At 41.0% G+C, this 144,179-nt stretch overlaps 3 protein-coding genes across 7 annotated transcripts; 1 reads left to right on the top strand and 2 right to left on the bottom strand.

Annotated features, from left to right (window-relative positions):
- Positions 1–42,921: 42,921 nt before the first annotated feature.
- Positions 42,922–112,722, bottom strand: CLIC5 (chloride intracellular channel 5). Of its 2 annotated transcripts, none has more exons than XM_083856778.1 (6): positions 112,077–112,722; positions 67,496–67,605; positions 67,015–67,140; positions 65,585–65,691; positions 46,555–46,736; positions 42,922–44,273 (listed from the first exon to the last, which is right to left on the bottom strand). In XM_083856778.1, exons 1-6 carry the CDS (start codon positions 112,563–112,565, stop codon positions 44,106–44,108), a joined length of 1,182 nt encoding a protein of 393 aa, XP_083712904.1. In that variant the 5' UTR covers positions 112,566–112,722; the 3' UTR covers positions 42,922–44,105. The 2 variants fall into 2 exon arrangements, with proteins under 2 accessions (XP_083712904.1, XP_083712905.1); XM_083856779.1 differs by lacking the exon at positions 112,077–112,722 and adding an exon at positions 93,721–94,063.
- A 9,150-nt stretch (positions 112,723–121,872) lies between these two features.
- Positions 121,873–129,671, top strand: ENPP4 (ectonucleotide pyrophosphatase/phosphodiesterase 4). Of its 4 annotated transcripts, none has more exons than XM_083858240.1 (4): positions 121,873–121,932; positions 123,626–124,490; positions 125,413–125,583; positions 127,799–129,671. In XM_083858240.1, exons 2-4 carry the CDS (start codon positions 123,668–123,670, stop codon positions 128,161–128,163), a joined length of 1,359 nt encoding a protein of 452 aa, XP_083714366.1. In that variant the 5' UTR covers positions 121,873–121,932; positions 123,626–123,667; the 3' UTR covers positions 128,164–129,671. The 4 variants fall into 4 exon arrangements, with proteins under 4 accessions (XP_083714366.1, XP_083714365.1, XP_083714364.1 ...); XM_083858239.1 differs by having other exon boundaries at positions 121,896–121,980; XM_083858238.1 differs by having other exon boundaries at positions 121,899–122,001.
- A 2,692-nt stretch (positions 129,672–132,363) lies between these two features.
- On the bottom strand, positions 132,364–143,147 carry ENPP5 (ectonucleotide pyrophosphatase/phosphodiesterase family member 5). Its single transcript, XM_083857618.1, has 4 exons — positions 143,075–143,147; positions 140,414–141,283; positions 137,182–137,358; positions 132,364–135,848 (listed from the first exon to the last, which is right to left on the bottom strand). The coding sequence occupies exons 2-4, from the start codon at positions 141,276–141,278 to the stop codon at positions 135,478–135,480; spliced, it is 1,413 nt and encodes a 470-aa protein (XP_083713744.1). The 5' UTR covers positions 141,279–141,283; positions 143,075–143,147; the 3' UTR covers positions 132,364–135,477.
- Positions 143,148–144,179: the final 1,032 nt, after the last annotated feature.

The raw sequence follows: 144,179 nt of genomic DNA, 5'->3' as shown, positions 1-144,179 counted from the left end.
TGTTTTAACTAAATTATGAATATTATATGATTTGTTATTTTATGTGCACTGCCTTTGTCTTAAAACATTTTGTCAAATGTCCTAGGGGTTCTCAGCCCATTTTACTCACCCTTTAAGCTCATCAAGTCCAACCATTAACCCAGCAATGACAAGTGCACCCCTAAATTATGTCCCCAAGCACTGCATCTATAATAATAATTATATAGGCTCTCATTTCTGTTGAAAAATTAACAAAAATATTTGTCATTCAATCTCAAGGGGGTGTGTGTGTGGAAATTTTGGTTACTGTAGGAAAGGTGATTGACTAGATATTAATGAGGATATTTCTGGTTCTAAAAGCATGGCTTGCATCCACATGAGAGATAATTCTCTGTATTGTTTTCATGTACTCTGTTAATTTTAAACAATTTGCTAATTTTCCCATCTTGGAAATGGCTTTTTAAAGATATACATTACAAGAGAGGCCAAAGGATCTCGCTCGGAACAGCTACATTTATTAAAACAAATTAAACAGGGTCAAACCCCTTTCTGTGGTCCTACGAGCAGATGGCACAGCATAGATCATACCCATGTGTTCTCATTAATTCCCAAAAATTTCAATGTCTCATTTCCTACAGTGCTTCTCAGGAACATCATGAAGCAGCCAGCACAGACCAGGTGAGTGACCAGGTGAGCACCTTGCACAAGCTGAGTTTTAGTGCAGAGGTTTAGTAAAGGTCAGTTTTTCAGCTTTTTGATGATTTGTGCTTCTTTACATTACTGAATAACATATAATCTTAGACTGATAATCCAGAGACCCTCCTTTTTCATCCTTCAGCTATGGACAGTCCCCTGTCCATCTCTGCGCAGATGAAGAAAATTGCATTTTTGAGCCAATTAGTGGAAGCAGAGGTGAATGTTTCTGTCCCAGGCTCATTCCCATAAATGCAGGAGCTGGGCTCCCTGTGTGGGCACAGGTTGAGGCTTGGTGGGCAGATTTCCAGGCTCGGTGGCGAGTGCAGCAGGTAGATCTCCTGAGACTCATGACGGGAAACTCCATGGCTGTGAAGTGCTTTAAGATGCCTTTGAAGTTCTCAGCTGTGAATAATCATAACATTTCCACAAAATTGACATAAATTCTATGGTGATTATACTGAGTTCATGTTAGCTGTGGAGCCAGAGGTATAAAGCTGTGGCACCGAGTGGCAAGTGTGCTCATGAAATTGGATAGCCCACACTGTAATTTGTAAAACTGGAGTGTGTGTTTGGCCGTTGGATAAAATTGGAACAGCTTAACTTTATGTCATCAGTCTTAATAATATTAATAACACTTTTTTCCTAGATGGCAATTTTGGCCAATATTCCTCAAAGTATTTTACAAAGTGACAAGTAAAATTAACTCCAGTTTATAGGATAATAATTCGAGGCACAGAGAGGTGAAATTTCTGGCATTGAGACTCACAGTCAAAGATCTGAACACCCTGCACACCAGACTGCCTTCTTGGTGGTGCTAAATCCACATTTTGGACCAGCAGATTCCGAATTAATTTCTTTATATACCCCAATGCCCTTTCAATGTTTTATGTATGATATTTGTAGGTATACATCTTGGATGTGTGATATAAAGAATTCAGGTTAGTTGTGCTAAAGAGAAAACAATTAGTTGTTATTGAAATATTGTTTTGTGCCCAAAGCTATGTGAGAGAAAAAAGCAGTTGAAAAGAAAGCAGGATAGATTTTTAAATGGAACAGTATCACTTATGAGGGCAATTCACCTTTTCTAAACTGCTTGATCATCCCAAGAACTGTTGTTCTTCAGAGATAGCAAAATAAGGAAGCACAACACATTGGCACAAACAATTTAGATAAATTAATAAAAGCAATTAGCAGGTAGGAAACACTCAACCAGCTCTACTTGTCTTCTAAGCTCAAGTGTTGCCTTAACCCTCTCACACAGCAGTAAATAGGAACTGAGCCAGACACACTGGGTTTAAAGGTTCAAACACTTCCTTCTCCCCTGCCCAACAAAGAAGAGAGATGTCCAATATATTTCCGAAGCAAATTACAATGGAGCCAACCACAAGAATGTCCTGCCATTTCACAGTGGCTCGTACCAAGCCAGTCTTGTTTTCCCAGCGGAGCGCGGCAGAAGAGTCGCAGCGCATTCCTCGACCTCAGCCCCGTCAGCCTTTTCCAGCCTCAGGAATCTCTGGATAATTGATGCCCACTGGCCTCTGTGGCTATCTAGGTGATTAGCAGTGTGCTTGCTGAAGGGTGAGAGCTGTGCACTTTGGATCACCCTCTATCACGGACCTCTTGTCATGCTTGGTGCCAAGACTGAGGATGGACTTGCCATCTGCATGGTACTGCTCCACCATGAAACACACCACTGGGAATCCAGGAGGACAACACAAGTGGGTTTTTTTACTTTCCGACAGTTTGGCTTTTTCCAGAGTTTTTCAAGACCTTTTTCTTGGCTTTCTTAAGAGTGGTTTCCAGTTCCAATGTCCCATTTCTAAAGGAGATATATCAAAAAGAGGGAAATAAGCTTTTTACAGAGAGAGATAGTGATAGAAAATGGGGAAATAGTTTTGAACTAAAAGAGGAGAGATTTAGATTAGAAGTAAGGAAGAAATTCTTCCCTGTGAGGATGGTGACATCTTGGCACAGGTAGCCCAGAGAAGCTGTGGATTCCCCATCCCTGGCAGTGTCCAAGTCCAGGTTGGATGGGGCTTAGGGCAACCTGGTGTAATGGAAGGTGTCCATGCCCATGGCAGGGAGATTGAAACTTGATGATTTCAAACCATTCTGTGATTCCGTGATTTTTTACAATGTTCTTCATTACACAGCTGTTGGGGCCAAGAGCCACAAAGTCTTGGGTACTTAACTTTTCCTAATTATCCTACTAAGATCCAAATCCCTGAATTACTTCCCACCTAACTTTGGAGGTGCCTCCAAGGCACCATCAGCTGTATTCCCCACATTTGCCACAAATCTTTCCTCTTGGCACTGCTAAAAAGCAAACAGTCTAACATGTGTGTCATTTCTAAATGCTGCCAATCCCCTTTTAAGGGTACAGCTGTATCTATCCAGGAATCTACTTAACAGTGAGGAGGACAGGTGAATAAGGAAACTCTAGCCCTCCTTTAACACCACTTGGTGTGGGATATGCCCTCTGTGACAGCACTGGGAAGAAGCTGGCAGGAGCACAGCCCTCTGCAGAACTGTATGAGACCTTAACTCCATACCATTATCCAGACAACACTGTCCTATATGTGACTTTCATACCATTATGACACTCCTCTTATACATCTTCATAACTTTGTGATTTTAACCATTCAGGCTGAAATTTTACAAATGCAGTTCACCTGTTTCCAAAACAGAGCCCCCCCCCCCCAAAAAAAAAAAAAAATTCCATTGTCTCTCAGTATAAAACTCAACAGAATCCATAGAAGTGTTTCATTAAAAAATTCTCCTATCCCTCTTCTCCAGAGCAGGGATTTGGAATTCAGCAAGGGGCTTACCCTACTGTCAGAGACATGTCTTTTCCTGCGAAAACCTTCTCCGGTGAAATTACCCGGTGAAATTATCCTATGAAATGAGCCTTTGGGAACTCTGAGGTCGCACACACTCCACAGAGACTTTTTTTTCAGTTTTAACAGCTCTGGAGTTTCCTCCAGCCCTGAGCCAAATACAAGTTTCTAGATAATTTGCTGCTCTTGGCTGTGGAAGGGGTGCTGGTAATGCTGGGGGAGCAGGAGACGGGGGATGATTCTCGTGTGCTCCCATTGCTCCTCCTGCTGGAGTTGAGCAGCATGAGGGAGGTTGCTGGGGAGGGAGATGAGTAAAGCACCAGCCCTATGGGTTTAAGTAGGACAAGGGAAAGTGTTGCCCATTAAGGCTTTTCCCACAATTACTGAAGTTGGCAATTTATATGATTTTTAAAGGAAAAATGTACTTTCTGTGCAGGCTTTTTATGCATTAGCTGAATGAAAAGAAGTAATTTTAATCGCATGGGGAGATGTAAGTACAAGTGTTCCCAGCACCAAGAGCATGGATCTCAGCAAGAAAGCAGATGGGGCCTCTTACACCTCTCTTTTCTGTCCCTGTAGACCCTTGCTCAATTTCCCCACATCCTCATAAGAGTTATGGGACTGCCACATGGCATCTGCTGGGTCTCGAGACTTCTGATCCTGAGCACTGGATGAGACCAAGATGGTTTGGAAGAGATATGATATGATCATTTCATGAGAGTCACGGAATTGTATGGGTTGTAGAACACCTCTAAGAACCTTGAATTCAACAATTAACCCAGCACTGCCAAGCCCACCACTAAACCATGTCACCAAGTCTATACATCTTTTAAATACTTCCATAGATCTTCTATACATGGAAAGACAATTGGCACTGCAAAAGCTACCTAAACTGTGGTTTTTCCTAATTTCTTGCTTGCCTTTGCAACCTAAAGCTCTTGAAGAATAGAAAGATGTATGCATGTGTTTTGTATGTAATATCCATTTTTCCCAGCTAATTTGTGTCTGCAACAACACAGACACCAGACCATCTACTGTGAAAATGCAAAATATCCTAGGTAAAAATGCTGTCAGAAATTGGCATTTGGCTATGGGCTGCAAAGCCGAGAGACACCACAAAGAAGAGTTTCATGAATCCAGTTGCTCAATAACCTAATGGAGTTTTTCAAAGCCTCAGTGGTGGATTCCTGTCTCCAGGCTCTCTTGTGGTCAAGGAAGTGTGAGGAGCCACAAATGACAGCATGTTCTTGGCAGCAGTGTGCTGCTTGCAAGTCTTGCAGGACTCTGCTTCTTCAGGTCTTCAGGTTTTTGTTCACCACAGAAGTAAAAAGGGCATGCACATGATTTTCTAAATTTTCTTTCCATCTCCTGTACTTCATGCACGTCCTCTGGTTCATACGGGTGTGAATCTGAGAATGAAAGAGGAAACTGACGGATTTATCGATTTCACATCACTTTTCAGTAATGTTATTAGATGGAAAATGAAAAAAAAAAAAAAAAAAAAGAAAGAAAGAAAACCCATCAAGCAATGAAAAAGCATTTTTAGAAATGCAGACAGTAGACAGAACTGAAAAAAACCTGTCTGAAATGTCATAAAATTTTATATGGACGTAATCGAAATTTCTCAACAAATCTGGAAGGGAACATATTTATTATATGCAGTTGTAACATAGAGTTGGCAGATGGCTGCATTTACTTTGAATTTCACTGTAAGGGTTTTCTAGGTAAGTATCTCTCACCACTAGAAGACACAATGTCTGAAGTCCTTTCTAATTTTAAAGGTAAAAGATTTTATGTTGGACACCATAGATTTGCCTGTTGAGATCCCTAGTGAAAGGAGGTGTTCAAAAATCAATCCTGGTAGTTGGGAGAGGAATAAAGCACCATTCCCTCAGTCAAGAGCAACTCCTCACCAGGCTGTGCAGGGCTGCTCTTTGAGTTACTGAGTAAGACAAGCTCTTCTACAGCTGGAGACTACCAAATCTTCCTCTAGAGCTTCAATGAAGCAGACCAGGTTAAACCAAAATAATACTCAAAATGAAAATCCCTTTCCTTTAAACTATGTCTTCCTAGACAGGGATACATAACTGGAGTTAAAACTGTTTTGGGGAGACAGAGAAGTTCAAAACTTTGTTTTGGACAGTTCAGAATTTTTATAAGCTTGGACACACAAGATGCAGACAAGGAGCAAGGAAGGATAAACAAGAAGCAGTAAGCTTGAAATTCAACAAGACCAATTTAAATTTGGCTAGAGAAGAAACTTTTTAAAGCTAAGAAGTTATCTCACTAAGAAATTAGAGTTTGTCATTACAGGCTGTTTTTTAGAACACGCAAAAATATCAAGAACACCATGGATGATGTTCATGTCTTCAACATCTTCATGAAGTCTTTTCTAGGCTTCCTGACTTAATATTCCTCTAATTCTGATATGTGACATGCACACATGTGAAACTATATTAAAAAGACACCAGTAAGGTCACAAAGCAGGCTTCAAAATGTTCATAGAAATTAGACTTTATGCTTTTCCTGTCTTTTGCCCCTGCACACGTGTGATGAGGCAGCCAGCAGTATTATCATTGCCTGGCTACCATTTTCATTGGGAGTAGTGGCATTGGGGCTAGACTGTACAGGCATGGGCACTGAATACCAGATCTCTTTCTACTCCAGACCTAAGTAATAATCAAAGGGTAAACTGACCTTTGCAGTGCATTACCAACAAGTGTTCTGGATGTGCTGCCTTATTCTGCTGGATGTTACAGTGGGATGGATTAAAGACCAGTTTTGGAGTTGGTAAAAGTGAAATTGTGCTGCACCTCCTTGCTGATAATGGTGAGACCAGAGGTGTTTAATGATATAAAGAGACTGAAGAGATGCTGTAGACCTTTTGTTTAGGTAATCTTTGATTTGGGTCTCCTTCAGCAGAACTTAGGCAGAGATCACCAGTTCTACCATGAGTGTGATTGCTTTGGGACAGGTCAAGAAGACCGCTACATCCATAACTTGTATGTGTAAGAACACAGATTTGCTTGACTGCTTGTAATAAAGTGTTTCCAAAAGCAGAACTTTTTTTTTTTTTTTTTTTCTACCAGCAAGAGAGGAATGAATGAGATTACAGAAACTTGAAGGACTTATCAGTTTTCTAGGCAAAATATTTGAAAGGTTTAATCATGCATCAGTATTGCTTCAGTCAAAACAATAAAGGTGCAATAGCAATTCTGGTACCTCTCTATAAATCTTCTAAATTTGAATGTGTGTGAAAATTGCATTTATGGTTTCAGAACCAGCTAGAATCCGTAATGCCTCAGAGGAACCACTTTGTCAAAATGATGACTACTCAGATGGTTGGTAATAATTTGAGTCAACACTTCCCCAGATACAGAGATGAAGAAGACATCATTATAATTGTCAAAAATTTATGATCTCAAAATTAGTGGTTTAACTCCCTTTCTGCAGCTATTAGCTCCTTTTTTAAAACTCCACTTCTGCACTCTGCTTCATTTGATGCAAATTTAATAAGCAAATCCTCCATTTCTTTTTCTGCCCCTTAATGTTACATGTGCATTACTAGAGACAAGAGCCTTGAGGAAAAAAAAAAATGCATATGATTAGATAACTAAAGACTATCATAATTTACAGTGCTAGAAGGCAATGTTTGGAACTTGACACCCTTAATTATGGCATTTATCAGCTTTTAAGTGCTTGATTCTACAGCTATAAAATGCTCTTTCAGGTTGGTTGGATTATTTATTTATTTATTTATTTATTTATTTATTTATTTGGAAATGCAATATCCCAGGTGTCAAAAAACCCCATTTTCTCTTCCCCTGCAAGGCTCATTGGGTGCCACAATGCCAACATTCACGTGGGAAGGACTGGGCTCCATTGACGCAGACTGTGGACCAACCTCTATTAAAGATAAAAGAGAAAGCAGCAGTGAGAGTAAACTGTCCTCTTCTACCAGAGTTATGTGGAGGTGAGAAAACTTCACCACCAATTTTCACAGACATTTACTGACTTCAAAGGAATAATGAGCAATAGAAATGCTGGGAGTCATCCAGACTGCAGAGAGCATAAAATCAGGGCTCATTCCTTCAATGCCAGACAGACTCAAATACAGCTACTCAGCTCACAGAATAAAAATATCAGGAGTCAAATTAAGCATGGGGGCATTTAATTATTCCCTGGATGGACAGACTGAAGAACAGCAACAGACAAATAGATAAAAGCTCCTAAATATAAAGAATAGTAGAAGAAGAGGTATGCTTTTGTTTGACCTGAAAAATATCTGATCTCAGATTTCATATTCTCATTGCATCCAAAAACTGCATTAAAAATATTTAGGGACACATTATACTAAATTTACAAAATCTGGAGTCAGCACTTGTTCACACACATCAAAGCCTTGTATAAACATGGGCACATTTGACTCCATTGTACAGATACTAATGACTTTTTTTTCTGTAGAGGTTTACTTTTTGGTCACTCATGTGATGGGGAAGATAATTTTCAAGAAGCCCAATAAGTAAATTCAGTAAGGCCCAAGGAAGTGGGTATTGTCATCTGTTAACTACCATGTTGAGCTTTGAAGTCAGGAGAAGCCACAGTGCTCACCACATGGCCACGGTTAATTTTGAGTGGTAATGTCTTCCTCCAGATGACATTATGTCAACCACTGTAATAATGTGCTCTTGAGCTTTGAAGGGTTTTTTTCTGATCAGTGCCTAGGATTTTATCGGAAGAGTCATGGACCTTAGGGGAACAATTGCCAAAAACTCATTGTGAAATTTTGCAGGGTCAGATTACTGTGGTGGAGGGTGAGAGTCCAAGACAACTTTAGACAAATCCGCCTAACTCAGTTTATTTGATACAGGTTGTATAATTGCACAAAACCTATTTCCCTGTCAATAAGAAAATAATGTTGCTTAATAACAAGAAAATTATATGACATTATTCCAGCTCAACAGAATGAATCTTGTAGCAAAATCTTTTTTTGCCTTAAAATAGTGTATTTCTATTAATATGAAAGAATAGTGTAAAAAAATGTAAGAAAGATGTTTTATGAATGACTAAACATCGTCAACTCTTTATTACTCAGGTATCATGTACTGACAAGACTTTTGCTCTAATACTTTCTATTCTTTGCCTCTTTATCCTTTGAGTAACTCCCTTTCAGTGCAAAGAAATTCTTTTCAGGTCTGTAACAGTTGTGAAATTAAATTAGCTGACTTAGATCCTCATTATCTCAATTAAAATATGATCCAGAGCTAGTGAAGCCCCCTGTGCAGCATCCATTACTGTATTGCTCTTACAGTGCTACTTACCCATGATCAAACAGCAAAATCATGAGATGACCAGAAACTAAATTTAAGTCTCCAATACCCAACTCCAATGCCCTGACCACAACATCATCATTCTCTTAAATCTGTCACATTTGGTTTTGGTTATCCCAAATCTCATCAATGAGGTTTTGCGTAACCAGAAAAGCATCAGCACTGGGATAAAAGTAGCAGCCAATGGGAGTGTTCCAATCCTAATGGTTTCTGTGGGTTTGAATTGGTATTAATGAGGGCAGGACTTGCCCTTCTGCTACTTGGCCCACAAAAGGATTTCAGTGTGCAGTGCTTGAGAGGTAGGGATAACGGGAAAAAGATGGTCAGGATATAGTTTTGTGCATGTCAGTTACTTGGTCTTTTTATGCAGTTCTTTTTCTGGGAGTTCAATCTCATCATCAGTCATTCCTCAAACACACTGATCTCACATCACCTTCACTACCATAAGAAGTGTTGCATATTGTTAAGAGTAACCCATGTGTCTCATGTTAAGAGTCATGTTTCTGCATGAGACCCACATACAGAGGTTCTCCTTGAGCTCAGGTGCCTGTGGTTTGTGGATGAGGAGAGAGTTTGGATCCCAGCCTAACTGCCTTCAAGACACGTGCTCTGGCAATCTGAGCAATTAACAATTTTTAATTCAACAGATCTTGGCAATTTGCACCTAAAAACTACCTGAGAGAGATTTTGGTGGGTTCATACTTATTTTTAGTAACCACAGAAGCTTCCTGAAGATCAAAATTCATGTGCAAGTTTTCCAAGGCAGAAAAGTGAGATGATGCAGATAGCTGCATCACATCACTGAGGTGACTTAATTCATGACAAAATTAAAGGAATGTAGTAAAGTGATTCAATAAGCAAAGAATTTAGAAATAACATGTAATTGGGACCACTCAGTAAGTTCAAATTAACTTGATTCTCTTTTGAACCAACACATTTGTTCTATAAAAATATTTTCTGAGATATATGAGGTACATAGGCTTTTGCAAGGTCAATTGGGTGTGTTGTCATTTTCCTGCAACCATGAACTTTGCACAGTCTCGATAGCACAGAAGTAAAATGAATTAAGAAATTATTAGCTAAAAGATGTCAGAAATAGGAATGTCAACAGGAAATTAGTCTTTAATATGGTACACCCCCCGGGCTCCTACAGGGATTGGTATTGTGTCATGTCATCCAGTGCTTTGATCATTGTTCTGAGAACAACTATAAATATTGCTGTTCATAAAGTTTTAAGACTGCACAAAATTTTCCAGGTGGCTAAATAACAAATTAAGACTAAGCCTCAGTACCAAGTGAATTGGATCAGTCAGTAACTTCATCCCAATCAAACAAGAGATGTTTTGACAGGTACAAATGGAAACAAATGGTTCAAACAGTGCAAAAGATCTCTAGAACAGCAATGGATGCTTTCCCAGAAAATACAGATAGTTACAATAAAGCTATCATTTATTCAGGCAAGGTGTGGGTCAGATCTCATTATTTCCAAATTTTTAGTTTTAGATCACAAGAATCAAGTTAATCTGACCACAGGTATACACTTCTGTATATGTGGTCACTCTGGACTCTAAAATCACAGTCATAGGACCATGGAGTGATTTGGGTTGGAAAAGGCCTTAAAAGATCATCCAGACCAACACCCTTTCCCTGGGAGCTGGGATATCTTCTTCTAGAACAGATTGCTCAAAACCCCATCCAGCCTGGCCTTGAACACCTCCAATGACAGAATATCCACAGCTTCTCTGGGCAAGTCATTTCAGGATCTCACCACCTTCATCACAGAAAAGTTCTTCCCTATGGTCAATCTAAATCTCCCTTCTTTCAGTTTAAAACCATTGACCCTTGTAGACACACACTACAGGCACTGGTAATAAGTCTTTCTCCACTACTTTCATTAGCCCCTGAAAGGCCACAATAAATTGGAGCCTTCTCTTCTTCCAGCTAAACTACCCCAGCTCTCTCAGAGGGATACGCGTTTTAAACCTATGATGCCTCTCTTCCAAATATAGATAACAAAACTAGACCAGATTAAACAATCCCCAAAGGGTCGTATTTCTTTCCTTTGCTTATAGTAGATGCCTGGGTATATACAGTACATCCTCAATGTAGCTTTCTAAATTTATCCAAGATACATCCCACCTCAAGTGAGAACAAAGGAAACAATTCCCTCTAAGTCATGAGACATTAACATATCTTTCACTAAATTATACCTTCAGAACAGCATAAATCAGGAATAGCTCAATTCACTGTTAAAAAATGTCAGCTTATATTGGAAGATAGTTGGAGAAATGATGAAAGAGTCCAGTTTTCAGAAACAGTTTCCCAGTTTCACAGAGTGTTTTTTGAATCACAGACTGTGTACCTCTCATATTTCATTTGTATCATGATATTGTAGATTGAGTGAAACGGTGCTTTTGTGGTAGTAATGCCATTCGTTTTCTCTTAGAATCCATTTGTCAAAGCAAATTTCAACAATAACATCAATGTTTTCTGATTGGTGGAGGGTTCAGTGTGTCTTTATCACAAACCCAACCACATCTGTCCTTCAAACAAGTCTACTGACATTTCCAATGACGAGGAAGGGAGAATGGCAGATCTGCTCACCCCTACGTGTCTGGCTTGCCTCCCTGATGTGACATCATTGCTCATGCCCTGCTCCAGCATAATCGAGCAGGTCAGTGGTTATTCCAAGCTTCACCCATTCCAGATTCCACCCTTAACCCTCCAAAACAAGTCTTTTATAGTTAAATTATTCACTTATTAGGTAAAATAAACATGAAAATAATGTCAAATTAAAATAAAGCAAAGTAGCATGAAGTTAAATTCAGACTGACACTGAGCAAACAGTCTGGCTGGAATCATTATACCCTTTTGGAAACAGGCACGGATATCGGAGCATGGATCCAATTAGCTTCAATTGGGAGGACCCTTCCTGTTCCTGGCTCCCTGAGCTTAAATCTCACCATTTAGATGTTATTTTAGAGCCAGGGACAACTGTCCTGCAGTTGCCATCTACAGGAATTCAAGAAACCTGCAAACTGTGTTCTGGGCTCATGACAACAAAGTACTGAAACAAAGCATGTCATTTATCATTTGCAAAGATCTTTAAGACCTTCGAGAGGCCTTGGCTTCTATGAAGACTTGGAGAAAGAGCAAACCCAACCCAGGTTCACCAAGTGCAAGTGCTGGTTTTCATGTCTGGAGCCAACAGATGGGCCAACATACACAGACAAAAAACAAGGGGAAAGGGATGTGCAAGGCTGCTCTGCAACTGCCTCAGAGAAGTGCTGTACCATTCTTTCAGGTTGGCTTTTATTAATTGTGATCCACAAGTGATTTATTTAGATGCATTACCAGACCACCTACAGTCACGTTTTGGCTTTTGTGGTACTGCTCCTTAGCTCAGCCCAGCAGAGGCAAAATGACACACAAAGTGATATGAAAGAGCAAGTCAGCAGCACTGGAGCAAGCCTGTGGCTGAGGGCAACTTTCTGCCTTTCAGACATAGCTCCCTTGTTGAAGTTGTGGTATCATATAGGGAAAACACAAAACCACAAAATTAACTTGGTGGTGCCAAGTGAAAGTCAGAGAGGAACTTTTTACAAGGATAGGGAGTGGTAGGACAAGAGAGAATGGCTTTAAACTGAAAGAGGGAAGGGTTAGATTGGATATTAAGAAGAAATTCTTTACATGGGGCTGGTGAGGCCCTGGCCCATGTTGCCCAGAGAAGCTGTGGCTGCCTCATCCTTAGAAGTGTTCAAGGCTGGGTTAGATGTAGCTTGGAGCAACCTGGGATAGTGGAAAGTGTCCCTCTCTATGGCAGGAGGGTTGGAATGACATGATCTTTAAGGTCCTTTTTGACCCAAACCATTCTGTGATTCTGTGATTCTGATTTCATGCCAGTTCAGGACATGTTGGACACAGGATACTTTACTGAGTTTGGCTGCTGTTAGTACCACTAAATACAAAGCCCAGAAGAGGAAGGAAACACATTTCCCATATGAGCTAATCTTGCTTGAGCTGAGTGAAAAGACCTTTTTCAGGCCCACATGGGAGAACAATTCCCAGCAGCCTTTGTAGCTTTTACACCACTATGGAAACCAATGGCCAGGGTGTGAACAGTGCAAGGTTCATCCCCACTTGTTTGCAAACATTCCAACGCCCTGAGAACTGGCGGTTCCCCCAGCTATGTCACAAGAGGTGACATTTTAATATCCTGGTCCAACAGAACCCAGGAACACCTCAGCAGCTACCTGTCATCACATATATGTGCAGCTCCTGATTTTGCATGCAGTGAGAACCAAAGACTGTTAGGATTTGATTTCAAATACCGAGGTCTTTATTTGTATTTTAGGAGTAAATGTGGACATTGAATGCCTTTTATTTTATTCAATTTCTTTGTAAAATCTGAAAGCAAATGGAACCATAGTATTTCTGTTGGTACACCCGTATTTTTCTTCTGATTTCTGTGTATTTGTGGAGAGGAGTTTTCATCTTTCTCTCTCTGCTACACCTGGAATTACCAATGCACAAAAATGCATTATATAGACACTTAAATTCCGTTTCAGCCCAATAAAAACCATACATGTATTTTAATTAATACACTGTTGAATTTGAAAATTGGGTAACAGTGATTTAAAAATAAAAATTAAAGTTGATATCACCATCTCTGCCAAGTCAGAGTGATCCAATCAAAACTTGGCATAATCAAGTGGTATGAATTCTTCCAAACATTCATTACAATCTTTAAAACAATCCTTCATCCAAAAAGTTGATACAGCATCAGTCATCACTCCCAGGAAGCATTGACAAAAGAGGTATAAGAAAAAACAAAAGCAAGAAGCTCTTATTAAAAATTATGCAAATGGGGTAAGAAAAATCTTAACTTTGTTTTTGCTATACTTGCCTTTCAAATACGATGGCTGATGTTGTTTACTTAGGCTTGTGTAGGTTCACTATTCTCTGGATGGGGACATCAGCTTGTCAGCAGGACACTTTACAACCTGGCAGTATGTCACAAGGCTCTGGCCACACAAATAAAAGTCATGTCTAGACAATTCTTGAGAAATAAAACCAGTAAGATGGCATTGCTGTCGAATTTATCCCTTTCTGTCCCTGGAGAAACTAATGATCTGTCTCAGCATTTGGCTGCCGCAGGTCAACGCATGAATGAAAAAAGGTGGGAGGTAAGTTTGGCTGGGGAAAGAAAAAAGGCATGAAGACATTACTGGTTGTAGATGTCACCATAATACAGCATTTCATCTCTTAGTACTAACAGTGTCTTAGAAACAAACATTTAAGACCTATTTTCAGTGTAATCACACTATGAACAGGTTGAGCAGACACTATGACAGTGAATGTGTTCCTGTTGACCTCACAGAAACCAGAGACTAATAAGAACTGCTTCTGGAAACACCATCTTGAAGACACCCATGAACTAAAAAATTCCTCATCTTGTTTGCAGTAATGCATTTTCTACTTTTCTTATCCAGAGAAGCTGTGGCTGCCCCATCCATGGAAGTGTACAAGGCCAGGTTGGACAGAGTTTGGAGCAACCTGGTCTAGTGGAAAATGGCCTGCCCATGGCAGGGGATTGGAACATGGTGATCTTTAAAGTCCTTTCCAACTTAAATTATTTTGTGATTCCATAATTGTGTGATTTCCATAGCCTTCCTTGGCACAAGGTGAAGTGCACAAATGAGAATCCCTCCTGGTGTCAGCTTTGCAGCAAGAGATTGTGCCCATTCTGGCCCCTTGAATTTTATAAATAGTGCAGTCTCAGCACACTGGCTACTGGTTTTTTATACTAAATTGTTGGGGGGGTGGTATCAATAAACAGCTGCATGGTCAAATTAGTACTGTTTACTGTCAAATTAACAAGGAAAGTGATACTTTCTGCTCTTTGTTTATAACCCTGCACAGTTGGCCCTGGCATCAGAAAGACTAAATGAAAATGGACAGCTCCTGATGGTAGATGGTCTCTGAGATCAAGCAGAAGGGAAATTTTGTTTGTCTTATAAGCTAAACAGTATCTTTTCAGGTTCATGTGCTCAGAATAACAGCTATTCAGCTGCACCAGCTGTTTTGTATTTCACTACTAACTGTGTGTCTCATTCCTTGCAGGTCATTGTTTGATTGCTGATGTTCACTCAGGGAAAGGGAACAGGAGTCCAGAGCACATGTGTGTGCTTGAGGTAGAAGAAAGGAGAGATGTTTAAAATTCCTGGATGAGAGTTGTGTACAGCTGTAGGGTTTTGTTGTACTGAGCTTTAGAAGATAGGCCTCAGCCTTTCAGCACACTCTCTGATCTCTGCTTTTGGAAAGATGGTGTAAAAGCGATGTCAAACGCTTGTTTGTAACAGTTATGTGATACTACACCCACACTGAGGGTGTTCTACCCCAAAAAATGCCTCATAAAATCTACAGACTTTGTGTCTAAAGAAATCTGAGCTCTTAGTCAAAATACAAATTTTGAACAGAACTGAATCATTGCTTTTATTAAAATATCTACTTTAATAGGGAAAACTTAGTTTATTCCGCCTGACTCTCTCTTTAGGTGTGGTCTACACTATTTGAATCACAAAGGTGTTACCTCTGCACACTGCTTCTTGCCATCCACTCATTCTTCTGACTTTCCTTCTTTCACCTTGCCAGTTACTAAAATATCTATTATAATAGTTTATTTTCTAAACTCAGACAGGAATATAGAAAGGCTGTCATCACACAGCAAAATAAAAATAATTTGCCATGAAAAATGGGCACAACCTTTGTTTATGATAGACTTCCCCCTAATTTTACATTATTTTCCTTATTATCACTTCAAGACAGGTTTTTACAAAACGTTTGGTGTTGGTGTACCCTTCTCTTTAGTCCAATAATTATACCATGTATTTACAAGAGAATAGTTATGAGAGCTGTGTGGGCAGCTTTCTAGAGCTGTATTTCTTGTCAGAGGAGACAAAACTTGGAGACAGTCAGTATATAGACTGTTTGCATCCTTCTGTTAAATGCTCAGGAACTATGTGAATGAGGGTGGCATAAATGCTTGGATGCATTAAACCCCAAATGCAGCTCTTCTCTGTCTCCAGTTAAAAGGCTTTTGCGGTGATATCATGTTGATAAGAACTTTGAAATGCTATAAATAGGTAGATAAGATCTCTAAAGAATGTGTTTGAGGTAATTCTAACTCATCCATCTCAGGAAAAAAAAAAATTCACTCCAGGCAAATTTTGCAGATCACATAGCATTTGGCAAACAGCTAAAATAGTAAGAGGGGTCATTGCTCCAGAGTGACAGATCACTACCACAGTTAGGCCTGAAGGGTGGGATGAAGTCCGAAGTGCTTTCAGGACACAGTTAGACCTGTGCTGGGCATCTGACCTTTGTTTTGGTCCTTGGAGGTTCCATCCCAACAGTCAGTGAGATTCATCTGGCTGTAGGCACCCACATCCAGTCAGGAGTTCTTTGCCCAAGGTTCCACTGACCAGAGCAATGAGGTTTTGACTATAGTGGGAGTCAAGACAAATAGTTCACTGGTGGATACTAGCATATGTAGACACCTGAAATTATGAGTTAAGGTGGCATCTAAGTAACTTCCCTATGTACTCTGTGCAAAAGATGCAGAGGAGTGTTCCTCATTCCACCCTGAAGACGCAACTGTAAAGTAACAGGTCATACTCCACTAAATTCTAAGGAAACCTAAAGGGCAATTTAAACTATCCACACACCTTTAGGGGACTCAGATTCAGTGAGATGAGAGACAAGGGATGGGGGAAAGGGATGGGGGAGAGAGAGGGAGGGGAAAAAAAAGGGAAGGAAGGAAGGAAGGAAGGAAGGAAGGAAGGAAGGAAGGAAGGAAGGAAGGAAGGAAGGAAGGAAGGAAGGAAGGAAGGAAGGAAGGAAGGAAGGAAGGAAGGAAGGAAGGAAGGAAGGAAGGAAGGAAGGAAGGAAGGAAGGAAGGAAGGAAGGAAGGAAAAGAAAATCGATTTCTCTTTTTTATTAAAAAATAGCATCATATATTAAGAAACTGTATGGTGATCTTTGCTGTCATTTTAGAGAAAAAATCATAATGTGCTATAAAGCAAAATATCAAATCAGGATTCTATAAATTGAATTTTTTCTTGTACTTTCATCTGGATGTTAAATAATATACTTCTGAACCAAAACCCTCTGTGATATTATTCCTTCAGTATAACACTTCACAAATGACTGAACTTCAGGCATAACTGAAGCTATTTCTGAACATTTCTGGACATTTTTAGGCTGACGAAATGTGGAAACACAACAGCAAAAGGTGCCCAAATAATATACAACATAGCTCTGTTAAACCTTGAACATGGTGTCTACTTTATTTAACAGCATTTCTGTTATGTGATGCCAACTAATGCAGGGCAACTGTAAAGTCAAAGAGGATAAAGGAAATCACTTTTTCAAATCTGTGCCAGAGTTTTTCAAAAGACAACAAGGAATGTATCAAAAATGATCAAAGGCAAAAGAGCCTGCCAGGCTTTATTTACTCTCTACTCTCTATCTGTTGGGGATTGACATTTTTTATATTTTTGTTCCTTTTCTAAAAACAATAGTTTAGACAAATGTGTCTAGACTGATGGTAGAGCAAATGTGACATTAATTATGGATTCTTACACAGTGGCTCAGCTTATGTGGGCAGTTGCCAGTTCCCAGGGAAACAAGAACTGCCAGGCTGCCAAACTGGAAATAGCTGCTCATCTTACCATGGCCTCATCTCAGAGTGTGACTGGTATCAGATGTTTCAGAAGAGGCTGCTGGCACATGGACCTGGGCAGCTGCTGGGCAGCAGAACCACAAATGTGCTGCCATATCTCCAGGTGTTAATGGATAGGAGCCTACAAGGAGATTTGTTTCCACACCTGTGCAGGAGGCACTTCAGATCCCATCATGTGCCAGGTGAAAGCCAATTTGGCTGGGAGAAGATTTCTGTGCAAATGTGGTAAGGCTTTATTTGCACATCAGCCAGGTCCATTTAGTGAAATCCCTGAGTCTGATCTCACAGGGTTGGTTTGCTCAGGCTTGACCACACAACAGCAGGGACCCAGGCATTAGGCAATAATGCAGATCTTTTGAAAAAGCGGAAAACATCTTCCTTGCTGGGGACATCTTCCATTTTGGGAAGACTTTTGTGCTATTCTGATTCCATTTCATTGGTGTCTCTGAATAAATATGCTGACAGATAATAAACCAATGCCTTTCACACCTCGGTTGGTTCCAGGTGATGGCTCTGATATTAAAGCAAAAATTCTCATTAATAATTCCAAAGTGAAATCCTTGTATTTTTACTTTGCTGAAAATCATACTGTTTCTTCTTTTCTCACTCTTGGGACATCAGATAACCCTTCTCTTTTTTTGTGACATGGGCAAAATATAGAATCATGGAAGGATTTGGGCTGGAAGGGAACTTAGAGACCATTCAGTTCTGAGCCTCTGCCATGGGCAGGGACACCTTCCACTAGACCAGGTTGCTCCAAGCCCCATTCAACCTGGCCTTGAATATTCCAGGGATGGGGCATTTTCAGCCTCCTTAGGAACCTCTTCCAGAGCCTTACCACACTCAGAATTTCTTCCTAATATCTAATCTAAACATGCTCTTCTTCAGCTTAAAGCCATTTCCTCTTGTCCTATCACTCCATGGCCTTGTGAAAAGTCCCTCTCCAGCTCCTTTGTAGGATCCTTTAGGCACTTGAAGAGGCTCTAATGTCTCTGTGGAGGTTTCCCTTCTCCAGGCTGAACAGCCCCAAGCTCTTTCAGCTTGTCTTCACAGAAGAGGTGCTCCAGCCCTGTGATCAGCTTAAAGGCTTCTTCTGGACTCATTCCAAGAGGTCTCTGTTCCCCTTGTGTTAAGGGCTCCAGAACTGGATGCAGCACTCCAGGTAGAGTCTCAAAAGAGCATACTGGGAGATCAACAGCTTCTGTGCTAAAATGCCCAATGGCCATATTAAATGTGCTCATTCTTAAGAAATGGTTAGTGACAAGAATAATTCTTAAAAACATCTGATCCAGTAGTCTCCTTCCAGCAGAACACTTTCCTCATGGCATTCAATATTTCTTTCTATGGAGCTGATTCCTTACAGATCTTCTAGCTAATCATATTTGATCACTGATGAGTCACCACATATATTCTGATTTCTTGTGGAGTTTTTGGAGCACACACAAGATATAAACACATTGTAATAACGGGACAATGTCATTTAGTGTGGAACATATTGCTGATCCTACTCAGTTTATATATAAAAGTCTGAGTTGTATTAGTGTCCTAGACCTGGTTGTCAGCTTTTACACAAGTTTATGGGTAATTTGTTATCAAGAAAGGTATTTTTTAATATTTGAGCCCATGAATGAATAAAAAATTCATTTGAGCCCATGAATTAAAAATGCTTAAATAAAAAACAAATATAAGATAAAAGAAAAAAAAGAAAGAAAACTATAGGCAAACTGTTCTGTCTTTTAACAAAGACTCAGCATAATAATTTTTAGAATTTGCCAGTGACACAACTCATTATTGGTTTGCTATATTAAAAACTTCCTGGCTTTATATTTAATCAAAAATAGCTCTGACTGGCAGAAGTGCTGAAGGCTGTAACCTTTTGGTTATCCACAGAACTAGAATAACAAGGGCATCGGGGCAACCTCTCCTCACCCTGCCTCTTCACACTGTCTCTGTTCTCCCAGAGGGTCCAACTCTTCCCACTCAGTCTAGGTCAGTTTTGCTGAGTCTGACACCAAAACTGTGCAACTGAGTTTCCTGTAGGGATGCCAGGGATGAAACCAGAGTCAATGTGCAGCCACAAAGAATCCCTTAAAAACTTAAGACTCAGAAAAATGACTCAGGCTGGCTGAGGAAGCCAATTCATACAGATAAGTACTCACTGCAGCACTCAGGCTAGGGTGAAAGAGGTGGGTGAAAACTCCTGCCCTGTTATTAAAAAAGCAATTTCCCTGAATTCTCCCTGAACTGAATTCTCCATTGCCTTAAGTGATCTGCTGGTGAAAGTGCAGCAGTCAGCTCCTCTGGTGCCAGAACCACAGGCGCTGGGCACTGCCGAGCACCGCGCGCTCTCTGCAGACAACGCGCTTCCCTAAACTTTTTAATTCCACGCTTTTCTGGGATGTGTGACTTCAAGGCCACTGAAAGTAGGTTGGGTGGGGATGGACCATACTCTTCCCTCCTGTGTGTGTTCAACATGGAGAAACAAAGGCTATGGGAAGATCCCATCGGAGCTTTTCTATCCTTAAAGGGAGCCTAAAAAAAGAGGGAGACTGGAGAGGACCTGGCACAGGTTGCCCAGGGAAGTTGTGGCTGCACCATCCCTGGAAGAGTTCAAGGCCAAGTTGGAGAGGGCTTGAAGCAATCTGAGATAGTGGAAGGTGTCCCTGCTACCTCATCTTTAATATCTGTTGGTGTTCATGCTGAACATCAATTCATGATTCCTTTTTCCCAAACAAACACATAAAATCAGGATGCACAACATTCCATTGAAGGATCCATAGTGGGAAGGCACTAAGCCCATTAAAAACATTTATTTCATAAAAATAACAGGCTAGTGCCTGGTGTGGAAGGAACTATCAAGAAGGATAGGAAGAAGGTAGGACCTCCTGGGTAGAGCAAGATCTACTAAATGACAGTAAAAGACTCTGAATGACATTTTGAGCTTCCTAAGTAACCAAATTCCCCCAAGTGACCAAATCCCCATAAATCCACATTTGGATTGACATTGTCCACTTTTTCAATTTTTTTTCTTAATTTCCAGGAGAATTTTGCATTCAGTCTTAGGCAAACAAAAATACCTCTTTTTCAGCTGAATGCATAAGAAACAACATCACATGGATTATGGAAATGAAATAACTGCCATGCTGTTCCCACTATGCACAGTTGTGTTCATTTACTTAAATTTGTTCAGCTTCTGTCAGTAGTCAAATACTTATCTTGAGTGTAAAAGAGAACAGTGACTTTCCATCTACCTCCATTTACAAGATATTTCCTTAAATGTGTAAATTTAAGTCCCATGGATATTTCAGTGAAGAAGCTGGAGATATATTCTAAATATTCTGTATTTAAGTACTTGTTTTATTAATGTTTCTCTGAGCCTCAGATCCCTTATTCTTAAGCATTAATATATACTGAAATATTATTAACACAAGGTAGTACAGAAAATTAACCAGTTCTGTTTATTTAGTAAATTCTAAAACAGAAATTATATTCAACATTATTAAATGTGCATGTAAGTCTAATTTGAATTTTCAAGAATGCCCTAAAGGACTAAAACACTGCAAAATAGTGGACTGGGTGTTGTTGAAAGAGAATTAAGAAAATATTTTTTTTCTTTTTCCTATGATTTCAAACCATCTTTTTACAGGCTTTTGTAAGTTTCTAGTAATTTCCCTGGTTTTGTTCATTTCTAGTTTTTTGAGTTGAATAAGGCCTATCTGTGTGTTGGGTCGACTTATTTTAGCTTTCCCTTTCCAGTTTTTTTTTCATCGAATTGGTCACTTGTCATGCAAAGTGCTTATCTTTCCCTAACCTTACTGTGATAAGAAATGGCTATGATACAGCAGGCAATAGACATTTTTCCTATCTTTATTTTTTATATAATTGGCCTTTTGGAACAGAATATCCCTTAAAATACATAGGATGCAACCTCAGAATGGGGGAGGGTTATTTTACGAAAACTTAATTTCTTTATGGGGGTGAGTCTGAGGCTGTTGCTATGAATTATATGCTCCCAGCATCCAAAGATTTTGAGCACTCACTGCCAAATGCCAGGGTTTACTATTAATATCTTTTGACTACTCCTTGCCCCATAAATGACTGTTCCTGACACAGAATGGCTCCTACTTGGCATGAGCAACACATGTGCAGGGCTGAGCACTCATGGAATACACATGTTCCCTGTGAAAACACAGGCAAAGACACAACAGAGAACAGAAGGGGGATGAGAATTTTACATAAGTTGTGAGAGGGAAGAGAAGAGCCAAAGCACAACAAAAGAAACCTCTCAGGGAGAGTCCCAGGTGAGGAAGGTGTGTGAGCCTGTGTGTGAGATCCCACCAGCACCAATGGGATATTGATGGCCAGGCTCCAGGCTCACTGAAAGTCTTGGAAATCCACCCTGTGCTGGATCCCTGCTCTCTCCTTGACCCCCCAGCCTTGTAGCTCTTGTACCAGGCCTTCTTTGCTGACTTTTTGCTCAGCTAATTCAGCTCATTAAAGTAACAAAAGATATATCAACCAAATAAGTGTGGAAATTTGCCATTTCCTGCTATTTTACTGCAGTAGCTCAGCTCACACAGACATTGGATATGCAGTGGAGCCACCCAAGGGAAGGTGCAGGACTGCAGGACCCTGGTTGGTAGCTGTGCCAGGGATTCTCACCCCATTACCTACAAAAATCTGCCAATAGTTATTTGTGATGGATATATGGTTAAATATTTTACTTTATTTTGAATAGAAACACACCGATGGCACCTATACCAGTACATAAGCATGGGAGTAATGCTTCCCTGGATGTCCATCTTCACACTGCTACATTCTCCTCAAAAGTAGGAAGCTGCATCTGAATAGCTACTGAGAACAGTCTGAGCTCTCTGTCAGCTCCCGGCTCACAACTGGGCCCTGCTAGGATCAGGCCAGGAGTGTGCCGGGGAAAATTCAGGCAATTCAACAGCAGAGACACCAAAGGGGCTGCACATGAAATGCTCCTTAGCACTTTTTATTCTGTCAAAATAGGTGAAGACACTGTGTCTCTCATTAAAAACAAAAACAAAACCAAACAAAACCCCAAACAAACAAAAAACAAAAACAAACAATCAAAACTACCACAAAACCCCAATAACATCAGCAACATAAATATATGGATCAACCAAACCCACTACTGCTTCCCAAGACACTGTGGTCCCCATCCACATGTTGCTTTCAGAGCCCCTCCTAACAGGATGCCCTGAGTCAACAAGATACTTACTCACTAATTTATTCTGTATTTATCCCAGGGTTGAGTGACCAATCTTTTATTGATTTCCTGACCTTCATGAGAGTTCTGCTCCATCTCCCCATCCCCTCTTTGTATCAGACAACCCTGCCATATAAATATTTCCCAAGCACTCCCAGCATGTTCACCATAAGTTGTCCTTTCTTGAGTACAATCTCAGGACTTAATTTAATGCACATTCAGGGTGTGTGGGAAGGAGAGAAAAGGGAAAATGTACAGAGTGAATTTATTTCTTTTTTTGCATTACAGCTAGTCCATATTCATTCCAGTTGTGCTGATGAAAGAAAAATTTGTCTTGGTGCTGCCCAGGAGGCCCTTGTAGACTACAGAGTATTCCTCTTCTTGGTTGTAGACCAACACGACCTCACAGAACACAGAGCTCTCTCTTCACAGCTTTCATCTGGCTCAGCCCTGATTTGCAGAGATATCAATAAGAGCTTTTCTCCAGACTCTAGTGGGGGAGATGTCTACAGCTCTTGCCCAGTTTGCTTCCTACTCTTCACATTTTGCTGGCAGCTGCCTCTCCCTCTGCCATTGGAGGGACAAATGTGTTCTCAGTTATCTCCTAATCACTGGCTTATGGCACTGCAATGAGAAGAGCTTTTGGGGGGCTGGAGCAGAATTTGTGCCTTTCAGAGAGGTGTTCCATCCAGTGGAAGCACAGATATTCCTGGGTGTTGGCTGTAATAGCTGCTGACTGCCCAATCCAGTAAAGTGTGCAAGCCCAGTGCTTCAGGTCACCCCTACACCCGTGACTTCATCTGTCATAAATCTAAATGTGCAGTCTGGATGGTTCTCTGGAAAAGAACAGTGTTCCTCCCATCCTAGGGGGATGTGTTTACACAAGAAAGGCAAACAGCTTTGTGGGGGTGCTCATCTCACATCACTGATGGCAGATACACCTTGGCCTGAGGTAGCCAATGCTGGATGAGGACAAGCCCACCCCAGGGTTTTGGTGTGAGCCCTCATCTTGCCAGGGTCACACCAAGGTGTACTGGGCTCTGCAGAGACCACACACAGCCCTTACTGGTAGGGTAGTTCCTAAAGATAAATAAAAATCTCAGTTCCCTTCCCTCTCCACATCTCCCTTAAATAAGTGATTCTCATGATTCATAGAATCATTCAGGTTGGAATGATTAACCCATTACTGCCAAAACCATTAACCTACTACTACTGCCAAACCACCTCTATCAGCACCACACCTACATGTCTTTTAAACCCCTACATGGGTGGTGACTCCACCACTTCTCTAGCCAGGCTGTTTCAGGGCTTGATAACAAAATAACACAAATAAATTAGCAGCCTAGTGATTCACCAGTGCAAAGTTTCTAAGACAGTTTAACATCTTTCTGATTGAAGTTTTTTTGCAGAGTGGAATGCCACTGTCCTGGTGGGCTGCTGGCTGAATTAATTGGAAGTCTGTCCCAGCCTGTAGACACCAAATGGCAAGAAATTCAGCTCCTGAATCTTTAGAAAACCCAGGCCCTTGCATTTCAAGCAATTTCTTGTTTACCTCCTCCACAGCTGTCACCTCTTGCAGTCCTACAGGGAGTAAGAAGCAATTCAGTGCTAGAAAGCAGTAAATAAAGAAATACAGATAATTGCGAAGAAAGGACAAGCAGAGAACAGCAAAGAAAGGACCAGCAGGTCCTATTTTCAGAGCTCATCTTCACTAGTACCACAGACATGGCATGAATTTGCAGCAGAGACCCAACAGTTGCTATTCACAAAGTTGGGTAACCACCTGTTCCTCTCAACCACTGCATGTGTGTAACCTACTCAGCCAAGAGGTTTTTACTACAAATGCAGCAGCTCCTGGTTTTTACCACTCCAGGCTGCCCTTCTATGTGAGAAGCCACATAGTTCCTCAGGATGCTCCTGGTGGCAAACATCAGGAAGGGGTTGACCACTGGGTCCCACCACCAAGGCAGGGCTCAGCTGGAGAAGCAGCTGCAGAAACCCAGCGTCTCCCAGGTGGGGCCGGACACTCGGGGTCAGATATCTGGCCTGAACCAGGACCTGGGTTTCTCCCTGCCTAGAGAGCATGTGGGCATGCACCACATTTTTAAAACAAGGAGAGGATGCTTTGAAACAGGCATCTCCACCACTGCCTTCGGTGCCCACAACTATGTTTGCACAAATATATGAGGGGTATCAAGAATTTTATAATGATACTCCCTTACCCATGGTTCCAGTTAAAACCACTGCAATAAACAAACATACAGAGCACATCACTGGCACCAGAGGCTATAATTTTCTCTGAGCAGAAATATTACCAAAAAGAAAAAGAAAAAAAAAAAAAACAAAAGAAAAAAGGCAGGATTTCATCCAATTTAGGAAGAAATCTATGCAGACCTTTCATTAAACTTCTCGACCATTATTAAAGGAAAGTCAGTAGCCAAAATTCTTTGATGATGACATTGAATCATTTGATGACAGAGTATTTTGGGAAAGGCTACAGATGTAGATCACTGGTAAAAACCTTAAGTGTCAGGAAGAATAATCTTTCAAATGTCACAATACTTTCTCTTTTGTGGGGGAACAGTTTTAACCCTCTTTTACAAGAGAACTCCACATTTTTTCTGAGATCCTTTGGTTTTGCAGCTGTGAGGAAAACAATATGCGACATTTTTCCTTCTGAAAATGCAGAAAGAAAAAACAAGTACCAAACAAGAAATCTTGGTACTGCAGGATATGAAACATGCAACTCTCAAGCATACTGAGAACAGAGGTGTTTACTTTCTTATTTTCCTGCTTAAGACATTTCATAAAACCACAAGGAAAACATGGGCCACATAGTGAACAATTCATCACCACATGACTCCTCATTATTCAAAATTCTGTTGTCTACATATCTTTATGTTTCAAATATCATAAATTATTTATTTTTCACTAATTTTTAGCACCCAGCTGTGGGCACTTTAAAGAAACTACTTTTGAAGGTGCTGGTGAGTGCTGTTCAGAAGAAATTATCTGAAGATGTGCTTCTCTTACTGTGTCACTCCTGTCCAGTGACAATGACCTTTTAAGTGATCTTGCCTATTTTTTCCTTCATTTATATGAACCTCTCTCTCTAAATTCTGTGGAAATGCTCCTATTCAGTTAACCAAATGAGCACCTCTTCAAGCACATGTTAAACTCTATCCCAGCTCAACAGACCATGTAACCCCTTGACTTCAATCATGGATTTAAGGATAAGTATGTGCTCATGCATTTTTTCAGGTGGGAGTCAAAGAAACAAAGGATGTGATCCAAGCTGCATCTGGCCTGCTTCGATCACCTGCAAAACAAAGCTATGGGCTACCTGTGCCCACCCCTCTGAGACCAAAACAGCGAACATTTACCACAGAGTCATGGAAAAAGTGTTTGTGTTGGAAAAGACTTCTCAGGTCACCGGGTCCAACCATTAACCCAACACTGGCAAGGCCACCACTAAACCCTGTCCCCAGGTGCCATATCTATACAACTTTTAAATACCTCCAGGAATGATTTTTCCCCCACTGCCCTGGGCAGCCTGTTCCAATGTTTCACAAGCCTTTCTGTGAAGAAAATTTTCCTAATATCCAATCTAAACTGCCCCTCAAACAACTTTCCATTTCCTCTTGTCTTCTTGCTTGTTATTTGGGTAAAGAGACCAACACCTACCTCTCCATAATCACCCAGTCCACATGCCAGAGAACAGCAAATGAGTAAAGCAAGCAAGTGACAATGACTATCAACCAAACATGGCCCACTTTGGTGCCCTGGAAGGAACAATTCCTTTTGAGATGCTATTTCACTTAAAAATTAAACTTAATTTCCAAATGCTGAATTTCAACAAGATATTTAACCTTGGTATCCTGGTTAGTAAATGAAGATTAATTGTTTTGGTAGGGTTTTGCTTGTGCATCCAAACCAGAAATTTTATTTGGAAAATTTTGACAAGATTACATTTTTTAGTGAGAATTTCCTTTCGGCTGAAAAATATTTTTCATCTGGGATACACATTGCTCAGAACATCCTTTAACTGAGAGCCACACACGGAAGATCTATAAGCTGCGCATTCAAATTTTTGGAAAGAGAAGATAGCATTTAGCTGTTCACTTGGGTGCTCAAGTCACCTGTGCAGCAAGATGCTCCTGACTAGGTCTCTGCAGGGAAGCTGTAGGGAAGACATCAGGATTTCCCTGGCTTTGTTACAGAGTAGATAAAGCAGGAGAGGAGCAGACCTGTGATGTCCATCCCTTTGGCTGTGTGTTGGTTTGGGCTGGGATAGAGTTAATTTTCTTCACAGTAGCTGTGATGGGGCTGTGTTTTGTGTTTGTGCTGGAGACAGTGCTGAAAACATCGGGTTGTTTTTGTTATTGCTGGGCAGGACTTACACAACACCAAGGTCTTTTCTGCTCATCCTCCTATCCCACCAGTGAGGAGACTGGGAGTGCACAAGGAATTGTGAGGGGACACACCTGGGCCACCTGAGCCCAACTGACCCAAGGGATATCCCAGATCATAAGGCATCCTGTTTCAGAAAAAAGAAGGAAGGGAGGATGTTTGGAATGAGGGGATTTTTTCTTCTCAAGCCACTGTCACATGTGATGGAGGCCTGGTATGGCTGAACACCTGCCTGCCCATGGGAAGTGGTTAATGAATTCCTTGGTTTGTTTTGCTTGTGTACATGGGTTTTGCTATATCAATTAAACTGTCTTTTTCTTAACCCACAAGTTTTCTCACTTTTCCCCTTCCGATTCTCTCCCCCACCCCACTGGGGAATTGAGCAAATGCCTGCATGGTGCTCAGTGGCTAGTAAACCACCACAGGCTGCTGCAGTGGTGGTGGCACTGAAGGGATAAGGGCTTCTTGGTCAGTATTATTTAGCAATTGCATTATTTAGCCCCAATGCATGGTGGACCTCAACCCTCTGCATGAGATGGGAGGTCAAGAACTAAAATGAAACATGGAGATGTGGCAAACAGCAGGAAGGAAGAAATGTTAACGAGATTTTCCCTGTTTATTCAGTGTCTGGTGTCCTACAATGTTCCCAGAAATAATGGAGCACTTGGAGACTCAAAGAGGAGGTTTTCAGAGCATGGCCTGGCTATTTTTTTCCTGTAGAACCAGCAGATGCCAAAAAGGCCCTAAGGAAACATCACTGGCTCTGACTATGTCTCCCTAACCCACTGTCCTTGGATTTGCCTTGCCACAGCCACCACTTGTTCCTCTCCTCTTCCTTTCTGTGGAGGAGAAAACCCTGTTGTGAGCCAGGAATGGGAAAGGACTGATGGTCCTGTTCTTCATATGGTGTCTGGGAGGTGAACAATTAATCTGACCATTTGATGAGTGAACATCTCTGGACAATTCTCTCTCTGCAAATGGAGGCTCCAGTATGAAATCTTCATTTCATTTGGATTGCAAATTGATGGGAGTAGCACAATGGCTTAAAGAACTTATTACATTATTTGCATATGATGTCATATATTTTGATTATTTTATTGCTATTACTATCACAGGATGTCAGACTGTGTGGAAAACCTCTTTCAAAGCTTGCTGGCATTACCTATTGATGATTTGTCACCATCCCTTATGCTTCCCTGTAGTTCTTTCAGAGGAAGGGATTAACCAAATGCTCTGCCATCAGCTCCTGACAGAGCCAGGCAGGTTCTCACTGCTCATCCAAACTACTCTGGATAAACACCATCATTGAATTAAGGAGTGCTCAGGCAATCCCTTACCCATTGAGAGAGTTGTGGAAGTTGTAGCAAATATCTGGGACAAGGACGTTCCCAGCAGCTCAGTATTTGCTTAGCAAACCAATCTCCATGGTGTTGGCCACAGCCCCCAGGGGCTCTGTAGGTAAAACAAGACCAATGCACTGGGCAGAGAAAAGAGGGTTTGTGAAGAGAATCTCTGCTCCCTGCACTGCCCAGGGTGGTTGGTGTCACCGAGGTCCCACCTGGCCACTGTGATTTGTGGCCCTGGGAAATGCAGTCAGTTTAATCTAGGTTGTGTCTCTCCCAAAAAAGCAAATCATAAAAGTACATTAAAATGTGATTTGTTGAATGGTGACCAACATAATAAGCCACCCCAGCCAGCTGCTTTTCCCAAGCCTTCCCTTTCCTGACAGGCAGCTGGAACTGATAAAGCCATAATTGCCCCTTCCACTTCAGAGAGCATCATGGGGAGGGAGGGATGGAGAGAAAGCAGCCTCTGTTCTACCTGGTGGGCACAGCACTCTCATGCAAAGCAGATCTTTGGGTGGGACTGGTACAAGGGTGTAGAGAAAACTTGTATTTTAATCAACAAGTATCACAGCTATTTATAATACCTGTAAATACTGTGGTCCCTCTACTCTTCCCAGCCCTGGTCCTGCAGGTCTGTCAGGTGCTGGTGGAGAGGGTGGAGCAGAGCTCCATGCTGCTCCTCCATGGCACAGATGAGCAGTCAGTGGTTTGGCTGCCAGAGGAGCCTCGGAATCAGGCTGGTCTCCTAGGAAACAATGGCATTGTTGCCACTGGAATAAGCATCTTGGTGGGCCATTTGTGTTTATCTGGTATTTCCATTCTCTGCTGATTAACCCAGCCAAGTGAGGTCTTCATGTGGTAATTACAGCACAGCTCATTTGTGTGTGTTTTACAATGGTGTTGATATAATCCCACTAGAGCACCCCAAGCATGTGCAAGGAGTTCCCACCAGAAATCCAAATAACGCCCCAGCACTGCTGACAGCTTAATAACATGACAAAGTTCAGTCTTGCTGGATGTCAGGGACAGGAATGCAGCTCAGGCTGCTCTGACCTGGAGCTTTCAAAATACTGTACAGTTGAGGCTGAGTGTTTGACAAATAACCTTTTCTTTGCCTGCTCAAATCCATCAGACGCTACCAGGTGCCATGGAGAGGCCACATGCCACTGTTAAAATGTTAAATTGAGTGGCACAGCCATCGAAAGCTCTGAGGAGGGACATTTATCTTTATTATTATTGTTATTAATAATGCAGATATTGCTGTGCGTTGCATTCCAAGGTATTTTTGCAGCACTAAATCATCCAAACGCCCTTCGACGGCCCTGATAAATCACACAATAAACCAAAATTCAATACAGCTGTCAGCCCAGACCCTAAGCAAAATCTCAGTGAGCTTAATTATAAAGTTTAGGCAGAGACTGAGCCTGCTCATGAGGGGACGAGGGGCAGCCTGGCACTGGGATGAGGGGCAGGCTGGCATTGCCACTCCAGGAGCTCAGGAAAGGCTGCATCAGCCCTCTCCTCCCACTCCACAGCATCCCAGCACTGCCACAAGCAGCAGGGTGGGGATAGCTGCTCATGACAACATCTCTCATTGTTTTCCTCTTTCTGCTCCTTCCACCACTCTGCTTTACTTTTTCTGAGTTATTTTAAGCTGTTTCTCTCTCTGTGTATTATTTTTACTTTTCCTTTTGTTCCTCTCCTTTCCTCCCATCCCTTCCCTCTCCACCATCACTTGCCTTCTGTCTCACCACCCCTTTCTTGCTCTCTCCCTCTTCTTCCCCTCCTGACCCCCCCATCAAAGCAAGGAAACCATAACCCAAAGGAAGAACAAGAGTTGAACCTGTGCCAACACAATGGGCCAAGAGGCTACATATGGAACCAGCAAATCACAGAGCCATGAAGGATGTTAGTGATTTAAAGTTATGTATATTGAAGTCTGGATCTTAAAATGAATCCATAATAGTAGAGGTAACTAATGGAGAGACTTAACTGACAGCAAGCAGAGATTTTTTTTTTTTTTTCTTTAACATTGTTATGTTCCCACAAACTCTTCTTTTCCTGTCCCCACCCTTCCCCTGCTCCTCTTTCTGATTAGTTCAACATCCATGCTGACAATGAAAAGCTAAAGCTGCTGCTTTATGAATAAAGATTTTACCCTATACACCATAAATATGAGTGCTGGTTCCAGAGCAAGGCATCCAACTGGCTCCAACATCTGTGGGGCTCTCCCTGGGGAATCATGCCAGTGGCAAGGGATGGGGAATATTCCCAGCAGGGCAGGCAGGCAGCACAACTCTTGCTGTGGTGTGATAAATAACCTTCTGAGGACCTGGGATACAGCAGAGATGTGGTGCCAAAGCCAGCTGGTCCTGTGGTAGATCAAATCCCAGCTGCACTGATTTTCTGCCATCATTAAGGATCATAAGGGAAAACCCAGAACTAAAATGCTGCTCAGAGGGAAGGATGTCACTGTGTATGTGTGCATGTGCACGTATAGATGGGTGTGCATATGTGTACAAAACATTATATGAAGCAAAGCTACAGTAAAACATCCCTATAATTGCAAAGTCACTGCAAACTTAAGAAAGATTAAGTACTGCTCACCTGCCTCAAATTTGCTACTTTTTTTATGCAAACTTCATGGTGGCACTGGAACCTGAGGCAACAGCTGAGGGACAGGAGCCTCTGAGCACTCACAGCTGCACTTGGAACCATAACCCAAATACCTGCCTTTACTACTTAGTGGATATATGTATATAAATGTATACATTTTTATATATAAACATATTCATATGCATGTGTGTCTTGGCTTAGGCCATCTAGTACCCTCCCAAACTAACCTTTGAAATCAGCTGGAAGCTCATTTGTCCAGGGGGTGCTTCTAACAAGCCATTTTGCAGGCAGCTATCCAGTTGTGGAGGGTAAGCCAGTATGGACAGGAGCCAGTTGGTACCAGTTTGTCCCAGAGGTTGGGAATGATCCCTGTACATTGAGTTTATTGGTACAGCAGTTCCCTGAAATCACAGCACAGTGCAAAAATCACATCTTTAATAGGTGAAACAGAGCATCTTCTGAAGTGAGAACTCATCTCTGAAGTTTTCAGTCCTGTTTCCCACGCTGTGGAACATCATCCTGTGCCCCTTGGGGACACGAGATGTGATCTGATGAATGTTTGTGAAGCAGTCACAAACAACGCTGCTGCAGAGAGCACATGACACCGTGACTGTTTTAAAGAGTTTCCTAACAGGCTGAGCAATAAGGAATAAAGAAGGCCCAGCACCACTCTGTGCCAAGAAAACAAATTGCATCATCCATTCAGGGCACTGACGGGGCAGGAGCTGTGCAGGATGTGGTGCATGAGCTGATGAAAGCTGGTACCACAACCCGTCCACACCAGGACTTGGATGAGGATTACACGGGTGACCTGAACTCCAGCAGGTTCTTCAAAGTCCTTCCCTTGGCACCAATAATGTTCTTTAATGTTTTTTTAACAAAGGGTTGAGGGAAAGGGGACTTCTTGTAATAAATTCTTTCTCACACTTCCCAGTATGTACTTCCATCCAGCTTTTCCCAAAATCTATGGCTTTCAGTGCAAGGGAACCAGAAGAAATCCCCTCTATTATTTCTGCTCTAAAATTCAGGAGCATAAGGGTTACAAAGCTTATGCACTAAAGAAAACACCCTTTCTTCTTGTTTTTGGCAGTTTAGACTTTTCAAACTGCTGCACCTTCTTCCCTATGGCATTAAATTCCCCTTTGCATTCTGCAATGCTGATCTAGGGGGAAATTCAAACAGATTAAAGTCCCTGGGGTGTACACACAACACCCAAGAGAGAAGGGTTGCGTTTCCCTCTGGCTGCTGAACAACAAGGAGGGTTGGAAATTGGCCACCAGCCACTGGCATGGCCATGCTGGGCCCTGGGATGGTGGAGGAGCCAGTTCCAGTCCTGCTGGGGAGTGACCAGACTGCGGGTTTTCCTTTTCCTCCAGGCTCCTCCAGAGAAAGGCTAGATCCTGTCAGCGGTGGCTGAATATTGGCCAGATTATGGGGCATGTGGGTATAGCCTATATTTATTTTTTTTTAAGTATATATTTGTTTGATGTTTTGCAAGCATCTGCTTAAGATTTCTGTGCTTATCTAACGGGAGGAAGGAGGCCATTCTTCCCAAAGCCAATTCAGTGCAAGAAAATGTCATAACACTGCTGGGCCCCTTTGTTTCATCCTTCGCCAGAGGGACTCCATAGTTCCTCTGCTGCTCCTTGGAAAGCCAAGAAGTGAAGGCTGGCAATTAAAGGCATCTGCTGGGCTCATGAAAGGAAAGGCATGCATGAAATATGAAGGATGGATGACACCTGAAATGTCTAAACTCTTGCCTGGTGCAGACTGGACTGATTGCAGCATGTCGAGCAGGACGTGTGGAGTGTTACGTCAGGTATTCAGATAAAAAAGAAAACCCAAACTAAAGCCTCCTTGACAAAGCTTCCCCCCACTCCATTGCTGAAGGAAGAGGTGCCAGCAGCTCTGTGGAGCCCATCAAGGGCTCTGTTTTTTAGGGAGAGACAGCAGTACAAATCCCCATCAGAGAGAGCGATTACCTGGGTAGAAGAGAATTTTCAGAGACTGGATGACTGAAAAAATGACCAGCAGCAGTGAGACATTGCTGTGGAAAGAGGAAAGCTTTGGCTTTGCTCAGAGCAAATGCATAAGGAATGATAAAATAAAGACAGGAAAAGTGATAAGTGATCCAGGTTGTTACTCACCCCATTTTTCATCATTCAGATCTGCAATCACAATCACTTATGCACAGAAACCACTTATTTTACACAGTGCCTAATGGATCTGATGCACTCAGTTTTACTACTGTCAAACACCACCTAGACCAGTGTCCAGAGACCCTGAGGCCAGTGTTAGGTTTGTTTGTACAATGAGAGGGGATACAGCTATAGGGAATAATTTTTAATTAAATAAATACTAAAAAATCACCAGCGTCAAACATTTTTTGTGTATGGTCAGTAGGTCAAACCCCAAGGTTTGGGGCTCCTGGCAGCCCTCTGTGAATTATTCAGTACTGATCACTGTCAGAGATGCTCATCAGGATGGAGCAGTGGTTCTGGAATGACAGTGACATGATGGAGCTGCGCAAGGTGTGTGTTTCTATTGAGAAAATGCACAACAGTGTCCCCCATCATCCACAGCAGTGCATAGCAACCCCCAGCAGCTGAGTGACTGAACAGCAAAGCTGATCTTCCATTCAGGACTGGCTACAAATTAAGAAAAAAATGTATTTATTAATTCTTTGATATGTCTGATAATGAGTTTTTCAGATTCCCTGGTTTTCTTTCATGCTTCCATGACTGGAGAGAAAGGAAAAGATCAAATCTGCAATGAAGGTGCGCCTGGGTGTTTGCACATTCAGGAATTAGTCCAAAAGCAATCAACCAAGGCCCTGGAGTTGTGCAGGGCTAGAAAAGTTCAATGGTATTTCAGCACTAGTTTGAGCAGAAACATTAGGCTGGCATTTACCATCTTGGATCTGGAGAATTTGGAACAGATGCCCATTTTGATACCACACACAACATCAAAAGAGATGTGGTACCAGAGCAATGCAGGACTAGTAAGATGTGACCCATTGGGCACAATCTTTGGGACCAGAAGAGAAGTTGATATGTAAATTCAGAGAAATCCTGCTTGTTCCTCTCCAGCTGCAGCTGTTGGATGATGAGCTCTTGTTGTTTCAGATGGAATGTGATTCCCTGTCATTTGCCATGAGAGGGATTCTGAGCTTCTGTATCTAAACCACCCCCAGAACTGGTTTGCTTTGGAGAAGCTAAATTCAAAGTTCTGTGCTGGTATTCAATTTACAGTACTTCATATTTGTGTATTGTAATCCCAGAAAGGACATCCTGGAGCCAAGGCACCCAGCCCTGCTGTGGCTGTGTCTAATCTCTCACAGCAAAAACAATATAAGAAATGAGGCAAATAGAAGCCTCCTTCCTCATGGACTTTCTCTCAGCCCTGGTATTTTGGGACTTCTTGACTTGGACACTGCTTCCAAAGTTTCATCTTCAACAACATTTATGGATCTGTTTTTCAGGAAGTTGAACCCCATACGCATTTTGATCTGCACAGCATCATCCAGTAAAGGGCTCCAAAGTTTAATTACACTGTGTAAAAAGGCTTTTCTTTCTGATTGCTTTAAACTTGCTGCTTGATTATTTCATTAGGAACACATAACCTCTGATATGAGAAATAGTGAATGGTCACACCCCATTTCACTCCCTCCATTATTTTATAGATGTGTATTACAACCCCACCAGTTCTCATATTCCAGTCTTAGAGTAAGGGATGACTATAGCTGTATTCATGGTCTGAGAATGCTTTTGGTTTTTTGCAGGCAAAGAAAAGTTGCCTATTTAAAAAAAATTAACAAAATTAAACAAAAATTCAGCAATAACGCAATGAGAAAATAAACCACTTTTATTCAAATTACAAGGTGTTAATCACTCTTGGAATATGATTATAAACAGCTCCATTTCAGGAAGGTGGGTTTCTTCATTTAACATATACTCATTTGAAGGATACAAAAGAAATATTTGCTTACATATTCAAAAGCTTAAAATGAAACAATGAGCAGATACTTTTTTGTGTTTAAAAATTAAATTTAACTCTTTCTTCAATAATAAAATATACTACCTATTATACAAAAAGGACATTATTTTATTCACAGTTGATAGAGTACAATCTCACAATCATAATATTAAAGGTGAACTGCAATGACATTTTAATTCTATTTTTCCTATTATTACAGATTATGAGGGTTAGAGCAGCACACAAAGGTTGTGTCATGTAAAGAGCTGCACATGCAGACAACAAATACACAGCTCCTACCCCAAAAGGTTGCAGTCTAATCTAAAATTGCACATTAAGAGAGGGTGTTTCTTGACTGAAAAACACAAGTATGCAAAGAGATCCTGGCTTGCTTTCTTATCTGATGGAAACCACTGGATACACAGTTACTTTTCACTATCAGACACTATAAAATAGTTGTTCACATAAATAAATTACTTTTCTTCAAAGCTGAGCAAGTCTGAGTTTAAAGGTAATTCCTGATTTCTCCATTTGAGTTTCTGATCTTGCTTTTAGCCTAGTACTTTAGGTGAGAGCCCTGAAGCCATTAGCCATTTCTGGGATTAATGACATTTTGGAGGAGAAAATCCAGTCATATGAACTCACGTCTTGACCAGTAGCTAAAAATTTGAGTGTCCTTTCAAATGAGCTCTTTTTTTTTGCCTTTGTTATGCCCTGAAGAGGTATCGTGTCTGACCATCATGTCATGGTTCACTGCCCAAACTTTGCCTTTGAATATCAGTGCAGGTTTTAAGCAACTGTGGATCCACTGGGGCCATGCAGGACTCTGCACAGGTTGCTCACACACTGATAAGAAACTTGTCCACATATCTCTTAAGACTTCCAGACTGGTTCCTGCTATCCTCTCTCAGTGGGCTCCCCTTCCTCCCTTTTAACCTCAGACCACCTCAAAGTAACCAGAATTGTGCTTCAAATGAGTCAAGATTTGAAAACAAGTCAGTTTGGGAAGGGAAAAATGCACTTCTGCTCACCCCCAAATCTTACTATGCAACTTGGTTTTGATCTTCAGGCTTTAGAACTGAAAACAGGTTACAAAAATACATCTATTGATCACAAGATCATAGTTTTCTAGGAAATACACAGCAGGACCCTTCATTAAAAAAAAAAAAAAAAAATTAAAAAAATGAAAGGACAAAAGGGAGCAAAGAGGGGTTACCATCATAGCTCTGAGGGTTTGCACAGATGAGGACCCGTTCTCCATGAACCAAACCAAGCAACTGTTGGAAATTTGTTCATAGCCTCCTAAAACACAATCAGGAGTTAAAGCTGTCAGGCTTACACCAGGAAAGAGGCTTGGGTTGGGGAATGGGCGTTTTCACCCCGAATTCTTACAGTTAATAATGCCCAGCAACTTCCATCACTAAACAACACAACATACTCCTGGTTTCTTTGAAACGCAAGGCTTAGAAACAGAACAGCGTTGGAAATGAGAAGTGAGGCAGCAGCGGGGCAGCTCGGTGCACTTAAGGGAACATTTTTAAGCCATTTAGGAGGAGTTTATTGCTCCAGCAGTGTAGGCTTTGAGCATTCAAGCACGACAGGGTGTGCATTGTTGTGCCAGAACTGCCCGCCCTGGGTGTGTGTGGTGTGGGGCAAGGGGCCAAGGGCTGTGTTTAAACGCACCCGCACGAGAAATGCGATTTAGGCAGAACAAAGCACACTCCTGTTGTGCCTCCCCGTGATTATAAAATAGATCTGTGTCATTATAAATAGAAAATGACTGGTGACAAAGATGCTGCTTTGACTCACTTCTGAGGCCAAGCTCCTTCGCTGCGGTTCCTGATGTCAGACCAATTTAGCGGCTGCGCTGCAGGCGAATGTGTCTGGTTTGGGGTTAGCCAGTCCACATCTCATGATGGCTTAATCGCATTTTAAAACAGCAGGGGATTCACTGGGGTCCTTTGCAAGCATCACTCCCTCACCCAAGGACGGCTCTGACCGCCTTCAAAATGTGCTGTGCCCACTGCAAGGCTCGGGTTGCTAAACAGCAAATTACCTTGCCCGCCAAGGGACTGCCAAACTTTCGGGGTCTGTGAAGTTGAGATCCTTCTTCACACAACTAATGGTGTGGTTCTTGTTTATTCCAGTGCAAACCAAATCAAAGACACAGAAATAATAGTGCTGTTTCAAAAGTGTAAGTTTTCCTCTTTATGCCACTTTCCATCCCAACAAACTTCACAGCATTATTGAATTAAATAATGCAGATAAATACTCTGAATATATATATATGTATATGTATATATAGTTTATATATAGTTTTTGTGCTGTACAATAGGTAATAGGTAATTAAAAAAACAACAACAACAACAACAACAACAAAAAAAAAAAAAAAAAAAAAAAAAAAAAAAAAAAAAAAAAAAAAAAAAAAAAAACACAAGTCCCAAAAACTTAAACCAGAAACTAGAAACTAGAACTGAACCCCCTTTTGCAGTATCTGGAATATTCTGTTCATTTACTCCTAAGCATGCTCCTAAAAACAAACTGCAATCTTTCTGCTTCAATAATTTATTCAGAATCCCACTTACATTTGTATTTTATTCCACTGTTTATTCCCAAAGCTGGGGATAACCTCTCATTTCCTGGAAGCTCTTAAAAACGTTCTTAATGAAAGAGTAGAGAAATCTGCTGTTTGCAAATTCTGCTTACTTATTGCTTACTTCCAAACTAAAGTAGTTAATTTAATGGAGAAAAAAAAAAAAGGAGTGAAAAAGAAAAAGACTAATTTGATGCCCATAGCCATTTCCCAAATTCTTCAGAGTTTATAGACCTAGAGAGACAGGGAAAGAGCAACTTCTCAGCAGTGCAGTAGAATAGGCTAAAATGACCCTGTGAAACCCAAGCAATTCTGGGAATTAAAGGATGTTCACTCCTGTTATGGTTCTACACTGCAAACTGCTTTTAGGGCTCCCAGTAGTACCCATTAGCAATAGCCAAGCTTTTCTGTTTTAATTTAATTTAATTTAATTTCCACCAACAAATTCCACCCTGTGGTGAGAATTGACAGTATCATGTTGAGAACCATTAAAGCATATTTGGATTGTTTTTACTCCATGTACACATTAAAAAAAAAAAAAAACTCCCCCACCCTTCTTAGTTTTCTTTAGACAAGCCACTTCATAATAAGAGTGAGGCAGACACAATGGAGGCATCGTTGTGCTGTGGGATACCACCATAGGGAGTGTGGCTGGAGATACAGCGGAACATGCCTTGGCATCACACTGCCAGCATAGCCTGGTCCCTGCTGCACTCTGAACCCCCCATGGGAGCAGAACAGAGCCTGGCAGCACTGCTCGTGTCCCTGCAGTCACCAGCTGGTGTCCTTCTTCTGCACTAAGAACCTTTATAGCACTGCTGACTCCTTTTCTCCCTGAGCTCTCTCTGTTCTCTCTGTGCTCAAAACACCTCCATGCTTATGCCACCTTTGGCTTTACTGGGAATTCCTATTGGGAATTCCCCCACTGGGAATTCTGCCACCAGATTTCAAAGGGAAGAGACTAATAATGCCCTTCATTAATATAGGCTTTTCTGTCATGGCTTTTAGGCCCCTCTCCAGGCAGGGCAGGCAGGCAAGCACATGTTTAACATTAAACACTTCAGTAGTCCCTATTCACATGCTGCAAGCTAGAAATGCTCATTAGCGCTGGATCACGGCTCCAGCTGAGCTCTAACACTTCAGCCAGGGAGCCAGGCAGGAGGAAAGGTGGCCCTCAAACCTTTCATCGTGGTTGCACCATCACTGGTGGAGCAGTTTCTGCTCCTCCACCGTGTGGTGGGTCCCCTTGGCAGCAGAGGCACGACCCGCTGAGCTGTGACAATGCCACCATTCAGAGCTGCTTAGCTGATGAGCACAGCTCAAATACACCACATGCAAATACATCCTTGGGAGTGTTTTCAGGATTAGCATCTCTCCAGTGAATGGTGAAAGGGGAAGGATTTGGGGCAACAGGGGAATAAGATGATTGCTGCGGTCTCTGAGAGGCTGCTGAGTCTTGTGTGGGGAGTGCCTGAGGAGTTACATGGGATTCTTTGGGGTTTTATGTCACATGTATAAAAAATGGACATATCAAGCTTTGGAAAACAGCACTGGATGAGGTTTCTGAGCTCTCCTGGGGCCAAGTGTTGTACAGAATGTGGGACGAGGAAATAAAGCAGCTTAACGCTCTCTGTTTCCCTTGTACATGAGCTGGAAGGGGAGAAAAGGGAACAGGATTCCTCTTTTCACTGCTGAGCACTGAGTGGGCTGTCATAGTTCAGTGTCCAAACCAGCACAGCCCTCCTGAAAGGAGAAAATGGGAAATATGTGACTCAGAGGGAATATGTCTACCACCTGAGAGAAAACCCTAGGCAAAGCCTCCTTCACCATGCTGCCTTGCTCATGTCTGTGCTGAAATTCACAGTCCAGACTAAACAGTCCATCACTATTGGTTAAAGTTTCCCAGATGAAAAGACACAATTTTAAAAATTATTTCAATGCTGTTTTCTCCAAAAAAAAAAAAAAAAAAAAAAAAAAAATCATTACCTCCTTCAACTTCTCAACAAGTATAAACCTCACAGCTTTCCTGCCTCCTCTGGAATTACTAAGTCATTGCAGACATCAAAATTAATGAAGAGATGAAAGATTCAGCAGAGAGGCAAAATCTTACCGGAAAAATATTTCTTAATATCAAAACCAATTCAACAAAATGAATACATTTAGAAAGTAATAAACAAAGGCAAATTTCTTGATACTTTAAAGAATACACAAGAAGGAGGACAGAAGACTTAGGGGTTATTTTTTTCTTTAAAATATCAATTCATTTTTTAAAAAAAATTATGCTTCCATGTGCTTCTGGTTTTACAGGAGGTGTGATTTCCACTGGCTAAATTTTTCCAATATTTTCAACTCAGCTACAGTTTCCCCTGTGCCCATCCACGAGAATCCTGCTACTTATCACAGAGGAGATGATTATGGCTAACTTGGAGCTGAATTTGAGCACAGACAAGAGAGGACGAAAGGTGTTTAGGGATAAAAATAAAATAAATACATATTTAAAATAAATGCTACATGCAATTCAGCTGAACTTTCTTGTAGGAAACAAAGTTGTCTATTTTATTTGTGCTATAGAGTGTCATCCACCCTGGCAGTGGTTTTTCAGCTGATGCAACCAGAGGAGTAACCTGTAGTTCTATATTCTACACTGGACCTGATAAAGCAATATCATTAGGTGATTTCTACAGGAAAAAATATTTCTCAGAAGGCCTGGTTTAAATGGACTTTAAAAAAATACTCTTTAGTCCTACCTGTGCTGCAAAAGGACCTCTTGGCAATTCAAACAGTTTTGCCAGAGAATAAGGGTAACTAATCTATGGGATCCTCCAGAGCTCCCATACCACTGCTAATAGAAGAAAAATCAATATTCGTTCCAGTATGAATGGAGTGTTGGATTGACTGAGCAGGGAGCTTTGAAATAAATATCTAAGAAATGTTTGGATGAAATGGACATCTTCACAGACATTTGGTCTGCATTTCTGAAATGTAGATGATTAAATCCACATTGTTGGCTTCTTCCCTCTCTGCACTATGTCTTTCTTTACATCTTGCAAAAAAATTTATGAACAAAGTTATTGTAAATCTGCAATGTCTGTCTTGTCACTTAGATTCTTTTCAGAAATGCTGCCTTGCCAATGTAGATATACAATCCTGTATGATTAATATTTATTACTTATAATTCTAAATACAATGGAAGGTCACCAAAAATACTTTGCCTAAAAGAGTCTGGAGCCCTTTAAAATCTCGTTGGTGATGGATCCTGAGCCTTGAGAACTGAGCTCAAAATCTTAGCAAAACACTTTTCTACGTAGGATTTCCAGTATTTCCTGCTTCTGGCAATGGATAAAGCCAAGAGGCACAAAGGTGAGTGAAAGTTACAGATCTGAAGACATGAGCTTGGATTTCAAACCCAAACAAAGGTCAGGGAATGCCTGAACCTGTCCATGATCTGGGATCAGCCTATAACAGAGTTATGAATAAAATGCAAAGTTAGGATGCAGAGTGAGACTTGAATTCAGGCAGAAATGGCACCATAGCTGAAAACTGCTCCATTTTGCTCTAATTTCTCATATTTATCATTATATTTTTATCTAGATATTTTGGAATATTGTATGAAAAATGAAGATATTTAAGGATTATTATTTTTTCGCAATTAATTGAAAGGCAATTAGCCTGAGGACTTTCAGATTTTATTATGAAATCTTAGAAAGTTTTTAAGAACATGCAAATCATCTTAGAAAAAGCTCATTGCATTTATAGATTATTTTTCATTTTGATATAAGCCTAACCATTTTTAAACATAATATTTTTAAAACAGATGCAATTTGAGATTACTGAAATCAACTGATTGTGAGAGACAAACATATAAGAGAATTTCAGAACTGTGAGATTCAGCAAAATGGTGAAGATTCTGAGATGGAAATCAGAGCAGACCATGGTTCACCTGCCTGAAATCTGCTGCATGTTTGGACAGTCTTCTTTTAGGACATAAATACAATAAGCAGAGAGCAAGAATCTGCATCTTCTTCTGCGTCTTTTATTAAAATACTCACAGCAACTGTGACTAAGGAAAGCTACTGACTGAAGTGCAAACCTGGGGAAAGGCAACTGAGAAAAATGTAGTTTCTCTTGATTGACAGGATCATACTGAGAGTAAAAAAATCCACCAGGACCATTGATCAGACAGAAGACTTTTCTCTAGGAACAAACTTGCAGAGCTTTGCTAGCAACACTTTTCTAAACTGACTGAGCCATCCTGACCCAAGTGCTGAGCGAAAACAAAAACCAGAAAGACAGAAAGAAAGGATCAAGTCAATTAGAGATAAATAAATAAATAAATAAATAGTTGGCAGAATTTTTAAAAATAAAATAAAAGAAAATAATATCACAATAATTCCAATCTCATGAAGAAATTTTTTTTTACAAGCCTCATGTGCTGGTGCAGATACTTCTAATCTCATAAGATTTTTCTGGCTGCTATTAGTGTTATCTGAGCCAGCTGATTTCTCAGCAATATTTAAAGAGTGCAAGCCTTTGCCCTCCAGTCTAGCCACTGCTAAAATAGCCCATTCTAGGAGAAGACTTGGGAGTTCATAGATTTTCTTCCAAGGTTTTGAAAGTTCAGAACAAATTGACCATTGCATGTGAAACAATAGTCAACCACAAACTCTCTTCAGTCAATGAGCAACATTCTGCTCCCAGCTGGGTCAGTGTGAAAAGTGGAATTATCCCACTAAAGCAAAAGGATGGTTTCAGATTGTCATCAGCATCACACAACAGAGCATGGCTTTCAGTGTTGTTCCACTCTCCCAGCTCTCTGGCTGCAAACATGTCTGCTGTGAGGTTCCCCTTGGTCACAGCACACCAGCTTGGGGTTCCCCTCAAATCAGTGCAGCTTTAGCAGCTCTGATCAGAAGAGAAGCCACATCAGGTTACAGCTCAGCTTTATTTTATCTCTTAGAACAGCAATAAATTCCCCCACAAACTGAAATCTATGAACCGTGTACTCTCCTGTATGTACTGGAGCACATGAGTTTCAAGTGAGAGAGCTGTCATTCTGAATTTGCTGAAGAAACGTGCAAATAATCACCAGTGTAAAGCAGACGTGCCAGGCAAGCACTGCAGACAGAGCAAAATAATCTCTTTTAGATTAAAAAAAAAAAAAAGAGTCTAATTCAGAATTGCGGGACCTGGACAGGTAAAGCCTGGATGAACGGGATTGAGGCATCATGCACGGATTTCTGCTAGCACACTTGCTGAATTCCTGGCTGGAAATGTGCCTCTTACTGTGCCAGCCTGCCCTCTTTGAGGCTGTCACAGCAAACTCCTCCTGGGGTGAGATGATGAGTGCTTGAAAGTGACCCATCTGGAGCCCAAGGCGATGAAAGCGCTTCCCCTGCCTGGAATCCGTGTGCAGCGACAGCTTCCCACTGCTGATCCAAGTTTCCCAAGATAGCAATTAAAAAGGAACTGGCAACCACACAGCCAAGACGACAATATCCTACGTGGTTTGGTTTGCTGTGCCAATTCCCTCTGTGGGTGCTGGAGTCAATCTGCTGCCCCTGTTATTGCTGTGTCTGTCTGTCTCTACCAACCAGCAGATCCACTGGGCATTTTGGCACAGGCCCTGCTCTTCCAAGGGCTGCCCGCTCAATTGCTCTTTCACTCTCTTTTGCTTTAAACATTTGGATCCAACAACACCATGCAAATTTTATGCAGAGTAGCATCTGCAAGTCTGACATATTCACTCAGGCTTCCCCCTCTTGTGCCAAGTTAAAAATAAATACCTTATAAACTCCTGGGCCTGCTAAGACAGAAGATGCATTCAGAGAGTTTATTTAAATATAACTTGCTAAGAGCATTTCTGCTTTAGGGTCAAACTCCTATTTTTCCCTCCTTGTATTTTGTTCATGCCTCAAGGATCTTAGTAGAACTGAGGGAAAAAGTGTCCTTGAAATAACCTAGAGAGGAACCAGTTCTGTATGTTCCTAACTCTCCTACCTGAAATTTCAGCTATTTTTAAAACTCTAAAGAATACAGGTCATGGTGTACCCCCAACACAGAACAAGAAACTAGTCAAGTGGATTCATTTCCAATACTGATTGCAAATAATACTAGTTGAGCCAGATCTTGGGTTAGACTTCAAAAGGGTGTCCACCCCCCTCCCCCCCAATACAGCTGCCTTCTCTTTTCTCCAAGGAGAGGCAGATTTGTCCCTGCCCAGTACACTTGGAACAGGCAAAGTCATAAAGATGCCAACCAGACAGCATAAGGATAAAGTACATCTTAAGGCAACAAGGAGCAGAGTCTGTAAAAGGGGATACTGAGCCATGGCTGGCTGGGGGCAGTTAGGACTTGCTGAGCCTCTTGGCCACATCTGCATAGGCTTGCTCGATCTCCTTGTCTGCTGCACAGGTGTTGGTGAACTCATCCCTGGTGTAGGCGTTCTTCAGGTACCGCCACAGCCCCGTCATCTCCGCCGGGAACTCGAAGTTGCGGTATTTCTTTGCAACAATCTAAAGCAAAGATAAAACACATGTAAAAAGCGTCTCAAAGGGGATGTATCTCCTTCTTAGAGAGCTTCTTGCTCTCTCCTGTCATTTAATTAATAGCAAATGAGAGGAATGTTTGGAGAATCAGGTTTTTATCATAGAAAAGCGTGAGAAGTGACTGCTGGTTGTCCCCTGTCTTGAGAAGTGACTGATGGTTGTTCCCTGTCTTGCAAGGCTGCTGCTTGGCCTAAGGACACTCTAAAGCTACAACCTGGCTACTGTCACCAAATTTCAATTTTTATGGTACCCTGAAGTTCCTTGATTTTACCATATTGGGGTTTTGGGGCTTTTTTTTACAAGTCTTAAGTACATCACTTAATGCTGAGACACCACATAAGAAGGGGTTGGATCATAAAAAGCAAGACAGGTTTAAGAGAAAGGCATAAGTAATGATTATAATCTATTTTCATATTAATTATTATATTTAACATTATTTTATATATATGTGGTATTATATTTTTTTAATATATGTAATATATTTTGACTGGCAAATGGTGTCAGTGGATATAACCACCTACAGCTGTTGGAAGGCTGTATCTGTGTTCATGAAAAGGAAAAATTCAGGGTGGTATGGGTACCATGATTAGGAAACCAAGATGATTTAGCATATATTAGAAACAGGAGCATTGGGATAAACTGAGAGAGAAAATGGCTATTTCAAGACTTGTTATACTAGGAAATTGTCTATCAAGGCAAATTTTCGATTTCTAAAAACACTCAGGCTCTTATTCAGGAAAATAGTTAAGTGGATACTTAATTTTAAGCACCTGTACAGTCCCATTGAAGTCAATGGGATTAATCTGTACTTAAAGCTAGTTGGTTGGTTAAGTACCTTGCTGGATTGGGATATTTCAGTTTTCCTGTAGGAATATACCATATAGAATAAGCTCGTGGTGACAGAGTGAACTATCTGATAGGAAGGGATGGATTAGCTAATTTAATGAGTGCTTCCAATTTCTAGTTTTTCTGACAGTATAAAACTGTTCCTGGGCATAAATTACATACATATGTGCCACAGAGTTCCCCTTTATTTTTGAAGCACATGGTAGAGCTGTTTTCCATCTCAGATTTCTTAGGACAGTCATGTTCTCAGAAACAACTGTGATTTGCTTTTATTACCAGGATCCACTTGGTATATGCAAGTCCAGATCCTGTCCTAAACTGCATTTAATTAAGCATTCTTTCCTTCCATGATGCTTCACACACATATGGGGAAGATAAAACCTGCTGGGCAACTTAAGTCGACATCTTCAAAATTTCCAGCACACATCTTCCATCAAATGAAAAAAAAAAAAAAAATTTACCCTTTTCTTCTATCTTTTAAATGCTTTTCAGGCAATATCCTATGGCTATGCTTGTCTGAGAAAAATTTTAATTCTCCTTTTACATCTTTCATTTCATTCCTAGGAGACAAGAAGCAGTGAGGGGCCACACATTCATTTTGCATTGTCTGACTCCAACATTGCCAATGAAGACGAGCCAGAGTAAGTGCTAAACCTGTGAGGATATTATCACATTTCTTACCTAGTGACTTATGTGCTTTTTAATTCTTTTTTTTCTTTTTGCATGCGTGCAGTCAGCTCCCAGGCTCAGTTTATATTTTGGCTCAGAGAGCCAAATTAGATGCATGACTTGGCATTAATTCTTAGCTCACTCGCTTGCCAAGGTCTGCCAGGTACTTGCGCTATTCTAAAGCAACATGTCATCTGATAAATTAAATAAATGCAACATTTAGAAGTCAAGATGATGTACATGATTTGCACTATACCAGCACCCATAGTACATCTTAAATCCTGGACCTCAGCAATGACTTTGATTTGTTAATTTCTCTGTGTGAAACACCAGATGGAATAAATATTCCCCAAAGAGATGGACTGCTGCTCTTACTTTACAAATGGGTGGGAACTGACTAAAGTTTTGACATGTTTCTTAAGTCCATTAAGAACTAATTAATACGAAAGACTGCTGCTACTTGCAGCAGGGTAAAAATAAAGAGAAAAGACAGCTAGAACTTAGTACTGTCTTCACCACTAATAAGTGATGGGACAGTTTTCCCATGAAGTAAGTGTAAAGTTCCTTTATTTAACCCGTAGGAAACACTGAAGAGCAAAAGTGTGTTTCAAAGTGCTCTTCTAGGCCTTAAGACCTCTCTGCTGAAATATACATTGGCTTTGGCACTCAGCTGTCAGAGCAAGGCACATCATGTCAGATAAGGCTTTTTTGACTACCTCATGACATCTTTTACCTTGACAACGTGGAGTTTGGGCAGAAGGTTGCAGTCAGCAAGTGTCAGGTCATCTCCATCCAGAAACTTGCGTTTAGACACTTTCTCCTCTTCAGTGCTGTCTGCATCAATCTCCTCTGGCAGGGGAGTTCTCAGGTAGTCATCCAACTTCTTCAGAGCCTTCACCAAGCCCCTTTCAAGAGCTTTGCCAAAAAAAAACCCCAAAGAATAAGTGATTAGGGCAGGATAAGAATTGTTTATAAATGCTCATTGGCAATGGTTATGGTAGTGTCTAGAAAAAAAGCCAAGAACCAATTTCTTTGTTGTTAATTTGTGCTCCAAAGCCAATAAAATCCAATGGCAAAGTAGCCCAGAAAAGTACACATGCCTGAGGATAAAGCTCATCCTGCAGTGGGAAAAGAGACACAGAGACCTTGCTGTACTATGTCTTCTCCTGACAGACAACAAAAAGCAGTGAAAGAGATCACAGAAGGAAAAAACAGCTTGTCAAGATGATACACAAAAACTCCACCTACTGCCTATGATATTCTGGTCTGTTATAAGCCATCACACAGGAACTGGAACCCTGTACACTGCTCCATCATTTTTCTAACCAGCCATGTAGGACTGCTATGCAGCAGAATTTTCTAGCATTACTTCAGCTCTATTAAGTCTTAGTTTAACTTCTTTCAACACCCTTGCAGAGTAATTAAAGGCAATAGCAGTAATTCCAAAGGTGCTAACCAGAGCTCCATAGAGCTGAAAGATATGCTACAAAAGAGATACTAGCCAGTGTTAAAATTCCCATTTAACTCAGGTTCAAATGGTCTTTTTGAGAGATCTCAAAGAGTCTTAAAATGGAGAGGAGACTCCAGACCTCTTAGTTCAGTTACTGAAGATCATGTCCCACACTGCTGCTGGCTCCAACAAATTCCAGTCTTCGAATGCCATCTAGACCTCTACAGCAGAGTGCAAATTTTTCACCCAGGCAAGGAGTTTGTGTTCTTATGCTTCACTGTAAGGACAATAGAAAAGCTTGCTTGCAATAATGCACTGACAAAAAGCTGGATAACCCTGTGCAGGTCTGTGTGTTACTTAAACTGCAAACACTCAGGGCAAAGAAGGGTCTTTAGTGTTTCTGTTTGAAGGGTGAAAAGCACGATGGAGTCCTGGTCCCCCACAAGTGCCCCAAAGTGCTAAGGCAACATAAATAAGAAATAGCAAGAATTTACAATGTGGAAAAATAACAACATGACTCATGGGCTTAAGGCCAGAATTTCAGCTGGTGAAAATTACCTGCAGTGATTTATACCTGCTGCAGATGTGGCCTGGAGTCAGTATTAATGGCCTAATATTGTAAAATCTTATATCTCTGAGTAACTTACTGCCACTGAACTTATGGGAGAGTTACTTAGGTGGTATAGCACTACAAGACCTAGGGAGATAAAGTACAAGGACCCACAGGTTCAAACTGAAACAGGCAAAGTTTGGTTAATTATATGCAAGAAATTCTTTACTGTGAAATAGTGAGGCACTGCAACAGGTTGCCCAGAAAAGCTGTGGCCCCATCCCTGCAGTGTTCAAGGCCTGGGTGGACAAGGCTTGGAGCAACCTGAGAATGGAGGGAGGCATCCCTAGCAGATGGTCTTTAAGGTCTTTCCCAACCCAAACCATACTATGATTCTATGGTCCTAAATATATTTATGGACTACAACAGGCACTCAAAAGGGCTGCAGCGATCACCCTTCACAGAGACCTTGCTGACACAGGTAACTCCACAGGCTCTGTTGTCAGCTGCCCCTGTGCTTTTGGCACAGAGAGAAAGGCAACACGTCCAGGGCCACTGAGAGAGCAGGAATTGAACACCACAAAACATGATTTCTCTGCTGCCCTAACATCCCTTAAACCTGTGCCAGCAGTGGAAGTCAGATTAAGCCTCTTGATGCCTTGCTCCCACTGAAGTCTCTTGGCCCAGCACCAGGGAACCATACCAGCTCTTTTGTGGCTGAGTCTGAGACACAGTGGCAAACCCTGCCTTAATTGATTGACTGGAGAAATGACTGTGATCCAACTGAAAACACCCCCACAAACATAGCGGGGAGGGAAGGAATTTTATTTCTGAAAGCAGAGCATCTAAAGCGACTGAAGTGCTGCCATCCATAAAACAAAACTGTTGCCATCCCTCATTTAATCAATTCAAATTGAATTTTGACACTGACATTCTGCTGTCAGATGCTGGCAGTGGTGCCTTTAATCGCCTGCAGCTGTCTTGCCTCAAAACTTCCACGGGAGGGTAGGAACTGTGGAGTGTGGCAGCACTCAAAGGATTCAGCAATCTCTTTCTGGTTTGACCTGTAACACCTGTTGAATAGACAGTTCTGCTTCTCTTGGTCAGCCTCACACTGTGTCCTCTTACAGTGTATTCATTTAGAGACAATGGAATGAAATTACTGTGATTTCATTTAATTTTGTTCATCTGGGTGTTAGAAAACTGGCTCAACACTGACCACTTTCCAGTATTCCCTTCGCCCAGTAGGACTGTTGGTTCTCCAAGTCATCTGAGCAATATTCCAGTGTCAGGAGGATGTTTGATGCTCTGTGCTAGCCCATGGTACCATCAGGTGTGTGCATGGAGACAGGACAGCAGGTGAGGTGTGTTTATGTAACTTTTCTGGAACTTATTAGGTTTTGGGGGGTTTTTTTTGCTCTTATTGCTCTATCAAAGTGCGTCATGGCTGTCCCAAAAACAATGCCTGGAGTGAAGCCTGTTTGTGACTGCAAGAAAAAACAACTATCTGAATTCATACTTGGCGCTTGCATAGGGCAGCTTTAGGCCAGAAATAAGCATATGTTCAGAGTTCAATCACATCTGTGACCTAATTCACAGGCTCTGCTAGAGCCCACAGGATGCTGACATCTCACAAAGAAATCACCACACAGTCAGGACCATCTTGTATCCTGATAGGCACAAACTGAACAACCACTCGTGACACCAGTGACCTCATTTTTTAAATCAATACACTCTTCTTAGTAAACTAGATCATATAACCAAGTAAACTTCTCAGAACAGCCTGCAAAATAGAAAAATGGTGAATAAGAGAGAACTGCTCTCCTTCCAATTAAATAGTAAATAAATTTTGAAAAATTAAGAGAATTAAATTCCAAAAATTGCCACATCAAATGGATTTTAGGTGCACAGGGTCAGAGTTTTAAAGCATGTTCAGTGGTTTCCAAGGCAATTTTGAAATCCATATGCAAATATCCATGTTGCAAATCCCACTTTCTAGGTGCCCTAACACACTCAGATTTATCTGTATGATTTGAAATCTTATGTTCCTTGAGAAGGTACTCAGGGAAACCCCTACTCAAAGTAGGAGGACGTGTTAAAGAATATAATTTTCCCTTTCACCTGGTAGATATTTAAGCATTATGTGAAAGGTGAAAAATTGGGAATGGAGACCACAAAATGACCTCTTCAAAACAGCCTACAGCTCTGAATGTTCTGGGACTCTTCCTGAGGAAAGAACTATCTAGGTTCATACTACTGACCAAACTCAGCTTGGATTAATTCCTTAAATTTGGACTTGATTCCAAACTTCCCCTACTTTGGCTGTTTCATGAAAGTCTGGATGACTCTCTACATTGTCTCCAATGAGAACATAGGAGAGAGGATGCACTCAGCAAGGCAGAGGCCATGGGGAACACCAGACAGCACCAGACTAGATGAAGCCATTTAAAAAGATGTGAAGATCTAAAAAGTTACTAATTCCCCATTTGTGAGAGTACCACCCACAGCGAATTTCAGAAGTGGCTAAGCACCTAATCCCCTTGGCAACTTGTTCTCTGGGAAACACCATTAAATAACTAAATAGGTTTGCTGATAACAGCTAATGGGTGGGATTAATCTTCCCTGAAGTTACTAAATTAAAAGAATAGGCTTGAATTAAACACCCTGAGAGTTTCCGTTCAGTGGAGTTTTCTCTTCTCCACTTGGTTTTGATGACCCCCTAAATCAGCTGTGGGGAGAACGTTTCCTGAAGTGTCTAATCACACCCTTGCATTGTCTTGGTAATGTCAGGGTGGAGGATTCAATATTACAACACCAAGCAGAGCCAGGCTTGAGTATGTGGCTCTGTGCTGCTTTTGAAATTTCTACCTCTAACTGCTTCCCCACCCTGCAGACTTTAAGTAGGAACTTAGAGATCCCAACTGTGATCAGCTGTGACAGAGGAGCCCTGTCATCAGCTTATCCATGCAATAGCTGACATGTCTGAACTCCTGGAAACCCTTTTTCTGGACAGTGGAATCACCAAGCATAAAGGCACCAGAATCATCTTGCCTTCACCGGGATATATTTAATATAACCTCCAATTCCAAGAAATTCTACCCATGTATAGACAAAATCCATGGTGGAAACATCTCTCTCAGCCTTCTCTATTTCATTCTGGGCTACTTATGCAGCCAACGACAACTTCTAGCAGAGTCCTGCCTTGTCATCCCACCAATAGTAAACAATAATATTGATAAAAAAAGACTTACGAGCTTTTTGTGATTTTTCTTCTCCCTTCAAAACTAGGGTTTTAAACAACTTTACTTAAGAATTCTGAGTTAGAAGCCAGAAAAATAGCAATTTTCAACCTCAAAGCAACCACAGAACACTTAATGAATGTATTACCATCTGTCAAGTGCACAGGGTGAGGTTCAATTTAGCTGATGACACCTAATTCACAGTGATGTTCTGTTTTCAGCAGAAGGTTACTTGATGTTGAACAATGAGATTAACAAATTCTGACATGCACAGAAATACAAATAATGTAACAAAAGTTAATAGTTGGCAAAACTGTGCTCTCAGTTACACTGACATAGAAGAGGAGTAACTGCATTGTCAACAAGCCATTCCATATTTACTCTAGTTCAACCAAGAGCAGACTTTGGTTCTGTTACTCAACTCTTCAAGCAAAAACTTCCTTAAACTATTAATCTGTGCAACTATTTCCAGGATATGGAGAGAAATCCCTGTGCCTTGAAGTACTTATACCACATCTGAACAAAACATTGGAAAATGTAATGCACGGAGCAATCCTGCAAGTCAAGCAGAGGGTCAGATGACAAAGATTCATTAATAGGTACTCAGGGTGAAGTTTTGGCCATCCTGAAGCTCATGGAAGTTTTGCTGTTGACTTCAGGGGGATTAGGATTTCTCCAGAAGCTTTTAAAGCCAAAAGAGACTATTTTGATCAGTTAATCTGACCCCTGAAATAATACCGGCCATAAAACTTCCAGCGTTTCCATCTCTCTTTTCTGTGGGTCAAATAAGGCTGAAGCAAAATGGAAAGTAACTAGAAAGTAGTAAAAGAAAAACGGTTTGGAAAAAGTAAAACTGATTCAGACTGCCCACACCCACAGCATTTGCAGAGGTCAGGCGAGGACTCTTTTTCCCCTTCCTTGAACTCCAAATATTTCCTTCCTTGTTTAATGCTGGGACACGGAGAAACAGCAAAGCAGACAAAGCACATAAACACCAATCTCTGTGGCCTGAACGAGCCACTGGAAGGCAAATCATTCCATCCTAAAATAGTAGCCTAGGAAAAGCTGAATTACCACCAGAGAAGCCTCAGTCTCGCTTTCTCTATCTCTCTCACTCTCTCTCATAGGCAGACTGCCTGCCCAAATTTAAAATAGCTGAAATGAGGTGAGATGATTCCTTTTTTTTATGTGCTTGTGTAGAACCTCTTGCAGGGTAAGGATTTTACTTGATAATTTTTATATAAAGAGATTCAAAGCATAGAGGGCACAATCAGAGTACTAAGAACAATAGATTTTTAAGTAAATTGAACATAAAAACTATTTGATTTATGTGAAAAGAGAGCAAAAATGGTGTTGTTTTTTTTAAACAAACTTTAAGCAAAATAATACAAGATTGCTAAACAAACATGAAAACAAGAAAGTCATGTTTGGGGATGGTTGGTTAAGCCTTGCCTAGACATCCAATCATTTTTGCATCACTTTTTAAATGTTGGCAATCCTCAAAATTAACATATCATTTCCAAATTAAAAGGAGAAAAACCTTCTGTTTCAAACTGTTTGACAGAAAATACTTTTACTCTCCAAAGCAAGTTATTATTCACAAAATTCCACCAACATTTGCCAATAAATCAGGTTACTCACACCACCCATGGCATTTTTATTAAGTAAACCTTTTTTCACAAAACATTTTCTCCAAGTTAAGGATAAGTAGTGGCCCTCTTTCTAAGTTATTATCCCTGTGACAACAAGGCTTCAGAGTGATTGAAGCCCAGCAACATCTTGTCTTTTGTAGCCATCATCTGAAACTACCTGAGCCTGATCTCTGCACAACTGCAAGGTTCTTAATTGTCAAGCCTAGGCAAGTACAACAAACCATGATCCATGTACAAAAATGAACGATTCCTGCTGCTACCCTGGATCACTGATTGATGTTTTCCCTTTTTACTGCTTTCTTCCACTGCCCTTCTGTAAAATTTATCCTGTAACACACGCAAATGAACTTGGTGAAATACGCAATGAGGGAAAAGGGGGAACAGTACATAAATATTCACAGTCCCAATCAAACCATCTGAGATTTATTTTTCCTTTAAAAAAACAAACCACCTTTCCTGATCACTTCCAGATTCACAGTTTGATATTATATGAGACCCAATACTGTTTTCTGTAGGAGAGAGGAACAAGCTAAGAAACACAATTTAAGGTAAGAAAATAATATTGTTCCAGTAGTCTGACAGTCTGATTAAAAAACAAGAATTCGTATTTTCACTCTCTTTTTTCTCCATCCTACTTTTTTTTTTTTTTTTTTTTTTTTTTTTCCAGGCTGGCTCAACAGAGTATTGCAACTTCAATCTGTATAGATTACTTCTTCCCCATGGAGGAGCTGTGACTGCAGTACAAGTGACTCTGCACTCCATATTGAACAGTTTATCTTCCCCCTGTGATTTCAATAAAACCCTTGAGATCTGAGTGCTGCCCTGACTTCTTCTGCTCAGCCATTTAAGAGTCAGGTGCCTTGTCTAAGCTGGTTCTGTAGGTTCTCTCTCTGCTCAGAGGGACTGAGCATCTCCAGAGGGTAATTCCATCCAACTGCCTGAGACACCTGCTTCAGACCAGTGTGACTCACTGCACACATGCCCTCCTTGCTGAGTGAATTACAGATGAAACCTAAAGGACTAGCTCAGACTAGACACCTCACTTTCAGGGAGGTGAAGTCAGGCGAGATGAATCCTACCCTTTGAATATAATTTCACAGTTCACCCAAGTGATCTAGGATAATACCTCCATTTTTTTTTTAAAGTTACTTAAATATTAGGGTTTACTGCCCACAGGGCAAATACATTGCCCATTTGAGCACTGCAGCATCCTTTCCAGGCATGTTTCTGCCTCATAAAATCCCCAGGTTTGAGCAGCAAATGAATGGGAGGTCACTGAGGGAGCCATTGGAAATGCAGAGGAGAATGAAGGCTGTGTGCTCCCATGCATCCAAGGTATTTAGATACCTAAGTCTGGGCCAAAGGGAGTTTCTGGGGTGATTCAGCTCTCCTATTAAAGATGTTCCAGTCCAGATAAATAATTCAATATTCACTGGAAAAGACACTTATGCATGTTCCCACAATAGAGGTGAATGCCCACACAACCATGTGGATCTGTCTGTCTCTGCCCACTTAATGAATCAACAAATACCTGCTTGTGTACACAGAAGAGAAATAAATTAGTGTCTCTTACTCTTCAAGTCAACTTTTTCCTGGTTTGGGGTTGTTTTAGGGGACAGGGATTCATGTTCATCCTCCAGACAAGTCAGAGCTGGGACTTGTAAAGGGGTTTTTCACTCTCAGTTGATCTTGGGGTGAGCAAACACCAGGAATGGGGCAAGTCACAAAAACACAGGGGCACACATGGAAACAGCCACACAACTTGGCATAAAACAGCTTTCAGACATGGTCTGAGCCAGGCATAAACAGAGACATATATGTTGTTCTGTGTATGTGCAGTGAGAGAAATGGAGGTGCTAAGCCCTAGGAACTCTTCATCCAGAACTCAGAGGAACATGGAGCTGACACAGCTGAGGGATACCCCAAGCACCCTCAGAAACCTGGGCACATCAAAAATCTGTTGATTTGCTTATGGATAAGATTCCCCTTGCCTAAGTTCAGCCATCTAATTGTTAAGTAATTAGTCTGACCTAATTGTTCAAGTATCTCTTATAGGTAGCAATGAAAGGAAGGTACCTCCAAAGGAAATTCTCCAAACTTTAGACTCGTATTTTAAGAAAAATCAAAATGCCCTTTAGAAATGAATTTATGTCTCTCTGCATTGATCAGAAATAAACCAGGACTTTTGGATTACTAATATATAACTTTTAGACAGATTTAGGTGAAATGATCCCACCTTTATCATCTCTCTTCCCTTCTCACCCCACCTACAGACTGATGATGCAGATGGGCTGATTGATGGATTGATTGATTGATTAGAGCTTGACCCAAAAAGTTTGGGATGTTTTGACAGACATGTCTCAAACCTCCATAGTAGGAATGAGAAAGACTGAAAGCTCAATTCCCAGCTACCTTTTCATAAGACAGAGAACAATGATCCAAGGATTAAGAGGTTACAGGGATTTAGGAGACTTCAGTCTCTTCTTCTCAAGCTTTTCTATATGGCCTTGTAAACATAATTTAAATCATTTGCCTTGCCTCCTATACACAAAATAAAAATACTCTTTGGCCACAAACTTTGCATTAGTAAAGCAGTAATGCACCAGCTGTGGAAATATGTTTCAGGTTAGACACGATAAACAATAAATATAACAAAAAGAAGAGGCATCTTGATATCTATTTTTGTGATACCATCTGTGCTACTCCCAAATTAAACCTAGCGAAGCAGGTGAATTAATAATGCTTTAAATAGTAAATTAGACATGTTTTTCAAGCCTCTAGAAAGACTGTTTTCACTTGTTTCTATTTTTTTATGGAAAAACTCAGGTTTCCCCCTTCCCTTTTCTTACTCATTTTTACAATGGAGGCAAGAAATAAGTGCAACACTTGTAACATTATCATAAAGAATGTGGTCAGAGCACCTTCAAATGCTGTTTTTTAAGAAGAAAACCAGGTGTTCAAATGACACCAAAGGAAAGCTTCATTCCCAAGTCTCTTAGGAGTCCAAGTGACCCTGAGGGCAGGAAGCAAGTGAATGTAAAACTACTGGTCTACAAGTGCCCCAGGAAGAACAGCACTGAACTTGAGTTTCACAAATCATCATGACCCTGTAGCAGCACGTAAGTGACAAGCATCATTTCTAGGGCACATCCCCAAGGGCCTAATCCTGACCTCGGCCATGTTAGTCTTGTGCAGGTGTCCCTAAAGCGACTGCAGACAAGCAGCAGCTGATTTGCATCAGGAACTTTGGGGAAAAAAAATCAAATAAATAAAATCAAGCCCTGCAGATTATAAACACACATTTATGGTATGAGGTTATCACTCCACTATCTCGATTTTTAAGTGTGCTCACTCAGAGTTTAAACTTTTGTTTTACTACTAAAGAGCAAGTAAGACTATTCTGGGACAGACAAAGGAAAACCAACTTCATGTATCCGCATTCAAATAAATGTAAAGTGAGATTGTGGTAGCGAGTGCAGCTGGGCTTTAGCAGCAGTGCTGTGGGGACCCCTTGTGTTCCAAGATTTAAGTGAAGAAATTTGTTCCTGTACAGGCTGTTGGTGCTTGAATCTCTAATATCAATTTCTTCCAATTCCAGTCATGTAGAAGAATAAAGTCTGCTTCTGTTTAGACCAGGATAATCCCAATTGCACTTCACTGTTTTCAACTACGTTGTTTAATTCCAGTATTGGTGAAGACAAATGAGAGGGAGACAGAGCAATGCCTAGCTAGCAGCACCTGAGCATGAAATTTAAAAGATATTATGTTCTCAAATCCCTCAGTTCACTTAGAAAATCTCAGTCTCAAATAAATTTATTTAATATTTCCAGATTTTCTCTGACTTTTGTGTTCAAAAATTGTTACTGACACACAAAAAGCCATAAGACTATGAGATTTTCAAATGAGTCACATCTTAATTCTTTCCCATTGTTTCTCTGCTTTTGAGATTTTTTTGTTTCAAGCCTCTTGAAATGACTTAGGGATCATCGTGGTTATGCTTCAACCTCCCTGAAAGGAACGGAAGCAAAATCAGTTATAATTAAGTCTGGATGTATGAAAATAATCCAAGAATTAGTAGGGAGGTCATATTGCCTCTGTTGCAAATGAGCTGTAGTGGCAAGTATTAAAAACCTGTTTCCCAGTTCTGGTGTCCCCAGCTAAAGAAAAGATAAAGGCATTCAGAATTCCAGCAAGAGGTCAAAGGAAAACAGTAAGACAGTGATCAGGGACTGGAAAAAGCCTCAAAGACCAAAGACACTTCAGTGCACCAAGGACACTTCAGCTTCTCCTGTTCTCTGCTCAGTCAAACCAAATCCTTTTAAGGATGGAACATTAAAATCTTTGTTCAATGGGCAAAACTCACTGGGATGTGATTTGTAGGAGATGATGTTAAATAACACAAAGATCCTTCTGGCCTCAAAGTCCATGAAATTCAGATTACTTTTTTCTGCAATCAGAAAAACCAGGATATTTTTAAAAGAACTATTTATCTGATTCCCATTTTGTCACCTCATTTCTAGAACAGTTTTCAAGCTGAAAGTCAATGACTGAAGATATATATATAATAAAGAAACTTAGCAACATTGATTTTAATTTACATCACGTTCTTCTTCTCCCTGTTATTTTATGAACATTTGCATGCATTAAAAAAAAAAAAAAAATCTGTTTAGGGAAAAAAGATCCTGGGCCAATTCTTTTCCCTTTGAAGTCATCAACAGTTCTGCAAACTGACTTCCAGGAGGTAGTCACTGGGCTTTCTACCATGTGATAGCCTGCAATAGCTTTATATAAGCCTGTGAACAATCCTGTCAGGACATCAAGACCAGTTGGGTATTTAAACCTGAACATTTGGTTATATAAGATTTGGACACTGACCTGAGCAAGGCCATAACTTCATCTAAGTCCTTGCTGTGGGGAACACCCTTAAGATACACCAACTCTATCACAACAAAGGGAGTTACCCTCCAGGGCAAAATCATAGAGGAATGAAGTTAAAACTCAATTCTAAATAATAATGTAATTTAGGCCTTCCATTCCAGCACCAAGACGCTTAATTCCTCCCAGGACTGCTGCTGCCAGATTGCTCTAATCCACTTCCAGCTGTGCTACTGCTCCTGTGTGCGAGCATGGGAGCTCAGCTGGGAAACAGAACAAAGCATCCCAGCAAAGCCAGCAGCACTTGGAGGAATATTCAAACACACAGGGGAAATAATTCCCTCTTAAAGGAGAGTGTCTGCCAACTACTGTTCCCATTGCAAGTGTTTTACTCTAGGCCTGGCCATGCATATAGGCCCTGACTCAGCAAAGGCTTGAGAAAGTGCCTTAATTTCATCATGTCATTAAACTTGTGGACTTCAGCATGTTCTATAACTTTAAATTATATAAATACATATTTCTTTTATAAATACATTCTTTCTTTTTTCTCACTTCCTCCCTATGGTATTCTATGTCTTCAAAGTTGCTTCAGCACAGATGTGTCAGAAAAGTGTGTCTGTTGGTAAATTTACTGCAAGTATTTACTATTCCCAGAATGGCTGCGTCTAAGACTGTTAACCAGGCATACCAAGTCTCTGCCTTGGAGAGCCTGCAGTCTGATCACATCTGGACTTGCAGAAAATGTTCCTTTTGTGTTGTTTTCAAATAGCGTTTTTCACGTTTCCATCAGAAAATCTTCATTCCTCAATTAGCAAGGTCTCAGAAGATGGAAAGTTCAGAAGTATTCCCTTGTAAGGTACATATTTCTCAGATTAAGGTGATGGTGTGTTATCATTTTAGAAAATTGAAAACCTCTTCCTTTTAATGGCATAACATTTCAGTTTTCAGTTTAGGTGGGTCAAAAGATATTGGTCCTTAAAGCTGTCACTGGTACCAGACAGAATATTGATGGCTCTGGGCCTCCAGCCAGCAGGATTTTGAGGAGAACTTTCAAAAAGTTATTTCTCAAGAAAACTTATTTTGCAAACTGCTGTTCCTGGGCATTTTAGTCTTTGATTACCGGGCAGAAAGCAGATAAAGCAATTTGGGACACATGATAAATGCAACTTGCAGCACTTCTTAACAAGTTAGCACAAAGCTACGCCACAGTTTTAGAGGTCTTTATATGTGTGTTTTTATAAGGAGACAGAGTGAACAGTTTTATTAACATATCATGAGTGAGTTATGTGGGTCATCCCAAATGAATGGCAATAAAAGCTTTATAACACACTCACCAACATGTATTTGGTACTTTATGTGCCACAAATGTTGCAGAAAAGCTATTTTACATATGTTTTAAAGACTGGGTATTTTTTATATTAGGGCTGGTTTTGTAAAGCTGCCAAGCACTTTAGCTACCATGAGCCCAACGTTATTCAGCTCAGGGGGAGCAATAAAAACTTGTTTAAAATGTTCTGAAATAGCCCTTTTTTTGTGCTTCAAAAGGCCAAAATTAAAGAATCATGGAATCAGCATGGAATCATGGAATGGCATGGGTTCCAAGGGACCTTAAAAGTCACCTATTTCCAACCTCCCTGCCAGGGACAGGGACACCTTTCACTAGAAGAACTGTGATCCTGACATGTTCCATCGTGAAGCAAGTAATTTTCTCTAAAACAATTTTAAAAGCTCTTTCTAGTCCTTCCTGGTTGTATGACAGAGAAGACTTGGTACTGTCACACCACAGGACAAATTGTGGCTTGTGCTGGGCCTTGGACCCATGTGGGGTTTTTAGTGGAAAATGGAAATTATTCAACTAAAGAGAAAGAATTTTAAAAAATGTAAAGGCAAGCTGATTCACAGACATCACAAACATACTTATATTTTTATTTGTATGGCACTTAGAAAATCTGTTCAAAAATCATAAAGCAATAATGTTGGTCCCAAATTAGAGTCTGATCAAAGATCTCTGTCACAGGAAACTTTCCATCAATACAAGAGCATTCAAACAGATTTTTAAACTTGCTCTGGGAAACTCAAGAACAGCTTTGCCAGGAACTTGTCTAGGCACAGGGTGAAGCCTTTAGGCATGGAACAGGTCAGAAGGATCAAAGACTCAGGAGAAGCCATATCACAGTTACAGTTATAATATGACCCTTTTTGCTGAGAGAAGCCAGGCTGGAAGGGACTCCCTACCCTTCCAGCACGCGTGGAGGTGCTTTGGGGACCGATGTCTCACTCTCCCGCTGCTGAAGCCAGACCATACCACACTTGTCAGCATGTCCCAGGTTGCCCCACCACATTAAGTAGCTCAGGTGCCACAGAAGGTCTGACCATGCAGGTGGTATTACTATGAATATTCTAAGCTGAGGTTTGGAGAAAACAGATTTTCTGTTTATTACAAGAGGCATATGATGGCTTCTAGGAAGGATCAGTGTGCACAATTCAGCCTGTGCACATACCTGTGCTATGGGGTCTGACCCTCTGCTCGGCAGGAGTAACTCCACAGTGTAAAACTGATGTAGGGCAGTTTTAATTCCAGCCCTGTACGTGTGTGTGCATTTCTACTGCACGTGTACACACACAGCCCACTGAGAGAGACATTTCCCACCTCACACACCAAACCACAAAGTGTGATGGAGCTACTGAAAGAGGTGAACGGCATTTAATCACATGCGAGTTAATGATTTAAATGCGCTTTTATTTTTGGCCTCTTGATGTAAATCCAAACCAGACAAGCAGAGTCCTCTGGTCAGACGGCTGGAAATTCCTCTGCACGAAATCATGTTGGTGGTCTCCCAGCTCAGCGCCTTCTGAGGAGCCGTACAGTGAAATATCCTTCCGTACCACTAATGAATGCGCCCACCCACACTGGAGCTGGTGCCCCCTAAGAACTCAATTCAAGAACAACTTTTTAAACTCCTACATGAAATCAAAGGGCTCATTCTACGAGCCAAAGAACTCACAATTTCAGGCGAGACAGTTAATGGGTGGTTACCCCAGGTTGTCCCCTTGGTTTGCAGTACACAGTCTCGCAAGTAAAAATAATAAGCAGGATGCTGACTATGTACACAGCATGCCAATTAATTAGATTTCATCCTCCTCCAATGAATACATAAATTGTTGCCTCCCTGGTGACTGTACAGAGCATGAGTGACTTACGCAGCATCAACCAGAGGAACCAAAGTAAACACACAAGACCTCGGTTTACTTTCCTGTGCTCTGACAAGACCTCCTTCTCGATATTAAACAATCACTTAGCAACAAAAAGCTCTCAAACTGGCCGTGAAAACTTGAGCAAGAGTGCCCAGAAAATAATTTTTAAGACTACTGCACTGAACCCTCCCAAGGACTCCTGTCCATGTGTGAATGAGCACTTGTCATTTCAGGCACAGGGGGTGAAGCCTGGTGACAACAGCCAAAGAACTGAATAATCCAGTGGTGCTATTGAGACACAGATCTAATTCCACAATGAGGAGATGAGTCTTTCAAACTGGCCTGTTATAAAATTATCAAGTGGCACAGGGGGTGGAAGGAATCACGCTCAGATTGAACTGACTTGAAATAATAAATGCACACACTTTCTTTAAACACAGCTTGCCACATCCTGAAAATCTGGAATCAATTCCTTCCCTTTCAAGAAGCTTAAAAGTGGTGGGACTTTGATATGGCATGAGCATGTTTGCTTCTGGGCTTACAGCCCTCGCCAGCCTGTTCCAAAACTTTCAACATTTTTATATTATAAGACAGAAAAGTTAGGAAAACAAAGATGGAAAAAAAGAATCAGAAATTCAGGGAAATATTAAATCAGGGCAGCCTCGCTGCCAAATACCTTTGGTAAGTAAATGAATCATGATCAATAACATATTGCCACGCAGACTTACAGGAGAAGGTTATCACCTGTTTCTGTGCCAGGCATAAAACACAACAGTGTGTGGCTAATGAAGTACTGCATGAATCCAAAAAAAAAAAAATCACTGTTTTCCTCTGTAATGCTAAAAGATTTTTACTTCAAAGTAAATTTAACTCATCCAGAAAAAACATAATTTTTTCCATGAAAACTTTGTCAAAATTGATAGGTCACTATGAAACACTGCTCTTTTGACAATGTTACATTTGTGAGAGGAAACTGTCTTGACAGAAAGGACCCTGTTTTGTTAAGGGGATGTTTCCGCCCTGATTGTAAAGCTGCTTGTGCAAAGCTGCTTTATACATTCATATACTTGCCAGCAGAGGGTGTCACAATCTTAGAAACAGACCTGCAAATGTATCCTTGTATCTGTCCATTCACATAGGAGGACTCAGACACACACTAAAACCAGGATTTACCAATCTCATTGTCTTCACTGATTTTTTCACTATCAGAGGGAAAAAAATCATTTAGCTATGGAAAGGATGTGTTAGCAGTGCCATCTCAGGACAGGAAATACCACAATGACACAGCCAGAAGTGGCATCACCTGAAGTGTGACATTTCTCCATGGCCCTGGCTGCAAACTCCACTAAGAGGGACAGCAGCTTGGACTTTCCTTTCGTGAGCATTAGATTCTCATCAATTCTCACATCCAGTACGCTCATGCTGCATAAATACCATTAATTTTCCCAACCACTTTGTGTCACTTTTCCGCAGAGATGTAACAGCCCCCGGCTGGGGTGAGAGCTCACACTGCACACACAAGACCTGTCCTAAACCAGTACCCTACAAGGAATGGCCACACATAATTTCACCTAAGCCACACTTCTCACAGCCAGAGACACTGGTGTCACTAATTCCCAGCCTGATATCCCACATGTTATTTAATTCACTTCTCTGACTCCTGAGTAAAGAGAACATAATTTAAACAACTTGATGTTTGATGCTTTAGTCACCTTGCTGTCCTGCCCCACACACCCCCCCACCCCAGCCTACCTCTACTGCCAATTAAAAGAAATGAAAATGATTGTTTATATAATGACCTGGGTCCTAGAATCTATTTTTAATTTGCTAACAACTCTTCTTCTATTTGTGTTTTGATGACATGCAACTGATGTTCCAGTCACTGGTGTGGCTTTCCAGATTACCCTGAGCATTGGAATCAGCTGGAGCCAGGAACAGATATAGAGGATGACTACAAGACATATATTACCTTTATCTCAGAGCTGGAAGCTACAGAAACCATTTATGATAACCACAAGCAGCAATCTCTGTTCTTTTTGGATCTCATCTGCTCATGTGGAGACAGGGAAAGGGATTTCACCTAAGTAATTGCATTTTATGTTTAAAAAAAATTTTTTTTTTGGTCAGAAATCTATATACAACTACTTCTGCTGTTATACAGGAAAAATAGATATAATAATATAATATAATATAATATAATATAATATAATATAATATAATGATAATATTACAATATGTAAAAACAAATGTATAAAATTTATTTAACATATAAATATAGTAGACTATAATATTAAAACAATATAAAAACTATTTACTTTATTAGAAAGCCTCAAGCTGTACTAGGGGAAGGCCAGGCTGGACATCAAGAAGAATTTAGTCACTGAAAAGGTTGTTAAGCTTTGGAATGGGCTTTCCAGGGAGGTGGTGGAGTCACCATCCCTGAAGTATTCAAGAAGTGACTGGATGTGGCACTCAGTGCTATGGTTTAATTGACACGGCCATGATCAAAGGTTGGACTTGATGATTTCAAGGTCTTTCACAGCTTTTGGGATTCTGTGATTCTGTTCTATTATTTTGAATAATGCAGCAGGACCTGTTGTAAAATGATACACACCAGATCAGATGATCTCAGATCCCTTTTGAATCAGTGTTGCAATTTTACAAAACTTTATGAAATACCAATCAAAAATAAACAGGTTCATTAGGAAATATTTACACAGTGTTGCTCTCCTTTCCTCTGCATACAGTCTATTCACTGCTAAAGAAATTTAACACAACAGCTTTTTCATTAACTCATTTTCCTCCATCTAAATCAGCCTTCAGAGAAACTGCTGTTGTTCAGATGAACTGGACAGAAGGTGAATAAAACATCTCTGGGATTAGGGAGAAACTATTCTTCCTTAGTCCTTGAAAACTGACAGACAATTACTCTGCTGAAATTGAGGCCTGCACTGACAGTCCCAGGGACCTTACTTCATTGATAGAAAGAACATAGTTATAGATAGAAAGACCCAGTTCTATTCTGCCCATCTCTGATTTATTCTCCTTGCAGTGCAGCACTCCAGCTGTAATAAAATTAAGCTAAAAGCTTTTCTCTGCTTTGAAGAGGAATGTTGAGCATCAGCACATTCAGAGACTGCAATGTCTGGTTGAGACAGGAGCAGGAACCAGGTAACAAAAATAGAGTGAGGATGTTTGCAGGGAGCAAAGATTGTGTCTCTCCTCCAGCTTAACAGCTCCTCTCTAAAACTTTGGTGTGCTTAATTGTCATTTACAAGACTGCCTAAACCAAGAGTTTGTTATGGAGAACTAGGGAAAGCTTTCTTTAATCATACTGCAACTTCTGAAAATGTGGAGTGCTTTTCAGGGTTAGATTCCTTATCTCTCCATAGTGGACATCACACCAATTCCAGCTCTTCTTATGGCCAGATGCAAACACCTCTAGGACAACCATTTATTCCTGGCTGGAGATGCCAGCCCTTGTGAGCCCAGGGATTTGTATATTGCAGTCACTGAGAAGCAAGAGTTGGAACCATGCATGTGGGGCAGCACAGCTGAAGATTTACAGTTGCACAGCAGACCATAAAACTTCCTTGTAAATGGCCAAGATATTTTACTTTCGTTGTTACATCTATTTAATCTAACTCTTAATTTATCTTCATTTTACAACTTCCTATAAAGGTTAGCTGAGCATCCCATTAGCATTAGACAAATAACCCCAAGTTTTTAGCATCACTGAGAGGCAAAGCACTATAATTATTTCCTTCTGTTAACAACACAAAAATATTACAGAGGAGATTGTTATCTGACATAAATCTTCATTTATCCATTTTTATCTCATGGGTCAGCCCCAGGCAATGAAATATAATTGCACAGATGAAATGTGTGGCAGAGCTGGAACATGCAAAATCTAGTGTTTTATGAATGATATGATATAAGCCAATGGTATTCAACATGCCATAGGTCTCTGTCTGTGAAAACAGTAATATGAGGGAGGAGGTACGCTAATGAATGACTGCAAATATTCTACTAGGTCATCTCAAGTGACAAGGATGTGTAAATCCACAGCTTTATGGAGCAACCAGAGTTCAGACTCACTGAAGTCTTGCCTCTCTGAGGGGAAACGAATGTGGAGAAGAATAGCAATTTTACTAAGAAGACAGTGTGGGATGCATATAAATATGAATGGCTTCTGGGGGACTCTTTCTTTTCATAAACAAATGTGAAGGAAAATCTGGAGCTTATGGAGTGCAATTAAATTTCTTAAATTCACTTCTTTCTTTTAATTACTTTATATGGAATGTGTCGATAAAACTCAGTTTATATGAGCAAATTAGTTATAACAGCATAATATAATCATAAGATAAGAGGGCCAAGAACCTGATGGCATCATCTAATAAAGCATGAGTTGCTCTCACAAGTTTGGGTGCAGTCAACACACGCTCCTCTAAGCAGTGCTGGGGCAGAGGAGGAGGTAGCACAGGCCACCAGTCTCTTCCAGTAAGCAGTGAGGGATCCTGTTCTGGTGAGGAAATTGGGATACATGGACAGGAGTCATGCCATGGCTGTTGGTAAAGAGCCAACCAAACACTCTGGGGCTCTTTTATTTACTACTACAGATGTAGTTAATTCAACTGTGGACATGTGAGTTGAGTCCATCTAACCAACCACCTCAAGCTGATGAGCAGCAGTAGCTGATATCATCTGAACAAAGTTTACAATAAAGTGATGAGAGAATGGCAAAACTATTCCACTTCTAAGCACACAAACTCCTTGATACATTTGGCAGTGGCCATACTCACCAGCATTATCCTGCTGCTTGGTGTTTTTGATGTATGCAGAAAATTTGGAAAAGATATCGATTCCAGCAGTGTTTGATTCCCGGTGCTTAGCGGCCAGTTTGGGGTACCTGAGCAGGCAAAAGCAGTGGGGAGAGTAACATCTTGTTACCAGCATCACAGTGATGGCTACAAATATAATTTACAAGAAGAGAGAAAAAAATCTGCTGTGTGAAGAACTGTAATTAGCATTCATTGTCTGAACGCAACACCTTGGCAAGACCCTCTTAACTGTATCTGACTGTCAAGGCAGACAGAGAGGGAACTACCCAGGGATGGAGTCAAGACAAAGGCAATTGCGCTTGTGCTTTATGTAACCACAATCCAAAATCAGACTTAAATCAGAAGGAAGCATAAATTTCCAGAAAGGTGCAGAGGACTTTGGCAGCTGGATCTCTCCATTATGAATGGCAGTTGTGTCTAATCCTCTACTCTGAAAATGTACTCCAGGATGGAACAGCAAGGTGTTTAGGATTAGCCTAGTCAAGGAACATAAATGTTCCAGTCTCTGCATTGCTTTTTATAGACTTTTGGTGAAAAGGAATATATTGATTTGAAAGATAAACACAAATTAACAACTCCTACTGACTTCAGTGGTCTTGGAGGAGAGTACAGAAAATTAAATGCCTGATCTCTTGCCTCAGGACTGGCCTATAGCTGCTGATTCACTTGGAGGTAAAATGCTCCATAAGGAACCAAGCCAAATTTGATGTATTCATAGATTCTAAGGTCCAACTCACAAGCCAAGTATTTCTTTTTTCCATTATCCTTGTGTTAAGCCCAAAATGTTTGACTGAGGCATATCTGGTAAATCTAAACCTTTCATTGGTAGCTTTTTCATACTGAAAAAATCTGGGCCTTATTTCTAATTTGAATAAGTTCAGTTATAACTTCCAGTTATGGGCTCTTGTCATTTCTTGACTAGAATAATGAGCATTTTTCTGCCTCCAGAGCCTCTCGTCCTCTGTAATCAGTTCCCCTTCCAACCTTCCTAGCACACCATACAGCTCAGAAACCTCCAGTTTTTCACTGTAAAATGCTTTTCCTGGCACAGATATTTTGTGTGGCAATTCTCAGCATCTATTCCAAGTTATTTTTAGCTTTGCAAAATGTGGCCACCAGACCCCTACAATTTTTTCTACTTCTGGTCTCCTTAATTCTGCATACAAGGGCATCCTGAAATGTGTACAGAGAAAACATTCTGCAGTTATTAGTCACATAAGTAACCTTCACACATGGAAGTCATCTCACTGAAGCCAGCAAGTTTCATAAATAAATATTACTCCTGTAAGTAAAGGTTGTAGGAAGGACTGCTTTTTAGGAACTCTTCTTAGGACATCTTTCATTCCTAGGAAATGGAATATTGACTGAAAAAAAAAATCCAAAGGTCTTACTTTGGAGGTGCAAGAATCTCTTCCAAGAATTCCTCAATCTTGTTAACATCTGTCTTGACTTCTCCATTAAATGTCAGGAAAGGTGGGTGGGTCCCAGGAGCCAGATTGTGCAGGTCAGCTGGCTTTCTGCAAGCAGAGAAAAAGTCATGAAATCACTAATCTTTATGGTCGGGTAGTTGCACAGATATTTATATTTCTGAAAAAAATCAGTCTGCCTTTTTTTTTTCCCTCTCCTGTAATTTGTGGTTAGAAGACTTTGAAACTACCCCAATCACCCTGTTTAATATAAAAACATTCCACAAGTGAGGAAAAAAAAAAAAACCAACAACAACAACAACAACCGAATCTGAATCCCAACTATTTTGTTGCACACCACAGGTTCTCTAGGCCAGATAAAAATCTGATTTAACTTGGAGGGGTCTTTCTATAGTGCAAACACTGGGTCATACACCTATTTTCAATTAAACTGAACAATTTTTACCTTTTCAGATCAACAGTGGTAACATTGAACACAACTCCTTTGAGCCACAGGATCATGAAGAGACGCTGGGAGAATGGGCAGTTCCCAATGCTTTCTCCATCTATTCCAGCCTGGGGAATGGAAAGAGAGGAAAAATGGATTTCAGACTTGTTACTCATTTACCTCCCTCTAGATGGAAAATTGGATGGTGAAAGAAAAATAAGCATTTTAAAAATAACCAGCAGTGATTGTTATTTAATATAGTTTACCATCAACACAAGAATTGAGTTACTGCAGGATTCAGCTTTTGTCAGGAGCTTAAGGACACCAAATGGAGCCTCTCCTGAGGACATCTCTAAGACGCGTCCTTTGCTGATGGCAAGCAACATCCAGGGTCTTCTTTCAACTACTCTCCTGCCTACAGGGCTGCCTGCCTCATGGACAGGGTGGACAAACTCAGGACCTAAATTCCGCTTTATTTAAGTCTGTAGACTGCAGTTTATATCAGCTCAATATCTGCTTCATTGTTTTATTATCTAAATCATGTACTTTAGAGTGAAACCCAAAAACTCTGGACATTGACTCATTCTTGTTCACATCAACAACTGCCTCAGACACAAACAGCCAGGTCCAGACAGAAATCTCCATCTGAATCCTTCCGAGGTTCAAGGCAGGTCTCAGCCACCACATTCAGTCTGTTCCTATCTCTAGTATCTAATAAGTTGCCTACAAACCACTGCACAACAAAACAAAACTGCTAGTGTTAGCATTGAGGAACAGCCTATTTTTTCTTCTAAAAATTTATGGTCCTTACCCACGCAAATTCTAAGTTTGAGCCATGGAGGGATACAAATAACACCAGCTGAACTGAGCCAAAGCTGCGGCCAAGGACAACATCCTTCTACAATAATTATGCTTGTGGCCAAAGCTTTCAGGACGATAATTGTTTTGATAGATTTCCATTTTAATTTGTGGTACCATTGTGTTTAAAAGATTCTTATAATACTGGTGAAGCAACCAACCTTCCGTTATTGACCCACATGGATTGCATAACTGTATTTTAAGCACAGTGTGTGTCCAAAAATGGCTGATGAAAGAGATAAGCAAATAAATGCCCTTTTCCTTTGGAGACAATATTATATTACTCTGTTGGCTCTCATAAATTTTCTCTTATTAATATTCAAGCTGTGAGGTAGTCTCTGTCCTAAAGAACTAAATCCCTTCTAATTATTGCAGCTCTGTGAAATAGCCCCAGCACAACTAGAAACATTTTGAGACATGTCCAGTTGGTACAAACTCAGGCCTTGCCTGTGAAATGTTCAGCCAAAAGATTTTCTGGGGGGTATCAAGAATCTTTCTCATGTTTTGAATGCAACTTTCGACAATTCTGGGTTTAAAAACAAATTCCACATTTCCTGTCATCAAACTGTGGGGAGAGCGTGAATTCAAGGCTTGGAGAAAACTCGTTGCAAAGTTCAGAGCTGTGTAAAGAGTTTTGATCTGGGTTCAGATTCAGTTTCAAGTACTCCAGCTCTAGAGGTACTTGGATATAGGGGGGAACAGTCTGGCTGCAGTTTTACCTGAAATTATGCATCTGCAGTATGTCTGGAACATGGCTTATGCAATGATCAACAAACAATGTGGGTGAAAAAGTGGCAGGGCATGAGGATGAGCATGAGAGAATACATTTTTCATCTACATGAGGTATGAGTAATCTAGCTTTGCAAAATTTCATTAATTCCATCATTAGCTCTGTTCTGCAAATTTCATGGCAACAGCAACAATGCCACCATGGGAATTCCAGGCACCACCATAGTGCATGCTATAATTACTGCCAAGTCACATTTTCTGATTTGGATTTAGCTTGTTAAACCATTGCCAGGAGCTTTTGACTTCTTGCCCTTCCTGAAAATAGACAAATGCTATGGGAGAAAACAGCAATATTACACCAAACGTCTCCTTGATTTTTCCACCATCTTAGTCATAAATCATAATTTCATCTTTTTCAGGAAAAACACTGGAACACAATTTCCTTGCTCTCTCCATTTGTTTATTCTCACGCAAAGATTAAGGGTTACATTCTTAGATGTTCTCTGTCCTTCAAGGGCATGGTGAAAAACCATCTCCAGACCAGAGGACTAAAGGGACAGAGCAGCTGAATCACAGAATCAGCTGAATCACAGAATCTGCTGAGTTGGAAGGGACCCACCAGGATCATTGAGTCCAACTCTTAGCAAAGGACATCACCAAGCATTACACCATGTGCCTGGAAGAATGATAATGACGAAGAAGAAACAGAAATGATGGACTGTGTGGGGCTAAGCGACATAGAAGTCATAGGGAAAAGGAAGAAGATGTGAAATCTGGAAGAAATAAGATTGACTTGGTGATCAAAAATAAAACTAATTGTGTAGGTCAAACTTGGCCTCCAACAGTCCCAAATTGTCAAAATTCCTTCTCAACACTTCCAAAGCAATGGGAAACATTTATTGCTAGAGACACATTGGGAATAGGCAGAGGAAATTCCGAAAAACAGAAGATAAACTAAAGAAAAAGTATGATACGATCTCTGTTCAAAGCTCCAGGATCTGGAAACCAGGCTCATGATTTTGGTGGAGACTGACTCATGGGTTTTGATCTCATGTGACTGGCATAACTGAAAATGCTACCACAAATCACAAGGCAAACTGGTGACAGAGAAGGGAACAGAATCAAAATCTCCCCAGCAACACAATTTATCCATTATATTCAGCCCTTTTTCTGTGGAAATTATAGGCAAGACTCTGTCGGTTTTGTGAGCCCTTTCTCGTTGCTTCTAACAGCAGTCAGTAATTCAACGTTCAGCACTCAGAATGAGCAAAACTTTATTAGGTAACAACTTCAAAGTGCTTATCAGAGTGCTTTGAGATCCCTTGTGAAGTCTATTAACTACCAGGAGGAGACGAGAAAGAAGAGAAAACTTCCCAGGCTTAGTCACTCTGAGCTTCAAAGAAAAACAGCTTTCTTAAAGCACCCCAGCAGTGCCTAAATACAAACTTGTTACATATTTGTTCAAGGGTAAGGGCTCAGAAAGGCAGGAATTAAATAATACCTTCATCAAGATCAAGAACTCAAGCAGTGCATGGAAAGAAAAGAACAAATAATTGACAAGCTGGAGAACCACCATTTATCCCTGCTGTTTTTCACAAAAGCTTTCTCATGCAGCTTCCCTGAAACACAGTAAAAGTGATGAAGCACTTACAAAACGGAGCAAGTTGGTGACATATGCACTCTCCCTGCCAGTAATATTGGATATTTCTGATATAGTGATTGCAACTAGGGACAGTACTGACAATTCTGAATAAAAGAATAAAAGAATTGCAGCTAGGGACTGACTTGAGACTTTGTGGGCACCAGGATAAAGGAGATAGAGTTGTTAAAGTGCATTCCCTATTGAGAAGAGTCTCACCTGAAAAGGATAATTCCCATAGTGACTGTGGAAAAGTATAATAGATTTGAGGATTTGCTAAGTGAGGCTCTTTGGCCAATCATTACTCACCCCACTGAAGTTTAACTTAGGAGGAAAGGGCCCAAGGGAAGGTCTCCTGTGTGGGCAGGGTCAAGATGCACATCCAAAAGATTAATCTGTCCAACCTTCACTTTGGCTGAATCCACTGAGTGTCTTATTTTAAAGTGGGATGAATGTGAACCCCAGCAATAGAAAAGTCTGGAGTTTGTGGAGACAGAATTTCTAGAAACTTACATTTCTCCATCTTGGAAACAACACTTTCTGCTCCCATCGCTTCCCACAAACATAATTTTATTAGTTTACCTACTCAAAAAGTATCCTTTTCTGCTTAGTCTCCAGCTGTTTCTGTCCTTCACACCAAGTGATGCAAGGTCCTGCCCTGGAACTCAGTAAAATCACATCAGGAAAAGCTGTCAGAGCAGCTGTTTCCCTCTGTCTGAGTGATGGCAAGAATGAACAACATGTTCTCCTTTATTAATTATAAGGTGCTCCTCCTTAAATAGTTCAGCTATTTTTAGTGAATTAATTAAACCTTAATGACATTTGTGTGCATGTGTGGGGGCTGCATGAACACATTATTAACTAACAAAATTTAGGTGGTTTCAGGAGGAGAAAAAACAGTCTCAGTGATTTTATGAACTGGTGTCAAGTATTTTTGTGAAGTCATGGCAGTATCAAAAGCCTTCAACCACTGCACAGCACAGCTGAACGATGTGAACAAGGAGCTCTTCTCAAGTTCAAGCTATACTTTGCTATAAATGAAATAACTGGAATAAATTTCCATACATATTCCAAAAATACTCCAACTGGGACATGCATAGGGACTGCAATACACACAGACAACTGTATATTATTTTACCTAACCTTAAGGGAGGAAAAAAATGACAAGTTCCAGTTTTTCCCAAAATACAGAACTTTTAAGAAATACACCATAAATAATAATGACTAAGCATCTAGCTTAAAAATGGCAGCACTGGAAAGAATTGCATATGGCAAAACACTGTGGGTTTTCCAGGCAAATAATGTACTTGGGTTTATCTACCCTCCTTCTCTTTTCATTTTTCACTGCGTTGAGGTCACTCTGCATGTGGTCCAGGGGTCTGTTAGACTGCAGGGTAAAGCAAGGAGATATTTTTGATGACATTAAAATACATTTCTTTTTCAAAAGGATTTTAACAAGTTAACAAAAACAAGCAGGCTAATTCACCTCAATGTTTCCCAGTAAGGATTAAGGAGGGATTTGATTTCATCATCCCTACAATCAAACTCAAGGCTCACATTACACACAGTTACACCCTCTCTGTTTTAAAACTGGGAAAGCTCCTGCCTTTTGACACTTACTCTCCTTACGCTCAGTACCCAAAGGAGAAGTGAAAATCCTATTGGAAACGCAAAGCAGGCCAGGAAATATCCTATTTATTGTGCTATTAAGAAAAAAAAATCTGTCTTAGTAATTATACCACACACACAATAGCACAAATCTTCATTGTAGGGAAAAAAACATGGGTTGCAACATGAGATCAGACATGCCAAGGTATTGCTTTAGTAAGGGTTATTTTTTTTCCATTTTCTTGTCTTTTTTTCTTTCCCAGCTTCTCATCCAAATGCAAAAGCCAGTGAGTTTTTTGGAGTGCCACCAACGGAGAGGCAAGCTAAGAACTGTACATTCATAGAGCAGCAGTGGTAGGTCTTAAGTAAGAAGTAAATCTCATTTCACAAGACCTATGTATCACAGGACACTCATGTTGACTGTGGCTCTGGTTCAGGAAAGCATTTAAGCATGTGCTGAAATACATCCCAATTCAGAGGAAGTATATGCTTGACTTTAAGCATGTTCTTAAGTCCTGTTGATTTCAATAGGACTTAAGCACATACTTAAGTACTTTCCTGAACCAGGGCCTATAAAAACAATAATAAATTTGCTGTGCAGTATTTTAACTTCATTGGACCTTTCCTGAGATTTCATTTTGCTAGGAGAAGCTGTGGGCAGCAGCCTTTGAAGGGAGGGCAAGATAGAGCAGGAATATGTTCCTAAGCACACACACATGGAAAAGAACCATGTGCATAAATGTCAAATAAAAATAGAGCATTTGCCTGAAGGACTGTCAGGGTAGTAACAAAACAAAAAGGAAGTGGTGAGGCTCTTTAGCCAGCTCCCCAAAAGCCAGCCAAAATGCTGTCCAAGTTTGGCATTACATACAGGCATATATTTCAGATGCACATAAGCTGAACTGGCCTGTGCTGCTGGCCAATTTGAGGGGAGCTGGCTTCTCACACTGGGTTCCAACCAGCTGAGCAGCACGTCAGCAGGGTGAGGATCTCCAAGGAGCTGTCACTGCACTCTCAGATCTCTGCAGCTTTGGAAGAGATGCATTTGTACTCTTGAGACATTCAGGACTTTCAGGAGATGCAATTTCAGGTTGGAGACACCATGGGCATCATGTAGTTTGGACAAGACAAATCTACAGGTTTGGTAAATCATGATTTTTCAACTTTTTATACCCATGTGTGGGGAAGCATGGGCAGGAAGGGATCAGTCCTAAGCCAGGTTGGCTTCCTCTAGAGAATCCTTTCATCGTGGTTTAGGATATTCACAGTTAAAGATCAGATTCATCTGCTACATCAGCTGAGGTCCTGGTAACAACAATCAACCTGCACAAATAGGTCGCAGTTACCTCAAGGGCTTTGCTGGAGCCACTGGGCACTGTATTTGCTCTCGCATGGAGTAAGTTTTGCTCTGTAATAAACCTTGTGATATCTGAGAACTCCAATCAGTCATGTGCAGTTTAGATTTCGAAAACTACAGACTAGACATGGGTGAATAGTCTGATCACAAGGAAAGGATTCCATGCTATTCCATCACCTCTTCTGCTTTCTTCTGAAGTTCCATGACTTGACAAATATCAGTAGACTAGAAGAGCTGGTATGACACCTTAGAACATGATACATTTTCATCTAATTTATATTTGTAGATGTATTACTTAGCTTTGCATGTGGTCAACCTAATGAGAATTTAATATTAGATAATCAGAGGTAGTGGGAACTATAAAACTTCCTACATCAAATATATATATATATATATATATGTAAAGTTTGGTATCAAAATAATTTTTTTTCCAAGAGACCATATTCCAGCCTGCTCTACTGTGAGGAACTTCTGAACACCAAGACTGACTTTCGCAGGATGATGTATAAGGGAAAAGCCCACAGAAGAGTGAGTGTCATTAAGTAACACCAGCAGTACTGTAGAAAGACATCACATAGAGCATGTATTTATATTCCTTTAATGTCAGCAAATTACAAGCTAAAGGATGGGTGCTAAATGCAGGCTGACATTTTCAGAGTGGCTAACAGTTCTAGATCTTGTGACACAATTTGAAGGCAGCTGACTTCTCACAAGTATCAACTCTGTACACTTGGCAAATCATGCCACAAGCCATCCAAAATGAAAAGCTGATTTTAAAAGCCTCAAAAAGAGGGGAGTATCACTGACAGTGAGTTTCTTGAGCAATTAGACAAAAAATTCAGAGTGTTCAAAAATAAAATCTCCACTGGAAGAATATTCTTTGAGGAGCTCACTTGGAATTTGACAAATACCTGATGGAGATGCATGAATGCTTTGGCCATATCACCTTGGGAAATATCTGGAGTTGTGGTCTTTGGCCAGCCCCAAGGACAGGGTGGTGGGACCACACAAAGCTGGGGGGGGCGGGTCACAACATGCAGCTTAGCAGGACTCACAGGGCTCCTGGCTGCCCAGCAGCCCATCCAACAGCCCAAGTTTCCTTTTATAATTACTATTGCAGTTTCCCTCCTCACAGAAAACCCACCACAGCCTCTGTTCAGTAATACTGTGAATGTTTTAAAATGGAGTTTTTAGACTTAGTGCAACTTAGAGCAAAATCTTGAAATCCTTCATAAACCAAAAATTGCCATTCTCATCATAGCAGATTGTGCACAAAGTTCCCGTGTTTCAGAACATAATGGACTGAAAATGTAGGTGTTTCATTCTCGGCTTGATGGACAAATAAAACTCATCATTTACACTTCTTCCTAAGCCTTTTCCAATCTAATAAAGTAACTGTGCTTCCATCAATCACCAGGATCCTGGGTACTCACATCAGCCAGTGGATGCAATCTCAGAGAACAGCTTTTAAAAGCTTTGCTTTTTGGGGACCCATCAATAATTCATTGTGAGACACCACAGGAACAAGAAAAGAACTCAAGAAATGTCAGATATATAAGTTTAATATATACAAAGATACCAGAACAAATGAGTAACAGTAACTCACAAGTGAATGAGGAAATCTAAAGGTTATAAGGAAAGACAATATGGAGATATCAAGAACAAATAACATGAATTAACCCAAGTAAATTTTGTTCTCTGCCAGGTTTCCCAGCACTTTGGGTAGGAAAGGAACAACAGGTACCTACAGCTAATCTTGGTAAGATTTACGACATCAGATCCAGACCATATTTTCATTAACAAAATAGGGAAACAAAACCTGCATGAAACCTCTGAAAAGTGCTCACATAAATAGTTGAAAAAATACTTATGGAGCAGCAATAATCAAGTTCTCTGTTAGCACATAAACACATAACAAATAGATGTACCATAAAGGTCTGTGACAAGATGAGTCATATTTAATGTTTCCATTAGCAAAATGGAGGAAGGAACAGACAGAACCTTACAAAATTTCCTGACAACAACAAGCACAGAGAGGTTACTGGGATTTCCCAGGAGAGGAGTAGACTTAAAGTGATGTTAAGAAGTTGGAACAAAGTGTCTGAAATCACTCAAATGAAATTCAGCAAAATAAACTTCCAGGTGTAAGATGTGAGAAAAACAAAATGTAACATACAAAATGCAGGATGGGGAATAGTTGGTGAGGGCAAAGTGAAGGAGGTTTTACGTAAATCACAATGTGAATCATCACTCTGTGCTTCTACAGGAAACAGCAACAAGCTAATGAGATGTACATGTGTTGTTCTACTACAACATAACAGTCCTCAAGCATGTATAAGAGTGCTTCACAAAGAGGATGGTGATCCATTGTTCTTCATGCCCACAGAGGATGGGATTAAGTATTTTGCTCAATTTGCAACAATAAACATTTAGGAGGGAAAGAAAATAGTATAATTATACGACTAATGAAACACAAAGCAGACTTTCTAAGGAGGTTGTGTAATCTGCATCCAGTGGAGGCATTGAAGAAATCAAAAGAAGCCAGTAAAACTGGTCTTGATTTATTTCATCCTGCTGCAGAGCAGAGAGGGTGAATAGAATGTTTTAAAAATCCTTTTTAGCAGTACATCTTAGTGACTCTGACAATAAAGCTGCTCCTGCTGCCAGTGCTGGATGCTTGGTGGCACAGACTTTTGCTTCCCTCCGACCTGCACAGGATGAAGTCTGGCCCCAGTGAAATCAATGGCAATTTTGCCTGTGACTTTGACAGGACCAGAATTTCACTCAGAGGTTTCATGGCCAGAGGGGACAATTACCATAATCTTTCCTGACCTTTTGCATCATACAAACATAGATTTCCCTCAGCCTGCAGCCAGCATCTTGTGGCTGAACTAGAACATGTGTTTTGGGAGGGTTTTTGGGAGAGACACATGCCTCACATAGAGTGGTAGTAAAATCCCCTCTAGCGTTGCCTGTTTGCATTGCAGGGAGCAGCTCTCACTTCCAAGGAACTTAACATCCCTTTTCTGGGCTTTTCCAAAAGGTACCTAACTTGTCACATCACTTATACATGCAATCTTTTCTTTCTTATCTGTCAGTTGTATCTATGCACGTGGGTTCAAGTACTGGAAGGAACCTTTGGATAAGATTTGAGGAGTCAAGACACAGCAGCATTTAGAAAATTGTCCCGATTTTAGTCAAATTCAATAGAGATGCTGAAGCATCATCTGCTGTTGGTTGTTTTGGACACCATGGTTTACCTCATAGAAAGAAGTAAGGGCTTTGAACAAGAAAGTCACAAATCCTTTTCTTTAAGACAAATAAACTTAGAATCATAGTGGTTCTGGTTGTAAGAGACCTTAAAGATCATCTATTTTCCAACCCCTCTGCCATGGACAGGGACATCCTCTACTATCCCAGGTTGCTTCAAGCCTCAGCCAACCTGGCCTTGGACACTTCCAGGGATGGGGCAGCCACAGCTTCTCTGGGCAACCTGTGCCAGGGCCTCACCACCCTCACAGGGAAGAACTTCTTCCTAATATCTAATCTAAACCTTCTCTCTTTCAGCTTTAAGCCATTCCCCCTTGTCCTGGGGGGAGAGCCTGTACTCCAGGCTCTTGTAAATATTTTCTCTCCATCTTTGTTATCGGCCCTCTTCAGGTAATAGAAGGATCTTGTTCTGCAAAATATTGATACCAGTACCTGTTCATGCTCTGCATATCCGTAATGCAGCTCCTTCATTTTGGAAGCTTAAGCCTGCAGGATCTTATTGGGGTTTTTGCCTTTAGGTGCTACACCCATTAATGTGGTATATTCTAATGGAGAAGGTGGTGGATGCCCCATCCCTGGAAACATTCAAGGTCAGGCTTGACAAGGCTCTCAGCAAATTGATCTAAAGACGTTCCTGATTACTGCAGGGAAATCAGACTAAATGATATTTGAAGTGTCCCTTCCAACTCAAAATACTCTATGATCCAGTGACAATGTCCTAATGGACGATTCTAACTCCATAACAGTCAGTAGGCACACAAAATATTCCCACTAAATTTTCCACTGACTTCAGTGAAAGCGTAGTCATACTTTGGATTCACTAGTTTCTTCCTAATAAATGATTAAAACCCCAAGTGCTCTGAAGAAAGAATTTCTGAATAACTCTTATTTAGCTATCCACAAAGCACCAATTTTAATACTTTCAGATATTGATGATTCCATATCCTGAGGGCTAATTAGACACAAAGAAAAATCATTTCCACCCAGAGAAGCTGCAGAAAATAAAATGAGAGATAGATCAGGTGCAAAAGGTATCATAGGCAATGCAAATTGTAGCCAAATTATTCCTGTTTCTAGTGGAGATCAGGTGCAAATACAGGAGTTGTTTCTCCAATGCAAGATCCGTGCAGAGTTCCCATTACAGTACCAGAATCCTGCATGTTTTTCTTGTAAGAATTAAATCTGGCACATCTGGAATTTGGATGTCTGTTAAAAATCTCTGAGCCAGGGGGAGTAATCTGGTCACACAGCATATTCTGCAAATGTTGGTGAATAGCAGCCAAATTTCCATGCCTCTAAGCAGCATATCAGACTAACAAATAATAACAGCAGCCAGGTGCTGAAAGTCAACGCTGAACCTGAAATAAGATCCAGGGCTGAATTATTTATTGAAATTCCATGACTTTATTTGCAGTCTTAGAAAAGAGAGTCACTTGCAGATGCTGCAAATAAAGTTCTGGATGGTGGGTGTTGCTGATAAGGGCATTTACCATTATCAGCTGATCCCATAATGTATCCTCAGGGGTCTCATTTTGTACCTTATTAACATCATAAAAATACTGTTCTTCAGTGACTCTGAATGGATTAAAAGAGCAATTGGCAGCCCTCAGGAGGTGTCCCAGAGTGGGCACGACCAGACTTTCCTCTCTCCTTTTGCATCTTCCAAGTTCACAGCCCTGCGGAGGGCAGGGGGAAGTTCCATCCCAACATGTGATGAGTGTTTCTGACTTCCACCAAAAGCAGATCAAGCTGTGCTGCAAAGGACCAGCAAACCACAGGCCCAAACCAGTCTTTGGTGTGATGTTTGCACCTCGGTGTGACTTCCAAACGCAACCCACAATCACTCCAATAAACTAATTACCGATACAATATTACTGGTATTTGGACTGAGCCTTAATGCCCTGAGAATAAAAATGCCTTATAAATAAATTTTCTGGTTTCCAGCTACTCACAGAGAAATAATTACAGATTCAGCATTGAGGGGATTTTTTTGCGCTTTTAATATTTTCTTCCTTGCTGTATTTGTTCATCTGATCATCTACACATGATCATCTACACATCATGTACACATCTATACATGCAGTTGTATTTAGCCATTAGAGGGGTATTGCACTACAATGCAGTCTTTTCTGATGCCACTCCCTCTGAATATTTCATTAAACAAGAAACACAGAGCAAGTTCTGTGTTTATAAATGGAAATACCTGCAGTGAAAACAGGAGTCTAAGACACAGATACAAACAGCAAGTAAATATTCCTTGGGACTTACCTAAAAGCAAAACAATTTGTGTGTTCAATATCAAATGATGGAGAAAATAAACAGTGATGCTTTCCTAAAGCATCCTTTTAGGATGCTTTTCCTAAAAGTTGCTGAGAAATTTTGAATTAGTAAAAGTAGAATTTACCTTCTTTCTTTTTTTTTTTTTTTTTCCCCAGTATGGGCTTCTGAAATTAATGTATGATAAATGCTGTAAACAGAAAAAAACAGATAAATGAGAGGCATTTGGAACACATTTATTGTTCACTCAGTATCTCAATGCAGGCTGACTTCTTAAATTCCTGTGTCTCTACTGTTTCAGTCAGTTTGAAATGCTTTAAAATTTCCCACAGCAAAGAGTTTTGACCATTTTCTCAAAACAAATTTTGACCTGATGCTCAGAGTGAATTTCTTCTGATTTAATTTTATCCTGTTTTACAGCATGAAACAAACCCCAAAACAACCCAAACCTTAATTAAGTTTAATTCAATGGTATTAATTAAAATAATCAATTGCACTTTCTCTAGCACCATTTCACCTCTTACTGTCCTTTTTTCTGGGATCCTTGATCATGCTGTCAATTCCAATTTTTTTTTTTTTTTTTTTTTTTTTTTTTTTTTTTTTGTAATTTTAATTCTTATCACTTCTAAGTCCCTCCTGTTCTAAGTGGAGCACCCTCCAAAAAGACCAGCAGTGACCCCAGCATGGTTGTACAGCAAAACTCTTCTCCAACCTGTTTTTTCCTCTCACAGCTTTCTCAGAAGCAATCAGTAGCCTTCTTCCCAAAATGTCTCTTCCTCGCACTCTTCCTCCCCCAAGAAAATAATAACTTTGTTGATTTTATCTCATTTTATGCCCCTCACCTTTCAGCCATATTCCCCATTCCTTGGCTTCACCACAGATTTGGTGACTGAGATCTGCTCCCAGCTCCCATCCCTTTCTCTGGCTCTCGACTCTGCTCCTCTGACACTGTCACACAGCTGCTTCATTCAAATGAAACAAATCCCTTTCAATATGGTGGAAATGGAGGGGGACACAAGAGTCGTGCCCTCTAAATCTCCTCACCCATTTATTGTTAAATTCACAAGAAAGTGCTACATTCTCTGGAGATAATCCAGGTTAATCAGGTAATTGAGAAACCAGCAGTTGGCAAGAGAATTTCTGAACATTTTCTATACATTTGTGTACAGCTGGGTCTAATTCCCTCAAGTACCTGAATAAGACCTGAAAATAAGCTATTTTTTTAAATCTTTACTTACAGTTCTCCCTAAAATGGAGATTTTTTTCCCTATTATTGTAAAATGTCAAGCGCACATGGGTGGTCTTCCAAAAATAACAAGAGAAGTCCTATAATTTCACACTTCTAATGAAAAGCTAAACATCTGTTAGTACAAAATCCCTCTTTCTGGCAGTATGACACAAGTTGATTAGTACTAACAGCACACTCACTTTCAAAGATCCTGGATATGGCTTTCAATAAATGTTAAATAAATACTCAAATAATTTTTAATAAGTTAAAAAATTAATAATCCTTGGTGGCCAGAGTGAAAGAGATGTCATGGGACTAATTATAACTTCATAAAGTTTATATAAGTTTATAAAAATATATATAACTTCATATAAAAGTTATATAACTTCTTCAAAGTTCCCATCTTGGCCACATCCCTCCACAGCTCTTCAAGGTTGGACCTGAGGAGCTGCCTGCAGTCAGCATTTTTAACATTTATTGTTATTGTCAAATCATCTCTTTTGAGATAAACTCTGAATCATGAGGCCATCGGGCAGAGATTATGCTCAGTAAGAGAATGAAGTGTTCCCACACGCACAAGGCATAGGGCTGCTGGTGCCAGTGAGCCAGGATGGGCAGTGGATACTTCCCAGTCTAAAAAAAGTGTTTTCCCACAGCCATGTCCAGCTGCCTTTATTAGAGACTAAATACCAAGAAGACTTACAGAGTGTTTAGAGAAATATGTCACTGAAGATTTGTAAATATGGAATTGAAATATGCAAGAAAAGATTACATTCATGCACTCTGAGGAGCTCCTTGGACCAGGCTGAGTACAGAGTGCTTCATGCAGAGAAAATATAATTTTTGAACCTCCATCAGGACCTAGCCCTAGGGCTGGATCTAAAACTTAACTGTGAGACTCAGAGATACTGTTTAAAAAAAGAAAACAAAAATTCAAATTTAGTGCACCTCAGTACAAGAAAGGGCAAAACAGAATTCCTTGTCAAACTGCATGGGTGAGTCAACATTCAGAATAAAAAGTGAATTAAAATGAACCAAATGTCAATTGAAGACTGAAAATAGACTTAATAATTAAGGGCATTGTTGCACTGGATCCTCTTGGCATGTCCTGGGCATTTAAAAGAACCAAGCACAGAAAAACAACTAAAACTGCCATTCTGAGAGAACCTAGAACCTGCAAGAATATTCCATGATTCAATCCCTCTACATTCAGGAAGCGCTTTTTTAAAAAGTACTATAAATAAAATAAACAAGCCAAACAGGTCTCCAGTCGCACACTGAATCAGCAGCAATGGCTCATCACAAAACACAGGGCAGTGAAAGAAAATAATTTCCCCCCATGATATGCATTTGCATCTGTTTGAAGTTGCCCATTCAGCAGCTAAAAAGCAAAAGGAAAGCAGTAACACAACGTGCCTGTTGACCCACACAAATTGAGTCACAATCTAGAAAAACACCGGCAACAATAGCCATGATCCATCAGGGCTGGTTTCTCTAATTTCCACTCATTTGGGACAATACACAGGTACAGGCACACACCAGCACACAGAACAATAGCTACGTGCCCTGGATGTCAAGGTTCAGGGAGTTTATTTGGGTGTTATGAGGAGGAGAAGCTTGGCAATCCATAGAGAGAAGCACCAGCCCAATCTGAAAATTAATTCAGTATTTTGTCAGGAGTTATCCAGGATGATGGGGTAGCTTTTACAGTCACTCATCTGTATAAAGGGAAAAGAGGGGAAATTTTATCTGGACAGACTACATAGATATGAAAATGGATGTTGGGGCACACGTTTCATAGAGAATGAAGCCAAGGCACAGGGTTGGGGTGTGGCTTAGGCAATGATAGACAGAAAGGGAATTCCACTCTTGTATCTCCCAGTTTAGCTCTTCCTCATCTCATCTCCAAGGTCTGACGTGTACTGACACATCACTCATCTGCTCAGCCTTTGGAGGCCCTTCCAAAGTCTGGCCCTTACATAACCAGGTATGATAAGCATACAAGATAAGCAATCCCATATTTAACCAGCATCTGAATTAATCACATTCCATTACCACACCCAGGATATGAAAGCAGCCTCTCAGCATCATTTCTGTCAGGCTGGCCTCAACCAAATCTGTGCTGCCATTCAGAGACACAATATGCAAAGATTCCTTCTGTGCTTCAATCAAACTCTGCTTTGTCAAGACCTCCATAGCAATGCCCTACTGGTTTGCAGATTTTCTGGCATGTTTATTCTGTTATTGTCCTTAACTATGTGTGCTTCATTAAAGCACATCTAGTCTTGATCTGAACCAGAGACAGACAGGTCATGACTTCTTTCATGGTTCATTCCAGCTTTCATGGTTCATTCCAACAATTACTATTAAGCCTACTCTTAATTTGACCACATTTGATCTTAACTATTAATATGTTGTACAGAGAAGTTGTGAATTCCCCATCCCTGGAAGGGTTCAAGGCCAGGTTGGATGGGGCTTGGAGCAACCTGATCTAGTGGAAGGTGTTCCTTCCTATGGCAGAGGGATTGGAAGTAGACAGTCCTTAAGTCCATTCCAACTCAAACCATTCAAGATTCTCTGTCTTGTTATACTTCTTACCACTGTATTGAAAAGACCCCGCAGATATATTTAATATTGCAGTCAAATGATGTTTGCTCTTTTAATTAAAGGAGATTGCCATCCTGAAGGCAGCCTATCTTAAGTAATTTTTAAGCCTTAAAATTATTCTTCTCTACTTCTCTTCCAGTGTCCTAACACACATAAGCTCTGTGTGCTGTTTAAAATAGCCAGTCAAAAGATAATCTAAACCTCGACCCATCCCTACTAATAGCAGTGGTAAAAAGAGAAAGTAAAAATGCACTGCTGGGATTAATATGATTTGTGTGTTTGTTATTGGGCTATTTACTGTGAATTATTAAGCCTGAGTGGCACATGAACACTAAATCAGTCATGCTAAGTGCTTTACAAAACCCAAAGGACACAAGAGCTATGACTAAAGGACAGAGCACAGGACCAAGCTGAAGTTCTTGAGGGCCCTCCTTGCACAAGGCCATGGCTTCTCAGCACCTCCACCTGTAAAGTACTGACTATGACTGTACAGTGCTTTGAAAATGCTATAAAAAGGCATCTGTGTTTATTTTTTACATCAGGGAATGGGTTTTGCAAAGAGAATCGTGTTCAGAGGGGGCTGCCAAAACACAGAGCAGCCTGCATAGCCTCCTTTGCAGAAATGGGATCTAAGGATGCTCAATTGCTATCAGCATCTAGGAAGTTTGGAGAATTTCTAGTGTCACCTCGTGTTTTACTACTAAGAATTAAAAGAACAAAACCGAACACTTTCATAAAAAAATCCATCTTCTGAACATTTAAAACTGATGCTAAGCAGTCTTTTCTAAGTACAGACAGTTGCTGAACTGAGCTGTCAGATGTTTTCTGAGATGGAACATGCAAGGATTAGCTCATCATACTTTGAACTCCACTGTGAGCCTGAAAAGCACAGTCTTCTTGGAGGTGATGAGCCCTTTTCCAAGAAATAGAGCATTACACTTATGTCTTTACCAGCAGCAGAAGTTAAAAAAAAATTGTGTCTGCTTTGGCATTTTCTTGGTTAAGAGAAACAGAAACTAAAGCCATACATAAATCAAACAAATTTCCTCTGTGCATAAACCCCATTCCCAGAATCATGAACAGGTTTTAACACCTGAGGTACTGGTGAATAGTGAACTGAGTCATGATATGTTTTTCTTAGAGCAAAGGAAACAAAAATATTGTCCAGAGAAGTTGTGGATGCTCCATTCCTGAAAGTAATAAAGGTTAGGCTGGATGAGGCGCTGAGCAACCCAGTCTAGTGGAAGATGTACTTGCTCATGGCAGGGGAGTGGGAATTACATGATCTTTAAAGTCCCTTCCAACCCAAACCATTCTATGATTCTATGAAACACAAGAGAAGCAAAAGAAATAGTTAAGAAATGGCTTTTCTACAGCAGGATTTACTTAAAGAAGGAGGGGAAGGAGGGAATTTCTATTCCCATACAATGTCCTTCCAAGTTTTATAGAATTTAAAGTAAATGAAAATTAGTTTCAGCCTTGAATATTAGGCCTTGAGCATTTTAATTATCTTTTGCAGCAAGCACATACAGGGGAATGCCATGGGCTTCTGCTATCTGCACTTCACACAAAATTAACATCTATCAAGATAAGGATTTAGAAGAGCAAATTGTCACTATCCGAGCACCTTTATCCTTAATACAATGTCCTTTACACCAGAGTAGCCATAACAAAGTAAGTCTCAACTCCTACTGTCCTACAGATACATTAATCTAACACAGCTCTCCTGAAATGCATTTCAATTAGGGCTTTATTTTACTTTTATGAAGGGCTGCCAGAAATACATAAAAAGGAGCTATTTTAATGTCTTTTGGAAATCAGGTGCATGGGGGAAAAAATTGGAGAAGCCCTTGGGCTCCAGATATACAATATCTCTCAAGAAGTAACCAGACTACTTTGGGGACCAGCAGAGAAATCATGGGGATAACGAGACTGGTATAAATTTATGAGTCTGTGTGAGAACAAACAGGAAAAGCAGAAAAGTTGATCCTACAAAAGATGCAACACGTGCACAAACTTGGCACCAGAGAAGGACTGGTATCAGCATTTCACCAAGGTGAGGAAAATGTGAAAAACTTACCTTAGGTCACTGAAAGAGGCAGAAAAGCACAAAAGTAAAGAAATCCTGTGAAGAATTTGAGTCAAAACCTGGGAATATTACTGAGTTTAACTTGTAAAATTTGTATTGCAGGACCTTTTCACAGTTTGATTAAAAAATAATAAGATTTAGAGGGTTTGAATGGTGGGAGCTGTGCTGCTGCTTTCTATTAAGATACAGTGCTGAAGTACCCATTTGTTCATAGAATGGAAAGTCAAGACACAGTTGATTTGGATTTTGACCACAGTGAGGCCATTTTAACATGGCAAAGCTTTGCCATGGTGTGTTAGAGAACTTTATCTCACGGGCTTTGTGATCCAATCTCTTTTTTGAGCACATCTCCTCTTAAGACACTGTACCCATGACATTCCTGTGGTGCATCAGAGTCAGTGAATCAAAGAAGAATATGTGTTAAATCATGGAATATCACTTCAGCCAGTGAACATCACCAATAATAAAATATAGATACATATAGAAGAGTAAAATCATAAACACTTCAAAAAATAAATAATCAAATTATTCTTGAGAGGGACACAATAATACTAATTTACAAAGAATCTTTAAATTTGAGATGGAGAAAAAAATCTTATGGACTCATCATTCTACATTTATGTGTGTACTGGCAATCAAGTTATGTAACAAACAGCAAAGGCACGTTGTAAATGCAATCAGTTTAGATTAGGTTCTACCCTTAGATATTATTAGATAAAATTACTGGCTTTGGAAATGTAAAACACAGCTGGGTACAGTTTGAATTACTTCTGTTCCACTGTAATAATTTCCAAGTCTTAAGTTTAATATAAAAAAAATCATGCCAGGAATATGTGATGCTGATTAAACTCCTCAGTTGTACAAAAACCAGATTTTTATAACTTATAGCTCCAGATGAACATATATATCCCTGCTGCCCCATCTAGATGAGTTTTACTGCATGTCAGCAACATAAAAGTGCAAAAAAATGGGGAGAACAAGAGACAAGGAAGGAAAGGGAATAAGGAGGTTTCCACATGAAATTTTACTGTGTCAAACAAATCACTTCAAACTATTTACAAAGTACCTACTATAGCACTTTAGGTACCTGCTCTGATTTCCTGCATCATGTAAGATTTATAAGTTGAATCCAGAACAAAACCAAACCCTTCCTTATCCCAACTGATTTTCCCTGACTTTAAGTCAACCTTAGCTAAAAAAAAGCGTTTATCACTGAAACCTTCTATTATTCATGTATAAAACTAACACATAAAGGCACAGCCCTGTAACTGCTACCAGACTTTGTAAAAAGGAGTCATTTGAAAAAAAACTACAAGAACTCCTAGCTGAAAAATGGAAATACTAACAAAATAATGCTTCTGTTACCTCTTTGCAGCACTGCTGGGATTATTTTGCTCATATCTGCCACATTTTGAGGAATTATGTGCCACACAAGAACTAAGTGATATCGTTGCTGTGATGATCAATGTGCTCTCCTCAACAATCCTTACACAGCCTTCCATCAAACTCTATTTAACACAGGCAGGTGGATTGATACCAACATTAAATCCTGGAGCACAGGCAGACGCACTTCCTGCTGGCTCCCTTGGAAAGGGTCCCGGTGTATTTTTGGGATGTTATGTCAAATGATCCTGGTGACATTTGCTCTTCTGGATTAGCCTCAGCAGAGCCATATATTACCAGTAAAAGTTTCCTGAGGACGCTGGAGCTTCACTGTCATTGCTGAGCCACGACGCAACAACCTGTGAGCCCAATGAGATGGGAGCTGCCAGAGGTGGAAAAAGAACAACCTGCAGCTAAACATAGAGCACCCAGAGCACACTGGTGGCTATTTCTAAGTACCAGCAATAACAATTACAAATATCATCAGTTCTTCATGGTAAAATTAAAACACAGTGTTTACCCAATTTGACTGTATGGCTCAGAAAAACTGGGTAAAAAAGAAGGAGCTAGCAAGTGGAGTTTAAACAAGATCTCAAATACACTTAGCCAGGCCTAATTCTGCTGCCACTGAACTCAGCAGTACAAAACTGAATCTCTTTTGTGGCCATGACCCAAGCTGAATGTTTCTGGATTATTATTTATTCTAATGGATCCCATTCTTAAAGGCATGTAAAGAAGGTATGCATATTCAACAAAATATTGGAATATGTTTCATTTTAATCAGATGTTTTGATCAAAATAACCATGTATATCAATAGCATCGAGTTTAATAAAAAGCAAGTAGTCACAGCTGTTAATAGAGGAAACCCCCTAAACCATGGCAGATCAGGTTATTCATTCACTTTTAACCATAAACTAAGGATGAGACCATGAACTTAGGCAAGGGACACAGCTGAAAATCCCTTCTGAACTTGAGAACTAGTGTCCCAGGCCATCCTACAAACATTCCAGACTAGGTTCAAGGTGGCAGGGATAGTGAATATATCCCTGCCAAGACACTTCATAAACTTGGACCGCTTAAACAATTTACTGCCTGTCTCTAATACTTCCACCAACAAGGCCCTTGTCTTGATACAAAACAAAACCTGCAAATGCTCAGAGACATAACAGATACAGACACACAGACACTGGGTTGTATAACTCGGGCTAAAGCTTCTTTAAAGTATTGTTTTTCTTCATCACAAGGAAAAATAAGCAACCTGTGATGATAAAACATCTCATAGGCAGTTATATGGCAATTTATTGAATTTTTTAAAAATATAACTTTAAAGCAAAATTAATTCTTGTCAAGACAGATTTTTTCCCTCTATTTTTTAATGATTTCATTGAAAATGCTTAATTAAAAAAAAAAACAGAGAGGCAATGATCAGCCCAGATAGCATTCCCCTGATTTAGGTGGGTCAGAAGTGGAGTTGTTATTGATTTGTCACTTTGATCATTCCTGATTTGACAAGATCTTAGCAGAACCACTACACTGAAATACTTGAGTCTACAGAACTTTCAAAACTCATTTAGAGATGGTTTAACAAACCTTGTAAAATTCTTTTCTTCCCTGGTGTTCAGATTACTGGCAAACCTTGTAAAGTTTGTAACCTTAATACCAAAGCACAAGGCTAGGATGCTGGAACAGGAGACTCAGGCTGCTGATCATGCACTGCCTCACCAAAAGCAGCCTGAAGAGACACAAACCGTGGTGCCCATCACCTGCTTGGCAGCTCCAAAAAGTAAAAATTCAGGATACACAGTAAACCCTGTGCTCCCACCACTACCAGAGTGACAGCTGAAAAGTGTCAGAGACTGCACACACTGTACACATCTGCTTTGTAGGGTGGTTGTGGCTCCTTCAAAACGTGTAAGGTTTGGCAATAAAAAAATGTTATTGTCAGTCTTGGAGCACCAGACAGGTCGGACCAGATGTTTCAGTATCATTATTCTTCCTTGTGCTTTTTAAATCTTTGTTATTTCCTCTTTATCTAGAAAGTTCAGGTAAACATAGGAATGATTTTGTATGAAAGCCAAGCTGAGCTCGTAATACCCAGGAAACAGCCACACTTCTCACGAAACAAAAATGAACTTAGAGCCCACCAGATCTGATTCTTAAAAGAAGCTTTTTGAGGGCAGTCTATGAATCAAATACACTGCAGAGCCTTTTTTGTTATAAAGGGTTAAAAGGTTCCTATCTCTCTTGTTTGCAAAGCCAGTATTGGTTGTGATAACCCTGAAATTCTGAAACTGAAATCAGTTTTCTTATCAGAGTGACTCTCTTATATTAAAACCCCAAAAGCCTTAATGGTGGGGAATGATTGCTTGTAACAGGTGTAACACTTTTATTTATAGATTCCTGTAAGGCTATGTGACAATATTTCACCAAAATCCAAACCAAGGATGGTTTGAAATAACCTTTCAGCAGAAATAACTTTTAAAAAATCCAGAATAACAAAACAAAACAGCAAAAAACCCAATTAAAAAAAAAAAAAAAAAAAAAACAAAAACACACACACACAAAAAAACTCATCTTGCTCCTCCCTGAGATAATTTCTGGAATAATTGTGTCCACAAGAGGGACAGCAACACCTTCCAGAGAGCAGCAGCTCCTGGCACTTTGATGGAGCACACTGTTGTTGATTACTCTGTCCTGGCAGCCAGACTCTCTGATTGACCCATTAATTCAGAACAGTAAACTTGGTACAAAATCTTACCATCATTTTTAGATATAATCCTAAGGGACCCAGTCAGCTGGCAGATGGGGACATGTTAAATGTCTGAAGTAGTGACTGTGGAAGTGGGAGGTCTCTGAGGTCTTTTTTGATTTGTACACTTCCAGCACCTCCACATTTTCTCTAGAAGGGTGTTCAGTGTGACTGTGGGTAAACATTTTGAGAAGTAAAGCCTTACACCTTTTAAGCAAAAGCTCTTGCTCACCTAATCCTAGAATGGTTTGGGTCGCAAGGGACCTTAAAAATCATGTCATTCCAACTCCCCTGCCATGGGCAGGGTCACCTTCCACAAAACCAGGTTGCTCAGAGCTCTGTCCAGCCTGTTTCTGAACACCGTCAGAGATTCACAACTTCGGGCAACCTGTCCCAGGACCTCACCACTCTTACACACAGAATTTCTTCCTAACATCTAATATAAACCTACCCTCCTTTAGCTTAAAGCCACCTCTCTTCATCCTGTATGCCCTTGTAGAAGGTCCCTCTCTAGCCCCCTTTAGGTACTGAAAGGTTCTATAAGGTTTTCCTGGAGCTTTCTCTCCTCCAAGCTGTTTTCATAGCAGAGGTGTTCCAGTCCTGTGATCAACTTAGTGGTCCCTTCTGGACTCATTTCTGTGGGTTCACATCTTCCTTCTGCTGAGGAGCCCAGAGCTTGATGCAGCAGTGCAGATGGAGTCTCAAAAGAGTAGAGTAGAGGGGCAGAATCACCTCCCTCGACCGACTGGTCCCTCTGATTTTGATGCAGCCCAGAACACTGATGAATATACCCCTAATATTACTCCATCAGTGCCACAACAATGACTCCTTCTAGAGGAACCTGCCTGCCAGCTTACCACACATTCTCCTACCACCATGATATCACCATCTTTTCACTATCAGAAATATGGATTAAGATATATCTTGTTATAGAGTGTTTCTAAAGCAGGGAGATTTTTAAAATGAAATGTACTTCAGTCCACTTGTGGGCTTTGTTTGCTTTCTAGACTGGATTCTGAGAAATGCAGTCTTCTTTGCATCATGTTTGGTTTTTCGTGGGTACAATGTATCTCCCTTCAAAGTAACTTTCAATGTTAGGTACTATTCTAATCCTGAAAGGCAAGGAACATACATCCAAACACCTGTTTCCATTGCAAACAGAAAGCAGCCACAAAAATCCTGTGGTCCCCCCGTATGGATTTTAACTGTATTACTTCACATAAAAGGAGCACTATTTCAATTCTGTCATTACCTTCACACATACACGTGCAAAATTGCCAGGAAATGCTACACATATCTTCCATCAGGGTATCATTGTCATTTATACAGAAGCACTTTGCTTCTCCAGCACACAGAAGATTGAAATCAGCCTGAGTTACAACAAGCTGGGTTAAGCACAGAGCAAGCACTACCTTTCCCCAGGCTGCTGCCGCCAGCGTCTCGCGACACCAAGCACCAAACCTTCCTCTCTGGCAGCCTCCTCCAATTCCCTGTCAAACAAGTTTAGAGAGGGAATTGCTGCTGGAGAGTTTCAGTGTTCAGCAAAGGCCTGCTCACACAAGCTGCTCATCTGATCAAGGCAGCACCACCTCCCTGGCAGAGCTCACCGCTCCCACCATCACTCCCCTTGTGTCCTGCCCCAGATTTGGAGGGGATTGCTCTCAAACATGCACCTTGCAAGAATAAACACTTGTTCACAAAAAAATACTTCACAGATCCAGGTTAGGGCACCGTTAGAAAACAAGTGAAATCAATGGGGATGATAACAAATAGGTGTGATAACCACTTAACCTGCCCCTGCCACAGCAGCTCAGCTGTGTCCTGGTGGTGCCCAGCCTGTCTCTGCATCTCAGGAGATCCTGAGCCAACCTGCATTAGGTTACAGAGCAGCTCTTTTGGTTACAACCCCGCTCCCTGCTTGTCTGTCTGAGGCTCCTGAGCTCCTGGTTGACAAACAGCAAAGGGAAATAGAGCAATTGTGTAACACCTTTCTTTTTTTAACCTGAGACAGAAAATGCTTTTATTAGAGACAATGTGGCTGGTGAAAAACAGCCCTTTCTAGTTTTTTGGGGCTTGTGGAAGATACAGTTTCCACCAGGCCACGTCTATTGCCCTACATTTTCTCACTTATCACTGTATTTTCTGTGTATTCCTTCAAGGATGCAGGACAGAACTCTTTTCCTTGTGTGAAGTATCACTTCTATAAAAATCAAATGAGGAATTGCTCATTGATCCCAACATCTCCTGCTGTTAGAACTTGTCTCAAGTGTGGTCCAGTATATTTACTTTTGCCACATTGATCCCTGCATCTCACTGTCCAGTAGAAGTTATCACTTTTCCATTCTTTCCAGCCAGGATCAGCCTTCCTGTTTGCCTACCCTTACTAATATCCTATTCTTTGCAGTCATCCTGCAAAAAAGTTTTCACCTGTTCGTGATTTTCTTACATTCTCCTATTTTTCAGCTTTCAGCTTATCTCTCCTTTGGATGTTCTTCTCTTTTTATTTTTGAACTTTCAAGGTGTATAATTTAATACTCTGGTCACATGCTTTACTATAGAAACCTTTAAACTTTTAATTAAATTAATGGCACCTTTCCAAAACATCAAGAATTGCAATTTTTCAACCTAAATGGAAATTCTCCAGGAAGATATCAATTAATTCTTCTGTTCCAGCTCTGAGTTTTATGTGAGTCTCTATGCAATTTTGTAATATGCATTATGCAGGAAGTCACATTACTAAAAATGTTCTTGCTGGAGTTATAAATCTTCAGGTGGTGGCATGGCTTGGTTTAATGCAGCGCTCATTTTTCCCAGCATCTTATGGATCCAGAGCCTCACACAATGAATCTGGGCAATGACCTTCAGTTTAACAGCTGATGCAGTCAAAGAACCACATATCACAAACATCTGTGTCAGCCTCAGTGAAATAGTGCAAGCACTAAAACAAATCAGCAGCTGGATTTCCATTCCAGCACACATTTGACTGATGACAGAGTGCCAAACAACATCACAAACCTATTTTTTAGCCCATAAGCATCTCCATTAAACTCAATTTGGTAGAAACAACTTGTAAGAGGTGAGATGTCTGGCTGCATGGACTCATGTTGGTCCATTTTAGTACATTAAGCTCTTTGTAAAAAGGGCTCTTATGAACCTGAAATTCTTGTCAAATCTGATTGCCATGGAAAAAGACCTCACTGCTGGCTCAGTCACTGCAACTGCACCTGAACTGACTGGTTTTGGAAGATGTGTGAGGAGGCCGTGTATACACATCATGGATGTGGCTGACATTTCAACTTACAGCCCAAAATATCTACCAGGGAGTACAAAGCAATTACATACCCTCATCTTGACAGAAGGGAGGGGTTGGAATTTGCTTTCCTAATCATTCAGGGCTGTTTGCTAAGGGTCTGAGGTAACTCCCACATATTAATAATAATCCAATGGATTACCAAACACCTGCAAACGTTCCAGGCCAGGCTGGACAAGATTTTAAGCAACCTGGTCTAGTGAAAGATATCTGTGCCCATGGCAGGGGGATTGGAATAAGATGATCTGTAAAGTCCCTTCCAAACCAAGCCATTCCATAGTTTTACATGGGCACAGGGGATTTCAGCCTCAATGTGTGTAGAGGCTTTAAAACACTGAACATCAAAAAAATCTGAGCTCTTCACTGAGGCAGAGTTTGCAGGAAGTTTGCTATTAATAAGGTTGTATGTGTCATGGGTTTCAACTGTGCCACTGACTTTAATGGTAAAGTTTTCACAGCCCAAGACCACAACTTGAAAGTTTCATAGTCATACACAACTTCAAACATTCTGAAACCCTACCAGACAACAGGTGTAGTCATTTTTTTATATTTCCATTAAATTGTTTTCTGTTCTCAGTTACCCTTCTAGAAAATCAGAATGAGCTTCAGGCTGAGGAAAAACTGATAGTAAAAACTCATTTAGTTTTTATTGGTTTAGAAGAAAAAAGGAAGTATTGCAGTAAATAATCAGAAGACTGACAGCTTATCTCAATCATTATTGTTTTATGGTCCATCAGCATTTCAGACCTAACAGTCTCTGCTGAAGTGCCAAATCCTGGAACCCCCCAGCTCTTCCCAAAAATGGAAAAGAAAGTCAGGATTCATGGAGCAAAACCTGAAGCCTACAGCCTCAAGTCTAAAGTTAGGACACAGTAAATTGCAGGCAGCAGGCTAAGAATAACAGAACAAACTCTCAAGGAGAGAATTAACAATAAAACACAGGAACTCTGACTCTCCCTCCACAACATTACCTAATTCTAATGTCACGAAGAAGAAAGCAGAGTGAGCGTGTGTGCGAGAGATAACAGGCTGTCACAGCACCACTCCGCTCAGCACCAGAAAATTAAAGTTTGATTATTCAGTAGAAGCTGAGCCGATCTGAGAGTCACACCAGTGTCCAGTTCACAGCGCAACTTACCTTCACAAAGAGCTCAATTTCAGGGTCCTTTCCGTCCCCATTAGCAGCAACTGAGTCTGTCATTTTTCACCCCCAAGGCTACCAGATGATCTCTTGATATTAAGTGGCAAAAGGAGGTTTCAAGTGCAAGGCGTGTGAGTTTCCCTTCTGAACCGCTCTCACAAAGCTCTTAAAACATCATTTGTAGTGATAAAGCTCAAAAGCAGTGGAGTAAACAAGTTTTCAGGTTATTAAATGAATAATAATTAAGAAAAGGCAGGCAGCAGAGGAGCAGTCCCTGTTACGGTAGTTCTTCAGAGCAACAAGTGCTGCTGTGCTCTGGTACAGTATCCTCATCTGTCAGAGCTGCAGCCCTCGCTGCCTGCCCAAAATAGCCCAGAGCATAAAAAAACAGAGGGTGGGGTTAAGCTCATAGGGGAGGAGACAAGCTCCTGGTACCTACGGCAGGATCAGTCTCTGAGCAAATAATTCTTCTCTTGCCTGTTTTCAGCATTTCTGTTGTTCCCTCCCTTATTCTACAACTGGGAGCATCAGGGACAGGGAAGAAGGAAGTCCTGCAGCAGGGCTGGTTTCGTTGCTTTAAGCAACAGTGATGTTTTTTCCTGCTTTTCTGAAGGGTGTTTGTCCTGCCTCTAGCTGTTCAAAATCCCAATATTGTTGTTGTTAAGAAAGGTAAGAGAAAACAGCCTGTGCACTGGCTGTTAGATCAATCAAGGAACGGGAAGCAAAACAGAGCTTTGCCTCAGCAACCCTCACCATGTGTGTGGTATAAAGTGCTACAGAGGCCAAAACTGAACATTAGGTGAGAGAAGTGCCTGTGATGTGACCACTGCTGATGGAGCTCAGGAGCAGAGGAATGGGAATATTTGGGTCCCATAACTATTTCTCAGCGTGCCCCTTGGGGTGCTGGCTGTAGAGGAGGGACAGGAGAGCAATGATTCGCTGGGTGGAGCATGGGAGAACAGTTCCAAGGGCCACAGCCTGCTGCTGACGGTGCTGCTGTCATCCCTACTCCCTTTCCTTCACCCTGCATTCCTTGCGTGACTCAGAGGGCACCGCACAGCAGCCATGAGGTGGCACCTATAGAAAGTCCTGACACAGCCAAAAGGCACGAAGGGAGGGAGTGCTGGCACAGGAGGGGACAGCTGGCAGAGGTGAAGGGGTAAATGGCACCTCCTCCTTATCCCCATCCCTGCCTGGAGGGACTTTGTGTCCTCCTGCCCTCTTCCTGCACTTCTGCCCCTGATCCTGTTTCAGGACTGCCAAAGCTCTGGCTCACAGGTTGTTGGCAGCTCGAGCAGCCAGACGTGAGCAGTTTTACCTTCCCCATCTGACACAGAGAGGCCTTTTGGGAAGGGCTTTGACATGATCAAACACTCGCCTTTCCTGAAAGTGCTCTTAGCTGTGTGCTTCTGTGATCATCTCCAGTTCTCTCTGTGACCTCTGGGCATTTGACACAGCTCCAAGAGGAGTCACAGCCAACACCTCTGTGGCCCTTTGGGTAAGTTCTAAGGGAATTTTCCCTCAGCAGCTGCTTCATATGCACTGCGTGAGGGAACTGAAATGGTTAACGGGTAAATCTCATTATGCTGTTGCAACTGTAATTACAACATAATCATCATTATAATTACTGTAAAAGTATGCTTATGGTTTCGAGATCTAATTAGCACTCATTCAAATAACTGGAAGGTTAACTATAAGAGAATTAAGTGTTATTACTCCTTTGATTTCAAATTTTTACATGTAATTTTTGGACTAGGCACATTAATTACCAAACATTTAGAGTACAATTATTATTAGACCTATCGGCAAGTTTCCAAGGACATGGACTAAGTGTACTTACATGTGGCAGAAAGAATCATTGCATTGTAATTATGTATTACAGTTATAAAAGTCTGCCAAAAACTTAAGAGCAATTACTGTATCTTTAAAATACATCCCTAAATAATGCATTATTAACTACACAATTATAATCTTTTGGGTTTTGGTGAAAAATTGTTTTGCTCTAGCACGTTGTGGTGACATAATTTCCCTTTAATGAGGGTTCCTGGGAACAATGGGAAATGGGTCATCTTCATTGAGGTTACCTGTAGCTCCAGCTTCACTGAAAATATTGTTTTGATATAGGCAAGCGATTTGAGCAAGTTATATCACAGGGCCATCTCTACTGGAAGAGAAAATACTGCCAGCAGTATGAGCACAGCAATGAGGTAATGCTTCTAATGCTAAACCAAAGGGTAGAAATAAAATCAGCTTTCAAAATATCAGCACTTGCAAGTTGTGATGCATGTGACCTATTTAGATGTCTATTTTAGAATGAAAAAAATATGCCCTAGAAGTGTCTAATTTTTTCCATTGAGCCCAGGGTAATGAGATAAACATGCAATGGTCAGACAAATCCTGCAGTAATTTCTAAGTAAAAGAAATCTATGGCTTTAGTGCCTGATTCCTGTGCATGTGCCATCCCTCACTCCAGAAGTTGTGTGTGCCTTGTGCTTCTGAAAGTCAAACTCTAGATGTAGCAATTTCAGCAGAGACTCAACGTGTCAAAACATTCAAATCCTTCCCTCCCAATTACTGTCTGGGTTTAGTGGTGTGTTATAATTAGTTTGCAGACAGAAGATTCTTGTGCTGAGGCTCAGCTATGCAGAAGGGAAACTTTGCAATACAAAGGGAGCGAAGGTGCCCTGCAGCCATTTCCATCCTAACCCAGATACAAACTACTGCAGGAATGGGCCAGATCCCACCTGGCTCAGGGTGTTTCTGGGCAGTGCTGCCACAGGAAGGTGCCTTCCCTATTTGCTTCCACCCTACCCCCTGCCCCAGGACCTGATATGGGGTCTTCAGAGGCTACAAAAGTTGAGGAGTAAATACCACACATCTGGTGTTCCAGCTGTGCTTTTAGGTATCCACGGAAAGAACATGCCAGCCCACCTCAAAGAAAAAAAAAGCAAAAAAAACCTCTGCTTTACAAAAATACCCCCATGGAATCCCTAAAAGACAGCAAACATAACAGACAACATAACTAGTTCATATAATGCTGTTTTTGTAAAAAGAGATTCTGAAAGCTGAATTTAGGATAAACATTGTAGAAGGCAGTGAGTAGGAGGAAATATATATAGATGCGCATATATATATATGTATATGCACTCCTTTAGGAATCTATTCATGCATTTACTGCTTTTCTGTCATATAAAACTGACTTATCACTTACATCTGGGTGGAACCTTTCTGACTATAATGGTTTTTAGTGTCTACACAGCTCTTTTGTGTGTTATAAAATCAGCTCTTTCTTCAGCCAAATTAAGGGTAAGACACTGATAAATAATTAGTACACTCTCATTTTACTGCAAAGAATGAGTCACTTAGTTTGGCCTATCATTTTCTCACAAGTCAGAAGTAGCAGAGGCTTTGAGTTACACGCAAGAACATTAGACACTGAATTATGAACTCCTCATAAGCCAAGTCATTATAGTTTGAGTTTTATGAGATATAGAAATGAATATAAGCACGTCATCCCATTAATAAAAGAAGAGAAGAGCTTCAGAAAAGGAACGGCCACGTCCCCACGTAAGACCTCTATTGTAGGTGAACACTGATGCACTATCAGCTTTCACAGGCCTTATCCAAGCTTCACTTCCAGCAAAGATTTGTCCCAAGGGGGTGAAGCAGAGGCCAAGCATCCAGAATGTAATTCTATCATGCAGTTCTCTAGCAGACCGCTGTGTTACCAAGAAGGATCAGAGCACGAAGCACATCCATCCCCCAGTCCTTCCATCCAGCTTGTTCCAGGAGAGCAGGTATTGCAACTTTTATATGACACAGGTGATGTTTTTCAATGTTGTGATGAAAAAAAATAAAATCTTGGTGCAGCTGTGCAGTAAATGCAGTAAATGGTGTTTGGGGTTGTGATTTTACCAGGGAATTATTTAAGCGTTTAGTTGCCAGAAAACCCCACACCTAAGCAGCACCCAGGGTGCTTTGAAGGGGTTATGGAAATGTCTCTTCCAGAGAGAGTTCTGAAGTACTGGCAATTTGCAACTGCATTTATTGGATTTATTTTTGATATTCAACACACTTAACAACTGCAAGGAATCAATCCAGTAATTTTTCTTTTGAGTTGCAATGTGTCACTATCGATTTCTTGTCTGAATTTCAGAAAACCAAAAGATTTTTGGGAACAAACAGCAGGTTCCCCTCCCAAAATGTACAAGACGTGCAAGGACATACAAGGCTCTTCTCATCAGCCTCATGCCAACACTGGGTGATCAAATACTTTCCCTCAGCTCTAAAGATATACAGTACCTCAGAATGTGTTGGTTTGATGGAAGAACTGTGATTTTGTTCCTTTTTGTAAATTTTCCCGCACTCAAGGTAATGGAAGAAAAGACATCAAGAGGTACAAAAACAGCTATGCAGCCTGAATATCCCAATAAATTGGATGGGATAGGATGGAAAAGCCTAGACTAGAAAACTTTGCACTCCATTAACTGGCCACTTTGAGATAACCCACTTTATACCCACCCCCAGATATTATGAATCCATGATAGCTATGAGCTACAGCAGCTCTCCTTTATCTTTTTATTAAAAAGCATTATTTTAGCTCTAAAATTGTCTTGCTGAAACTCTTCTGTTTAGCAGAATGAACCCATTCAGATTACAGTTTTGCAAAGTTCTAGTCCAAAACCATGGAATTATTTTTATATATAATTATATTTTCACATGGATGCAGCATCAAACTTTGCTGTAACGTTAATAAGCATTAACACCTTCAAGAGAAAACCTCTTGCTGTTCAGTGTGAAGAGAGATTTCATTATGAATAATGATCTCAGTGCTCATTTTGAGAGAGCCTCAGGTACCCATTTGTAAGGAAGTGGCTCTGAAAAGGTACAAAATCATCTCCTAATGCTCCATTTGGTACAGAGGCTTCTAGAGGGCAGTGGTTTATTTCACTATCATTTCAAAACTGACATTTCAATTAAAAACAAAAGATACTTCCAACCAGGACTGAGACTGCTCTGGAAAGTGGTATTGTAGGAGATACAATGGACAGCATGACAGATTGTCCCAAGCTGTGGGCTATATGGATAATGCAGCTGATGAAAGGAGAAATGCAGAAATCCTCAGCCCTTGCTTTTCAAAATGAATCCTCCCTGCTATCAAGTGTGGTGAAGAAAAACAGCACCAGGTAAGTGTGATGTACCCACTGTTGTTGACTCACTACTGTCATAGAAAATTACATGATTTTATTTCCAAGTCTGCAACAGAGTAAGTAATGCCTATTCCTGTCTTACTTTACAGGAGTTCATCATGCAAGTCCCTATTTAGATTATTTCTGTTTGCTTCTTTGCATCTTCTTATCATAAATTAAGTCTAAATTAATTAAAATTTGAGATATGAACATGCAAACTAAGGTTAAATCCCCCCCAAACAAAAGACCAGCACACAACATGCTACTATAATCCTGATTTATGAATTACTATTTACAGAAAGTGTTCAAAATAGCATGTACAACTCATGCACATCTCAGGCTAGGCTTCAATTTCTCCCAGTAAATAAGGCTCAAAGAATGCACAGTTGCTGCTGATTTCATTGGACACATTTGTGTTTTACATGTTGTTTAGCAAACAGTTTGGCTGAAATCTGAAATTTCTCCCTGTGTTCTGATGCACATTATTTCTAAAAGTTGAAGCTTTCAGCAGCTCAGTTTGAAATTACTGATGACTCAGTCTAATCCCCATGGGTTCACACACTAACATCAGTACCTGCGTAGCAGGTTATATGCATGGATCTGCACCGTGGATTTCAGAATCCTCTGCAGTGTTTGGCTTAAGAAAAGGGCCTCTGGATTTTTGCTCCCTGAAAAACTCACACTGGATCAGTGTGAAATAACAGGGCTCAACATCCTGACATCCCTCTGTGGCAGCAAAGTTTAACCTCTGCAGTGGTGATGCCTCTGGTCAGTGGCAGTGCTGCTCGCCTGGGCTAATGCACCTGGCTGACCTTGAGCCTCACAGTGAACTGAAAAACTCTTCCATTCTCCTTAATAAATTGCCTTCATTCATTTTTCATTTCACCTTTTGGTACTTCTGTGATAAAGTTTCCACAAAGTTTGCCAGCTCACTTGCCTTAGTGCATCACCTCAAGCTGTTATGAAATGAATGGTGGGTTCTTTGTTCTTTTTTTCCTTCCTAAGAACTTCAAAGTAAGAGTTCAACATCTTGCAGTACCTAAAGTTGGTTTGGTGATACTCCATTTTAGGGGTTTTTTTTGCTTGAGGACCCTTTTCACTGCAGACTTAATGCAAACAACCAGGATGAATTGAAGCAAGGTAGTGAGTTGAGCACAGATGTGAACTTCTCCTCTGCAAATACACTTTTACTTTTACATTAGCAGTTTTTTTCTGGTAACCATCACATTAATAGATTTTTGCTGGTGACCAGCAAACCCAGCTCATTAGGACTTCAAAGAACATGTCCCACATCCTTAACTGAAAGATGGTGGTGGTGGTAATTCTTTAAAAGGTGGTTGGTTTAAGACCAAAAGTAATTTTTTTATGAAATTTAGCACTGACCACAGTCTAAATAACAGTGGTGCCTTGTTTAAGTCTGTCAGAACTGGGAATACTGGGTAGTCTAACTAGAAAGACATAAGGGGGGTTTTGCCTCTTAAGTGGAAGATTTTCCAAAAATGTTCCATCTTTTGCCAAAATCACAAATTTTCACAGAGCATCTAGCAGGTATCACCTTTATAAGAAAGGTGTGGACCCTTGGCCACCAGCTGCAATTCCTGGGAGCAACCTCACCGACCACCAAAATGTCAAAGCCCAGTTTGTCTTTGCAGTCTCACTACTCTGATCTTGGTGACAACTCTGATGCAATTCTGTAGAAAATGGACTAGGTTTTCTCACAAGTTTTCCTGTGAGACCTACATCAGTTGGAAGAGTTCTAATGAGATATAGACTCCTTTGCTCCTTATTAGCATCTTCTACCCATTTCTAGCCAAGCATCAAGTCAGACTTGATATCAGACTAATTAATAAATATATATAAAAGTGTCTCATGATGTTGAGAAAACTAAATTTCCCTGCAGAGGATGGGAGCAAACAGAGACTCCCCAGTTAAGCCTTGACTACAGGTTCATGCAGAAAATTGACCTTCAGAGAGGAAAAAGCAGAGTTCACAAGGGTGAAGTTGTTGTAACCCTTTTTAGGTAACTAAGTATATAGAATCAAAACTGAAAGCAAGTTAGCCAGGTCATCTATCACTCTACCAAGATATTATAAACCTTGCACTGTATTATTGTAAATTTAAAATACTACTACTACTACTACTAATAATAATAATAATAATAATTCTGTAATGAAAATGAAGGGGAATCCACACATACAAACTTCATAGTGCAAAGCTTCATAAAATCAGAGGGCTCAGAGCCACTGGAAGTAATACATGTGGGAATAGTTTACTATTGATAGGGCTGATATTGCATTGTGGTTGTACAAGGTGGTTGGCTTAAGACCAAAAATAAATTGGCCTTTGATTTTTAATGCTTCCTAGTTCTTTCCCGTTTACACTCTGTTTTCAAGTCAGTGTAACTTTTGCCAGACTTTAAAAAGGGAACTTTTCAACACTGGTGTCTTCTTTATTCATCCAAAGGGCTTCAGATACCCAAAGATTTATCCTGTAATGCACTCAGCCACTGATCCCCCAGGCTACATCATAAAACAAAAGCTTGAAAGTGAACAAAAATGCAAGGAAATGACCCAATTTCCCCAGAATCAACAGCAAGCTAAGAATAGACTCCTGAACTCCTCAATGTCAGCTTAGTCAAACCTTTGTCAAATGAAAATACATTTGTTTTCCCAAGTGTTCAGAACTCTATTGTCATGGAGTACCCTCTCCATACAAGTGATTAGGTGAATATATACACAAGTACAACATTCTTGTACACAGTATTCTACAGGCACACTTCCAGAGACATTCCACCTGTCACGCTCTGCTTGGAAAATCTACTTGGAAAATCTGTCCTTCAGTCTGTTTTTTTTTTTTTTTTTTTTTTTTTTTTTTTTTTTTTTTTTTAAATACACAAAATGTACTTGGTTACCATCCCCATGAGTCACACGGTCCAGTCTTGACAAGTTAATTGTTAAGTGGAATTAGGCAGCAGAGCGTTCTTTGGTCACATCCTTGCAGGGACTTGGAGAGCACGGTCTCCTCCCTGGCTGGCAGTCAGTGGGGAATGCCAGGGTGGCTGAGCTGCCGGCCGGCCTTTTATACCGGGGCTATTTTTAGCTGTTATCAGCCGCGGGTGCGGGGCCAATCCGCGCCCGGGGCCGCGCACAAACTCTGCTCCGGCCAAACTTCACTCGCAGCAATCTCACAGGGAGGAGCCAAGGGAGTTTGCTCCTCTGAACTTCGGCTGCTCTTTATAGGGGCTCCTGCAAGGCGCCAGCGCACCAAGGACACGAGTTAGGACCATGAGGAAGTTACTGACTAAACAGATAAGCATCCTGCCTATATTTGGTGAAAATAAGTGAATTTAAGGTGCCTCATGAAGTCCAGTAAGTGATGCAATCATTCAGTGTGATATACACATAAATCAAGCTCTGGTGTTTTTACAGAGGTGGTGTTTTTTATGTCAGCGTGTAACTATGTACTGTGTAACTGGAAACGACTTACTGTGATTATTTACAAATCCATGTGCTCACCAAAGAAAGGGAAGACAGATTGGTGCCTCTTCAAAACAGGCTACATGGTGTATAACACATTTTTGACACTGACCTCTAGTCCAGTATATTACTTTAGTAACTTTTCATGGAGATATGACCTTGTAGTAAATTTAGGCTTTGAGAAATTGATTTGAAATGGTGAGAAAAATGTGTATTAAAATTAGGAAGAATTTCTGATTACATTAAGAAAAATAATAATAATAATAATAAAAAGTTTAAATTATTTCTCCTAGTATTTCTGTTTACTGAGGACTTGCCAGTATTATTTGGGCACCTGATTGGTCATTTCTGGATAAGAGACCCTCTTGCAATGAGGGGCCGCCCAAAGTATCAATGTTACAGCTAAGGATGAACATATTTATAGACATATTTATAAATGTGGACAAATATAAAACACTTCTGCTGGTGAGATTTTTAATCAAAGAGATTTTTAAATCAATCAAAAAATGGTACAGATGCATGTGAGCACAGGTCTGAAGAGTGATTAAATACCTCTATTTTCAGATGCAAAGCTACCACTCCTTCCAGTTGCTTCTCAACCAGCCCTCAAGCTACAGGGACACAGTGTTGAGATCTCCCAAAGCACAGCAACATAGACATTTCACCTCAAATAGATTTTGTTTATTCAATCTATCATAGGTATCTTAAAACAGGAGGTTATTAAAATAACCTTTTTGTTGCTTGTTTAGTTTAGCTATAAAAGCAGAAGCAACCTGAGACAAGATGCAGATGTGGAAAAAAAAAAAAAGCACCTTTGCGAAAAGAAAATATGTGCAGAAGGGGATTACTATGACAACTGGCAGAAATGGAGACAAAAAGGATTGGCTGGTTTAGCCCCAAAACATCTGAGGTTGTCTAAACCTAAACTGATTTTTAAAAGAGCTAAATGTATGAATGAATGCTAATGGACCATGCTGGCACAAGACCAAGGATGCTTTAGCTGCATGTGAATAAAAGCAATTTGGAAATTAAAGTGTCAAACCTTTCGAGTAGTGACATTCTGAAGCAGATTTCCAAAATGAATAATAATAGTAATAGTTTCTAAATAGGCCTTGATCACTTTATGAATAAAATATTACACAATGAGGCTGTCTATAACAGACTACTCAATTTCATGTCCCAAAAGTCAAATCCAGTCCTATGAATTTCTTTTTCAGATTACCTAGAATCCCCAAAGAAACCATCTTGGTCATTGTACAGATTTCTACCTTTATGTGCCTCATCTTTTATAAACATATTAACAGGAAGATAAGGGTTTTCTCTCAGATTGTGTGTTCTGGACTTTTATTTCATTGCATACTTCAAACTGCATGGAGCCTGCAACAGAAAATCAATTAACTTGTGAATCAAAATCCTGGTTTTGAACACTGCTGGATGTACTGAAACCAGACCTGTGCACTGACAAATTCACTTCTCATCTATCCCTGAGCACGTTGTGGTAACGTCATGAATGTCACTGACGTCTTACATTATCAGAGACTGGTACCACCAATAAAAATTCACCTACAATTGTTTCATTAATTAATATGAAAAAGATCATCTAGAGATCTAAATATAAAAAACATACCTGCAGATGACAAATAAATGACTCATTTTAGAGTGACACACTTCCTCCTTTTCTTCTGCCACAGAAGGCAGTTTCCTACAGGTTCATAACATTTCCCATAAAGAAATGGTAAATATTTTTTATATTGCCACAAACACATAAAAATATTTATATGTTTCTTTTCAGCCAGAGACAAGGTTATGAGAGGACATCGACTATTTCTAAATGAAGTAGTAAATACAGTGGCAGAACAGTGGAAAATTTGCCTTCAATGCAGGGTCTTATGACCCAAAGAAACAAACAATTTTTCTTTTCCCAATTAAAATCTTAAGCTGTGTTTGAAGTAGTACCTAGGAGTTCAGATTTAGTATGTTCAGTTGGCTTTTCTCTCTTCTACTGTGGTGTCTCAAATGAAATGTAATTCTAAAACAAATACAGCTGAAAGACCCATATATGGGGATTGCTGTTAAAAAAAGGACAAAATTTGACTGAAGTTAAAGGAAGAGCACTGGATCTCAGTCTTGGAAAGGTGATAAAATATATTATATCATTTAATCAGATTAATTTAGACTGTAAAGTGAACAGCAGAAGTGTCCAGCATCTCACTGTTTGATCACTATTGCACTTCAGTTGTTGCTGAGTGGGGACACTGAAACAAAAATGGAAATTAAATCTCCTGAAAAAAGAAATTAATCAATCCAAAGTTTGTTTCCAGATGTCCATTAAGAATTCACTTCTAGTCTAATCTAGTCATCCTTAGATTTGTGTTTAAACTGTCAGTGGTGGTATTCAGTTTATTTCATTCAGGTCACCATGCCATTCTTTTTAGTGAAAGTTTATGGCTTGATGCAGTTGCCAAAGCCTGGATATCCAGCAGTATTTGATAGGATAGCTGAGGAAATCATAAACATATTTGAGACAGATCTATGGGACACCCATGGCCTGCAGAGGCAGTTGGAGGCCAGGAAAGAAACCTTTAGATATCTAAACCAGCAGGAGATGCCCATGACTGGAAAACTGAATTAGGTCCAACTCCATACAATAACCAGAGTCCACCTATCCTCCTCCTACAGGTTGTGCTTGCACTTGACCACGGGAATTAACATCCCATTATGCCATTTCAGATACCTTTTTGTTGCAAAAACAGCCTAGACATCCTGCAGAGGTGTAGTTAATGGCTTACAGACACACCTTCAGTTGGATGAGCTAAATCCAGCCCTTGATATCTAAAGAAAACAAAGAGCAGAGCAGAAATGCTGCTTTTCTCTTGCAGACTCCAAAATAATTGACAGATATCACCACCTGTTGCTCTGCAGGGATTATGCATTATTTTGTGTTTGTAGAATATTAGTCTGAGTAGAGCTGTTCTTTAGGGACTTCTGAAATAACCAATTTGAAATAATACAAATTGCTGTGTTTTGGACAGGATCCATTTAACAGGTGACAGGACTGCTACACAGATAAGTTTTCAAAGCCAGCAAAGAAGTAATCAATCCACAAATCCCAACATTTTTCACTCCAAAAATGTAGGTGCTGAGATGTTTCAAAAGAAAAAACCAGTCCATGCTGGGATAAGAGCCTTGTTTTCAGAACATCAAAGAGGATATCACAAGAGGAAATATATACGAGGGAAAAAAAAAGAGCAAATAAATCCCGTTTTAATTTTCTCTGGGTGTGATGCTACATTATTTACATTGTGTTTGCCATTGCTGCAATCACTGTGCAGGGACAATTTCCTAGATAATACAGGTCTGTATTTTGAAGCTGTTGCTACGCTACTTGTGCTGTGCCCAGACACAGCTGGGGCTGGAACCACGCACTGAGGGGGGCACAGGAGTGCCAGCTCCAAATGGATTCACAGACCTTTCCACACGTGCCAGACTCAGCAAGGGTTGGAAGCAAGACCTTTTACCCTTTGTATCCAAAAGATTAAGCAAACTGCTCTGCCCTGCTGCTGAGACACATGTCCCTGCTCGTGACTGATAGTTGGGGGACTGGGTGTTATCTGAAACAGAACGGCCATCACTAATCTGTTCACTCACACACACAAAGTAATTCAGATAGGCATAAATCCAGCTGTGAAGAGACCCACGGCACAGTTTTCCTCCTCAGAAATAAGGGTTAGTAGCTATTAAGTTTATATGTGAAGACTTAAGAGATTACCAGTCTGCTGTACACGATGGGGTGGAGGAGGGAGCCATAAAGCCACGCTGGGTCTGCACAGTGGTGTGGAGGTGTTGGAGGTGTATCCCTATTTTCTGAGTTAGCAGAGCAAAAGCCCTGTGAGGGTGTCCCTCACACTGGATTTATGTCAGAGCAGTTCTCTAAAACCATGCTGTTTTCAGTCTGATCACACCACTAAGAGAAACCTAAATTCTCACAGAAGAAAAACCTAACACTCTACAACTCAAATGGCAGTTGCAAACTGTGCAGTACTACTGTATTACACCTTCTTGCAAATAGGCAAGTAACAAATGATTGAGACTGTCACTGAAGCATTTATTGGGAAAACACCAGGGCTGGAGGAACCAAATAGATCTTAAAGGGTTCAAAAATATGTTAAAATAGAGCAGATAAAGTGTTCTGAGTAGAGAGTTGGAAAAATGATGAATTAAAGAGGCGCTTGCTGTAGTAATTTTTATTGGCACTGTTATTTGCATTGCCTGCACCTCCAAACTGGAGCTTAAGAATCATATAAATTAACTGGAGAAAGACTGGAAAAGGTCATAAAAACCACCCCTAAAACAACAACAACAAAAAAACTACAACACACCAAACCATTCAACATTTAGAAATGATGACTCAAGCTTGAAGGCAAGCTGAAGAATTTATTTAGTTTAAGAAGGCAAAGACTGAAGAAAATTTGATCTATGTCTTCTAGATACATAAAGATCTTGTCTATTAAAAAAAATAACATCATTCAGAGTAACAATTTTACTAAAGGAAAATGTTGTCTCAGGACAATCATTATGCATTGACAGAGACTAATTGGTACAGCTGCTGAATGGGCATGACTGAATGTTTCCAAAGAAGCATCTGTTAGGGATATTCTAGATAAGGCTGAGAGCAGGAGGACAAATCACTTGGTATTCCAGACTTGTATTTCTATACTTAATTGTACTTGTAAGCTATCTCAAGACTATTTGCAGGAATAAACAACCATTAATTTCATTTTAATTATCAAAACAGGTATCACGTTAGGATATTGGCTCCCCATGAGTCATTTCCTGCTGTGTACATGTTAACTTCAGCATCTTGGTCTGTAAATCTGCCAAGACTGGAAAACTCTGAAAATAGAATAGTTTTTAGATCTTTTCCTTGCTCAGGTTGCTCAGTTAACACTATTTAAAAGGTGGATTATGAATCACTCAACCTTTTTCTAAGCTTATTCATAAGACCGAAGTAATATTTGCTTACTTCTGTTAGATTTGTTATTTATAATATTTTAAAGCCTAAAATGTCATAAAAAGCCAAACTACTATAATTTTGTGTACATATGGAGAGTTACATCTGCCACCTGGATTCAGGCTGAATTTACCTTACTACCTGCAAACCTTGGTGGAGATATAGCTTTAACACCAGCTTTATGTGCTATATTGGAGTCAATTAGAAGAATAATTGGTTTCCATTGCTAGGAGGTATCTGGACTCCCAGTTATGCTTAAAAATATTTAACAGCCCAAAACTGCAAATACAGATGTTTTCCTCTGCAGGTTATGAGCGTAGTAAGAAATGCTCAGTTCTGCATAGCAAAACACCAGTTTAACCATGAACTTCTGACTGGACATCCATATGGTTCTGCTTTCTGCAAATTATACATACTTAGAATTAGATTTGTCCTGGGACTTCATGTTCTGAACCATTAATATGCATTCCTAAACAGAATTTTCTCAACAGATACCAGAATACTTCATAAAACAAGAGAAAAGTCAACTCATTAGGAAGAAGTGTGATTTTCCCAGTGACACAGTGATGAGTCTCACTGACCCTGTGAGGAACATGATCTGACATTCACAACAGCTCAGCTCAACTTGGGGAGTCAGTAGGGAACTAGCACAGAGTTAATTGTGCCACCAAGCTGGAGTCCTCAGATATTCCTGGCTGGGAAATCAGAGAACCACAAAATCACAGAACCGGTAAGGTTGGAAAAGAGATTTAAGATCAAGTCCAACTGTCAATCCAGCACCACCACCATGTTCACCATTAAACCAGGTCCTCAAGTGCCGCATCCACATGTTTTTGGATGCCCAGGGATGGTGACTCCACTTCCTTGAGTGGCCTGTTCCAGTACCTGACAACACTCTCCATGAAAAAAAAATAAAATTCCTGATATCTGATCTAAACCTCCACTGGCACAACCTGAGGAATTTTCTCTCATCCTGTCACTTGTTACCTGGGAGCAGAGCCCGACCCCCCACCTGGCTCCACCTTCCTTTCAGGGAGTTTGGAAAGCAAGAGACCCCAGCTCCCTCAGCTGTTTCTCATCAGACTTGTGCTCCAGACCCTTCCCCAGCTTTGTTCCCTTCTCTGGACACACTCTAGCCTCTCAATTTCTTTTTTGTCATGAGGGGCCCAGAACTCAACACAGGGTTTGAAGTGTGGCCTCAGCCATGCCCAGCACAGGGGGACAGTCACTGCCCTGGCCCTGCTGCCACACCATGGCTGGTACAAGCCAGGTGCCACTGGCCTTCTTGCCCACCTGGGGCACACCTGGCTCATGTTCAGCTGCTGTTGACTGACACTCCCAGGTCCTTTTTCCAGCTTTCCAGCCACTCTTCTCACAGCCTGCTGAACTGCAGGAGTTGTTGTGACCCAAGGGCAGGACTCAGCATTTCAAATGAGGGAGCGGGAAACATATTGTGGGAAAAACAAAAGTGTCTTTTCTTTTCCAGCTCCTGACCTAATAAAATTTTACAAAAGAATACCATAATTCCAAACAGAAACAGCTAAATACTTAGGTTCTGATTCTTAAATATAATCACTGGTATCCACTAAAAGGACAGGAGGCAACAAGTACAAATTGAGACACACAAAATTCCATTTAAAACAATAGTTTTACCATGAGGGTAGGACATTAGAATGGTTGCACAGAGCAGTTGTAGTTTCTTCATCTTTGGAAATATGGAAAACAAAACATGACCCTGAGCAAGTTGATGTTGGTGATCATCCTGCTCTGAGTGAGGAGTTGCACCAGGTGATCTCCAAAGATGCTCTCCAGCATCCATAACTCTGTTACTCCAGTGCAGTGATCCAGTGGATGCAGGTTGATGATGCTAAACCACTGGCATAGCATTATCATCATATATAACATTGGTATTTTTGCCTAACGCCAGGTGTTTATTGCTTAGGGTAAAGAATTACCTTCCTTCTTTTGGGAGCCGTGTTCCTATGGCACGAGTACAGAGTACAGAGAAGCTATAATCTGCAGTCACTCTCAGGTCATAAAAAAAACCAGAAGGGTGATAATTTTCTTCTGAAAAGAAAATTGGAGCTCTAGTCTTTAAATAACAACTCAAGCTTTAGGAAAACAAAAGAGTTAAAATTTTCAAAGAAACCTAAACCTTCGGAACAAACATGCTGCTCAATAGGAAAAGACAGTGTACAGGTGAGAAGGCTGGACCTTGGAGCCATGACTGGATCAGGCTGTCCTGTGCACTCAGTAACACAGCCAGTATGCCAGTCATATTTCTGTTCAAATTGCAAAGGCTTTTGTTCGAAGAAATTACAGCGTTATTGAAAGGGCATTAAGGTGGCTGTGACAAGCCTGGACGTGCTGGAGTCACACAAACAAATTCATGTTGTTACATGTTGCATTCTGCTGTTAAAGGCACAAGGAATTCTTTTTTTACCTTATGGCACATCCTGAAATAGTCCACTGACATGACATAGTTACCAAGCACTAATAGTGAAAAACGAGTTAGAGTGATCTAAACATTTTCTTAGTGTCTAATGAATGGACTACTTGTAAACATTATTCATCCAGATGCACTATGAGTTAGACACCAGTTAATCTTCCCACTTTCTCTGGTGTTCAGGCCTCTGACACTCATGTTTCCAGTCATTCACAGAGATTTATTAGGGCTACAAGCAAAAAGAGGAATACATAGTGGCAGAACTGTCCTGATCACTGTTGCCCCACAGCACAAGATCCTGCTGTCACTGTCAGTGTATGCAGATGAACCCAATTTCAGAGCAACACTGGCCTCAGGTGGACTGGAGACCATGTGAGAAGGGAACCATCTACGAGTAACATTTATTGACCCAACTGAGATATCAGTTCCATGTGCAAGAAGTCACAGCCCTCAGGGATTTCACTGCTCTCGTTATACATTATTCTGTGACCTTCCATTTTACAGGCTGACTTTTGCTATCTCGATAATTAAAGAGAGAAAAGCTGAACCTGTGCTCCATGTTACTGCTTTATTACCTTGATACCAGAAAGACAGAAAAACAAAAACCAAAAACTAAATATCATCAATACCATCATGTTCTCAAGGAGTAAAACACTGTGACAGGAATTCAGTTCAACAGTACCCACTGCCCTGCCCACTGGGATCACAGTGAGAGCCTGGGATCACCTGAGAGCCTCAAGTCTCAACCTTTCAGCCAGGTAGGGATATCTTGGGGCTCAAGGACATCTCAAAGACACCAGGCACGTTTAACGAGTGAAGAGAGCACAGTTTGCCTTTTTCTCTGGAATAGCTGATAAGAAACTTTATGGGACAATCAGCTACTCTGCACAATAAAAGCAAGGGAAAGGACTTCCTCAGACCTGGTCCATGACAATTCTATTCAAAATGCCTCTCTTCTCACTTTTTTCAAATTAACCCAAACAACTCTGCTTGAATGGGAACTTCTGCACACATTTCTTATTTTATCCATAGAAAAAGAAGACATTTTTATTTTGAAATAAGAGGAATGTGAAAGAATAAGGAAATTAAAGAGATTATTTTAAAGCCAAAATGCAGTTCTCAGGTTGCTAATACCATGTAGTTGCTAACAAACAAAATGTACTCAATTGCTGCAACTTTTAACACATACACAGGACTACATGCAGAAATATAAAATAGAACTAATGTCCCAGCTCTTACTTTGACCATATAATCAACATATTTTTAGCAATGACCAGGATCTTGTCACAGAAATAGGACAGGTGCTGTTTCAGGAGTCATTTAATGAAATAATGACTGCTGAAAACACTTCTCATTATGGGTGGTGACAAAATCTCTTCTCCTGCTTCCAAAGACCCCATGGAACTGAGAAACAGATTTTGATAATATTATTTATGCTGAAAAGTGACAAACTTCATGAGGCTCCTCTTGAAATAACAGAATATTATAATCATGGTGTATTGTTCTATTCAAGGTACACAAGGTCTTGAACATTCTTAAAAAGAAGGAACTGTCAGGCCTGAACTGTCAGGCCCATGTTTCAGCCTAATAAATGTTGAGGAAAGTTAAATACAAGTGCTTTTATGAAGGGAATCATAGTGTTTATTCAAGTACACAGCTGCTCACAGTTTTGAAACCTAAGTAATCCATTAAAGGTGAGAGAAGGTGTGAAAGCCCTCTCAGTAATTTATACCTAACTGGAAATGAATGAATATGCATGTTGAAATTGTCACAAAAATACCTAAATTTAAATACTGAAACAAAAGAAAAACTGTTTTCAGGGATGAGCATTATTTAAACTACATATTCAGTTTTCTTCATAGCATTCATAGCTGTTACCTTTGAGCTCTCAGCTGCTAGATAATGAAGTGCAGGGATAGCTGAACTAGCTCAACTAAATAGTAACAGCCTAGCTGTAACAGTAGGGAGATTTCCCAGAATAAATGAATTGCAGCAACAACCAGAATACCCACCCCATACTTCCACTTGAATGAAGAAATCCCAGGCACTTCCACACAACACAAATCACCTCTTTCTCTGCTTAAAGATACAAGAGGTAAGTGAAGGGATTGGCTCCCTGCAGCTGAGTTGGGAGCAAAGCAGTGGGTAGCTGGATTTCACTGATTTGGAGGACACACATATGGATTTGGGGTTTAAAACTGGGGTATGCTTAGGAGCACCCGGGTTCTTACCTTTACAAAAATGGAAATCTCAGTATCTTCCTGAAAGTTGTTATTTTCTCCACAGTTATTGTTAGGGGGAAACTTGAGGGAAGTTGAAGAGTTGGTAAAAGTGCTCTGTCTCAGACGAAACTGGAAATCTGGAGGAAAATGCAGAGTGTTCTCTATCATTGTTCCCTCTACTTCTTTATCTTCCTGACTTGGGCTCATCAGATCCATCTGCTGCTGTGGCTGGTCTTCTTCAGCACCATGGTGAGATAAAGAATCATTTTCTCCATCACTTCCATACTGAGAGGCCACAGAATTATTACAGCTTTCTTCTGAGTTCTCTTTACTACCCTCCGTGTTTTCTGGGATGTTAGCGATGGAAAAGGGCGATGCTGAATCTTCAGGGACATGATCAGAAAGATCTCCCCCTTTATTTTCCTCAGGATCTGAAACCTCAGAGACAGTGGTGTCGTTAGCATTTTCATTGATGTCAGTGAGGACTGGATCTTCCATGGCTGCTGGCTGGTGAGTTTTGCCTGCCTGTTGGTACCTTACAGACTGCAATCAAAGCGAGATGTTAACAGACAAGGCTCCTCAGGAGGAAGCAGAGTCTGTGGTGTACTTTCTGAATGCTCAGCTACACATGGCAGATCTCCAACAATCATTTACTGAGAGCCTTGAATCAACAACTGCACTTCCATGAAGTAAAAGGCTGTCTCACTTTTAACCCCTTTGTTGATCTGACTCCTGGGAATTCTATCTCAGGAGCTGTAATCAGTTGTCCCTCCAGATGTTGCCTGGATAAGTATAGCAAAAAAAGCTGAAGAACCTATCAGTACTAGAAAGCTACAGTAAAAAAAATAAGTATGTTCACATAGAAAGTCAAAAAGAGTTCTAGTGGAAATCTTATTTATGTAAAGAGATAGAAATACAGACTTCACCCACTTACTCATATTTTCAGCACACAAAAACTTCAAGGAAAAGCAAGGCAAAACTGCTTCAACAATACAAGCAATCATCTGCAACATTTTAGTGGTTACTTACAAAATTATCAACAACTGATGATCATTTATTAAGAAGCTATAAAAAAGTTATAAAGAGGTAAATTTTAACTCTTTCCAACATTGCCACTTACTCACTTTGGGGGCCACACATTTCACATTTGGCATTGTCCTCCTCTCAGCTATAATTGTAAAAGCTCACATGAGCTGCCCTGGGAATAAAGGAAAATAAAGCAATGAAGAATTATTAATCATGATTACATATACATAATGCATCAAATTTTTAATTATAATCACATTTAGGTTATGTATCTCCATGATATAAGACATACACTGTAGAAATCTAGTTTGCCACCTTGTGTGTACAGTCCCTTTTCTCTAATGAATGGAGAGACACACCAAACTGCACAGAACCTAAATTGGGTGAATACTGGCAGCTTTAGCATAGAATTAACTGCCCTCCCAGAGACAGATACACTGAATTCCACAGAGCTGAAACTCCCAGAAGATCCAAACCTGCATTTATCAAATTATTATAAAGTTAGCAATTTATTAAAGTCATGAGAACTTCAGGCCTTACTGACTAAAGACTTTTTATCTCCATGTTTACTGCATCTGGATTACATAGATTATTACAAGAATTCTTATAAACTAATTATGTTTAATCTTTTGGGGTTGAGTCAAAAGGAAAATGAAGGTGTCCTGACCCATCCTTGTAACTTCCTGAGAGGTAACTGCCATAGCCAGGTTAGGTTTCTTAAAGAAATAAAGAAGAGAAGTGAAAGAGAAAGATGGTAATTCAAGCCATCCCGGACAGAACCAGAAGGGAACACAAGCTGTTTCACAGGGTAGACTAGCAGGTGCTGCCTGCCTGGGATTTATGATTGTAGTTAACTGCCATTACTCTTATATTAAGAAGTTTAGGGTACTACTAAAGTTAAATATCAAAAGAAACCAATATTTCATCTTAATTAAACTTAGGGCTCCTAGATAACCTGAAAAGTGCCAAGATCATGGTCACAACAAAGTTTATCACTGTGATTGTACAGTACAAAGATGCAGGTAAGTATCAGAGATCAATGAGATCTCTTATTTCATGAGGGCATTTCTGGCCTCATGCAACTCAAGGACTTCAAGGATACATTACCCATTACCAAGGCCTAATTTCAACTTTTACTGCCCCTACATTCCTGCCTGGCACAAGTGGTCCATCATCAAACAGGAGGGAATACATCTCTTTACATTAGCTGTATGTACCTCAGCCACAATTCCTCATGTGGAAATCCTAACTCAGAGATTCTGAAATGTGTGCTGTATAATCTATCTTTGAAATTTCTAGCACTCAAGACCAAGGCTAATTATAAGACTGATTTAAAATCATTAACTTAAATTATTGAAGTTCAAGAAACTTGAGAAAAGCAATAAAACAGCTGGTAAGTTTTATAAATTCAACTGCTTTTAGGGCTACTTTTCACTTCTAAGAAAACACTTGGATTTTTTTCATATTTTGTAGAAAGACAAACGTATTTCTACCTGGGTCTGTTCAGCTTGGTCTGAGCGTGACTTTGATCAGCAACCCTTTCTTTCAGAGTGCTTGCAGGATTAAACTCGCTGGGATCATAAAAACTCCCTCCTTAATAACTCGGCTGGCAGTTTGAGGGAAAAAAAAAAAGAACACAGAAATACGCATGACACAAAACAAAGAACAAAGTCCAGTTGTAGTCCAGTCCATGACTTTTTCCCCCTCCACGAAGACAACATTTGCAGGATGCAGCAGCACCTACTGGAGGGTTTAAAATAGCACAAGCAAAACAAGAAGCAAGACCATAAGGTATTATTTTAAAATAAATAAATACATTTGATGTGGGTTTCTTTATTGTGAGTTATCCAAGTTCTTCTCTCCTATACCTCCCTCCAAGAGCAACAAAAATTATCATTAAGTGTCCAGTGAAATGGGATTTCTCTCCTGCACAGAAGTGAGAGGGAAGAGGTTGTATTGAGGCAGGAGAGCAAAAAAAAGGTCTCAGCCCAACTAAAGCCCTCTGAGTAACAGTCCCACCCCAAAGCCATGAGAATGCAAGATTACAAAACAGAGATCTCCAACTTCATCCATTCCCTAAATTCCTCTGCTCCCAAATCAGGAAGGTGTTGAGTTAATGTGGAATTTAGTAACACAATACTTTCTGCTGCTAATTCTGTAATCCAGGTTGTGTCACTGACCATCTGGACCCACATGAGCCATTGGTAACACTGGTCACCAGCTTTGCAGAAACACAAAGTACAAAAAGCATAAGCAGAAAAGTTCATAAAGGACAAAGAACATGAGCCATAGAACTCCTCATTTTCAAGAGAAGCTTGTTTTTTACTTTATGACTGAATTTCTGATTTTACTTCAATGTTATTTTTTTTAAAGGGAGCCATACCAGAATCACCATGACTACAAGTCCAGTTAGCATACTTATGAACAAGTTACAGCTTTGTTAGTGTTCAGCATCTGGAATAAAGAAATCACTGATTCTTTCTACAGTCCAGTGGACAGTGATGAAAAACTCAAAGTACATCATAAAAAGAGTTGGAAATAATTATAGCAAAAGGAGAATGAAGATGGTCTTTAATATAGCCCAGTTATCAGAGGTCCCTACAATAGATGTGCCTGTTTAGACAGCAAGGCTGGCATTCAGCTACATTTAGAAGCCCAGAAACAGACATCAAAACTGAGGCTAGGAACCCAGACAGCTGCCTGGTTCACTCTGCAGAGACACACAGAGCTCAGTTCAACAGCTCAAACACACAGAGACATTTATTGGTATTTAAGTTGTTTACTTAGAGAAACTCAATTTATCTGAAGGATAATGGCTCTGGCACACTCAGACTGCTGAAGCTACTACTGAAACTGCAGCAGTTCACCCTGAAACCCCAACAGAAGTCAGCACTTCCACTTGCACTTATTTTAAAATGACAAGCAGAAGACCAACTTGTAAAGAAATTCCTGCATTGCTAGAGTCAGTTATCCCTCACCTCCAGAGTGGAAGAGAAGGGTGGGAAGAATGAAGAGCAACAAAAATACCAGACCCCTAAACAGAATACCTCATCTATTCTCAGAGATTTAAGAATCAGAGGCAAACCCCCACATTACACCATTTAGTACAGATTCCCAAGACTTCTACCTGGGTACACCTTTATTGAAGCAATAATTTGCACATATTCTAGACACTCCATTATATTGTAAACTTCAACTCATCCATCCCTGCCACAAGTAGCTTCAGTGGTTCACAGACCTGTTTAGAAATAGCAACCTGCTTCTACTGGAATTTCTCCAATCATTTCCAGTTGGATATTCCTATAATTTGAATGGTTTAATAAAAGAGTCCTTCAGTTTTATTTGTCCTCAGTGAAGATACTTGCACACTTAAAGCAAAGAGCCTGTAAATCATTCCTCATAACCTAAAGAAATGGAGGTCCTTCTGTTGCTTGCTCTAAAGTATCTTTTTCCAGACAGAAGAGATGCAAAAAAAAATCCCCTGAATGGTTAAAACACTCAGAGTTCTTGGAAACAGCTGAACTTGAAACTGAATGATGGTAAACAAAGTTTACTATCCCTCAGAAACTGAGGGATCTTGGCATCCTGGAGGATCAGATCCTTCATCTGCACTTAGGTCCACTCAGTGCAAAATCATGAATGTTCCTGGCCATTCAGGATGTTGGTTTTACGAAAAAAAAAAAAAAAAAAAAAAAAAAAAAAAAAAAAAAAAAAAAAAAAACAAAACCCAAGAACTTTTTTCTTTAATAAAGCTCCAAAATTTCCAAAGCTTTGCAACATGTAGTTCAAGGACATTACCAAAACTACACTGTAGGCTCTGGGAGACAGACTGGTCATGGTTTACAGACATATTACAAGGGACTTGCAATAAATTCATACCATTTTGTTTTCACTCCTGGCTGCACTCAATACCTGGAGGAAATCAACCACAAAGGCTTGCACCATTTCCAGCCTCAGCTTTTACTTGTGTTGCTAGCAGCACCTCATCTCTACACAGTTCATCAACAGTAATCCTCTGTCTACTACCAATCTTGCACTAAACAGCACGAGGACAAGACTTTATCCCGTATTTTGTTCCTTTATCTGTGTTCTATTTGTACTGCAGTAAGGAAAACAATCACATTGAAGAATTTTTTCAAAAGACAGTGGTTTGGTAGATGTTGAGGATGACACATTTCACACAGGAGTCAGCACATCTTGAAGCAGGCATCCAGGAATCCATCTGTTGTTCTGCTAAAACTAACCTGGATTCTGCAGTTTTCAGAGGGGCTGGTTCATGGATCCAGGACCCCATTGTAGCAATAGTGATTCACCTTCACCCAGATTTTCTTTGCTGCTGGCTGCATAAAAGGCATATTTAAAGCCAACACACCCATAAATTTCACTCCACATATGACAGATATTTTTCCACTGGGAACCAGACAAACAACAGAAAAGCACTTTGCACAGGACACTCAATTCTCATGTTATCAACAGCTTTTAGTTGTTGAAAATACCAGGGGTCACTGTCAACACACATTTGAAAACCTGTTTTACCTGCTGCAGGACCTAAGCATTCCCAATTTGGATGTTCCTTTATTTTTGGTCTTCCAGTTCATTTTGTAAAACTTTACTTGGTTTGGTCTTTAAGTCCATGGTCAGAAATGTCATTGGAATACCTGAGAGTCTAAGAAATACCAACCTTTTTATCTGCCTAACTGTTCCAAGAAAAATATTTTTATTTGCCTTTAAAATCTGGCATAATTTCAGTAGCTTTGTTTATCTCTGAAGCTAAGCACACTTGAAAAGCTCAGCAACCCAGTTTCAAGCCTGTTTGTAGTGGAGGCTCTGGTAACTGAAATAAAGAAGGCAGAACACTACAGTCCTCTGTATCCCCCTGTCATGCAGCCTTAGGGATCTCCTTCCACACAGTTTGAGAAACAGCAAAGTTAAGAGCCCTTTTTGTTTATAGCCTCCATATACAAGCAATATTTTGGATTAAATGGGCACTAAAAGCTTAAGTCTCATAAAGTTTAACAGCTGTTACTCACCCAGCTCTTTTTATGGTTTCATGAAATGTCTGTTTTCATCTCAATTTTATAAAGATGCATCAAAAGACAGTAAATAACAGGTTAAATGACAGACTAAAAAGCTACTGAGCAAAAATGGTGACAGAAGTCTCCATCGCATGGATAAAATTGAGAATAAAATTGGAAATACAGGAAATATTTGTTGTTCAATATTAAATAATGAAAATGTCCTTAAGAAAGTATGCAATACAAGTAGCTGAGCTATTCACATGCAACATCAAGTTTTCATAGAGTCGCAGAATGGTTTGGGTAGGAAGGGAACTTAAAGATCATCTTATTCCAATACCCTGCCATGGGCAGAGACACCTTCCACTCTGCCCATGTTGCTCCAAACCCCATCAACCCAGCTTTGGACACCTCCAGGTCTGGGGTAGCCACAGCTTCTCTGGGCAACCTGTGCCAGGGCCTCACCACCCTCACAGGAAAGACTTTTTTTTTTTCCTAATATCTAATCTAAACTTGCTCGCTTTCACTTTCACAGAATCACAGAATCACAGAAGGTTAGAAGGTTGTGTAGGTAGGAAGAGACCTTCAAGATCATCGAGTCCAACCCAGCCCTAACACCTCAACTAGGTCGTGGTATCAAGCCACATCCAGTTTCCTTTTAAACGCATCCAGGGTTGGTGACTCCACCACCTCCCTGGGCAGACTATTGGCTTTGAAGCCATTTCCCCTTGTCTTGTCACTCCATGGTCTTGTAAAAAGTCCCTCTCCATCTTTGCAGATGGCAGTCCACAGTCAGGTCACCCCTAAGCCTTCACTTCTCCAAGCTGAATAATCCAAATTAAATTTGTCCAAATTTAACCCCAAATTTAATTAATTCAAATAAATTCTGAGTTGATCACATCTTCAACACTGCCAACTAAAAGGCATGGTTTCCCTCCAGAAATTAAATGTCGTACTAAACCTGGCAACCCCTGAGAATATTTTGAGGTTGCCTACTCTTTACTTCCGGGCATTAACTAATGGTTTTTGAGCAGCAAATGCTCAATTGTACTCCAGCTGTAAATCTGGACAGCTCTGGCAGCATCCAGTGCTTAGAACTGCAGCTTCTACAGGCAAATGTGGGCTAAAATGCAGCAGAGAGATCAAGGTGAAGAAAGGCAAACATCTCAAGTTGTGCCCAGTTTTACTCCTCTTAATGTAAGTACACATGTAACTCACTCATTTCTTGTAGGCAAACACTGTAAATGGAACCAAGAGCTGTATTAAACACATCAAACGCGTTATTGGCTAGACCAGTTCAGAGCTCTGAGCTGCTGTGGTGTGCTGCCTGTACGATGTGTCAAACTGGGCACACCACATTAGGCTGGGCTTGTGAATAGGTGAATACTGCAAATGGTTTTCAAAGCATGTGGGCAAGGGTAAACAAGAGATTACTCACCCCTTTTAGGACTGAATAGCTGAGTGAGTGTGCTGCAAAAGTAGGCTGGCAAAAGAGTCTCGATGCTTAAAAGTTGTCTGCATCAGTGCATGAAGTTCTTAACAAGAACTCAATTGTAACTTGATGAAATTGGTCAAAATATTGCACCTGCTCTGTTATGCATTCCCTGAACTCTAATTCACTCAGTGTAACAAATATTTTTAAGGCAATACAACAAAGTAATTTATAAAGGACGTGTCCCTCCTCCACATGATCAGCTGTTACGTGCATATTCACAAAGCTGAATTTTTGTAACCAAAAAGAGACTCAGAGAAAAAAAAAAACACACAAGGACCTTGACTTGAACTTGACACATAACACGTGAGTAGCTGCAGGAATTCTTATCTAGCTCACCTGGAGATAGTGTTTTTTTCCCTCTTTTACAGGCCTGTTTTGCCACACCTGCTACATTCCATAAATCAAGGTGAATCAGGGGCGTGTCACTCTATTCAGCCTACTGTACCACATTTTAGAGCCACTCCACAGCTGGCACACACAGGCAGCAAAACCTGCCTAACTCATACATATGTGAAAGCCATTTGAAAGAAACAAGCTGAAATCGACACCGCCTGCAGAATAAACATTTAGCAGGGTGCACCGAATGAAATTCAGGTCTACTTCAGTCACTTATGAAGCCATAAGCATATCTTTTTCTCAGTTTTCAGGATGAAATTTAAAACAGTGATGATTTGTGCTCTGTGCTATTAAAGAATGCTTAATTTCTCTATTTACATAGAGCTGATCTCATTGTTTTTCAGCAGCAGTAACTTAACAGGTTTTGCAGAATTACTAATCCCTTCTCATAATAAAAAGGAAAACCATGGGAATGTAAACTATTTGCCTTATTATGAAACAAACTTACACCAGGACCCAAAACAGATCATACACTGCTGCAGTGGCACTCAGAGTACATTCAACAACACATGACCATTTCCTGCCTGTATTCTGAGTTTTAGGGTAAACAATTTATTTTTGTTTTTTTCCCACAAGAGACCACAAAAAGGTGATGTGCGTGAAAAAAATATGCACAGCCAGTTTACAGAGCTGTGTGACCAAAAGGGAGACGTTGTCATGGAGGAGTCATGGAGAAGTCATGATGACAAGCACTGCCTTGAAAAGGTTACAGCCTGGGGCTGCCGGGCACCTGCAAAGGAAGCAGGAGGCAGGTAATGGGCGTGCTGGGAAAACACAGGAACACTCCCAAGGACACGTCCCATCACAGCCTCACCTCATGGTGCCCTTCTGCAACAATGGGAAACTCAGAAAAGCATCCTGGTCTGGGAGTGCAAACACATCCCTCACAAACCCCTGAGCTCCCTGAAAATAGGCGAGGTGTTAGGGAATGGGTTGGACTCCACGGTCTTGGAGGTCTCTTCCAACCTAGTCATTATGTGATTTTGTGAAAACACCACCTTGCTCTGCTTGGGAGGGCTTCATCCCACAGCCCCCACAGCTCCCCTCAGCTCTGCCCCTTCATCCCATGGTGTGGCAGCAGGGCCAGGGCAGTGACTGTCCCTGTGCTGGCACTGCTGAGGTCACCTCCAGGGCTGTGTCCAGTTCTGGGCCCCTCAGTTCAGGAAGGACATTGAGGGGCTGGAGCTTGTCCAGAGAAGGGAACGGAGCTGGGGAAGGGTCTGGAGCACAAGTCTGAGGAGGAGCAGCTGAGGGAGCTGGGAAAGGGGCTCAGCCTGGAGAAAAGGAGGCTCAGGGGGAACCTCATGGCTCTGCACAACTCCCTGACAGGAGGGGACAGCCAGCTGGGGTTGGGCTCTGCTCCCACGGAACAAGGACAGGACAAGAGGTCATAGTCTCAAGTTGCACCACGGGAGGTTTTTTGTTGGACGTCAAGAATAATTTCTTCACAAAATGGGTGGTTACACTTTAGAATGAGCTGGCGAAGGAAGCGGCAGAGTCACTGGGCCTGGAGGAAAAGACTGGAGATGGCACTGAGAGACATGGGCTAGCTGATAAAGTGGTGACCGGCCATAGGTTGAACTCGATTATCTCAGAGCACTTTTCCATCTAAGTGACCTTGTGACACTGGAAATCCCTCACGGCCCCCTCACGATCCCTCTCCCGGTCCTCCCCTCACTTCCCTCTCCCCCCCTCCGCCGTTCATCCCAGCGCCACGCCCCCCGCGCCACAGCCAATCGGATCTCCCGCCAGCGGGCCCGCAGCCAATCACAGCGGGCGGAGGCCGCGCTCACCGACGGGCTCCGGCGTCCCCCCCCCAAGGCCCGTCAGTTGCCGGTTGGGGCCGCGCGGGCGGCGGGTGCGCAGGCGCTGAGCCCCCACCGCCTCCCCCGGTCACCTCCGGTCACCTCCGGGGCCGGAGCGGCGCCTCACGGTGGGGCCCGGGCGGGGACGGGGCTGGGGCTGTCCCGCGGCGGGGACGGTGAGCCCTGTCCGAGTGCGGGTGAGGGACAGGCGCGGGGGAAACCGACCCGGAGCGCCCGGTTGGTCGCGGGTGCCGCGTGTGTGCGCTTTGCGGGCGGAATAAATAACCTCCGTTCTGACCGGGCCGAGCGACTCCACATCCTGGCCGGAGGTTCGGGAGCAGGTGAAATAGTGCTGGTGGTGTCTCACGGCTGGGTTGCTTTGCTGGGTTTGCCTGGAGTAGTGTTAATTTTTGGTTAGAACACGCCACTCGTGTATAAAAACACCAATTCTGAGCAGTTTCGGAGCGTTTCGAAGCGAAGGCGGCGGGTTTGCGTCTTTCTGCGCTGTGCAAACTCCGGTTCTGCTTTTTAAAGCGCCTGACAACATCGGACGGGGGATTCGCCGCTGCCTTGCTCTTCCCATTTCTTTTCTCCTTTTTCTTCTTTAAAAAGGCTTGTGTCCTCCCAGTCCTCTGTGCTAAGAGATGCCTTAATGCTGTTTTTGACGATCCTTGTAACTTTTGTATTTTAACCTGCGCGGGGGGTGGCTTCGCTTCCCGTGCTTTGAATTCCCGTCGCTGTTAAAGCTGCAGCCAACATTAAAGCTCCTTACATCTTTAAAATAAACCCGCCGTTTTAAGGAGTTTGCAGGAAAGGATTGGTGTTAAAAATGTTGGGAAGACAGCTGCTGTGCCTTCTGGAATCACAGTTTGTCTGCACATAAAGGAAGATAAAGCATAAAAGAAATAGAAAGGGAAAGTTTGGTGGAATGGGGCTCTTCTTGAGAAGCAAATGTGCTGCCTGACAACATTGTAGAAGGTTTTGTGAAACCTGGAGCTTCACTTCCTCTTTCTTAAAGACTGAGAGCATCATTCTGTGCCTTCCTAAACAAAGTGTTTAAGTCACACATGATGCTTTAAGAGGTGGTAAAAGCTTACCTGATACTTAGAATAGTCATTAGCTCTTTGCTGAGAAATACTTACCTCGTAGCTAAGGTTATTAAATTTTGGGGTTTTTTTATAGAGAGAAGCGTGTGGTACATTAAGGACAGGTTTAAATGCTGTTACAGTAGATGTAGAGCAGCTTAGAAGGAAAGCAGAAGTAGAAATTACTCCTGGCAGTTCTGTGTATTGAATGAGCAATGAGTAAATGAGAATGTTGAAAGGCTGAAGTGTCCTCCAGCAGCTCTGGAGGGTGGAAAGGCTGAAAAAGGAAAAATACATTTATAGTAGGAAACAGGTTTCTGACCTGAACAGTGATGTGTAAGAAGAATTTAGGGCTGTAGAGGACTCTTAAATGTGGGTTCAGAACTGTTCAAGTGCTTGTGCTTGAACATGAGGAAAAATACCGATTTTCTGTCTTGGAATGCAGAATTGTGATAGGACACACACAACAATGGGATAACTGATCAAAAGAAAACAATTCTTCCTTTCATTTAGTCTGCAGTGGAAAAAATCTCACTGCTCATTTGTTTGAATATATGAGAAACACTGACAATACTTGAGAAACCTCTGAAGTCAGTAGGGAAATGTGGGTGGTTGTTTAGACTGGGTATTCTGAAATTACCTCCTGGAAGGAAGATGTATATAATGTATAGCTAGTTAAACTGGTCACAGTAGAATTGTTTTGATTACATGCCTTGTCTGTTTAAATTTTTTTCAGGTGCATCTGATTACCTGCTGGAAGCACTGAGAAGTCTCCACAATGAGGTCGATGTTGAGGTTATTTTTTGCTGGAATCCTTGTCTGTTGTGCTTGTTCAGCTGGTGACTCGGTACCCAGGTTGCTCCTTGTGTCCTTTGATGGCTTCAGGTCTGATTACTTGGAAAACTACACACTTCCACATCTCCAGGAATTCATTAAGGATGGCGTGCTTGTAAAAGAGGTCATGAATTCCTTTATCACCAAGACTTTCCCAAACCATTACACCATAGTGACAGGTTTGTATGAGGAGAGCCATGGCATTGTGGCTAATGACATGTATGATGCAGATGCCAAGAAAAAATTTTCCCAGTTCAACGATTCAGATCCCTTCTGGTGGAACGACGCGGTTCCCATTTGGGTAACAAATCAACAGCAGGGAAAGGGAGCGAGTGCTGCTGCAATGTGGCCCGGCAGTGATGTGAAAATCAACAACACCACCCCTCATTTCTTTATGAAGTACAACTTCTCAGTGAACTTTGAGGAGAGAGTAGAGAGAATCGTTGAGTGGCTGAACAGCTCTGACCCGGTGGTCAATTTTGCCGTGCTCTACTGGGAAGAACCGGACGCGAGCGGGCACAAGTACGGCCCGGATAACGCCCAGAACATGAGCAGTGTGCTGGAAGAAGTGGATAAACACGTCGGTTTCCTCATGGACAAACTGAAGGCGTCGGGTCTGTGGGACACTCTTAATGTCATAATAACGAGTGACCATGGCATGGCCTCCTGTTCTGCAGAGAAGCTGATTGTCCTGGACGAATGCCTCGGGCGGGATAAATACACCCTGATAGACAAGACTCCGGTTGCTGCGGTGCTGCCAAGGCAGAGTATGTTTGGGTTTGGTTATTTTTTAAGGCATATGCTGAGAATTCAGTCTTGTTTATCTTGCCTCTAAAAAGTACACAGTATGCTAGACTTGTTCTGATCTTTTGCAAAACCTGTGGAGCTCATGTTGCAGAACTTTGGCATAATGACTAAGCTAGAGAATGATAGTTTATTTAGAAGTTTGTTTTGACAATCAGTGGATCAAGGAGAGTTTCTTGTCAAATTGCTGTGGCTGATGACCCTGGTACAGGTGGTTGAGAAAGTAGATAGGTTCTTAGTTTGCCTGCTCTCTTTTGCTCACTTAGTCTGTGCAGCTGTAATTCACAGTGAGCATGAAATAAACACATGTGTTTATTCAGAACAAAAAATGTCATTGTGTAAATTCCCAAGTAAGAATCTAGTCCCAACTTTGGTCATTTTACCACTTCTGTTTTTGGGAGTGAAACATAAGATTTCCACCATGAATTCCATTTTTGTATTTTGGAGTAGTCCCCAGCAGGCATGTCTGAAATCATGACATTTGCTGGCCTCTCTGTGGCCAGAGTAATGAACAAAGTGATTCATACAATTAAAAGAAAAACCCCAAAAAACCCTAAAAACCTACTGCATTGGATAAAATACTGACTGCTTGAGGGGGTGATTGCTTTCTCTTGATTTCTCTGCTTGAGTTTTGCCCTTCCAGCCCACATGGTAAGTTGAGTTGTAGGTCCAGATCAACATCTGGAAGGTGTCTGATGTAAAATGAAAGCAAATTTTGAAATTCACCTCAACTGATGTAGCATTTTGTAAGGGACATGAAAGAATCATTTTCTAGGTGTATTTTTAAAAAATTTTGAAATAATGGATCTTAGGTTTAATGACAGATAATTGTAGTAAACAGGAGTTAATTTCCAGCTGTTTCATGTGCAATATTTTCCTTGACAGACAAAGAAGATGTGTATAACTTACTCAAAAATTGCAACAGTCACATGAAGGTCTATCTGAAAGAAGAAATTCCAGACAGATTCCATTATAGCCATCACAAGAGAATCCAGCCCATAATCCTGGTTGCAGATGAAGGCTGGACAATCGTACAGAACGAGTCCCTGTCCAAGTGTAAGTTCTGTTCCTCTGTGGTTTGTGTGGGTAAACTGCCTTGTTTCTATTCCAGCCAGCTGCAGGATGGCTCTCATTTAGCAAGGGGAGTCCTGGCACTGTGCAGGTTTAGGAATAGTGCAGCATTTTCTACAACATTCTCAGTCTGAGCCTGGAGTGTTTAACAGATGAGGAGGAGATGGGGAATATTCTGTTGGCTGAAACACTTTGTCATGTTTGACTTAATAGTCTGAGTTATCTTAGGTTAGCAGTCTGTCTCAAGCTTTCCCTGGAGTGTGGCTTAACTTTTTATTGTATATAAAATATATATGTAGGGGTGTATAAATTAGAGCATGCAACACATAACATTTAATATTACAGTATGTGTACTAGGCAGTGAAAATAAATGGCAGGAAATGCTAAAAATAGTAGGAACACAGCAGCATGTTTGAAAGCCAGAGCTCAACAGGTGTCACTTCTGACTCAGCAGGGTGTTGAGTGGTGTAAAATCCTGGTTGCACCCAGTTTGGCTGATCATACTGTCTGTCCTTTGCAGAATTAAATTCAGGCTTTTTTAGTATTTCTACAGAAATACTGCCTTTTAATGCAGGAAGTGTTTATATTTTATTTCCCCACGGATTTGCTACAATTATCTTCAATTTGGCAACACGTCACACCAGGTGTGCTCTGGTCAGAGTTCTCTTTTTCTTGTTTCTGGTTATATTCAATTTCATATACCTAAAAATAGTTAGTAAGTGAATATTTATGAGGAACAGCATTGTATCAGTTGAAGTAAATCTCTTTTCAAATCAATTTCATTTGTGAAGGCTTCCCAGAATCAGGCAGGGGAGGTTTTAGCCTAAAAGCCTGTTCAAGTTTTACTGTCTTCACAGACAGAGTGGAAGCACAGTGATTGCCAAGTGTACCAGTAATTCCACACACCAGAATCCTACTTCAGAGGTGAAAAATTGGGAAGTTCATTGGAGAGGGAACTTGGAGTAGCTCTGTTCAGAACAAACAAGTAGTAAAGGGCAGGGAAAACAATCTAGAAACATGACTCAAAACAAACAAGATGTGGTAACAAACAGAATGGTGGAAAACATTTAAAAAGGACTACCGGAAGGTCACTGGAGTGATGAGTGTGACCTAATCAGTTGGAATCTGGATGTTTTGCTTCAAGGAAGTCCCCAAGAAAACAATTCTCAGGGATATTCCTACACTGTTACTAAGAAATGGACTCACAATTAAATTCAGTCACTCAGATGCTGTGCTGTGAGAGATTTCTGGCACCTTGGACAGGTTTTTCAGGAATGCTATTAGAAAATTTGACAATAGGTGCTCTTTTAGATGTGTAAAGTCCATCTTAAAAACCTACCAGATGTCCAAGTACTCCTGAATTATAGCCACAAAGTTTTTGCTATGTCTATTTGCTGTGCCAGAGGCACAGTGAATCATTCTCTTCTGGTTTTGACTCTTTGGGTGTCCCTTCAGCTGAAGTAGCTTATCTGATAGGCATGAATTGAGGATATTTAATATGCTTGAACTGAACACTATCAAGGGAAAGGTGCCTGATTTTTAATGAGTAATTAAAGTGTCCACTCTGCAAGGAGAGATGACTTTCCAGAATCTGAGAAGTAAAAATTTGCATTCTAGCTACTGACTCATTGTGGAGTGGCAACCTCCTTTTCAGCTTTAGCATGAAGAATGGGAAGGGGAACACTGGAAATGTTAAGCACTGACAGGAAAAGAGATTAATGGGAGGGAGAACCACAGGGGAAGGCCACTATGGGAAAAGACTTGTGGGGTTTGGGGAAGAGGGAAGGAACTCTGGCTTCCTTCTGTGGTTGAACTGACAGAAGTTGAGGCAGCAGCTGACAGAACGAGAGGACACAGTCCCGGGCTGTGTCAAGGGAGATACAGGTTGGATATTAAGAAGTTTTCCACAGAAAGAGTGATTAAATACTGGAATAGTCTGCCCAGAGAGGTGGTGGAGTCACCACTCCTGGATGTGTTTAAGAAAAGACTGGATGTGGCACTCAATGCCGTAATCTAGTTGAGGTGTTAGGGCTGGGTTGGACTCGATGATCTTGAAGGTCTGTTCCAGCCTACACATTCTGTGATTCTGTGATCCAACAGCTGCTTTTATGTTGTGCATTAACCTTTGGTGCTTTTGGGGGTGGGGGATATGGGCAGGGGAGGCTGTGGCAGTGACTGTGTGTGCTCTGCCCCCCTGCAGTGGGGGACCACGGCTACGACAACGCCCTGCGCAGCATGCACCCCTTCCTGGCCGCGCGCGGTCCCGCCTTCCGGCGCGGCTCCAGCCAGCGCAGCCTGGCCAACGTGGACATCTACCCCATGATGTGCTACGTGCTGGGGCTGGCCCCGCGGCCCCACAACGGCACCTTGGCCAACGCCAAGTGCCTGCTGGCCGACCAGTGGTGCATCAGTGTCCCCGAGGCCATCGGCATCGTCATCGGCGTTTTCATGGTCCTAAGCACTTTCACCTGCCTCATCATCGTCTCCAAGAACAGGGTGGCTCCTTCCCGGCCCTTTGCCCGGCTCCAGTTACAGAATGATGATGATGATCCTTTGATTGGATAGCGTGGAGCCGAGCCCTGCTTCCCACGTTGTGACTTCAGGACAACAGCTTCAATTTGCACTGGATGGCATTCTTTGTTTGATGCACTTTATCTGTGTAAGATACTGTACAGCCAGACCCTGCTGATCGGTGTGACTGGTGTCATATAAAGATATTTTCATAACCAAACAGTGAACAGGTGGCTTTTTACTGCAGGAGATGCTTAACAAAGTAAGGATGCTTAGTTTTTCATTCAAGCCTGTGAGCACTTTCAGAATGAGACTCCAGAGTGTGACTAGCCAGGGTAGAAAAAGTGGATTTTAATATTTGTAAATGATAATTGCTTTTTTTGTATTAAATTAATATTGACTATTTTTAGTGTTCTTGCACCTGTGTTGGAAAGAAAAGCTTTATTGAGAGTTAGGAGTTAGTTTTGTTTTGAGAGTATATTCTGGTGTGCCCTTGAATTTGGGGAAAGAGAAGATCCAAGATGTTTGTTTCTACCCTAAGTCAGCAGCATGACAAGAAATTTCTGAGAAAGAAAATAGAAGTCAGTGATGAAAGAACTGGTGCGTATCTCTTCTATTTTGAGCAATAAACTATGTGGTTCAGCACTTACAAGCCTGGGCAGGTGGCTCTGACATTTCTGGATATATGTCTCTGGATGATGACTTCGATCCACAGGTCCAGTTGGGATGGCACTATTGCCTTATTTCAAAAAAGTCAGTTTAACCTGGGAGTCTTTGAACTACCCAGTTTTACCAGCTGTAGCTGTAAAATCACTGCTTCTAAGCCCTGTGGAAAATTTCTCAGGAGTAAATTCTGCTAAAAATGTTTTTGAGATAAAGGTGGTTCTGCCCTGTGTACCATTTCATAATTGTCTCTTGAAGGCTGTTGTGCTAAAAAGCAAGAATTGAAAGTTTGATGTGCAAGTCATCAAGGATTCCAAACTCATATTTTAAACCCTGGAAATTTAAAGGAAGAAGTTAGTAGATCTTAACTGAAAAAATAAATTATTTGTAATGTTTGGGGTACATAGATGCAAATTCCTGATGAAGACCAGAGCTAACTGTTCTCTTAATTGAAACTCTTTATTCTTTGTTAATGGTCATCTAGTAACTTCCTATAAAAACAAAAGTTGGATTGAGAAAGCCTTAAATGGTACCTTATCTTTCAGTGAGATTAAATTGTAATTGCTAACCCAAAAAGAGAATTACAGTTACCAAATCCTTTTCCTACAAAGCTGATGCTTCTAAAAAATAAAGTGACAGAGGAACCTGGTAGCAATGGGGTTTCTCTTTCACAACCTCAAGTTCATTGCAGTTTGGTGTTGGCCACAGCCTTTTAGTGATCTGACAGGGAGGCAGCAGGAACTTTGGAGGGAAGGGGTTACTTTGAACTACTCACTGGAAAAAATAAACTTGAGCTTTATAAATGTGTGGAGTTTCGGTAATGTGTATCTTCCTGTCTAGGGATTCCATTGTACTTGATTAAAAACACAATCCAAAACCTAACCAGTTCTGGTTTGGTTTTTTTTTTTTCAAACTACTAATTATTACTTACATATGCTTTACTCTGAATTAATCTGAACTTGAAATCAAGTTCAGATTAATTGAAAGACGCTCAGGCCCCTTGAAAAATCTGTGCTGTCACTGACAGGGTACTGGATTTTAGCCTGTTGATACTCTAGAGCAGTAGCTGGACTGAACACCGAGTCACTTCCTCATCCTGCCATATTTACATTAATTAATGCATGCACCGAGAGGTGAGGTTAATGAGTAACTACAAAAGGAGTATGTTGCAGGGTAGAACCTAGGCTTAGATATGCTGTAAAAGGCAGGGTGCTTGAATTCCTATGTTGGAGTGAATTTTGTTAGGTTCTGGTAATTCTGCTAATGCAGAGTGGGCTCCTCAGAGGGTCAGGCAGAGAATTACTGGAGATGCTTTGCATCATCTGTGTTTGGAAAGACTTGACTGAGTTTACCTTTCTGGCAGACATCCTCTTCTCTACCTGTGAGGTTTGGGGTTTTTTCTAGAAGCTAAAACTGATTAGGACAGTGTTTTCTCCACTCTGTTCCTTCTCCCCAGCAGCTGCTACACAGTATGTGGTTGATGTGTGCTCTCAGTTCCTCTGTGCATCCCTTCTCAGGCAGGTGACAAAGTCACCAGCAAGGCTTTGGTGACCAGAACTGTAAAGGCTGACTGAAGCCTTTCTGATCAGAACTCTGATCTGAAATAGGAATGTTGCTACAGCTGGGGAAAACAAGGTCCATAAATGCATTTCTCCTGCTAGCCCTAGGCAGCCCCTTCTGATGAGGACTGCCACAAGCACTGAGCTCCTGTGAAACCAGCAGGTGCCTGTGTCTGGTGGAAATCCTCCTCACCCTCTGTTCCTCCTCCCTTTAGCATGAAGATGAGACAGTGCTGCTGTGGAAGGGGTTTAAAGAGGAAATTTAACTATATTCCAGTTGCACTGCTAATTATTTTCATTTCCAAAGATGTGGTGTGGTCTGTAAGGGTGCTGAGTGTTTTTCATGGCAAAAAGGGTTTCACAGTAGCTCTTGTACATCCAGCTTCATACAGAACACAAGAATCTAGAAAAAACATCTTTCTGTCTTTAAGACATGTTGATTTATTTAAGGATGATTATTTTAAAAAATAGATCCTTAAACATGACAAAATATTTCCACTGCCTCATTCTGAAGTATGTGTGAAGTATTTCTCATGAAAACCAGTGGCTTATTTCCTTTTGGGCAGCCAGCTCAGAACAAGAACAGCAAAGCTGTGGCTTGTGCTTCCTCAGGGCTGTGATAAAGGGACAGTAGTTTGTGGCAGCATTTAACAACTTCCTAAATAGACACAACTCAGCAATGGTCACACAGGGCAGGTTAATTCAGGGGAAGTTCCTAACCCTTAACTGGTGGTGCAGTTTAGAGGGGAGTAGGGGATATTTAGTGAGACTTCCCAGCTCTGAAGGCTGATATTTCATTACAGGAACTCTCCACACTGAGTACAGCAGCCCTGGAACATCCACCTCTCTGGGGTTCCGTGTTTTTTGGGCACTGGCATCACAGAAACAGTTCCACAACTGAACTACAGCTCTGAAACTCTGCTTTCAGTAACTTGCTGTCTACACATTGCCCGCAAAAATAAACCAACTTTGTGTACCTCCAAGGACCAGACCACAGGGAAAGATGTTAGCTTTAACATGCATGGTAACATATTTTATTGCAAAAACTCAGTAATGGAGGTTTGTTCATAGGATTCATATTGGGATTTCATTATGGAAAGGCTGATACCACTATTGAATTTATCATTTTCATGTGCTTGCAACAGTTTTTTGTAGTTTACTATCTAATAAATGGTTATATCACCTTTACTGTAGGGCAGACCTGCCATCAAAGGTTTGCACAGCAGCATAGATATGGTAAACACAACATCCATGGTATTATTTCAGCAGGGAAGAAGACTGGGAAGAAAGCCTGTTAAATTTCCATTTCACAAAGCAACAGGACCCAACCACTACACATTTGTCCTCCCACATGCAGGTCAAGATGGTGCTGTTCACACTTCTGAAAGAGCTCAGGGGGGCAGGGGGGTTGAAATGAGCTGATGTTTAAGGTCCCCTCCAACCCAAACTATTCTATGTTGTATGAAAAGTCATTTTGCACAACATTTCATCTTACAACAGGCTTGGCAGTTCTGGGATAATGATCTTAAAGATCTTTTCCAACCTAACTGATTTAATGAATCTGAGTTTTCTGGTTTGGTGTGGTTTTTTGTTTTGTTTTGGGGGAGTTGTTTGTTTGTTTGGGGTTTTTCTTGTTTTTCTGTTTGTTTTTGTTGTTGTTGTTTGTTTGTTTGTTTTTTACAGCTGTATTTCTTGTAGCAGCATTACTGCAGCTCTTGAGCTCTTGGCCAAGAAAGTCCAGAAGATTTTTCTTTTAGTAAAAGAAACTGGTTTCCCACTATTGGTAACCAGTAGCTGTTTTTTCCATATATGACAACAAGGTGGGAAACAAGAAGTCTGTTATATAAGAACTGTGACCTAAAACTCGAAAGTTCTATCACACTTCCAGTTATTTTTAACAAAGGCATACACTTTGCAGAGTCCAAGGAATATTTGGGATGCATACAAGTTGAATCCATTCTCCCCCAGTGATTTCTCCCCAGTTCAAGTTTGTTTTCCAGAAGTGTTTTAAATGAAGCCAGCACTCCATGCCTGACAGCATCATAGCAAAGATGTATTTTAGCTTCAGTGTTTCCAAATGAGAAGAGACAAAGAAAACATTTGACATCTGTATGCTCCACAGGTCAGTAATGAAACAGATCATGCATCATTCTTAGTTTCCAAGTTTAAGTTACAAGCAGTACACAGTGTACTCAAATTCTCTTTCCAATAAACTTGTTTGTACATCATAGAAAGTATCATATACACAGAAACCAAATCCCATGTCACCCCCACCCAAAAAGGTGTCTGACAAAATGTCACATCAGAGAAAAAGTTGCTGTTTATCTCCAGACATGATCTGTGCTTTCAATTTCATTAAGCTCACACCCAGTAACTTAAAACAGTTGGGCAAATGTCCTAGCAAGGAACTACCCAAGAAGTACCTGCAAATACATCTAAGAATAAAGGAAATGTTTGACCCTAATCTGAAACACCCAAATGCTACAAGATTCTCTTCATTATTTTTTTTACAAAGTTTTATTTTGCCCTCCTCGAAGAAGGGCCTCACAGTGCATTACAGAACAATGACATCAACAATTTTCACATTCATGTCCCCAGCCTGGTCTGAGTGTTATTGTTCCCAGACCCTTTGTTGGGGAAAACCTACTGCTCTGTCCTTGTTGCATATTTGGGCAGATAAATCTAAGTCCCAAATGACTGATCAACACTGACAAACTTCGCCCCTTCCTTAAAATCAAGGGTTGCTTTGGCTGATGATAGAACTACACTTGCCACAATTAAAGTGGGGTTTAAGGAAAAGCTCTGAGATTACAACTCAGTTATTTTTACATCTGCCACAATCACTGCTATGAAATTACTGCAATGAGAAGAATTTCTATTAAAGCAACATGTTAAGTGCAGAAGCGACAGGTGAGGGTTATGGCCTTATTATGACAATTGTCACTATTATTGCCTTGTCAAAGCCTGCAGATCTTCCTTTAAACACACAATACATTTGTGCTACAATTCATTTTTAAGCTGCACATGAGCAAGAAAAGGTGGACTCAGTGCATCAGTTTGCAGTGTGCCATCCACTTTTTGGGAGGTGGATAGGGAAGGGATAAGTAACAACTCAGAGGTTTGGGTTTTGTGCTCAGACTTGCCCAGTCTCTGAAAACTGCTGTGAACTTGTTACTGGTGTTTGGTTCAGCTGGAGCCCCTGCAGCATCAGTTTTACCTGTGCCAGCAAATCCACCTTCAGGCACAGCTGATGGCCAGCTGCACTAAGAATCAGCCTTACAGGCCTTTTCCTTCAGTGCTTTCTTAGGAAAATGGCAATGCAGGGAAACCAGGCAGTTCACAGCACAGAAACAGCACTGAGTCAGCTGGAGTCCACAGGATTTCATCTACATCCCCCAAATCAAGGGCTTTCAACAGACCTGCATTTTTCATTGCCTTCCCTCTGAAGCGTTCGCTGCACCCAAATGTGGCCTCTGGAAATGTCCACATCTGTCTGCAAGGCAGTTTGGTGCTAAGCAAGTGTCCCTGCCATCACAACAGATCTTCACCAAGTCTGGAATTCAACCCAGCAAAAGGGATTTTGTACCCCAGCCCTCCCCTTGCAGTACTGTCAGTCACACCCTTGGTTTGGCAGAGCTCATCCAAAGCCGAGGTGTTCCCATCCTTGCCCTCTGCTGGGGGCTGTGGATACACACATAAATTGCATTTGAAAATACCCAGTCTGCTACTTCTGCACTAATTTTCAGTTTATTTCTCCTTCAGGCATTGTACTCAGCCACAAAGTGCTGAGAAATACTATCATCTCACAGGGAGAAGGGGAGAAGTCTGACAATAGACAACTTTTCTCTCTTAAGAACATTTTTCATACAAACTTTAGTCAGCAGATTCTCACCATTTAGGTGAGCTCACAAAAAAACCCACAACTACACTAGCAAGTAGATTTATTGCCACACACAAAAGAATGAGAATACGTACCTCTGTTGACTCAGAATTAATATTTTTCCCTGACAGAGGTTTTTCTCTGGAAAAATAAACTCCAGTCTTACACCCTTTTTTATTATTATTATTATTATTAAAGTGTGCTTTTTCAGATTTAAGAACATATATGGCTTGAGATTTATACAGCTGCCCCTTAAACTGTGTAATCCTGATCATTCCAGGCCCACCCAGACAGAGCAGATAAAGCACAAGTCAAACTCAGAATCTCCAGTAGCAGACCAGGGACAAGCCTGACAACACTCTGAAACCAGCTGAGCATCCTTGTTCCTTAACTTGTTCACCTCCTTTAGGACCATAGAAATAGAAAATACTTCATTTGGATACACAGGTGTGGTGCTTTTATATGTCTCTATCCCGCCAGCTGCATGGAAACTCCTAGAAAATTTACTGCAGTGTATAGGAAATAGAAGTAAAGGCCTACATTTACCTGAAATGATATTTAAAGTGGTAAAAACCTATATTTACTTAACATTTTAAAACATTAAGAATCAAGCAGTTTAATGCTGATTGCTAAAGGCAAAACCACTTAAATTTTGTATTTTGGGGCTACAGTTAACACAGTAATTTGAAGAAATAGATGTAACTCCAAACTTAGACACCTAGCACTTCATGATCTAGCTGAATAATGTTCTTTCCTGCAGATTTAACTCACCAAGTTATCTGGAATGGTGATTCATGCAAATGCTTCCTTGGGCAGGGAAGAAAAATATTAACAAAGAAATTTAGTACCATTTAGTGATTTGTTAAAATCAAAGAGGCTCAAAAAAAACCCCTCAAAGAATAAAACAAAAAAAGGGTGGGAAATGAAAACACCATTTAATAGTCTGTGAAGTGCACCCCAGTTGATGTTATTTCCCTAAAAATAGCCATAATAAGTTATTTAAGGTCTATTGTCACTACAGGTCTACACACACAGAGCTTCCCAGGTTTACCTGGGATATCTTCAAGCCCTGGAAGATGAAGTGGCTGCAGGGTGAAACAGGAACATGCTCTCTTCTCCATCCCTGGTCTGTACATGCCCCAGAGTACCAGTGGATCAGCACCCATCTCCTTTCACTCCACATATTCATGCTGATCCACCTCCATTGTTTATTTTCTTTGTACAGGCTTATGTTAAGCCTCAAAGAGGAAATAATCCCAGGTGTTATTAATCTTGCAGCAGTGGCTGGGCAGCCTCAGTGTGTCGGATTTGCATGGAATTCGCTTGGGCAAGGACAAAATGCTTAACAAACACTGCAGTAAAAACCAAAACAAGCAAGCTGCCCAGGAAGACTCCGACAACAGTGGAGTAGGAATCTGCCCCACGGGCTCCAGGAACTTCCTCAGCAAGAATATCCTTCACAGCACTGAAGGAACCATTGTTGGGCAGTGGGTTGATGCCAAGCAGATGGCACAGTAAGGGGTACAAGTCCGTAGCATTCATGAATTGTTTGGTGACATTCTTTCTGAAAGCAGGCCCAACTGCCAGGAAAATGGGATGCATTTCTGGTACAGCGTTGTCATATCCATGATTACCAACTAGAAATAAAAGACAGATGAAGGTCAATATCTCAAAGTTGCAAAACATTTTCCTAGAATTATCAGAATGCAGAAAAGGCACAGCCATTCTTAGAGAGATTCAGAAGAATTGTTTTGACTGACAGCACAAATGTCTCCTAGCAAATACCAAATCTCAGAACTACAAAGAGAAAATACCTAAAAAACCCACAATGGAGAGCACTATTTAACAAAGAGGGGGGGAAAAGTAAGCTCATATGGCAATAACACCATTGTCAATTGCACACTGTGTACATCCAAACTTCCTTGATTTTCCTCAAGGAAAAACCTCAACTTTGCAACTGGTCCAGATCTCTTAGAAGAAATTAAAAAAACCCAAACATGTAGAGTCAGACTATCCATGTGACTCCAATGAGAAACTTTGACATTTTGTCCAATTTTGTGCACCATTAACTCTTCAACAAGGAAGAACTCATTGGTGGGTGTCCAGTGCCCACTCCTGACAGTGGCATTAAAAACTGGGAATGTATCAAACACACAGGCACGAGAAGGTGCTCTCAGCAGCTACTGAAAATCTTGTTAAATCCTGCTGTAAACACTCTTCAGGTTCATAACCAGCAGCAAAGTTCAAAAGGTTCTCCATTAGAAATGGGTCAGTAACAAGTGACCATCTGACACCTGTATTTTAGGTTGCCAAGAAGTTACAGTTCACTGTCTCCACGCTACCTATAATAAATCTCAAAACTGCAAGGTGAGGAATTTGAAAGTGTTGGGGGTTTTATTCCTCCAAATCATCTAGAATGCCTTTTTTCCTCCAAGGCAAATGGAATCACTGGTGTGCAGTAACACAATATACAAAGATGCTTTTGTAGCAATAGAATGAGGTTACTCCATGTGTAGCACCCACACAAGCTGAGAAATTTCAGAAAATGTCCTTGTATTTTACAATCCTTTCTCCAGTAAATAAGTAAGACATGATAAATCAACCCTGTTCACCTTCTACTCAACACATTCAGCTACAGCTTTCTTTTTTAATCTCTCAGGAAGTGCTTGTGGGTTTGCTACATCCAGAAAGACCTCAAGTATGGAGCCACTAAAACATGTGATTGATCTTATCTCAGTAAGTTTAATGTTTAAAGACATAGTAAGTGCAGATCCTCCTCCCCTAACAGTAGAGTGCTTCCCATCCCATCAGGGGAAAAAATTACAAATTTCGTACACTTTAGTTTTCCCTCCCAGCCTTAAAAAAAAAAAGAAATGAACATTGGTTGATGATACTGGAGAGAAAAAAAGTACCACATAAGGTCCCTGCCTTGGAAGATACAGCAAAATGCTATAAAGACAGAATACTTACGTAGAAAACCATCAGTCTTGTTTTGTACAATCTCCCATCCTTTATCAGCCACTGCTAAGATGGGCTGAATTTTACTGTTGTGTTTGTAATGAAATCTATCTGGAATCTGCTCCTTTTTATATACAGTCATGTTGGGATGAGCGTTGGCCAAAGCTTCATATACTTCATCCAGTTTGCCTTCAAACAAATAAAAGAGACAAAAGACAAAAAATAAACATACCAGTGTGTTTACTGAACTCATCACTAGTTAAAATACAGCTGAAAGAAGAGGGCAAAATGCAACTTCCCCAGCAGTGAATTATAACTGTAAGAGACAACAGTGTGTGCACAGAAGTTCCTGTGAGAAATCCAGAGCCTCAGTCACAGAAAGATCCTCCTCAGCACCTGACTTCACAGCCTGTTCCCAAGCAATAACTGCCTTGCTAATTTTAGAAAAATCTCTCATTTCACAGTTATCAGCATGTAAGCTTCTCACGGGAATGAGTTAGAAAGCATTCAGTTGTCTCCTGGAAAAGGAACCAAACCCTCCTAGCTCCGTGCAAAGCCTGGAAGCAAGAAAACAGCTCCTAAACCTGTTTGTGAGGTAATGGCTGCACTCAGGCCAAATTCTGTCACCTAGCTGGCTGTGACAAGTGACACTTTTCATTTATTTTAAAGTAGTTTGTTGCTTTCCTTTATTATTCAATAACAGCCAACAGCATGAGCTACTCCTCTGTATTCCCAGTGCTTGCTCCTTTCCCTTCCCTAGTCACAGTGAGCACAAACCCTCAAGAGCTCTACTAACACTGAATAAATAGGCATTTTCCACCCCAATTCTTTATTTGCCTCTTTCCAGTTTTTGAGCTTGAGTAAAAGCTTGAGTAAAAGCCACTGAAGAGCCACAACCAGCTGGTGAAGCTGGCTGGAGCACCAGTGCAGAGAATGGAGGAACCAGAACAGACAGCCAGGAACACAAAAGCAAGTTCAGGAACTGACATCTGACCAAATTTCTTCATTCCCTGCCTCCACTTAAGGCCAGGTTCCTACTGAGAGCCATGGAGTGCACACAACAGAGTCCTGTCACACCCCAAATCCCTCAGCTCCGTGATTGAGGTTAAGTATTTGTGTGGCACATGCAGCTGAATGCACAGTGTGTCTGCAGGCCCCTTTCAGACTGCCATTTCCAGTTTCCATGGAGTTTTGAATGGATATCAGTGAAAAAAGTTTGGGAGAAAGTGGCCAATGTTTCTAAAGAAACCATCTTCATTTTCCCCCTCAGCACCTAGAATCCAGTATGGAAATTCTGAAGGAAAATACATTAATGTATACATTCTGAAGGAAACACATTAATGTTTCTTATCACAAACTGGCACCAAAAAAAGAATCACCAAGTTATGAAACAAAACAAAGGTCAAGATGAGACAGCAAAAGCAAAGGTATCAGAGACAGTTACAGTAACAAGAAGAAGGACACTAATGTAGCATTTCTAGGACTATATTAGTAATAAAGTTAATTTTGCTACGCCAGCTTTCTATATGGGATGGCAGAGAGGAGAAGCCCCAAATATAACAAACTTAATTTTACCCTAATTATTTGAATGAATGTATTAAATGCAAGAAAAAGGCCAGCATCACCAACATCACCTTCTTTGTGAACATCTAATTCGCTCCCCACACACACTAATACACCAGCATGGTTAAATAACAGCTTTAATCCATCTCCTGGGGAAGCAATAGACACAACAAACAGTTAAAAGAAATTGCTTCATTTTTAAGTATTTGAACTTTTTCTCAACCTCACTAAGTTTTACCATTCCCTTGGTTTAAGAAAGACAAACTGAATAACAGGTGAAGAATCAGTGTTATGTATTTAAGCATATATTAGCTTGTACCTGAACTGACAGTGAAACTCATTGTTCTATAATAAAAATCACATCTGGTACCACTGAAGGAAAGAATTTTAGCTGTGCTAAAAAATGATTCTTGTTTATTGGTAGTGTAATAAATACCCGAATCTCTGAGCAAAATCAAATCCAAGCTGTTTCTGAAATCCACTGAAATGGCTTTTTTACTATTCTGTCATCTAATTGCAGCAGAGATATTGTTTCTTTTCAGCATTTAGCAGATAGGAGGATCAAGTTATACATCTTAAAGATCTCATTTACTGCATTAGGGAGGTTTCAGCAAGTTTACTTTTACAGCTTCTTTATTTGCTAATGAGAACATCTTGGGCAACCTCTGTGGGGATGAAGCTCCCAAACTTGGCTGTTTTATCACCAGAGAGAAACAGCACTCAGCTACAGGGCCTGACTGTGCCCAGGCAGCAGAGACCTCAGGTTGGGCAGACTCACATCTCAGTCTGGAGTATTCTTCAAATTAAAACCGACAAGTCATATTTGTTCATGCACTTAAAGCTCACTTAATTCTGCAAAATACTCTCCCTGCTTGGGCATTAAATACAGAGTTCTATTAGTGATGCAAATGTTACAGAATTCTTAAAAAACACCTTTCCAGAAGTCCACCTTGAAATTCAGCTTCCAAATTAGCACCTTTTTTTTTTTTTTTTGTAGGAAGGTATGTTATTTTCTAGGCAGTTTACAGTACTTGATCATCAAAATAAGGAGCAGATGCATTAGTGACACTAAACATACACCTGCCACCTCAGCAACTCTTTGGTGACTGCAACCAGAGTTCAGATTTCAGTTCCAGCACTGTTCCTTGCCCATCTTTATCTCAGTAAAAATGGTATGAATGTAACTGGCTGGCTGTTCAGCAAGACAGGGGGAAAAAAACTCAAGTGAACTACAATAGCTGGCAGCTAATCAAATAGCAAACACAGACTTTCTTTTTATCAAACATCCCCATCTGCTCTCAGTTTACTGTTTGAGTTAGAAATATAATTCTTCCACTATGGCTTCAGCATCTTGATGAAAGGCAAGATAGGTAACATGCAGGTGTTATCTATCTAGAGCACCATTCAGCCTTGATAATGCCATTAGATTATCCTACTTCTCACAAGGACTAAAAGGATCCTTAGCAACATTAGTCAACAGCAAACAGATTTGTTCCCTTTTCTTTTCTGGAAGTTAATCCAGGCTTTTGACAGAGCCTGCAGAAAGAACAAAGGGATCTTGCAAGTTCTCCTTGTTCAAGGCTGATGTCCTACTGCCATCAATGCTGCTACCACCAACCCAGTCTATAAAACTTGGATACTCAAGTACCTCCTCAGGGAATGTTACTGCTGTAGCTCCTACCTTCTTTTGGCAAAATGGCGACTGCAGGGGAGTGGTCAATGACTTCATAGAGCTCTCTGCTCACGTACTGATCAAGCTCAATGAGCCTTTCTGAGGACGACTGTGACATTCCGTGATCACTCGTGACTATGACATTTATCACATCCCACAGCTTCGCCTTCTTCAGTTCAGAAATGAGATATCCCAGTTTTCTGTCAATGTCACTGATGACCGCTCCCATGCGTGGGTTTTCTGGGCCCAGAAAGTGGCCCAACTCATCAGGCTGTTCCCAGTACAGGAGACCAAAGTTTATGGGTTCCTCTGATGTAAACCAGCCAATGAGCTTTGCTACCCTTTCTTCAAAGGGAACAGATTCATTGTAGGGCATGTAATGTGTAGGCAGGACTCCGTGTATCTTCACATCTGTTCCGGGCCACATAGCAGCACCAGACTTGTGTCCTTCCCTCTGGTTCGTCACCCATATCGGGGTGGCCTCTTCCCAGAACTTGGGGTTGTGGGTGTTCATTTTGTTCAGGGAGAAGGTTTCATTCAGTTCAGGGTCGTACATCTCGTTGGCGACGATGCCGTGGCTCTCAGCGTAGAGCCCGGTCACCAGGGTGTAGTGGTTGGGGTAGGTCTTCGTTATGAACACGTTGGTGACCTGCCTGACGTGCACCCCACTCCTCATGGCAGAGTGGAAATTGGGAGTGGGCACTCTGTAGATGTAATCCCACCGAAACCCATCGAAGGACACCAGCAGCACCCCGGGCTGGGCTGGCTGCAGAGACAGAGCACTTTGAAGAAAGAGTAAGAAAATTCCCAGGGTTTTCCAATAACTGCTCATGGCTGTGCTGGATGGTGTCTGTCCCGTCTTCTGAGACATCATGGCATCTGTTGAGCAGAGACAGAAGTTGTCAAAGTCATAACTTAGTTTTAAGAATGAGCAGCTAAAATATTCCTTATGTATTTATACACTCTAAGATATATTTTCCAAAAGCATGCAGTGACAGGACAGGGGGGAATGGCTTCAAACTGACAGAAGGCAGGGTTACATTAGATATTAGAAAGAGATTATTTACTGTGAGGGGAGTGAGGCCCTGGAACAGCTCCAGGGAAGCTGTGGCTGCCCCATCCATGGAAGTGCTCAAGGTTGGACAGGGCTCTGAGCAACCTGGTCTAGTGGAAGGTGTTCCTGTCCATGGCAGGGGGTTGGAACAAGATGACCTTTAAGGTCCCTTCTGACCTGAACCATCCAGTGATTCTAATTCCGATCATAAGACTCGAGGACTTTGAATACTCCTAGCTATGACAGGTGTTTCTCATCTAACAGTCCTTATTATGCCCTTATCTGACAAAATATGACACATAATTTCACATTGTATTGGCTTGTGTTCCCCTTCCCCAGTTCTTCTCAAACAACTTCTTGTTTAAAACTCAGATATCTACTCAAAGCAAGATCCCTGTAAGAACCCTCACACAGAACTTCTCTGTCTGTAACTGACCTAAAATTTCATGCTAATATTCCCCACTTTTTGCTCAATACCACAATTTAACCACAAGACCAGATATTGCTCAATCAAATCCTGCCTGTGGGCTGTACCAATCTTCCTCACAATTCCCTTTAGGTTCCCATTTTTCAGCAATCCTCTGGGACTTAATAACCACTGAAATTCAGCTGGAAAACACTGTATTTGCAAGCAATAAATCCATCTTAATACTCAGAATACATAAATATCCTAGTGAATATAAGCACTATGATATAACAAGCATCTGAATACCACTGCAACAATGGAATGGGATTTGTGGCTGCCCCATTCCTGGAAGTGTCCAAGGCCAGGATGGACAGGGCTTGGAACAACCTGGGCAGGTGAAAGGTGCTGTCCACGGCAGGGGGTTGGAATGAGATGAGCTTTAAGGTCCCTTCCAACCCAAACCACCCTGTGATTCTAGGATTCTTGACTTGCATGCAATCAAATGTTACACCAAACTTGTGTGTCTCTCAAAATTAAAACTCAGCCTTTGAGTTCTGCTAAGACCAAACTGACATTCCAGAGATGTAATTCTCCTTTAAGCAAACACAGACCCAAAGGCTACAGATTACCTCAGATCCACCTGATGGGGGTTTTCTTCCAGCTGAACCTGAGGGACCAAAGGACAGGCACTGTTTTGTTCATGGGAGCCCCAGCTGCCAAATTAGACAGAGCCCATAAATTCCCCTTCTGGGGAGGGACAAGTATGGATTGAAGCCCTCCCAAGTGAAATCAAGTCTCTACTTCTGAATTTTACACGATTAATAATCTATAATTACATTATTCTAATTCCTTAACTGCATGCTCCCAATAAATAATAAATAACGGGTGGTTTGGGTTTTTTCCAAGGCCTTCTCACGCTGCTTTTCCCCGGACACCGCCCGAGCACATCCACTGACCCGGGTCTCTGCAGAACTCGGCACCACAGAACTCTGGGGACCCGGGGGGCTCTGAGGGGACGAACCCACCGGGCTGCCAGGGCAGGATCTGCCACACGGAGGACAGAAGGGACAGAGAAGCGCCGCGGGCCCCGCTCGAGGGAGCTCAGAACAGGCGAATGCCGAGCCCAGGCCGCCGTTCCCCACCCGCAGCCCCCGCACAGCCCCACCCCGGGCTGGGACACGCCGGGCCCCCCCGGCCCGCCCGGCCTTACCTGAGGGGCCGCCGAGCTGCGGGTCCGGCCCGGCCCCGCCCGGAGCGGCCCCGCCGCTGTCACTCAGCGCCAACGGGGCGGGCCCGGCGGGACGGGGACACGGAATTACGGAATTACGGAGTCGCGGCGTCATTTGGGTCGGGAGCGGGCTCTGAGATCACAGATCCGGCCTGTGACCGGGCACTGCCGCGTCAGCTGAGCCGGCGGCCTCAGTGCCATGGCCAGGCTTTTCTTAAACAAGCCTAGGAACGGTGACTGCACCGCATTCCTCGGCAGCCTATTCCTGTGTCTGATCATCATTTCTGTGAAGAAATTCTTTTAATGTCCGGCCTAAACCTCCCCTGGCTCAGTTTGAGGCCGTGTCCCCTTGTCCTGTCCTTGTTCCCTGGGAGCAGAGCCCGAACCCACCTGAATCCACCCTCCTGTCAGGGAGTTGTGCAGAGCCATGAGGTTCCCCCTGAGCCTCCTTTTCTCCAGGCTGAGCCCCTTTCCCGGCTCCCTCAGCTGCTCCTCCTCAGATTTGTGCTCCAGACCCTTCCCCAGCTCCGTTCCCTTCTCTGGACAAGCTCCAGCCCCTCAATGTCCCTCCTGAGCTGAGGGGCCCAGAACTGGACACAGCCCTGGAGGTGACCTCAGCAGTGCCAGCACAGGGACAGTCACTGCCCTGGCCCTGCTGCCACACCATGGCTGGGACAGCCCAGGTGTCACTGGTCACCTTGGCCCCCTGGGCACAGCTGGATCATGTCCAGCTGCTGTCACCAGCTCCCCCAGGTCACAGGTGAGGTGACCTCGGGTGGTGTTCAGAGCAGGTTCCCCAGTACAGCCCTTGTGCAGGTGTTAAGAAGGGCAGGCTTTAAGGGTGTTCTGCATATCTTAAATTAAATAGAAATTCAATAGATACAGAGCTCAGGCAGGGCTAGCTTGGCTGTGGTCTGACTATAAAAAAAAAAGAGTAAAATTCATTCTCTGGATATCTGGAAGTGCTTCTTCAGTTAGAAATAATAATAATTTTTTTAAACGGTTTTGATTCTGCTGTTTTTCTATCAGACTTTTTTTCTCTTCTTGTGTTCTGAGGCTCTAAATTTTCCATTTGCTTCCCAGCAGA

Source organism: Zosterops lateralis, assembly GCF_965231275.1.
Source record: "Zosterops lateralis genome assembly, chromosome: 3".
NCBI classification, from domain to species: Eukaryota; Metazoa; Chordata; class Aves; order Passeriformes; family Zosteropidae; genus Zosterops; species Zosterops lateralis.
Note: the sequence above shows the minus strand (reverse complement) of the source record. Positions and strands in the feature narration are given on the sequence as shown.

What these genes read in the sequence shown, in the direction of transcription:
- ENPP4 (XM_083858240.1), top strand. Translation starts at nt 123,668, where the DNA reads ATGAGGTCGATGTTGAGGTTATTTTTTGCTGGAATCCTTGTCTGTTGT. An exon ending in TGCGGTGCTGCCAAGGCAGA is followed by an intron (nt 124,491 to 125,412) that starts GTATGTTTGGGT and finishes TTTCCTTGACAG; the next exon opens with ACAAAGAAGATGTGTATAAC. An exon ending in GAACGAGTCCCTGTCCAAGT is followed by an intron (nt 125,584 to 127,798) that starts GTAAGTTCTGTT and finishes GCCCCCCTGCAG; the next exon opens with TGGGGGACCACGGCTACGAC.
- CLIC5 (XM_083856778.1), bottom strand. Translation starts at nt 112,565, where the DNA reads ATGGAAGATCCAGTCCTCACTGACATCAATGAAAATGCTAACGACACC. An exon ending in GAGATTCTTGCACCTCCAAA is followed by an intron (nt 65,692 to 67,014) that starts GTAAGACCTTTG and finishes TTGCCTGCTCAG; the next exon opens with GTACCCCAAACTGGCCGCTA. An exon ending in CAAGCAGCAGGATAATGCTG is followed by an intron (nt 46,737 to 65,584) that starts GTGAGTATGGCC and finishes TTTTTGGCAAAG; the next exon opens with CTCTTGAAAGGGGCTTGGTG.
- ENPP5 (XM_083857618.1), bottom strand. Translation starts at nt 141,278, where the DNA reads ATGATGTCTCAGAAGACGGGACAGACACCATCCAGCACAGCCATGAGC. An exon ending in CGCCATTTTGCCAAAAGAAG is followed by an intron (nt 137,359 to 140,413) that starts GTAGGAGCTACA and finishes ATTTGTTTGAAG; the next exon opens with GCAAACTGGATGAAGTATAT. An exon ending in CAAGACTGATGGTTTTCTAC is followed by an intron (nt 135,849 to 137,181) that starts GTAAGTATTCTG and finishes TTTTATTTCTAG; the next exon opens with TTGGTAATCATGGATATGAC.